The following is a 144,179-nucleotide window of genomic DNA, read 5'->3' on the forward strand; positions in this document are numbered from 1 at the left end:
TAAAATAACAAAGTTAAATGTTTTCTTAAATATCATTAGTTTTTAGATGGTTTATTTCCTTCTAATTTGTTTTTTCTTATCATGGGTTTGTTACAATGTAACTGCAATTGTGACTTGTCCCACATCCACAAAACAGGATTTCTGCAATCAATGAAAATAAAATCAAATTAAAAATTAAATTGGTTGAGCACACGAATATGTATAGAACAACTGTCCACTTACAGAACACCCAGTACCCACTTGCTGAACATGCTTTACAGAACAACTCAATGGACCTGAGTGCTGGTTGCACTGTGTGGGCTATCTGGAACCTTGCATACTAGCTTCCCTGAATTCCAGAGATGAGAACTTTCCCTCCAACACATCCTTGCATCCAGACACCCTTCTGGTATTCTCGCCAGAGATACTGATAATGTGTTTGAATGGTGTGCTTGCTTCTGTGAATGTATTTCCTTTCTAGAGAGGGCTTTTTGTTGTGCTTGTCTGCAATTCAAAGTGCCATCTTTACAGTTAGTAGCAATCTGTCCTTCCCATCATATTGTTGATAAGATTTTGAGCAATGCAAGAATTATTTCAAACAATTTCAATAGCACCTCTGATTTATTGCCAACACAAAGAAACTACAGTTCAAAATGTGAGCAGAGGCAGAGCTTTCAGGATGGAAAAAAAGTTAAAACAATTATACAACATTTAAGACGTTTACAGTTTCTAACACACAATTCAACAAAACCCAACATTTTAATTTCATAGAATGGGCATACGATTAGTAAAACTGAACAGTCCAAATTTCTAGCTGTTCATATGGAGAGTAAACTGTCATCGAAAATCCATGTTCAGGATCTTGTTCAAAGACTTAATGTTGCCATTTTGACTATTCGAACAGTATCATAAGTAAGTGATTGTTTGGCATGAAAATTATTCTGTTTTGCTTATTTTCATTCACTTATGTTGTATGGTATTATATTTTGGGGTAACTGTTCCCATTTCTTAAATATCATTAGTTTTTAGATGGTTTATTTCCTTCTTATTTGTTTTTTCTTATCATGGGTTTGTTACAATGTAACTGCAATTGTGACATGTCCCACATCCACAAAACAGGATTTCTGCGATCAATGAAAATAAAATGAAACTAAAAATTAAATTGGTTGAGCACATTGGCTCAGAAACAGGCAGTTCAGGCAGTAAGTGGTGTGAGTTCACGAACCTCTTGTCGAGCCCTGTTCATTAATCTGGGTATTTTGACATTGGCCTTTCAATATATACATTCTTTACTGTTATTTCTTGTTAACAATATCAGCATATTCCCAAGAATAAGGAGCTTTCATTCTGTTAATACTCAGTTGAAATCCAACCGGCATTTGGATCGAATCCAACCGGCATTTGGATCGGACGTCCTCAACTTTTGTGCAGAAAGGTGTGCAGTATACTGCTACATCCATTTTCAATAAGCTACCACTAGACTTCAAAAATCTTAGCAGTAATCCATGTGCTTTCAAATAAAAACTGAACGAGTTTCCTCATGGGTCACTCATATTTTGTTGAGGAATTCCTTGAAAAAGTAAGCTGATTCCTATGTTATATTGTTGATTGCATGTACTTAAACTTATGGACTTTTTTGGATTCATAAACATTTTATTTTTATCTGTTATTACTTTTGTGCTATAATTTCATGTACTGGCATGTTCCATGACCTTGGAGATTTGCTCCTCAAAATGGTCCTATGGAATTTGATGTGTGAACAAAGAAATAACATTCAGACATTATTCATATGAAAAACACTGATCTTTCTGGAAATATTACAGACATTCATTATAAAATAAAATGTTTACTAGTTATGTGTAATCATACAGCAGCTCAAACAGGATCGAGCTTCATTTACACAGTCTCTGCATTTGTGTGTCAGTATTTACGCCTCATTTTGCGCACTTCTTACACCTCATCATTGTGGCCTATTTTTTCCTTTCAGTCAGTCCCCACTTTTAAACAAAGTGCATGTTACTATGGGGTCCCTTTCTCATGTCTCTCTGAACTGCCACTGGAGGAAGTAGTCCCTCATTATATCACACAGTGTCATTTTATTGCCCAGGTAATTGTAATGTGGACCCAACAGTAACATAATAGTTATGCGGAAAAACAATCTATTAGGCCAGCAGACACGTCTTCCTTTCACATATATAGCGTGACAGTATCTGGTTCTGCATATTAATCCCAGACATTAGCATAGTATATGATGTTTGGCAGCAGTTTTGAGATTATTTGCTGATATGAGATCATCACTTGCACCATTTTATTATGAAGTTCCGTGTAATGGAACTAACCTATCTTCTTTCCTTCCATTTCCCAATCATCATCATCATCATCATCTGCAAATAGTGAGAAACTCTGCCCCAGTAAATGCATTTTCCATTTCAATAAGGTTTTAACTCTTGTAGTTTAACAGCTATCTGTGTAAACATGATGATGAACATGCTGCTTCTCGCGCGTGTGTAAATATGTGAAAAGCAGCTTTTCAGCACAATATTTTCTACCTTAATTGTCAAGCACCCCTGATTATACAGCACACATTGTAAGTATGTACATTTTGATGCCACATTTATTCCTTCCATTACTTAATTATTGTCTAAAGGACAACTTACCCTTACAAAGAATCACTGTTTCCTCCATGCTAGTATACTTGACACCATAAACCATTACAATAATTTATTATAGGTCATATTATTGTATAGCTGATCATTTGGTTTTGGGTGCCCTTGCTGCGGATTTTTAGCAAACTGGAATGAGTTCTAAGGTTATCCTATATCTGTCTATTATGAAACAGAGGATCTTTTAGCCAATAGTCTTGTAATAAGGCAAATTTCACATTACCCATATAATGAAATATCCACAAAGCAAAGTAATTTATAGAGGGGTCCAAAGAAATGTAATTACTCTTCCACAGTCAATATTAGTGGAACAAAATGACAAACCATTACAATTATTGCAAGGAGGATTATTTTGTGTGTTCCAAGTGACCCCCTTTAGCAGCTACACAGTGTCAATGCCGCTAAACTATTGACCAACCTACAGCTGTCAGGGTTATTGGTGTGATAGCTGCACAGGATGGTTTCTCGTAGCTCCTGTTGATGAACTTCATTTTCCAAGGTCCCCCATAGGTAGCAGTTGCAAAGTATAGTGTTTGGAGATCATCGTGCATACTCAACAGCTCCTCTTCGACCTAGATTTTCATCCAAGTAAGCTATGACATTTCTGTGGTAGTGAGATAGAATGCCACCTTGTTGTAGGTAAAATCTTTCATTTCCGAACACCTCTCGAATGACAGGTATAATTGATATCTGCAGTATACGAAGTACATCTCACCAGTTACGATACCTTCAAAGAAGAATGGGCCACCCAAATCGCGTGATGGCAGACGTACCACACATTAACACTTGGTAAAGTAACATATTTGTCCACATGAATATGAGGATTTTCTGGAGCCCAGTTCACGGTACCAGTCAGTTTGAACTGCACCTCCTCAGAACAGATAATCATCTAACCAAGGAAGGAAAAGATGTTACGATTGTTCGAGTAATATTGATAGGAAAACACCAATGTATGAAATGCCACAAGTACATTTGCATAAAGGACCATTTCATCTTCAATTATAAATATTGTTATAGTTACTATTTAGAAGTAAATAATAAGTAAAGATTGTTCAAACAAAGCATACTATTAAAATTTGTTCCTCATTTATAAACATTGTTTATTAGTATATATTTCCTAAGCATCTCTTTATATATATATAATTTGTAAATGCATGTATTATTCATATTATTATATTGAGTTTCATTTTATTGTATTCTATAACGATGGTAAACATATGACATGACTTAGGAGAACTAAATATACAACATTAAACAGCTAAAATGACTCTCAGGTCTGTGAGGCCTGCTGCAACCGCTCGTGTTACCACAAGGAGCGTGACCTCTGCCAGGTTAATCTTTGGAACAAAATTGCACATTGTTGCAATTTTGCATGTTAGCCTAGTTCATTGTTTTCTCAACACACCTCGGTGAGTGTTTTGCAGCAGATGACAGTGGAGCAATGAATGAAATAAGATTTTTGTTTGAGCAATGGAAGGCCATATTGAAGTGGTACTGGAAGTATGAAAACATGATGGAGGTACAACGGCAGTGGTGTAATGTGTACGGAACTCTGTCACCAACATGTACAATATATGTTCTACAGAATTAAGATTTTGTTTACATTTACGGGTGAAAAGTGCACAAACATTACTAATCAAAACTAATTTCTTGTTCTGTTTCAAGATCCTGGAAAACTTACACAGGACACTGCTTTTGATTTATTATGTTCCACAAAGAAGCAGTGAAAGAACAAATTCATTGGTGTATTGCTAAGACAGAATATAAGTAAACATTCTCTTTTGTAAACAAATGACATTGCATGTCATGTGGTTCACAACCTGATTTATTGACTTCTGGGTTCCCTCACCATCAAGTATTTCATCACCATCATCTGTATCTTCAAATTCTCCACTTTCACAAGACATTTGGACACATCATAATGGTATTACTGAAATTTCAGCTATCCTCCTCCAATTTACCACATTTTAACTGCAAAACTTCCAAAATGTCCAGTAACTGATTGACAGTGAATTTTTCTACCTTTCTACATTTTTTTTTTAGTTTGGGAAGGTTCCAGATGTCTGTCGATTAGCCACTGTTTCGAACAATGTACATCACAGACAACTAAGTATAAAAAAGTGTAGACACAAAAACATGTTCCCGGAGACTTACTTGCTTGTACAAATATGTTCACAGCTGCACTGAACATAACTTGTGGATGTGCATGTTAATAAAGCAAGTGGGTCAATGGCTGCAGAAATGCTTAGGCATTATAAGCAACTGTCTTAACACATCCCTCTCCCCCTTTTTCTGCCACATTCCAATACTTAACTGCACTATTCATTTCTTTTCTTCTTAATCTTTATTTACTTCTCATTCTGTAATAATTGTAGTGAATCTAACAGTGCTTACTAACACACTACCTTCAATTTTCTTGGACTCTCACCAGCTCTTCCATTTAAACTTAACCAACCCATCCCTTTCTTCCTCAAAAAAAAGGAACTAATAGTTCCAGAAGTTATGATAGTGTCATGTACTTTTTAGTACATATATATTAGCAATACTAACCTCCACCCCTACCAGTCATTCATTTTTATTGGGCTGGTGCATAAATTTGTAGCATTTTTGCATTAGTTTAATAAACACAGAGACTTCACAATACTCTTTCATTGCTTACTGCCAATGTTGGGGTAACTTTTCAATTCCTCGACTAGAAATTGGGTGGTTTTCAGGTGAAGAATTCATGGAGCCATGTTGGGAGTGCAGTTTCAGCCAGACAGGAAGTTCGTTATGGCTGTCTGATAGAGAGTAGAAAATAAGAGGGCACAATATTATGTGAATAAGGTGGGCGCGGGATGACTTCCCAACTCCTGAATAAAGCTTTCTGCCAGTCTAGCTGAATGCACGCAGGCGTTATCGTGGAGTGGCATCACACCATGCAGTCTTCCTGGGCATTTTTCTTGGAATGCATCTGCAAGACGTTTTAGTTGTTGACAAATGCCAATGTTATGCCTCTGGGAAGCAATTTGTAGTACACCACATCACTGTTCCACAAGATGCATTAGATTATCTTTTGTGGATGCCCACAGGTCTTTGTACAAGGAGTTACCGTATTGTTTGGGTTCAACAGTTCCTTTCTTTTCCTTATGTTGGCGTAAAGACACCATGTCTTGTCACCAGTAACAATACAGGATAGGTGTAGTCAATGTTTTTCTTGAGCCACTTTACTTTCACGCACATACGGCCACCTGCTGGATTTTGTAATTTTTGCTTAGAGCATGCACTTCCCGTATGTCAATTTTTTAATCTTCCACATTGCATGCAAATGTCACATTATGAACTATTTAGTGTTATTTAGGTTGGTACAATACAATTTGGATGAATTTTTTAAATACATTTTGTGATAGACTTCTGGAACAGCTGCAACTTGACATGACCACGATCATACAAAGGTTTATCATACATAAACTAAATTAATGCATTATTTACTAGACAGTCTTGTGCAAATTACAAGTAGCTACCTACAGCAGTTTGGATTTCATTTCTTAGTGTCAGACAGAGCACAGGGAATGGAATTTTGCCATTGGCCTTCAAACAGAATTTCCCTACTTTTATCATCGGTGACTTGCAAGGACCATAGGAAACATGAATGAAGGATGGTAGGGATTGGAGTTGAAGTAAAGAAGGTCAGAGTCTAATGTCCCTTCTAACAACACAGTCATTAGAAACTAACAAAACTCTAAACTGCAAAGGCAATTATGGATGGATACAGGTTTAAACCACTTTTGAATATTAAGTTGTGTGGCCATGGTGCCATCTTAGTGGTATGGGTTGGAATCCTGCTCTGCAAGAATACTAGTGTACAAACATGACTGCCATTCTCACTTGGTTCTCATAACCAATTCCTACACGAACTTTAACAATATTATGAAAAGGATGGTTGCTACTTACCATATAGCAGAGATGCTGAATTTCAGATGGGCACAGTGAAAAAGACTGTTGGAAAGTGAGCTTTCGGCCAACAAGTCCTTTGTCAAAAATAAATAATGCGCATACGCACAGTCTCGCTGCTGAAGCGTGTGTGTTTGTGTGTTTGTTTCGACAAAGGCCTTGTTGGTCGAAAGCTCACTTTGAGAATCTTTTTGTGCCTAGTTGCGACTCAGCATCTCTGTTATATGGTGAATAGCAACTATCCTTTTCATAATATTATTAGGACAAAAATTTCTGTGAGCTGCAAAGAGGTATGAACCAAACCATTTCTGCTGAAAAGGATAGGAGGAAAGGGATATAAGAAAATAGATTCAGTCAATCAGATATGCTGAGTATATTTTCAACTTTTTTCCTTACAGTATTACTTCAATGTAGTTTTCCTTTCTTTATCAACTTACACAAAATTTAATACATATCAACAATTATTGGAACCAGATATTGCCCAACAGTTTTTAAATAGCTATAAGTTAATAAAAATAAATTAAAATTATACTGTGATCAGGAACAATTACATTGTATGCTTGGAAACTGCCAGGCTCTATGGAGGGGGAAGTTAACTTTTGATAGGTTCAACAGTAATATAGATATATCAAATATGTATCACAACGTTAACTCTGCCTTCTTAATTACAAACTATTTGTATTACATTCATTACAGTGTTTTCCATGCCGTGTTCAATAACTACTTCCAACATTTTAATACTGAAAATATGCATGGCTGGGTATTTTTCATTTCCAGGAATAATAGAATTGACAACATGATTGAACTAAAGCACAAATACACAAAACTGACAGGCGCGCGCACACACACACCGCTTGAACATGCAACAATATTTTGAAAAGGACAGCTTTTGGTGCATTCACCATGAAACAAACAGTGAACATGAAACCGAGGAGTAAAATTCCTCAACAAAGCATCCAGGTGTGTGTTAACTGAGTAGTTATCTTTGGCAGTACCTCACTGACTCTTCCTAATATGGAAGGACAGTCTGCAAACAACACAGTCTAGCATCTGCTGCTACAAAATTTTATTCCATTACACGGCATACGGGCACTGAGACGCCAACAGAAAGCCAAACGAAAGATGGGATGAAATGTTTCAGCAATCAGCTACAACGGACTTGGCATGATTACACGTGACTGAAACAAAGGACACCAAATAAATTACATACAGTATACTAAAGAAAACACACACACACTTTTCAATGTTTTAATCAGACTATGTACACTTTTCTCCTTTTAAGTGGACTGATTTTTTTATGGATTATTTCAAAATAATCCAATAGCAAAGAAATATATCAAATGAGTAGATTCTGGCTGTACCAGTAAGTGTATGCAACCATTGTAAATAAGGTAAGTTACATAACTGCTATCTCTAAAGCCGAAGTGTATTACAAAAATTCATGCAACTTTCTAAAATTAAGGGTTTGTAGCTTTTAGTATGACACATTGCACTTCAAGGTATTTCCACATCACGATGTTACACTAAACTACGGATAGAAAAGATTTATCACTAGAAATTCCGACAGATTATGCAGATCATGCCAATTTTAATGTCATGGTAGTTAACAGTTATGTCCAACCTAAAGGAAACAATGATTAACAGCACCATTCAGGCAGTGACTTCTTGCAGACTATAATAAAAAGTGCCAGACAAACTTCATAAGTAATTTGCCATTTTCACAGCAATGAAAATGTCAGAACAAAGATTTATATTTTTGATCTTGCTTTAAAATTCAAACCAGTCTCCCCTTACACACTAACAAGGGACATCTTTGACCTTTAATGCTCTGAACTGCAAGAAACAATGATTGAAAACAATAAAACAACAGTGGACCATATAATTTCCAATCAAAACTTTGCATCTACCACAAGTGACATTTTAATAGAGAGAAAGTAATAATATTGCAATACCACAGGAGGGAAATTATGTGTAATTCAGTGATATTGTACCATTACATTTTCAACTGACAGTGCCAAACACACTCCGATTAAATTAATTATAATTACACAAAACACCCACATCCTACGCACTTTATAGTGCTTATTTTAATCCTCATAGCGGGATTTTATGAAGTGGTTAAAACAAAATGGAAGATAATTTGTATACCTCACTAAAGCCACCATTTTACACTCAAAATCACTTTCGCATTCAAGCAGTAAATATCAAGTCACACTAATTACATTTTTAAAATCATCATATTATGTCAACACCTTAACTTGCCTCTTGTGAAACGCATAACAGCACAGGCATACACTTTGGTGGAAAAAATGAATTGTAAATCACAGAGTGAAGTTTGTCTCTTCACTTGTGGTTTGGCACATCCCAGTCTTACAAAATTAGCAATCCTTCTGACAAGAGCTTATATTCCCGAAACAGGTAGACACCGAGGGGTTGGCATGTTACGTTGTTTTCGATAGCAATATCTTCAGCATAACATCCTTCTTTGGAAAACTTGCACCTAGAAGGGAACGATCCGTGCAACCTGACCAGGAATTGCACAGCAATAGGCTCTTTTTGCTTTTACATTTTCACCATGGACTGAAGTTAGAAAATGTTTCATGGGTTCTTTAGTCATTTTTTGCACTTTATATTGTCTCCACATGAATGATTCACATGCAGGCTGTTTCAAGTTTCCTTGAAATATTTGGACTGAAAGTGCTTTGCACCTCCTGAGAGCAAACGTATAATTTGTTTGTTTGTTAGTTATGCTGTCATTGATAAAGCCACAAACTGTGTAGTTGTGGGTAGAGCTATGGACAGGCTGCAACACACTAGCCACACATTCTCTCTTCTCTGTGAGACTTCATGATGAAAAAAAAATCATATTGGAATTGACTGGCCACTGTTCTAAAAAGATTTCCTTTCTCCACACATTGCTCTGTCAAACACATTCACTTCTTCCACAAACTGTTGTGCCTTCTGTTGTATACTATTATTGTCTTGTCCTTAACCGGGACAAATTTAGTAATATGCCTGGATGAAATCCGAAATTCAGCCCTAAGATTGTCAATTCAGTAAATTGGAAGATTTCCATTTTAGATGCTTCTAATGCCCACCTTTGCAGATGCCAATACTAAACTGTAGATTCATACAAACCTTACTACATCAAATTCCAACATTACATGTCCTTTTATAATTTGTAGTTGATAGTTTTCTTTTAAATAAGCTCCAGCTTACTTTTTGCTACACACACTATTTAGAATTAATCTACAGTTTGATTGACTTTTCACACACTTTTACCACCTCATTAGTCCTCTACAAGAACTAAGGCAATGACTGTAATAGCCTTCGTAACTGTTCTCTAGCACACGGTCTTCAATGTGTACTAATACACTGGGCCTTGACTGTTTGGTAGGGGGAGTTCTCATTCACTTTTGACTATTCCTGTTGCTCTGGAGTTGAACGTCGTGTACTGCTTAAATAGCCAGCTTCATGTGCAAGTTCTTTCTGTCCTTCAAAATCACTGTCTATCAAGCAGAACATCATCCCCAATATACTGTATTTCTGAATTATCTATACTCAACCTCTATCATTTCCATATTCAGCATGTCACAACTTTTTCCCTAATATAGGGACCAAATTTGCAGGAGTAATTCTCTTTATGATATCACTGCACACAGTTTACACAGTAAGCAACATGCAAAAACACCAAGGGACATTCTTACGGCAGTTATACCATTCATGCAACTAACACTTTTTAGTGGAGCTACAATATGCCACTGTCTGATGCCGGTAACAGACAAGTGAGGAGTTTTAAATGGACACGACACAGCCAACAATTTCTGTTTACTGGGTGTTAGTCTATGCATGGTTTCGTGCAGTCCAAGCGTTCAAAGTCAAATGCGTCCCTTGTAATAAAAATACTAGTTTCTTCATAAACTAACTTCAATAAGATTTGTTAACCATTTTTTATTTAAAAATTATGTAGCGACATTTATTAATAATTCACCAACTTCATATACTGAGCAAGTTCAAGCATTAGAAAATGAAAAGGCAGTCACATGTGTAGTGAAACATTTATTGAGATTACATTATCAAAGAATAGTATTAACTACAAATGTCAAGCATCGAACAGTAGCACACTTTTGTCACATGACTAATATCTCTCACCAACTGGTTAAGAGGGGTGGGGAGGAAAGGTCCAGTTAACAACCCCTACAAGGAAAATTATTATGCAACACTTAGCTAAGAAAACAGAACAGTGTTTCATACAGCACTGTTGCCAATTCACAGCTATCTCCCTTGTTTGGTGGCAAGCGAACCTTCAGAGTTTCCATTACAATGAAGTATAAAAAAAAGGTCTGATGAAATCACGAAAAGAAATGTGGACAAATCCAAAGAATGAGTCCCAAAAGATTAACAAGATAAACAACAGTATATAATTTTGATAAATTAAAAGGTGAAGCTAATTTACTTAGGAAAGCACATGAACATCAGAAAGTACACAAAGCAATAAACTGAAGAAAATGTAGAAATAAATTAAGAAATGGGTGGTTCCCAAAAGGAAACAATTTCATGATATTAGGAAAGAAAAAGTAAGCAGAAGAATCACCACTGGAAAAAGCATGCAGCTAATTTAGCTGTTTAAATGTTATCTGTCTTTGGCCCAGAACAAGAGCAGCAGCTCTGGATAATCAACACTTTAGATTGTGTTAAAAAGCACACATGCCCATTTTAAATGATAAAGCTGTTTTAATAGCCAACTAGAAGACTTTTCTTGGCTTTAAAACAGCAGCACCTTCCTGACCACAGCTTCGACACCAAATATACGATAATGACTGCAGTGTAGTTTGTTTGGCTAGTCTTATCACAGCTCAGGCCAGGCGCCCTCCGCTTCTTAACTGTTTAGGCGACTGGGGATACATACACAATGCGCATAGTGTTTGTGAATCCGGAGCCCTGCTTCCAGCCAGTGACAACGATTACTGGGTCTCCATCACGAATGAAACCACGAGACTTGCCGAACTGCAAACCAAACTGGACACGCACGTCCACATCCTTCAGCCAGTCCTGCAGTGGTGGTGCTGAAACAAGTGAATCAACAAACATTGTGGCAGTCAGCTGAAAGTATCATTTTCTGCTACAGAATTCATGTGGTACCACATCAGTAAACACACTGGCAAAAACATACAATTATGGCCATTACTGCTCTGGGAACCAAAATGTTGTTGTTGTTATTTCTTTTCTTTTCTTTCTCAGATGTTATGTCTGGTTAAAAATGGAAAGTGATGCAGACCTTGAGAAAGTGTGACTTCCTTTTAACTGTACGGTATATGTTACATTGCATTTAGGAACTTTCGGGTAATTGAACAATATCAATAATTACAGATTTCTGTAGTTGTATATACAAGTTTGGATGTAGCTTTATTGCATTGATGTACTGGTGGATATTGCGTGGTATGACTCCTGTAGTTATTAGTATAATCGGTATAATATCAACTGTATCCTGATGCCACATGTCATTGATTTCCTCAGCCAGTTGGATGTATTTTTCAATTTTTTTCTCCTGTTTTCTTCTGCATATTTGTTGTTTTGAGTTGGATATTTCGATTAGTTGTGTTAATTTTTTCTTTTTATTGGTGAGTCTGATGTCAGGTTTGTTATGTGGTGGTGATTTATCTGTTATAATGGTTCTGTTCCAGTATGATTTGTATTGATCATTCTCCAGTACATTTTCTGGTGCATACTTGTATGTGTGAACATGTTTTATTAGTTTATGTTGCATAGCAAGTTGTTTATTATTTTTGCTACATTGTCATGTCTTCTGGGATAATCTGTATTATTGTACATCTGCTCATGATGTGATCTACTGTTTCTATTTGTTGTTTGAAAAGTCTGCATTCATCTGTTGTGGTATTGGGATCTTTAATAATATGCTTGTTGTAATATCTGGTGTTTATTGTTTGAACCTGTATTGCAATCATGAATCCTTCCGTCTCACTGTATATATTGCCTTTTCTTAGCCATGTGTTGGATGCGTCTATCTATGTGTGGCTGTGTTAGATGATACAGGTGCTTGCCATGTAGCGTTTTCTTTTTCCAATTTACTTTCTTTGTATCTGTGGATGTTATGTGATCTAAAGGGTTTTAGAGGTGGTTATGAAATTGCAGTGGTGTAGCCGATGTATTTATATGAGTGATTGCTTTGTGTATTTTACTAGTTTCTGCTCATTCTAAAAAGAATTTTCTTAAATTCTCTACCTGTCCATAATTTAGGTTTTTTATGTCGATAAATCCCTTTTTCCTTCCTTTCTGCTTAATGTGAATCTTTCTGTTGGTGAATGTATTGAGTGCATCCAGGTCTGTATTACTCCATTTTATCATCACCACCACCACCACCACCACTGTTGTTGTTGTTGTTGTTGTTGTCTTGTCTGAAAACTGGTTTGATGCAGCTCTCCATGCTACTCTATCCTATACGAGCCTCTTCACCTCCGAGTAACTACTATAATCTACATCCTCCTGAATCTCCTTACAGTCAATCTTTGCCTCCTTTTATTGTTTTTACCCCTCACACTCCCTCCACTATTAAATTGATGATCCCTTGATATCTCAAGAATTAGTCCCATCACCAATCCTTTTTATTGGTCAAGTTGTGCCACAAATTTATCGTCTTCCCAATTCTACTCAGTACTTCCTCATTAGTTACGTGACTGACCTATCTAGTCTTCAGCATTCTTCTGTAGCACCACATTTCGAAAGCTTCTGCTCTCATTTTACCCCTGAATGTTTGGTGTCCATGTTCCACTTCTATACACGCCAGACAAATACCTTCTCGGTGTTGAATTTCTCTTCTCCAGAATTTCTTTTCTTGCCTGCATTTTATATCTCCTCTATCTTGGCCTTCATCAGTTATTTTGCTACCCAAATAGCAAAATTTGTCTACTACTTTAAGTTTCTCATTTCCTAATCTAATTTCCTTAACATCACCTGATTTAATTCTACTACATACAATTACCTTGTTTTACTCTTGTTGATGTTCATCTTATATCTTCCTTTCAAGACACTGTCCATTCCATTTAACTTCTCTCGCGTCACGCATTAATGCTAGTATATGGAAGAAATTGTGACTCTTTGAAGGTAAATGATAGTGTTACAGTCTTATGAAGTAGTGATAATAGTGACAAACTTAACAGTAATTTAGTTTTGTGACTGACGCAGAATTTATTGAACTCTGTTGTTTTTACTCCACAGAAAACAACTTTTTACCCCTCTGGTGGTAATTACACCCACCCAGATTGGGAACCGCTGTTCTACACACATCAAAAATAGTTTTGCATCACCTCAGTTCCGGAACCTGTATAGAAAATTGGAAGAGAGATCAACATAAACACCATTTCCATCCTTTTTTGTGGCTCATGAAAACCACACATTGCATGTTGTACCACCATACAGCAAGATCTTCAGAGCTGGTGGTCCAGATTGGTGTACACACCGGTTCCTCTAATACCCAGTAGCACGTCCTCTTGCATTGATGCGAGCCTATATTCGTCGTGGCATACTATCTACAAGTTCATCAATGCACTCAGTCCAGATTACCCCACTTCTCAACGGCAATTTGGCATAGATTTCTCAGAGGTTGGTGTGTCATGTCATCCATAAATAGCCCTTTTTTCAATCCATCCCAGGCATGTTCGATAGGTTTCATGTCTGGAGAACAGGCTGGCCACTAGTTGAGCGATGTTATCCAGGAGGAAGTCATTCTCAAGATGTGCACGATGGGGGAGTAAATTGTCGTCCAGGAAGACGAATGCCTCGTCAATATGGTGCCGATATGATTGCACTATCGGTTGAAGGATGGCATTCAGGTATCTTACAGCTGTTACAGCACCTTCCATAACCACCAGTGGCATTCGTCGGCCCCACATAATGCCACCCCAGCAAGGAACCTTTACCTTTATGCACTCATTGGACAGTGTGTCTAAGGCATTCAGCCTGACCAGGTTGCCTCCAAACACGTCTCCGACAATTGTCTGGTTGAAAGCATATGTGACACACATCGGTGAAGAGAACGTGATGCCAATCCTGAGTGGTCCATTCGGCTTGTTGTTGGGCCCATCTGTACCACACTGCACAGTATCGTGGTTGCAAATATGGACCTCGCCATGGACTTTGGGAGTGAAGTTGCACATCATGCAGACTATTGCACACAGTGAGTCTTAACAAGACGTTCTGTGGCTGCACGAAAAGCATTATTCAACATGGTGGCATCGCTGTCAGTGTTACTTCAAGCTGTCATCCACTGCAGTAGTAGCCCTTGGGCGGCCTGAGCGAGGCATGTCATCGACAGTTCCTGTCCTTACTGTATCTCCTCCATGTCCAAAGAACATTGCTTTGGTTCACTCAGATGCTGGACACTTCCCTTGTTGAGAGCCCTTCCTAGCACGAAGTAACAATGCGGACATGAACTGCGGTACTGACCATCTAGGCATGGTTAAACTACAGACAACATGATCTGTGTATCTCCTCCTTCCTGGTGGAATGACTGGAACTGATCAGATTTTGGTATAATGATGAGGATTAAAATAGTGATGCCGTAGATAAGGGCCAGTAAGAAGAAATTGTAGAGAAGAAAACAGTTTGCAAATTAATGTAAACCATTTCTCGTCATTTATTTTATTTTGCTTTGTATTATCGAAATGTAAAGAATCAGTAAACAGCTTAAACTTAAAATAGGTATAATCTTAACTTTTTAGGCACATACTTTGTCACGATCCCTATATTGTGTGAAAGTCTTCTGTTGTGCCTATCTGCGACTCAACATCTCTACTACATAGTGAGTAGAAACTATTCTTTTCATAATTTTGTTGCATTCCATCCAAGATTTCCCATAGTTTGTAGTTTTGCTTAGTCAGTATATGTTTTCTCAGGCATTCTTTTTTTTTATTTTTTAGAAAAAAAGGGGGGGGGGACGACTTATAATCAGGCTCAATATGGTAGTGTGTAGTTATTACTTCATTGTCTTGCAAATTAAGAAAGAAATTAGGAGCCAATACTGTTTGACCAATTCTCCTTCATTTAACAGAGTACAAATGTTTAAGTAACTTTCTTCATCACGCCATCAGTAACAATTGCAGCATGAAGATCACTAAACAACCCAATGTCAATATTGCACCAGATACAAATGACATTCTACCTTACCTGTGTAATGCAAGGGCAGGATAGCCCTGTAGAGATGGCACTGACGAGCCACTTGTCCGTACCGCGTGACCGCGATGATCGGGCACCTGGGACGGTACTTTGAGATTAGGTGTGCCGACCGCCCGGTGGTGGTGATGACAATGATGGCAGTGGCCAGGCACTTCATGGAAGCCTCCACAGTGGCTATCGCTACAGACTGTGCTACGTCCATCGGAGGAACAGCCTGTGAAATGTGGAAAGATATGTTTTACTAGCTTAGTGCCCAGTGCTTCACTTGCATGGACAGTATGATTCGTACAATGTTTTTGTTTTTCTTTTATCAAATTTTATGTTGTTATGCCCAATGCTCACATTTAAGCCAATGGACCATGCACACAGTGTAAGACCAAATACCAATTTTTGCAGTTCATCCTTCAAAAATTTCCTTAACAGCAATATTTTTTAAAAATATTTCCTCCCCTATTTCATCCTCCTAGTACGGAATTTAAAAAATCAATTCTTAAATGATGCCTACAGTATAAGATCAACACCCTCTCGAAATTTAAAGTTTCTATCTTCAGTGGCCTGGGCTGGGTGGTGATGAATCAGTCAGGCCCTATTTCACCCCTTTAAGGGCTAAATTTCCAAACACCCTGAAAGATTTTTTTTATTTCTAACCAAGAAGCCAAATACAAATTTTCCATCGATTTGGCCTTAAAAATGCTTCCATGATGAAATATTGCCATAAAATATTTTAACACCTATTTCACCTCCTTTCCCCTTTAGGGGTTGAATTTCTAAAAACACAAATATGTATTTTTTTTATTTATGACAAAGAAATAAAATATCAATTTTTCATATTAACAGAATCTTCCGTTGGTTCTTGGTAGAACAACATTATAATAAATGAAAAGCACCAGTTTACTTTTGTTCTACAATATTACTTTTATTGTAGAACAAAAGCAAACTGGTGCTTTTCATTTATCAATTTTTCACAGATGTAGCTTTAAAAAATTCTGTAGTTCTTTTTTAGTAATTATGCATTTAAAAAACTATCACCCACTATTTCACTCCCTCAGGGACTATTTCCAAAAATGCTGAAACAGATTTTTTCAGAATGAGAAACCAAATACCAATTTCTGTAGCTCTGCCTTCAAAGCCGACATTTTTCAAAACAATATTTTATCCCCTATTTTGACCCTTTATGAGTGGAATTTGAAAAATCCTCTCAAATGACACCTACAGTATAAGGTCCACACCCTCTACAAATTTCAAGTTTCTAACCTTAATGGATTGGGCTGGGCAATGAGTGAATCAGGACATTTTCTTTCATATATGGAGACGTATTGACATCGTAGTAGAACTGGAGCTATGTTGCCATTCTTGTGGAAATTAATCATGGACCTGAAAATGTTAGCACGTATTTTTGGAGAAATAGTTGTTTTTGCACATGATGAGAAGATGTACAAATTTAAAGGGATCATGCTCTGTGCCAGAACTGAAATCTGTGTGTTGGGAAGGGGTGGGAAGTATGACTGAAATATGTACTTTTACAGAAACTTCAACAGTTTTTTTTTTTTTTTTTTTTTTTTTTATGAAATCATCATCTTTTGAGTATGTTCAAATTTTTAAATTTCCAACAAACAATTCAACATAATCCACAGCATTCTCCTCAAAGGTAAACAGTACTTCTCTAATTTAACATGTTTCTTGAAATTTTTCTTTTTCCACTGAATTCACTAATTACGAAATTGGTAGAAAATTGATTTTTGATCATGTGTGATCATTTATAGCTGTCCAGCCCATACCTGACAAGCTATGGAACTACCAAGCTACTTAGTATAGAAGTAGAATTGAAAATAACTCTGAATATTAGGGGAAGACTTTCAGATTGGTTGAAACATTGCAAGATTGTGTTTTCTGGTTGTTATAGTGGAGAGTGTGGACACTATAAACTAACAGAGAGGGTAAGTGTGTGAACAAATGAGAATTATGACCATCAGAGGGGACACTGATATGGATGCCAATCCCTTCTTTTGTTGCAAGTGTCGTAAAATAATTCCATCTAACTGTCTTTTCCTACATTGTTTATATTGCTACCTGGAGTTTCCATTGTTTAATTATATTTTTATAGAGTGTATTACCATGTAAAATATCAAACAAATGTGCCAGAAACATTTTATTAAATAGTGGCACAAATGACTGGTTTTGTGGGCCCAAAATTTTTCCTAGTGCAGGACAAGTGTTAAATGTAGTGGTTAGAAGGAAAGGTGTGTAAGTGACAAAACCAAATATCTGGACACACACACACACACACACACACACACACACACACACACACACACACACACACACACACCATATATTGTACTGGAAAAAAAGAACAATCAATATCTGGTGGCAACAAGTCATAGATGTATAAAATAATTTGAACTGCTTCCTAGCAGTTATTTTAAGAACTATAACACACTGTCGAGCTGTTGCCAAATGGTGGACATACAGAAATTTGGGTCGGTCCTGGAGGCATGCTCAAGATGGCTGAGGCAGTTAAGGCAACTGCTTGCATTATGAGGGAAATCTGGGCTCAAGTCTCAGTCGAGCACAAATTTTCATTGTCACCACTACAATGTACAGCTAAAGTCTGTTCATGCTCTGAACTGTGTATACCTTTCTTGCATTTGAAGAACTACTGAAGTGCTTTCTATTTGGATGCAAAGAGAAGCAAGTCAACATCAATGACATGTTACCAAAACATATAGGAGACACTAGCAAGTAGGGGGCTTATCACACTCTTCTAATTATATGGTGTTTAATAAAAACAAATGTCCGCCCCCGATAGCCGAGTGGTCAGGGCGACAGACTGTCAATCCAAAGGGCCCGAGCTCGATTCCCGGTGGGTCGGAGATTTTCTCCGCTCAGGGACTGGGTGTTGTGTTGTTCTAATCATCATCATTTCATCCCCATCGACGCTCAAGTCGCCGAAGTGGCGTCAAATCAAAAGACTTGCACCAGGCGAACGGTCTACCCGACGGGAGGCCCTCGTCACACAACATTTCATTTCATTTCATTTCAATAAAAAGAAATACAAGTATTTGTATGTGGTAAGAGCTTACTATGAAATTTGTGTTTCTTTATGTAACACTAGTTATTTAAATCCCTTATCCACTCCATTACGTGTACAACCAAGAAAAGTTGTGGGTATGGATTAATGTAATATGTGAAATTGGGACTAAATATTATTTTACATTGTAGTGGGCCATTCAAAACCTGAATTAATGAGAGTAAAATATGTGACATCTTTTGAGGCAGAGGAGATCATATTATTGATAAAAATCTCACCGAGCACAATACTCAGTTTAATTGATTGATTTTGCATTTATAGCTTCATTAATAACCAATGCATATGAGGGTTACTGTAGACAATATAACAAATGAACACAGAATTTCAAGGTTGGCACAAACTTTGTGGAGAAGGCATTAATAAAGGAGCTACTTAGGGGTTAGTAAAGAATATTGTGCTGCATGTGAAATTTTATTTAGCGCACTTCTTTCTATGATGTTACGACTTGCGTGCAAGTTGAGAACTTATTTTGCCCTAACTAATCACCACAATTCAGAATAGTCACAACTGAATTACTGTATTATGGCTCTCACAGTCCAGCAGAACTTACTGATAGCCGTTACACCTAGCTCACCTTGGAACTGAGGTCGCTGAAGATCTGCCTCTGCCAGATGGCCGCTTCTGCCTCCTTGCAGATGTTTGCCATGGTCAGCACACACTCCAGAGGGTAGTCTCCCTTGGCAGTCTCACCAGACAGCATGACACAGTCGGCACCGTCCAGGATGGCATTTGCGACGTCCGAGGTTTCGGCCCTTGTGGGTCGGGGCTTCTTCACCATGGACTCCAACATCTGCGTCGCACAGATGACTGGCTTCCCGACCTGTAGAAGGAAATAACCACCATTTCAGGGCCAATGTTAGAAAGAAATTAAATATGGATCTGTCTAGTTATCCAAATTGAAGGAACACTGAAGCAGATTTATGCAATTCATAACACTGCTATAAAGCCCTTAAAGTATAACAGAATTTCCTCAATAATATATCTACAGGAACTAAATTTTTGTCTAATGATTTACTGTAAATGGGACTGAGTTTACAAAGGCCGGTAGCTATTTTCTGTGAAAAATAATTTAATGTAGTATATTAAGCTATCAAATATTAAAAACAAAGATTCCAAGACTTACTAAGTGGGAGAGTGCCGGTAGACAGGCACAATAAATAACACACACACACACACACACACACACACACACACACACACACACACACACACACACACACAATCCATCCGCACATGCACACACACAAGCAGACATTTGTAAAGTTGTAAAGGCAAATAGTTCAGGCAGAGATGTCAGTCGAGGAGAAAGTGCAGAGGCAAAGAAGTTGTTGAAAGACAGGTGAGGTATGAGCGGCGGCAACTTGAAATTAGCGGAGGTTGAGGCCTGGCGGATATCGAGAAGAGAGGATATACTGAAGGGCAAGTTCCCATCTCCGGAGTTCAGATAGGTTGGTGTTGGTGGGAAGTATCCAGATAACCCGGACGGTGTAACACTGTGCCAAGATGTGCTGGCCGTGCACCAAGGCATGTTTAGCCACAGGGTGATCCTTACTACCAACTAACACTGTCTGCCTGTGCCCATTCATGCGAATCGACAGTTTGTTGCTGGTCATTCCCACATAGAAAGCGTCACAGTGTAGGCAGGTCAGTTGGTAAATCACATCAGTGCTTTCACACGTGGCTCTGCCTTTGATCGTGTACACCTTCTGGGTTACAGGACTGGAGTAGGTGGTGGTGGGAGAGTGCATAGGACAGGTTTTACACCGGGGGTGGTTACAGGGTAGGAGCCAGAAACTTCCACATGGGAAAAATGGATTAAAAACAAATATTCCAAGACTTACCAAGCAGGAAAGCGCCGGTAGACAGGCACAATAAAAAACACACAAATTTGTGTGTGTGTGTGTGTGTGTGTGTGTGTGTGTGTGTGTGTGTGTGTGTATTTTTATTGTGCCTGTCTACCGGTGCTTCCTGCTTGGTAAGTCTTGGAATCTTTGTTGAGAGAGAGAGAGAGAGAGAGAGAGAGAGAGAGAGAGAGAGAGAGAAGAGTGGCACATTTCATTATGTAGTCCCCTCTAGCACACACAATTAGGTCACTTCCAGGGCATTACATATGGATGTAATAGCTTTCATTGGTAACTTTGTAACTGAGCTTGCACCTACATATTGGGTACATACTTACACACAAACTATAGCAGTGAAAATTTAACTGCCTTGCACATGAAAACTGTAAAATGTCCACCAGGTTATTATCAATTAAGGATTCAGGTCCAGTTAATACTGCACCAAATTACTGTGAATCATTACTGTGATTTTTTAATTGTTTGTCTAACAATTTCCAATTCATCACCAGTATTTGGTGACGCATTTTGGTTGTTTGGCAAAGTAAAAAACTGACAACCAGTTTTCATGAAAAACATCAAAATTTTGTAATGCTTTAATGAAGTGGGTACATTAGACCTGTTAATATTTTTCCATTATAAAGAATAACAAATTTTTCCTTATAATTCTAACAAGAAGTCAATGCGTTAACTAGAACCTTTCAGGTTTGTTCATTTCCTGAAACTGTCAGATATTTACAAACTCTTACCTTGTTGCACCTGGAAATCATTGCCTTCTGAGCAAGGAAGACCTTTTCAGGAGGAATTTCAATACCCAGGTCACCACGGGCCACCATGATGCCATCAGATGCCTCTATGATCTCGTCCAAATTAACCATTCCCTGATGGTTCTCAATTTTTGAGATAATAAGAATCTTCTTTCCTCCTTCACCTGAAAATTCATAACAAGTTGCCATTACATTCTTTCCTGACAGAACTAAAAAAGCTGTTTACAGTACCTTGCTAGTAGAAGAAAAACTAAAGATTCCGTCCCATACAGCCTTATCATTTGAGGCAAACTTATTTGTTGGGATGCAGACTCTTTACAGCAATACACCACCACTTTGACCTCAGCCTTCACTGGATGTAACTATCCCAAAGCAGATTTCCCAAGCCATTACATCCAATCCTGGTACTGGTGATCCTTCCCAAAAAAAAACAACAATTTCGGTGTACCCCACTAGACACTCTGTGTTATCCTAGCCTTGAATATACAGGGTATGTGAAAAGACTTTCCCTGATTACATAAATTGATAACTCGGGCTAGAAGTAAGATACAAATATGAAACTTGTGTCAAATTGTTTACAACTACCAAAGCTTTTTTTTCTGTTTTAGGTTTGCGGTACATAAGTAGTAGATGAGGTGCAGTGCCCAAGAAGCCATGTTAACCAATCAGGAGAAGGCAGTGTGTCCTGTGGTACTACGAGACAGGATCGCCAACCACAGAGCAGAGACACTTCCAGACAACATTTGGAAGGAATCCACCTGATGTCAAGAGCATTAAAGCCTGATACGAGAAGTTCAAGAACACAGGATCGGTTGCTGACCTTCCGAGGTCTGGTCGACCAAGAACCTCAGCAGACAGGGTGGAAGCTGTAAGGCAGTCTTTTCTGCGATGCCCGAAGAAATCGGTGCGCAGGGCCTCATGTGAATTACAGATACCAAAAAGCTCTCTCCATGACATTTTACACAAACGTTTGTTGTTTCGTGCATACAAAGTGCAAATCGTTCAGGCTTTGTTGCCCAATGACAGTATACGTCGATATGACTTTGCAGTCAAAATGCTATAACATATTGAGGACGATGATGGTTGTCTCAGACGAATTTCCTTTTCTGACGAAGCGACCTTTGTCACTGGAGTAGTGAATCGCCATAATGTGCGCATTTGGCGGTTCACAACTCCCTGGCGAGGTAATGGAGTGCACCAGAGGCAGTCTAAAGGTGAATGTTTGGTGCGTGCGTGCAATTGCACGATCTAATTATCAGGCCATTCTTCTTCGCTGAGGCTACCGTCACATCTGCAGTGTGTCTGGACATGTTGCAACTGTATGCTGTTCCTCAGCTGCTTCAGTATCACCCCGATGTCTCGTTTCAGCAAGACGGTGCACCGCCTCATTGGGGTTTGGACGTCCGTGCCTATCTCGATATGACCTTTCCTGGGCGATGGACTGGTTGTGATGGGCAAACGGTTTGGCTTCCACGCTCTCCTGACATAGTCCCATTAGACTTCTTTTTATGGGGTTATGTCAAGGACGAGATCTACCGAATACTTGTACCAGACGCTGAAACAACAGATAATCACAGTCGTTGAATCAATGCATCCAGTGATGTTAGCTAATGTGTGGACGGAAATTGAATATCCTAGATGTGCTACGTGCTACCAAGATTTTTCAGACCCCGTGTATTAATCTGCTACTTCAATGAGGCTATGACTGCCCAAAGCCATGCACTGAAATTAGGTCCATTCTGTCAGATTTTGTCTGCCAAACCTAGAATAGCCTTCCGTCGCTCTCCAAATCTCTGCAATATCCTTGTCAAACCCTATGCTGCCCCTGCACCCCATCTCCCTGCCCCTGTGACCATACATGCTGCAAGACTTGCCCTACGCACTCTCCTACCACCACCTATACCAACCCTGTAACTGGCAAAAAGGAAGATACCTGTGGAACAATCCAGAGCTGATAGAGAGCATCATGACTGATACAGGAATTAGTGATCACAAGGTCATTGTAGCTAGGCTCAATACCATTTCTTCCAAATCCATCAGAAACAAATGCAAAATAATTTTATTTAAAAAAGCGGATAAAGTGCCACTAGAAGCCTTCCTAAAAGACAATTTCCATTCCTTCTGAACTGACTATGCGAATGTAGACGAGATGTGGCTCAAATTCAAAGATATAGTAGCAACAGCAATTGAGATAGTCATACCTCATAAATTGGTAAGAGATGGAACGGATCCCCCGTGGTACACAAAAAAGGTCCGAACGCTGTTGCAGAGGCAACGGAAAAAGCATGCAAAGTTCAGAAGAACGCGAAATCCTGAAGATGGGCTAAAATTTACAGACGCGCGAAATTTGGCATGTACTTCGATGCGAGATGCCTTTAATAGGTTCCACAACGAAACATTGTCTCGAAATCTGGTAGAAAATCCGAAGAAATTCTGGTCGTATGTAAAGTACACAAGCGGCAAGACGCAGTCAATACCTTCGCTGCGCAGTGCCGATGGTACTGTTATCGACGACTGTGCCGCTAAAGCGGAGTTATTGAACGCAGTTTTCCGAAATTCCTTCACCAGGGAAGACGAATGGAATATTCCAGAATTTGAAACACGAACATCTGCTAGCATGAGTTTCTTAGAAGTAGATACCTTAGGGGTTGCGAAGCAACTCAAATCGCTTGATACGGGCAAGTCTTCAGGTCCAGATTGTATACCGATTAGGTTCCTTTCAGATTACGCTGATACTATAGCTCCCTACTTAGCACTCATACACAACCGCTCGCTCACCGATAGATCTGTACCTACAGATTGGAAAATTGCGCAGGTCGCACCAGTGTTTAAGAAGAGTAGTAGGAGTAATCCATTTAACTACAGACCTATATCATTGACGTCGGTTTGCAGTAGGGTTTTGGAGCATATACTGTATTCAAAAATTATGAATCACCTCGAAGGGAACGATCTATTGACACGTGATCAGCATGGCTTCAGAAAACATCGCTCTTGTGCAACGCAGCTAGCTCTTTATTCGCACGAAGTAATGGCCGCTATCGACAGGGGATCTCAAGTTGATTCCGTATTTCTAGATTTCCGGAAAGCTTTTGACACCGTTCCTCACAAGCGACTTCTAATCAAGCTGTGGAGCTATGGGGTATCGTCTCAGTTGTGCGACTGGATTCGTGATTTCCTGTCAGGAAGGTCGCAGTTCGTAGTAATAGACGGCAAATCATCGAGTAAAACTGAAGTGATATCAGGTGCTCCCCAGGGAAGCGTCCTGGGACCTCTGCTGTTCCTGATCTATATAAATGACCTGGGTGACAATCTGAGCAGTTCTCTTAGGTTGTTCGCAGATGATGCTGTAATTTACCGTCTAGTAAGGTCATCCGAAGACCAGTATCAGTTGCAAGGCGATTTAGAAAAGATTGCTGTATGGTGTGGCAGGTGGCAGTTGATGCTAAATAACGAAAAGTGTGAGGTGATCCACATGAGTTCCAAAAGAAATCCGTTGGAATTCGATTACTCGATAAATGGTACAATTCTCAAGGCTGTCAATTCAACTAAGTACCTGGGTGTTAAAATTATGAACAACTTCAGTTGGAAGGACCACATAGATAATATTGTCGGGAAGGCGAGCCAAAGGTTGCGTTTCATTGGCAGGACACTTAGAAGATGCAACAAGTCCACTAAAGAGACAGCTTACACTACACTCGTTCGTCCTCTGTTAGAATATTGCTGCGCGGTGTGGGATCCTTACCAGGTGGGATTGACGGAGGACATCGAAAGGGTGCAAAAAAGGGCAGCTCGTTTTGTATTATCGCGTTATAGAGGAGAGAGTGTGGCAGATATGATACAAGAGTTGGGATGGAAGTCATTACAGCATAGACGTTTTTCGTCGCGGCGAGACCTTTTTACGAAATTTCAGTCACCAACTTTCTCTTCCGAATGCGAAAATATTTTGTTGAGCCCAACCTACATAGGTAGGAATGATCATCAAAATAAAATAAGAGAAATCAGAGCTCGAACAGAAAGGTTTAGGTGTTCGTTTTTCCCGCTCGCTGTTCGGGAGTGGAATAGTAGAGAGATAGTAAGATTGTGGTTCGATGAACCCTCTGCCAAGCACTTAAATGTGAATTGCAAGTAGTCATGTAGGAATGGCATATCATATGCCAGCTGTTACGTAAACACTGTTCGGCCTTCTGCAATGGCATGACTACCACCAAGTTATAAGTTACGATGAATGAGCATAGTCACCACACAATATCCTGTCACTGAGTGTGCTCTACAGCATGACAGTCTTTACCTTGGGACCTGTTTCACCACACGTCATCTGAATTATTCCTCTAGACACCAGTTTCTCACAACTCTGCAGGTGGGAAATAGCACTACAACATGTCTTCACTTGTCACTGCCCAATTGGCCTTAATTTACATTAATTTCTCCAGTCTCTATTTTCCACATTAATTATTCCTTTCTTCACTATTTTAGTTTCCTACATCTTTCATTTTATGACCTGTATTTTTCGCCATCCCCTCCCACCTCTATTACATACAATGCACTTTGATTCTCACTCTTATTACCATATTTACTCGAATCGAAGCCGCACCTGAAAAAATGAGACTCGAAATAGAGGAAAAAAATGTTCCTGAATCTAAGCCGCTCCTGAAATTTCAGACTCTAAATTCAAGGTGAGAGAAAAGGTTTAGACCGCACCTCCAAATCTTAAAGTTGGTCCATTGTAACGTGAAACACAATTGAGATGGAATGGATGAAGATAGAGCTACAGTAGTTTGGTTCGAATCTTAAGCTTAACAGTTAAGCTTTACCAAGTAGCCATTGCTACATGTCGGGCACTCCGTCCGTACCCTTCCTTTTTCGCGTGCTTCGCCTGGTTTGAATCGATTGCTTATTTTGCTTTGATCTGCTAAGTGCCGTTGTCTTTGTTATAGGGGTTTACGTCACTAAGCTGAAAATGCATTATTGTACTGTGCCATGCATTGTTTGTCGCATTCTGATAACGAGTGTTTACGACCTGTCGCCGATCGCAGCATGGTTGCTTTTGTGCGTGCTTAAAAAAAAGCAGAGAGAGAGAGAGAGAGAGAGAGAGAGAGAGAGAGAAGGAATTGTCTCATAAGCAAAACAATGGCAAGAGACTGCTATTTGTTGTTACTTACGCTGCTGCTTTCTTTGACAATGATCAACAAGAACCAAATAATGGACTGCGTATGATAGAAGAGGTTCTGAATGAGAGTTTAGTGAAATTTTTTCTCTGTTTGATAATCTTCGCAGATGCCTTTTTAGTACATTACATTATGCACAGATATTTGAGTAATCTTGGATTTAAAAATCTAGTCAGTTGCCGTGCTTCATTTCTGACTGTATCACTATTCAGCATAAGAATAGTACGAATATAAACATGATATATTTATATTCTTCCGCATTTGCTGTTGTCTCACTCTAGTTCCGTAGTTTATTAGGCAGACAGGATTTAAATGAGGTAGCAGCAGACACGAAACAATACATGACATAATGTTTACATTCTGCTACCTTTTCTTTTAATTTATTTATTGACACAGAGGTTTTGGTGCCAGTATTTATCTTTGCGCCTACAAACCATACCTGTGTAACGCTACATATATTTGATGGCAGAAGTTAGTTGTGGCGACACCTACCAACATTTTTCAGAACTTCCGCTTACTTTGCACTCTATTCTAAGCCGCAGGCAGTTTTTTGCATTACAAAAACAGGGGAAAAAGTGCAGCTTAGATTCGAGTAAATATGGTAACTTGTGCATGTGGCTTTAGCAGTAATCATCATCTTGCATATTACCCTATCTTCCACCTCAGCTCTCAGGTTTTTAAAATCTTGCCTGTTGCATTTCCAACAGTCAGTCTTTCCTTCTCACCTATCCTGTAACTCTCCCACGACCTGGGTTTCTGGGTGACTTATTCAAACTCTACCCCTTTTCCTAAACCTTACCAGTCTTTTTCCTTTGCCCCTCTTCCTTGCCTTTCAACCGTTCATCCAGAAAGATCCACTGACTGAAAACAAGCCAACTGTAATACCTTTTATGTGTGTGTTGTTCTACTGCTCCTTGGTGAGTATAATTATCTGTCCAATTTTTATATTTTCATGAACAGGCTAATATGACACTCCATCACAGCTCAGACAATTATAATCTTACTGATCAGAAAAAGTAAACAATTTGCAAAAAATAAAATGGAGACATTTAATATCAGGCATCTGTGAAGGATCAGAGTTAGGGCAATTTATTTTAATGTCAGGACTGCATTTCAGCAGACAATTTAGGGTAAGAGTTGTGTCAGGTGGGGTGGGGTGGGCGAGGGGAGGAAAGAGTGGCTGAAGTCTGAGGGAGACAGCAGATGGGCAAAATAAGAATGCAGATTTGAGAGGCTCAGGATGGGAATACAACACACAGGCATCAGAACGAGTGAGTTCGTGCAGGGCACAGTGATGGGAAGGAGTGGATTAGGAAGGGGTTATGTAATACAGGAAAGGGGAGCTGGTATTGAAGCTAGCTGATATTGAAGCCAGGATTATTTACCACGCATATAAATGAGACACCTGTAGAAACAACTGCCAAAGATGTCTGACAAGGAGACCACACAGCAATTAAATTTTTGTATTTATGGTACATGTAGCTCAGAAATTAAATAGCAATCACTCAAAGCAGTTCAGTACCAATCAGGTGGGGGAGGGGGTATTCTTGAGAAAACTGGCTGTTTGAAGTTTTATGATGATCTTTAATACTATGAACAATGCCATTTTATGCCAGGCTACTTTTGCTCTGTGGTAGAATTCTCACCTGTACATGGGAGGATGGGAGATTTTTAAACAAAGGTGCATGTTTTGTACGCATTTCTGCTAAGACAAACAGAAAAAAAAAAGATTACAAAATAAAATTATTTTCCTCCACAGTTTCTTTTAGGGGATTGATCTGAAGTGTGTTTTGCATTGTTTTATTTTTTATTCTGTTCCTTTTCATCTTACATAGGAGCCTTGAAAGAAGGCACATCTTTCACTTCTATTCTACTCAGATCTTTTACTGTCCAGGTCCAACTTTCCAATCCATATGTCAAAATTAATAGATAATACGACTTGTATAGGGTGCTCTTTCCCATTCCTAAGTACATACAATACATAGGCACAGAAAAACTTCATGAAAAAGAATGCAAAAAATAACAAGAAATTTGTAGCTTTTAGACAAATATCATGGAATCAGCAATTTTTATGAAATATCATGAAATTTGTCATTTACCGGATGGAAGTCATGAACCCTGAGTGTGGTAGTTAATTAGTATCTGTAACTGTTAATTACTGAATGTTTGGACGACATTTTTCCCTTCAAGGCTGAGGATCGTGTATACTCCTAAAATGACAGTTAATTGACCTTGTAACTGACTATGATGTAATATCATAAATAGCACATCACTTGGAAAAAATAGTACCAAACTGATGTGCTATAGTACCAAACTGCTAAGAAAAAAACTAAACCTAATTTGGCATAATCACTACCACTGCATTTGTTTAAAAAACACTATTTAGCAAAACATTACACTGAAATTAACCATAAAGCTTTTTTCCCTCCACCTACTGATACGCTAGAATATTGAGTAATTTTATTTCCTCTCCGAAATTTCTTCCTCAACATTTACTTTCGTTGTTTGCTTACTTCCTAAATATTTGAAAGCAATTACTTCTTTAATAAATTTTCCATTACAACTTAACATCCATCAATTTATTCTTTGTTCCTGTTGATTTTCATTGCCTCATTTTTTGTTACTCATTTCCATGCCTGCTTCTTCAATTACCCTGTGCCTGTAATTTTCATATTTGCTGTTGACCCTTTGTCAATTTTCTCTATGATGTTAAGCAAGACTATATCACAGGCCACTGGTGACAAACTTCCTTGTCTAACCCCTCTATTCTAAACCATTCTAATTTTTTGGTCATATTTTATGACAATTCTAACATTTGTTAAGCATGTTTGTGATTGAGCTGTATTCCCTTACAAGTTCCAGTCTATTTGAACCTTGTCATACCACATCCCTTCTAGCCGTTTCTGTTTCTTTTCTAACACTTATCTAGTTATACATATGCCATCTGTAGTTGATCTTCCCGACCAAAATCCTGTTCTCTTAATTTTTGTTCTATCTTATTCCCGATTCTCTTCAAAATTATCTTTTAATTAATCTTCATGCACAATACTGCCATTTCTCTGTAAGTCTTACACAGCCCCTTTTTAAAACTATTGCCTATATGCAATAATCAGCAATCTCTCCATAAGTCCATAATATCCTCATTCTATATGGCCACTAATTCCAGCAGAAGCTGCAGGATTAATTATTTCCAATGCAATCATCTAAGCAAGAAATTTTGTCTTATCACTTCTAACACAACTTTACATTCAACACATGCACATCTTCCCTTTCTATTTCATCAAGCTGTTTACACATCATTTCCTCTTATATCTTTTTTGTTTCCCTCTACTATGTTACACCTATCCTTCATATAGGTATTGGTAAAACTTTTTCCACACTTTCTAAACTTCTTCCTTACACACAGGCTTTCCTTCTTTGTGGACTATTTTTTTCCACTACTTTCTGTTACCTAGTATTTAGTATACTACCTTGTCACACTGAATTCATCTTTAATTGTTCCATGAATTTTTTCCATGACATTTTCTTAGCAAAAGCTCTTTACCTTTGTGCACTGATTAGTTGTTTCAATTTATTGCACAGTGTTATTTCTTATCCTCTTCTTTTTAGAGATCTGAGCCCTTTCCTTATAAAGCAGGTATTACACAATGATCCACCACGAATGGTACTGGTCTACCACGATAGCCTATTGGTAGAATGGATGAAACCACAAAAATTATCAGACATTATCCGACCACCAGAATAGAGAGCAGTTCTAAACTGCTGTCAATCTGCGCATGCGCACAAGGGGCTACTGCAGTATTTCCTGCTTGTTATTTGCTTACTGCTTGGTGACTAGTAGCTCATTTCAAATTTCCGTGTTGGGGATTTTCTGCGTTTCTTTTTTTCAGTAAGTAGGTTTTCATAAATGCGGAGAAAAACTGACAGTAGACTTTCTTTTATACTAACTGTGTTCTATTGATTACTTCGTATTTTAGAAATGAAATGGAGGAAAGAGGCATTAAGCGTCTCAATTCGGCCATAGAGAGAGGAAAGGTGTACTTGTGACTCGCTGTATCATAATACAATACGTCAGCAATCATCTCTTGTAATATGCATATAATGCCAAGCGGTGATTTTCGATTTGTATTGTAACACCTTAGCTTACAAAAGTTCATGTTTGTTTTCATTGCATCTTTTTTTATTTGAGCATACCAGAAAAGAGAAACTGGCAGTGATAATAGGCGACCAAGTCCATAGATGAGGACTAAAGAATTGAGTAGCACTTATATACTGTATATTCAAAACTTGGACAAATAACACAAGTACATCTTTAATCACTGGTCCTTTCAAATGTTGGAAATTGCAGTGCATACATCCACAACAACTTTTGAAATGGTGAGCTGTGCTATTCTGTAGCTCTTAAAAGATTCCCCATTCACCAGGAAACTTAATGTTGCAGCCAGCCTGCAACATAACAGGCGTTTACCAGTATTTTATCAGTGATCTAGGCCAATATGATCACAAAACTTATAAACATAGGATTTAATTCTTACTTTTGAGAATGTGAGAGCCTCCCTCACAACTGTGTCACACTAAATCCATCACCTATCAAACTGCAGCTTCTCTAAACAGGCCATGTCCATCCTAACAAAGTTCCGAAATTCTCGCGGATCTTCAGTCCTCAGTTCTTTCACCAACAGTGAATATATTCCCCTGCCTTCGTCCATTCTTTTCAGCCAGGGTCGAACTGAACAACGTCTGACTTTTCATTTTTGTTGCCATTCTGCCCTAATCCAAAGATTTACTGTCACTGCCAGGGCAATAGCTCCAAAAACAAGTGGGTCCTTTCTATTTTATTTACATCATAAATTTCGATATACATATACCTGTGTAACCAACTTTCTTAATATAAACAGCCGAGTCTGTAATTCAGAACAGTACTACCCTACAGAAGAGAAAAACAGTTACTTAATAAATAATGGTAAAAAAAATTCTTATTAAATAGGAACATTGAGCTCACAGAAATAATATGGACATATGACACTCCAGTATATCATACGCTTGCCCTCGAGTTGCACACGGTAGAACGAATGACTTTACAAGACAGACAGTTCTATTTTCTTTTTGGACGAATCGCCTGCCACTCACATGTATCATCTACTGTGCATGCACACTAGGTATATCCCGCGTGGACGGTATAATAGGTCGGAAGTGAACCAGTCTGTAGTTACAGGTAAGCACATTAGGGGTGCTGGTGCATAGGCGTATGGTTTAGGCACATCGTGTAATACAGGCTTAAGATGGTCCCTACATTTATTCTATCTTGAATCGAAACACGTAAATAAATTATGAAACTATGAACAAAGAGAAAATGACAAAAGTTAGCTTACTCACCAGGTGTTCAAGAAACTGTTGAATATGGGATACAGAAATTAATTCTGTCTTTAAAGGGTTAACAAATCCTGCAGCTATGTCAGTACACTCGACTAATAGGAAACTTACCCATGACACTGCGTATCTCCTGGAGAGCTGCCGCATTCCGTATGAATGATGCGAACACCATGTCCACCTGCTGCTCCACACCAAACAGCAGGTCCTTTTTATCCTTCTCTGAAACAGCTGGCAGATCTACAGGGAGGCCAGGCAGGTTAACACCCTTGCGAGATCCCAGCATTCCTCCATTCTCCACAGTGCACACCAAGTGAGGTGGGGCTGGGAACAAACAAGGTATCCTGTTAAACCGTGTAAGGAACCGTAACATCAAACCGTACACTTTTAGGCTCAAGAGATGTGGGTATACAGTAACACACAAATAGGAAAAGTAATGGTTTAAATTAATGTACACACTGTAGCTACAAGAAAAGCTAAGCTTTCACATGTGTTTTCTTTGCATGTGTTACACTTTAAGATACATCACACAAATGTGCCAGTAGAATTTTAAATAATGACAAATGTCTGGTGTTCAAAGTGTTAAGCGCTAAATGAGAGTCAAACACACTGATTTGAGAATTTGAAAGGACATTCTCATATGTAACAATATACCTTGCACAAAATTAAATTTACTTTGAAAGTACCGCTTTTCAAACCACCATTTGCAATATTTTACTGTTTTTAACCTGTTGGAATTTGTTCCACCAATTATCAGACAACACCAGTAAAGAGGTGTTACCACCCATGCACAACTATGACGACGTAGGAAGCCTGTTTGTTCGTATGTACAAAGCATTTACAGATCTTTCATAGCATTAGGAGATCTTACATTACTTCATTAAACGAAAAAGGACATCACATGATACTCAGAAAGCATCGGAATTTTGTAAATAATATTAAAATACATAATTCAGCTTAAAGTGTGCCCAGGTTCACAAGATGTAGGCCCCAACCTGATATAAAGTTTTCGGGACGCAAATTTTCTTGGAGTACCGGTACTGTATTATCTCATGTTTGGGTCTTTATTATGGCGTAATGCCATATGTGCCGGAAGATGAAAACATGCATTTGAAATTTAGCAAATAGTTGAAACTAGCCAGTGGTGTGGAATGAAACATTTCGTTTCAAATAAGTTTACTGCCACTGTGAAAAAGACTAATAAAAGGTAAATTTCTTCAGCACATCGACAAAAATAACTTCATTGTTCTGCAAGGCGATTGATGCGAGATTGCCAAAAATGTGGAAATCAAAAAAAATCAGAAAACAAACTAACAACACATTTTAGCCTTGTGTAATTATGTGAATTATTTTAATTCACTTGATAGCTCCCAGCCACAGAATTATATCTTGTTTTCATTTAACATGAGAGCTGTAAATAAAGAGCAAATAGCAAGATCACTGAAAGTGGAGGCTATTCCCCCTCCCCACTACAGCTCAGACTGCCTTGCACATGTGTTAATCTAGCAGCTTGGGTGTGCTAGAAGAATTTTTCCGGGTAGCATCTGGCAGCTTGTTGGTAGTGCTGACAGAGCTAACACTCCTAGCACTCACACTTCAAATAGGCAGAAGCAGTAGAAGGTACTGCTCATACACGACTGAATAGTGCACACGCAAGAGGCCGCTAGCAACTCTTCAAATGAATCTGATGTGAACAGTTGTGACATCACAGTCATCGGAAGCAGTTTGTTGTTATGAAGTCTTCGTCCCACGGCCTTTGACACATTTTGCTATTGACAGACACTTTTGCATGCACTGTGTTTCGTTGTGGTAAATGGCAACTTAAGTTTTATTTTAATTTTTTTGTCTCTTATGTTTTATGGCAGCAGTATTGTCCTTCAGTGGCAGGATACAGTAAAATTCTCTTTTAGAATATCATTTCTTACTAGTCAACACGACAAAAATTTAATTGAAAACTAAGACAATGAAAAAATTCTGGAATTCCAAAAAATTCTTGGGGTTTCACTGGTTTTTTCTCTGAATGAAAATATTCCTGGGTTTTTCCCGGTTGTCCTGGGGTGTATACACCCTACAGAAACATCCCTATTTAGTTATTGTCACCCTAAGTATACTCCACTCCAACTCTACAGCATTCCATGCAAATTTTTCATTATTAGAAACAGTGCTGTAAGACTTCATCTGTGAGCACCTTTATGGCACATGCCACTTTTCCTGCTGTGATGGACTGAAATTTTATTCTTTTTAATTAAGGTTTGACTTTCAGGAATAGATCAAACGGTACTAATGCAGCAGTTCCGCTTTCTTTGTTTCCTTCTTTTGTTGTATTCGGTGTCGACATACTGGCTGAAAAACTGGATGCGGAAGTCAACTGAATACACAGAAAAACTGGTTCTTTTTAACAGTTTTCTACTACAAGGGTTAAGCTCAATTGTGTGTTTAAATAATGAAATTAACAAATATAAGTACGCAAACAATACTTTGGAAAAAACTTAATTACCTTGGAAGAAGAGCAAACTTTGCTAAAATGTTTTCGAATAGAGCTAAATAGATCCTTGAAGGTTACTAGTATTTTGTCTTCCAAATGTTTAAAATTAGTACAGAATTTATATTTGTTTATACGTCAACAATAGAATTTAAGTTACGAAACAATTACTGATTTTACCCTGTAACAAAAGATACTAACTAGAAATAGCCCAAATCATAAAATCAAATATATACATAAAACTAAGAGCAAAATTAGATCTGGTTTTATATTCTTTAAAACTGAGGGTCAATCTTTCTCTTATATGAAAATGCAGATTATACTCCTGTATGTTAATGGTAATTAGTTCAAAGTGAAAAACTAATTTAAGGAGGCAGATGGCAAAACAAGAGGGGAATTAAAATTATCCTAGCTTGCTTTGTCACACGAGGTCAGGCAAATAATGTGGGTGGTGTAACACAGGGCTGCTGTGCTTTGTTGGAAAATACAGTATTAGCTGGTGTGTTGTCTTACTGTAGAGCTCATCACTTGTTCTTACACAATTAAGGTCGGTCTCTTTCTTTCTTATTGTCTATCAGAGTTTAGCAAGAACCTCAAGGAAGTACTGTTGATTAATAGACTGTCCTTCAGAAAGCCTTTCAAGATACACAATTCCATGAATCCATCATCACTTTACGTCTATTTGCTCATTCGACCTTTTTTCAGCCTCCATGAAGTTGGGCCCTTCCAATGAATGGATTGGTGCTTAGCCTCTGGATCAAACATGAAAAACTAAGATATTTTTCCCAAGAAATTAGGATCATTTCTAATAGTTTTCAAAGCATCAGTACACATTTTCATGTGCTCATGTTTGCTCGATCAGGAGAATTTTTAGCACTAGTTTGCATGCACTTATCTCACATTAATTTAGTTACGTAAATTTTGCCTTATGCACTTTTTGTTAATTCCTACAGCTTTAGCAGTCAACTGAATACCTAAACAATGGTTAGATCAAATCATATTACCTAATTTTTTGATATTGTCATCTGTGTTCAATGTTTAACCACTTAATGATTTTCTTCCTTTCAAATTATATTCTATAACAGGGTTTCTATAATTTTTTATTAATGAAAAACATTCTATAATGAATCACATTAAAGATTTTAAAGTTCAAAATAATTAGTTACAAAATTCTGTACATCGCCAATAATATAATCCTGAGTATACTTGTGCACTGGACTTTGACTAAAATATCTTGGAACTGTAAGTCTTTTTTGTGTAGCAGCAATGTCAAACCATTTATATCACAATAGTTTCCTGTGATCAGAAACCTTGTAGAAGCTGGCTTGAGCACAGTGGGCATATTTATCTCTTACCACTGGTGAACACTTGTCACTCAACTGACGAACAGTCTACACTTTCAGTCTCTAACAAAGTAACATCCTTGTTCTTCACTTTCCAAGCTGGTTAAATTCAATGTCGAACTCAGGACCACTACAGCCATCCTTTTTTGAAAGCACAACTACACAGGAGACAATCTGAACGCATGCATTTTGTTGTCAAGTATCTAAAATCATATGCAGTAAAGACAGTATCTAAGGGCAACCACAGCACGGCAGCAGGCTACAAATGTAGGACTAGATGGTCTCTCTGTGCCCAACCTACCAATGAAGATGGAGGTCAGCAAGGTGTCTAGAAAGGAGAGAGAGGAATTTGGAAAGTGATGTATGGCACACATTTGTTTTTACTCACCTACAGAGGTGCAGATAACAGAAATAAGCCCGTCATCAATGAAGATGCGGTTTCCCGGCTTCACCACTTTCAGGATGTTGTCGTAGTCCACGTACACAGTCTCTGAGGTTCCCCTCTCCATGTAAGCCTTGTCTGTCGTCAGCTTTATGGACTGGCCCTTTACCAGCTCCACCTCAGCTGAGCCGCCCTGTTGTCATAAAACAGTTACACAATGAATTCATGAAGTGCGAAGAATTCTTTTTCTTTTTTTAAAATTTTTTTTCAACATTTTCCCTTAAAAACAGTAAACAAGTGAGAAACTTGGCTAAATAGTTCTGCATGCAGCATAATTATTTAATAAAAGTCCTCAGTAAATGCAATTCTTCAGCACTTAAAGCAATTTGCATAATGAATAGCCACTACACAGTGGTGAGAGACTTGCAAAAGTTTGACAGATTTAAATTTTAGCATTTCAAAATTTGTTTCAATGAAAAAATTTGGTAGACTAAACAGGAACTTAACACAGTACTGGCAAGCAGTGTTTTCTACCTAGGAAAATAAAGAGATCTGAAACCAATATATTTAAGGAAGCAATCAAAGTATGCCTCTTAAGTAATCATGTATACCACCAAAGATTTATTTAGATTATGAAGTAGAGAGCATTAGAAATTTAACATAAACGAATAATAAAACAACTATCCTCAACTCATACTAAAAGGCAAACAATGAGAAAACTTATGTCCAAAACAGTGCTTTCACCATCATGAGCTGTCTCCATTACACAGCATCAGTACTTAACTGTTTTCAAGACTGACAACATGGGAAAGCAACTGTCTCACTCTCTCTCAACTATATATTTGTTGATTTATTATCTTTCAAGTATGTTTAATTATTTTTATTATACCGACATGTCTTGCATCATAGTAAAATTATAAGAAGGGAGGAATGAAGAACTTGCCAATTATAAAAATGTGTACACTAAACAAACTTGAGAAATTCACCAATACCATGAGGGACTGATAGGTAAACTTAGAAGTTATTTGCATTTCTCCAATCTTCTACAATATTCTCTACTGCTTGTCCGATTTGACATAAAACTCTTGGATACATTGGAAGTTTGCCATGTTTTCCAACGAGCACAGTTTATCTCGTTCACTATGTTACTGAAATCTCTGAACTATTTTTTTTCTTTGGTTCATTCTCATGAAACTTAATGGAACAAAGTCCAAAAGCACATTGTCATGACAACTGATAATGATTAAAAAATTATTGCTTTCTATTATTTCCTCACATCAGGGAGGACAAGTGATTTTAAAAGTTTAACCAAGCTAAAAATATTATATGTACAAGGATTATAACTGTCAAAATTGCAATTTTATAACATTTAGTGACTGTTTCAGCTGAATATTCAGACTTCAACTCAATTATCAATTTGAGTGCAGTATCTGTCTAATCTTAACCAGACACTGCACTAAAATTGATAATTGATTTGAAGATGGCTTCATATTCAGGCAAAACTAGTAGTCATGGAATATTATCCAACAGCAAGCTGGACTTAAAGGAATTTTTATGTAAAATTTTTAATGCCTCGTTACTGCTACCATAATGCTAGGCTTTCACATGACAAATTCATGTTACAATTTATTGATTTGCAGGATCCGACACGAAAATCTTCAACACTGTTAATGTCTTCCTGCACAATACCTTATTTTTTAAAAAGAAAGAAAAAAGTCTTGATAATGCACACCATTTCTATAATGCTGTGAGTCAATGGTTCTTACAAAAATGTAACCTATATTACCTATAAACACGGTTTAACAACTGAGAAATGAATACATAAATCCACATATAAATACTATAAATTCATATACAAATGAATATATTTATATAACAGAAAGAAAAATATATTTAAAAAAGGATGCTGTGACTTACCAAACGCAAAAGCGCTGGTAGATAGACAGTAAAAAACCGACGAACACACGCACAAATATCAAGCTTTCGCAACCCACGGTTGCTTCGTCAGGAAAGAGGGAAGGAGAGGGGAAGACAAAAGGATGTGGGTTTTAAGAAAGAGGGTAAGGAGTCATTCTAATCCCGGGAGCAGAAAGACTTACCTTAGGGAGAAAAAGGGACAGGTATACATGCGCGCACGCACGTGTAAAGGCCGTGTGCGCATGTGTATACCTGTCTCTTTTTCCCCTTAAGGTAAGTCTCTTTCTCTCTCGTTCCCTCTTTCCTGATGAAGCAACTGCGGGTTGCAAAAGCTTGATATTTGCGTGTGTGTGTGTGTGTGTGTGTGTGTGTGTGTGTGTGTGTGTGTGTGTGTGTGTGTGTGTACCAGCACTTTCCCCGTTTGGTAAGTCACAGCACCCTTTTTTATGTGAATATAATTAAACAAGTGAATATAATTAAACAAAATTTCATATCCTTTCACATTTAAATATTGTTCTTTAATTAGAATAGCAAAAATCTGCACACTTATTTCAGTTGTAACATCAAATTTTGTTTCTCACCCCCTCAAGCAGCCCTGTTCGGATCTCTGGCCCTTTTGTGTCAAGGGCAATTGCCAGTGGATATTCCATGCCCAATTTCTTGCTGTAATTGGCTGCAGCTTCACGAATGTTCTTTATTGTCTCTGCATGGTACTCGTGACTGCCATGCGAGAAATTCAATCTCGCTACGTTCATACCCGTTTCCATCATCTTTTCCAGCACAGCAGGATCACGAGATGCTGGCCCTATGAAAGGAAAGAAGATAATGTAATCTAATCAACAGTCTAATGGATTATTTGCTTTGCAAGTAGCTACATTTTGCTAACCTAGAGCATTAGCAACAGCAGAAGAATGTAATTTAGAGCACTATACCAACTAAGTACTCTGCAAATCACGATACTGTGCACAGCAGAGGCTATCTTGAAACTTCCTAGCAGATTAAAACTGTGTGCCTGACCGAGACTCAAACTCGGGACCTTTGCCTTTCGCAAACAAGTGCTCTACCATCTGAGCTACCGAAGCATGATTCACGTCCGGTCCTCACAGCTTCACTTCTGCCAGTATCTCGTCTCCTACCTTCCAAACTTTACAGAAGCTTTCCTACAAACCATGAAGAACTAGCACTCCTGAAAGAAAGGATACTGCCTAGCTGTGAGGGCCGGGCATGATTCTTGCTTTGGTAGCTCAGATAGTAGAGCACTTGCCTGCGAAAGGCAAAGGTCCCGAGTTCGAGTCTCGGTCAGGCACACAGTTTTAATCGCCAGGAAGTTTCTTATCAGCGCACACTCTGCTGCAGAGTGAAAATCTCATTCTAGAGGCTATCTCATCATTACTAGTCATTTTCTCTCCTGTCCCACTTGCAAATAGAGTGAGGAAACAAACTGTCTATACGCCTCCATACAACCCCAATTTCTCTTCTCTTTGCAGTCCTTATATTAAATGCACGCTGGCAGCAGTAGAGTGTCTGCACTCCGCTCTATATGCCAGTTCTCTAAATTCTCTGATTAGCATTTTGCAAAATAATTTGTATTCCCACTGCATCATCTCCATAATAATGGCATGTTGACTGAACTGACTGGTAAAAAATCTAGCACATTCCTCCCACTTGCTTTCATGTCTTCCTTTAATGTGATCTGGTGAGGATGCCAAACACTCAATAACTATTTACACTAATGTTCTACATGTGCTCGTTTACAGGCGAGCTACACTCCCCTAAAATTCCCTCCATAAACCGAAGTCTACCACTGGCCTTCCCTGGTACGAACTTTGAGAACCCCAGGAATTTGTGACAGGACCACTTTTTCTCTGTGTACCACAATGCACAGTTGGTGCATGTCCAGGGCACTGTAACCTATGTGAATGACATCCTGTGATCTGTAGCCATACCCTTTCCACCCAACACCCCAGGCATCATTTTTCAGCAAGACAATGCACGACCACATGTTGCTGCCTGAACTGTTTTCTTGGCGTCACAGAATGTCAGCCTTTTGTGCTGGTCGGCCAGACCACCAGACTTGTCACAATTTGAAAATATGTGGGATATGGTGAAACGGCACGTGCAGCACTGTGACCCAATACCGACCACCACAGATGAACTTTGGAACCAGATGCATGCAGCACTGATGGCTATACCACATGACACTACTGACACCTTAAGTGCGTCTATGCTATCACGCATGGAACAAGTTTCAGGACCCATGCCAGACCCTGTGTCTACTAGGCAACAGGACACATTCTGAACGAAGGTGACCAAAATGCTAATCATTTCTGTGGAACATACTAATGTATATGGCCTGTGAATGATGTTGAGGTCCCATACTCCGAGGAGCATAGGGGACGATGCGGGAGCCCCACACCGCCGTAATAGGCAAGCTCCTAGTGGAGGTGGTTTGCCACTGCCTTCCTCTAACCATGATGATGAAGACGACAATACCCAGCGACAGGAAAAAATCTCTGACCCCACCAGGAATCTAACCCCGATTCCGTGCGCGGGAAACGGGAACGCTACCGTAAGACCGCGAGCTGCGGACATCCTGTGAATATGAACACCTTATATCTATGTTGTTTGAGGTGCTCTATTTTTCTGAACATTGGTATACTATTGGTCTAAGTGGCTCAGTGGAAAAAAAACCAGAGTAGAAATCCAAAGTCACATGTTCAACTCCAGAATTCCACCATGGTTTGGAGTCCACATTAAACTCTAGGTCCCTTATAACATGCTGGGTAAGATAGTTCAGAAACTGAAGGAATGCAATCACACATCACTTCCAGTAGGACCATTCCTCGCAAAGCACTGTGGTGCTAAAACCACCCTTCATGTTGTCATAGCTTTGCTTTCCTGCTATTAATCTTACACTATGTGATCAAACGTATTCGGACATCCCAAAAAGACATGTGTTTTTCATATTAGGTGCATTGTGCTGCCATCTACTGTCAGGTACTTCATATCTGCAACCTCATTGGTCATTACACATCGTGAGAGCAGAATGCGGCACTCTGTGGAACTCACAGACTTCCAACGTGGTCAGGTGACTGGGTTTCACTTGTGTCATACATCTGTCTTTACGTGAGATTTCACACCCCTAAACATCCCTTCCGATGTAACGGTGAAGTGGAAATGTGAAGGGACACATACAGCACAAAAGTGTACAGTACTTCACTGTTGACTGACAGACCGCTGACAGTTGACAAAGGTCGTAATGTGCAGTACACAGACATCTATCCAGACCATCACATATGATTTCTGAACTGCATCAGGATCCACTGCAAGTATTACGACAGGTAGGTGGGAGGTGACAAAACTTGCATTTCATGGTCAAGTGGCTGTTCATAAGTGATGAATCACTGCACACATTGTGGCTATCTGATGGCATGGCATGGTATGGGTGTGGCGAATACCAGCTAAACTCATCTGCACGCATGTGTAGTGGTAACAGTAAAATTTGGAGGCAGTGGTGTTATGGTGTGGTCATGTTTTTCATGGAGAGGGCTTGCACCTCTTGTTGTTTTGCAGGGCATTATCACAGCACAGGCCTACATTGATGTTTTAAGCAGCTTCTTGCTTAATGTTTAAGAGCAACTCGTTGATGGTGATGGCATCTTTCTACATGATCAAGCACCTGTTCCATAATGCATGGCCCGTGGCAGAGTGGTTACACGACAGTAACATCCCTGTAATGGACTGTCCTGCACAGAGTCCTGACCTGAATCCTATAGAACACCTTTGGGATGTTTTTGAATCCCGACTTCGTGCCAGGCCTCACTGACTGACATTGATACCTCTCCACAGTGCAGCAGGCCGTGAAGAATGGGCTGCCTTTACCCGAGAAACTTTCCAGCACCTGATTGAATGTATGCCTGCAAGAGTGGAAGCTGTCATCTAGACTAAGGGTGGGCCAACACCATACAAAATTTCAGCATTACCGATTGATTGATTTATTTTAACAGGAGAGCTAAAACAGCTTATGTCCAACCAGCCACTGCCCACACCGAAACTGGGTTTATTGTGTGGTGTCTCTCACTGTATATCTAGTAAAGCCAACCAGTGCCCTTGAACAGTGCAAGGAGTCCCTTTACCAATTTTGTGTTAGACACAATTTCTTCAGGTCTAGTTGTCCCGAAGATTCTGTATCTTTTACTCTCCAATGCCATGCATTCGAAGATCTGGTGTGATGCAGTTTCTTCACCCTCATTCCAGATCTTACATTTAGGGTCCGGTTCCGTTATACCCATTTAGGTGTTAGCATTACCGATGGAGGGCGTCAAACTTTTAAGTCATTTTCAGCCAGATGTTTTGACACTTTTGATCACTTAGTGTGTGCGATTTCTACATTACTTCACCCATTCACAGGGTGAGGAAGCCTACTGAAAGCAGCAATCCTGACAAATTAAGAGCTCACACAGTTGGAACATGGCAAAACAGGGAGTTCAGTAAGGCCAAAGAGATGGGGGAAGATGTACCACTATGGCAATCCACGAAGACTGACTTTCTCAAAGCAATGCAAAAAAATTTTTGGTAAATGGCATGAAATGGGTTCTGTACCAAATAAATACTGTACCTATCCAAAAATGGTTTCAATACCAGAAAATATTGCTTTAATACTATTCTAAATATTTTCCTGACCAGTTGTATTTGGCCCACTCTATACTTTACAAATGAAATGATGTCCATTCTGTCTGATATTTTTTCCACCACACCTGGTCAGAACCTATGCTGCTCTTGTGCCCATTTCCCTACCCCGTGGTTTCTACCCCTGGGACTCCTTGCTGCAAGACTTGCCCTATGGACCCTACTACCACCACCAATATCATGCCAGTGCCAAAACTGGCAAAACATACTATCCGAAGGAGAGCCACCTGTGGAACCTGTCACATACCAGCTGTTATGTAAACACTGTTCGGCCTTTTGCAGTGGTACAACCACCACCAAGTTATCAGTCAGGATGAATGGACACAGAAAGTGTACACTGGCAACACACATTGTCCGGCTGCAGAGCATACTCTACAACATGACAGTCATGACCTTGGGGCCCGTTCCACCACAGGTGCCATCTGGACTCTTCCCTCAGACACTAGCTTCTAAAAACACCACAGGTGGTAAGTGGCATTACACCATGTCTTATTCTTATGATCCACCCGACTTGAATTTACTTTAACTTCTTTGTTCTCTGAATTTCTTATCAGTAACTATACCTTTCTTCACTCCCTTTTAGTTTTCTATATCTTATTCTCTGACCTGCATTTCCCTCAATCTTCTATCTGCAACATATAATGCACTTAGCTTTTTGCTCTTATTAATGCTTGCACAATGTTTTGTCAATAATCAAAGTCATGCTTATTATCTTATCTTTAAGCTCTCTGGTTTTCAAATATGATCCAGTGTAGTTCCCAATAATCTGTCTTACCTTCTGCCCCATTTGGCAAATCTCCCATGACCCAGGGCTCTGGCCAACTTTTCCAAACTCTGCTCATTCCTTGAACCAGGTAAGTGCTTTTTCCTTTGCCCTTCTCTCTTCCACTTCACCCCTTCTGGCAGGAGGAGTCATGGGCTTCGAAAGCTTGCAAATTTCTATACTTTTGTATGTGTGTTCGCTTCCCACTGGTTGGCCAGGAAATCTTTTCTATATCCAGTTACAATATACAAGGGCTGCTCAAAAACTATGGTATATAATCAAATTGTGTGGGCAATGTAGATTCAATTATCGGTCTTGTTTGTTATGTTGGTACACGTGTCCTGAACATATGTTCACAGTTTAAAGTGTACAGCATATTTCATTTGTTTCTGCCAGATAGAAAGGTTAGACATGTTTTAGTGTGCTCAGAAATTTTCAATTATTATAAAAAATAAAAAAAAATGGAGATAAGAATTTGCATCAAATTTTGTGTGAAAAATGGAATCAAGTGCTCTAAAACACTTTAAATGTTGACAGTGGCATGCGGTGAGTCTGCTCGATATACAAACATTGTTTGCAAGTGATACAAGCTCTTCCAAGACGGCTAAGAAGGTGACAATGACGAACCTCTCTCTGGACTGCCCAGCACATCAACAACAGATGTTAACATTGAAGCTGTGAAGAAAATTGTTTTGGAAAAATCACCTTATTACCATAAGACATTGCTGAGGAGGTTGGCATATCTGTCGGCTCGCATCGTGCTATTTTTTCAAAAAGTTTTGACACAAGACATGTCAGCAAAGTTTGTTCCAAAACTTTGCAATTCTGACCAGAAGAACCATCCCATGAGCATCACTCAGGAGCTCTTGAGTGGCATTAATGATGATCCTGATTTGCCTAAAAGGGTCATAATTGGTGACGAAACATGGGTTTACGGTTATGACGTCTAAACCAAAGTCCAATCATCCCAATGGAAGCACCCTGGAGAGTCAAAACCAAACAAAGCACACCAAGTTTTGATCAAATGTCAAGGTTTTGCTCACTTTTTTCTTTCTTTCTTTCTTTTTTTCAATTACCGTGAGTAGTGGATCATGAATTTCTGCCTCAAGGTCATACGGTCAGTAAGGAGTATTACCCTGGTGTTATGCGCCACCTGTGAGACGCAATTAACAAAAGTCTGGAATTGTGGAAAAACAATTCATGCCTTTTGCATCAAGACAATGCACCTGCTCATTCATCGCTGCTTGAGAGTGATTTTTTGGCCAAAAACACATGTCAATCATGCCTCAGCCACCACATTCGCCAAATTTGACCCCCTGCAACTTTTTCGTGTTCCCAGAACTGAAGAGACCTACGAAAGGACGAAGATTTTCAATGACTGAGGAAATAAAAACTGCAAGTCTGTACAAAAAAGTGTTTACGAGAAGTGCTTCGAGGACTGGAAGAAGCGTTATCACAAGTGTAGTGTATCTGAAGGTGGCTAATTTGAAGAGGACAACATGAATATTTATGAATAAATGAATATTTTTTCATAAAAATTGTTGTGGTTGGCAGGAGAACCAACACCGTGCTACTAAAGGAGGCCAAAAGGCACGCGATTTAGCTCACGCAGGCTGGCGTGAGGTCTGGAACATGACAAGGAAATTAGAATCCAGAAACAACGGACGTAGCTGGTGGAATACTTAACTTTAATCCACCAAGAATGAACGTCGCTCTTGATGGTACATAGTTCACAATATCAATAGTAACTGATAATGGCGCCATGCTAGGTCACAGCAAATGATGTAGCTGAAGGCTGTGCTAAACTACATTCTCAGTAAATGATAACTTAAGTAGGCAGTGAGCCATCGCTAGCAAAGTCGGCTGTACAACTGGGCGATTGCTAGGAAGTCTCTCTAGACCTGCCGTGTGGCAGTGCTCGGTCTGCAATCACTGATAGTGGCGACACGCGGGTCCGACGTATACTAACCGACCGCGGCCGATTTAAAGGCTACCACCTAACAAGTGTGGTGTCTGGCGGTGACACCACAAAAATATAAAGTCACCTTACTTTTTCAAGAAACCCCATATTTTCAACAATTTATTATTTCATTGACATCCTATATACCTTTCTGTTATTAATAAATAGTAGATATCTGCTGTTTGTTACAACTGAGGTAATGGCGAGTTGCGAGCAGGGAAATTAACAAACCATGTAAACACCTCTCTCTCTCTCTCTCTCTCTCTCTCTCTCTCTCTCTCTCTCTCTCTCTCTCTCTCTCAACCAAACCCTGGATGTGTGTGGTTGATAAACCCTCCCCTTTAGTGTGTGTACAAATCACTGTTTCTCTCAAACTTCCTGGCAGATTAAAACTGTTAGAAAGTTTCATATCAGCACACACTCTGCTGCAGAGTGAAAATCTCATTCCACCAGACTTTTTTTTTAAATCCAGAAATGTACCTCTTTTGGACCTGTTTAAAAAGTGGATCATCAGTCTTTAGTAGCTACTCCTCTTCAAGATACTAGAAAAAGAATGCTTTTAATGCCTGCAAACAAAACCACAAAAAACCCACAAGAAAAGCAAATTTCTGAAGAAACATTTAGGTGTTTGCAGGTTGAGATATGCAATGGCTATATTTTACAAATGAGAGTGAAACTTACCAATCGTACAAATGATGCCGGAGAGACGAACATATGAAGCCTTCGAGTCAATGTCGAGGGCGCACATATGGTCAAGGTGGCTAACTGCATCTGCTGCTTGCATCTGCATTTTTGGCAGATGACTAGGTTGGTCTGTCATTGTCTGAAATACAGTAAAAGAGAGCATGCAAAAGGTCCACCACTAAGATTTCATCTATTGTAAATACAAAAGTTGCTAATAGACAAGAAGTACCACTATCAATTTGATGCAACACTTTAATCCAAGTCTCATTATTACACCCATCCCATGCTAAGATACGAGGACTACCAATGAGACAAGGGCATTGAAACCAGTAGAAATCTAAGAGCCTATAACCTCTATTGTCTACAATTCACTTCAAGGAAGTGCCGTACTTAAATGTAACTTACAAACTAGTGAGGAATAAGAAAACCTGTCAGCTTTGATTGATCACCCTATAAACGAGGGAAATATTCACCAGTACTACACAGCCACTATGCTAACTATGACCTCATGTAATCAAATTATAGCTAGAGTAGCTAAACCGCCCAACAATACGAGGTATTGGCGAGGACTACTCAGGAGGACTACAAACTTTAAAATATCTGACTACAGTAAAAAAAAAAAGGGGGGGGTTACTGAATGAGTGACGAAAACAAAAGCAGGAGGGAAATTTAAATTCATGTCATTTCAACAACACAGCCAATGGAGACTGAGCACACTTACTGATTATGAAATCATGGGGAAGGAAACTGGCTACACCCTTTTCAAAGGAACCATTCTGGTATTTGACTGGAGTGATTTAGGGAAATCATGGAAAACATACACCTGAACAGCCAGAGGGGAATGTGATCCATTGTCCTTCCAAATGTGAGTCCTGAGTGCTAACCACTGCACCCCCTTTCTCAGCTGTGCACAACCAAACCATCATCAGCCAACCTAACCTAGACCTTGGGCTAGGCTATAGTGCAATTTGTCACCACAACTGTCATAATAAATAAATAAAAATAAAGTCTCAACAATAATGTTGCCAGTCGAAGCAGAACAGCAGTATCACAACCTTCACAACACCCCTATTTTAATACTAATGGTTCAGAGCTAGTGTTTTATTACACTTTTGACCAATTTTTGTAGAAAACACTTCTTTGCGGTAAATGTCAATTTTTGCAGCAAATACCAGGAAACTCTCAGTTACTATCTGAATGCTTAGATAATTTACCTCACAACAAAGGTATACTGCTGAAGCAACAGCAGACTGCAATTTCTATTCTTAATTGTTTGTGTTTCAGGCAAACAAACATCTGAGCCTCTCTGTTTAAAGAAACAAAAACGAAGGAACTATACATAGATTGCTAATGTAATGGTATGGTTGTATCTTTATAACTTTTTAGATAGTATTAACTCCTCAATGGACAAACTTCAGTTTGATTCCTAAATCAATAAAATTTCATGTAGGTGTATTACAAGCATTGTCAGTAACAAGACCACAGGTTTTTATGTGCACTTGGGTCTGTTTAGATAAATTTACAAGTGCAAATCATATGAGAAACAGGCAATAATTACAACCAACATAGCTGTTTCTATCCGACAATATGTATTAAATCTTACTAAGTATAGTGGACATTATACTTAAGCATATTTACATTGCTCTTAAACTCTTCCTTTTTGTTTACAATCTCTGTTTTGGTATTATGATATTACAACATGTGACAAAAGGTAATGCACCAGCATTACCTTTTTAAATAATCAGGACATATATATTCCTATACAAAATCTGAAAGATATAATACAAGACAAACGAAACATCAAATGACTGTAGTAGACTACCAGACTACACAAGTTTTCTTTCATGTAAATACTAACCTCTCCCAAACATTCTATAGAATACTATTAATGAAGTTTACCTCCACCATTCAGATATGTTCTAATCTCACCTACTTGAGACTTCAATCTTACTGAGAGAGAGAGAAAAAAAAATGAAAAACCATATGCTTAAGTGAAACATTACTGTGATATACACTGACCATGACAATAGTCACTCAAAGTTAAAGAGACTCAAAATCAGCTTTATTCTTTTCAGCAAATCAAAATTTGATGAAAATTAAGACTATACAAATCAGACTGCACTACACACTTTGCTCGCAAAACTTCTTGCAGCACACTGCCAGTTAAATGGTATCAACCAACTACATGCAGAGCAAAGGTGCAAAAGATACTTACAAAGTTTAAACTGCAAGGAAAATTAAGGCAAATTAAAGCTGGAAAACGGAAATCAATATGCCGATTACACCGATGTGAACAGAGACACCAGTTCTGCACAATGTCTCTTATGATATTAAAAACTGCTCTGCAAAACTAAGCACAAGCTGCAGCTCATGAGGAAAACTATAAAGAATGAACAAAACATGCAGATAGTCACTGTACAAACTGAAATGCACAAGCTACAGCATGTTTAATTAACATTCACATCAAAAAGTGTTATTTGCAAATGAAAAGGGTGAGCTAAACAACAAAACTGAGGAGACTTGGCGATCTACAGTATACAAAGACGGCGAGCTTATGCTTTTAGCATGCGCTCAAAGAAAAAGATTCTACAAAAAAGAAAAATACTTTTAGTGCCAAACTTTACAGGGAAGAGATGTTACAGGAACTGCGAGAACTAAAAAGCCGCATCCGTGAAGGTTGTAATATACAAACAGAATAAAGTGATGCAGCTGTTTTTCCATCAAACTACCACACTGACCTTATCAGTATCGTAAACAGTTGACCAAACCATACTTCTCCTTTGATTTACCAACCTACAGGCACCAGACTGCAAGAAAAATTGAATATGGATGAGAGGTGATACACTGCCCTTGAAACAACCTACTACAAAGTTAAGGCCTCCTGCAAGGAGCGGCCTTCTCATAAAATGCTACCTGACTGACTGGCAATACTCCCAGTCACAGAGCATTGGGCTCTGGGCCTAGTCTAAATATAGCAGCTCAGAAGTTCACTCCGAACAGTCTAATACACACAATTCACTGGGTCATCAGTGCACTCGAAGTTATGCTTGTGTCATATGAAAGCATTTCATCTCAGTAGTACGTAAGTTTTTGCTCACTGGAACATTTCTCGTGGTACTTATATTCTTAAATGATTATATTCATGATCAATATTATACCTATGTGGAACATATAAAATTAACAAAATATTTTTATGGCTACTAACTAACACTTAATTATAAACCAATTAGTTATTCCTAGTCAGGAGTTTTTTTTTATTGTGACAGGTAGTCAAGTTAAAACAATTTTGGTTTACATTGGGAAACACTTCTGTTGACTGACATTTCCATAAGCGCACTATCAAAGATTTTTACAACTATATTTTACTCCTTGTTCTAAATTTAAAACTGATCAAAGTGCAGATCTATGTTCCTTGATTACTCTCAAATTGCAATGGCCTGTTAAACTATACCAATGGATAAACACGCTGTCAAGTGACAATATTTCCAACTGTTTTAAACAGATTCCTGCCAAGATTCACATGTTTGAGACCCGGCCAGATTCAATTACTTGTACTTTATTTTATGCATAAGTCAGCAGTTACCCCAGAATATTATCCCACAGCACAGCAGGGAATGAAAATATGAAATGTGTTATCTTACAGAACTGTGTCCAAAGTAGAAAACTATTCCGATTGTAAAAGTATGTCTACTTCATTGTTTTTCCTAGTTTAAATTTTCATGAATATTGCTGTCCAGAACTTTGAATCTTATACTGCTTATCTGTTTTTGTTGATGCACTTGCACAAACACTAATGTCAAGCTTACTATACAGTAGTGCAGGAAAATAATGTGTCAAGAAATAAAGTTATTTCTTATTCACTGAAGTTCATAAATTACTGGTCATCAAGTCCATTCACAAACGAACAGCTTGATTAGCACTGCACGTTTGTCAACATGCAACATGTCAATGTCTAATTTCACTGCAGACAGGACGTTCTGCATCTTTGGACACACAGTATTGCTACCGATGAGATTTGTAAAGACATTGACATATCAGTGTACTTATTGCTTTATATGGGGCATCAGGGGGAGATATTATCCACTAATGTAACTCAATCCCTGTAGGAAACTTTGCATTTGCTTCGAAAACTTTGGAGTCTTAATATAAGACAATCACAAACCTACCAGCACACAAGCACTAAAAACGTATGTTGTGCAAGTTTCCTTTAAGCTATAACTGAAAACCAGGGATCCCAAGCGCCTACAAATTACAGATTGATGTATCGCTTGTGATGTTTAGAACGCCGGCTGGGTGGTACATTATGCTACTTACTACACCGGCTGCTAATTATATGCAACAGTTAACTTTTAATGAAGTTATCCATTCTTACAGTCTGTGAGCGAGGTGTGAACTAAAGGACAACGGTTATTCCTGGTATCGGTGTCCTTACTCTGGAGGATGCGAAAAGTAAAATTTATTCTATTATACCAGAGGCCAATATTTTCTTGATACCTTCTGGTGTTTCCTGCCAATACTATATAATATTTCCGCTTTAAAACGTCACAACTCTTTAGAAGTTTACGCACATTCCGTTTAACAACAAAGAATGATTACAGCTATAAAAGATATTCGCCTGTCAAAACCGTTTAAACGAATGTCAAATCACGCGTACTTCACAGGGGAAGTTAATGAAATAATGAAACAAGCAAAAACTAAATAGCACAGTGAAATGATGAAAAGGGAGTGTCTTGCATGCGGTCAATGGCATTACATGACATTTATATTGACTATTTTTCACAAGTTTACGAAAAACCAGCCTTTTCGAAGTTCCGAATTTGATTACACTGTGACCTTCTGCAAAATAAAACTCAATTAGTCTTGTATTACAATTGGAAATAACGTGGGGTATTTCACCAGTGCCAAATTCCTGGAACGGATGCCGTACCTTCTTAACGTGGAGCTGTCCAGCTGTCTCGAAATCCTTTAGCCGAGTGCGAAAGGACGTTAGAGGTCAGGCCGTGTAGTAGAGAGTTTCCCGTCACCCGGCACTGAACGATCAATAAAAATCCTGTTTCATGCAACTCGACGCTCTGATAATAGCTATCGTAAACGCATAAGACTTATCCTAAAAATCGGCAAGCAATTTACAGACAGGATAGAAAAGGCATTAATCCACGATTATACACTTATTGCAACGTAAAAATGTGTTTCAATCAATAGCGTAGTCTCACGGCCCGATCAGCTGTTCCGCCAAGGACGCTTCCGCCAGCCGCGAGAATTAAGCAGTTGTACTAAATCATCAATTTACGAAAGTGAGACATCTCGACGGTCAGGGAACAAGTGTTGACTTGATAAAAAAAAAGTCCTCTATTCGGTTACCTGACATTCTATGCAAATATAGCTGTCATAAACAGTTTTAGCTTGCGCAATGCCATCTCAACGTGTGGGTAAATCAAGATATATAATAAACCACTTAGGGCACAATATCGAGAGAATTAAAAATAAAGCATAAGCTCTGTTTCCAGCGAATGCAGATGACAAAAGCATCATTGTGAAAGTCGTGGGAATGTAATGTAAATGATTTAGCAAGTAAGGTATCAAATAAACAGTGAAAGCGAACATTTTCAAATTTTGGGACTGAAAATACATGAAAAGCACTCTTGAAAGTATCATATTTAGGCTCTCATACAGAGACTAAATGTTGCGACCTATACTATACTAAAAACGAATCATCTCCACTTTCTATAGCTGTGAAAAGCGAAGGCTTGTGCGGTTTGTATATTTCCACTCTACTGTACAACATGGCATATTCTGTTACACCTCTGCCCATTCACAAAGAATATTCTTTGGACGGGTAAAGGGCTGTCAGAATTAACTATAGAGTCAGTTTGCGAACCGCCAACTGTCTTGCAATTCCAATTCTTCCATCCGTATATGGGAAAGCTATTTAAACCAGTACATGTTTAGTCACTGTATAGAAATGTGCGCATAATTTTTCAGTTTTCATTTTCAATAGTCTAGCAACAGAACAAAACAATTTAAGCATAAAATTAATATTTTCTAATGAAATTTGAAAGGCTTCCTTGTGCCACGTTCCCTTTTATTTCCAGGAATTCCGCGTAATACAACGATGGAAAAAATGCAATAATAAAAAATAATTATTGTCAGATAACGACATTTCGCGGCCAAAGGCCTTCGCTCAGTTTTAACACCGGTTCCTCTCAGATCACCGAAGTTAAGCGCTGTCGGCTACGCTATGGATGATTGACCGTTCAAATCTTCCGAGCGCTGTTAGCAAGCGGGGTCTACTCAGCCCTTGTGAGTTCAATTGAGGAGCTTCGTACCTCAAAAGCACCGGCTTCGATCGCGGAAGCTGACAACAACCGGGAGAGCAATGTGCCGACCACACTTCCCTCTATACTCTCATCCAACGACGCTTTTGGCGGAGGTTCACACAGTTGTCAAGTCAGTACCATTGAGCCTTTTTAGAGGTCTGTTCAGACGGAGGGCGAGAATGTAATGAAATTTCGCGAATGCATTTGTCTAGGTACTTGAAGCAAGCATGCTAATGTGCATGCATTGTGTTGAACAGGTGCTTGATGTCAATTCGTGGGTTGAAGTTCCATGCCTCTTGCACTTGGTGGGTCAGGTGGAGTGAGGGGGGGGGGGGGGGGGGGGGGCAGGGAGGTTTAATGCTGAAACTTTCTGGCAGATTAAAACTGTGTGCCGGACCAAGACTCGAACTCGGGACCTTTGCCTTTCGCGGGCAAGTGCTCTACCAACTGAGCTACACAAGCACGACTCACGACCCGTCCTCACAATTTTACTTCCGCCTGTACCTCGTCTCTTAGCCTCCAAACTTCACAGAAGTTCTACGAAACTTGCAGGACTAGCACTTCATTCTGGAAACATCAAAAAATGGTTCAAATGGCAGAAGTAAAGCTGTGAGGACGGGGCGTGCGTCATGCTTGGGTAGCTCAGTTGGTAGAGCAATTGCCCGCGAAAGGCGAAGGTCCCGAGTCACGGTAGCTCAGCGTGTTCGGTGAGAGGGCTAGCTGCCCTCTGTAATAAAAAAAAAAAAACTGAGTTACTAGATCAACAACGAAATGAAATAGGTGTCTTTCGACGTCCGTCAGAGCAGATAACGAACAAAATGAGATTTTAAAAAAAGTAGTTCGAGTCTCGGTCGGGCACACAGTTTTAATCTGCCAGGAAGTTTCATATCAGCGCACACTCCACTGCAGAGTGAAAATCTTATTCTGGAAACTTCTGTGAAGCTCGGAAGGTAGGAGACGAGGTACTGGCAGAAGTAAAATGGTAAGGACGGGTAGCTCAATTGATTGAGCACTTGCCTGCGAAAGGCAAAGGTCCCGGGTTTGGCTCGTGGTCCGGCACACAGTTTTAGTCTGCCAGGATGTTTCAAAACCAGCGTACACTCCGCTGCAGAGTGAATATTTCATTCAGGTTTAATGCTGTTAGTGGATGACGCTGTCGTCCGATTATGTCCCATATTTGCTCCATTGGAGACAGATCTGATGATCGAGCAGGTCTAGGCAACATGTCGACACTCTGCAGAGCATGTTAGGTTAAAACAGCAGGAGCGTTATCCTGTTGGAAAACACCCCCAGGAATGCTGTTAATGAATGCCAGCACAACAGGTCGACTCACGAGACTGACGAACAAATGGTTCAAATGGTCTGTGAGCACTATGGGACTTGACATCTGAGGTCATCAGTCCCCTAGAACTTACAACTACTTAAACCTAACTAACCTAAGGACATCACACACATCCATGCCCGAGGCAGGATCGAACCTGCGACCGTAGCAGCAGCGCGGTTCCGGACTGAAGCGCCTAAAACCCCACGGCCACACCGCCGGCACTGACGAACAAATTTACAATCAGGGTGGGTGGGATAACCACAAGAGTGATCCTGTTGTCATACGAAATCGCACCAGACCATAACCCCAGGTCCAGTGTGTCTAACGCGCAGACCAGTTGGTTGTAGGCCCTCAACTGACCGCCTCCTAGCCAACACACGGCACTGAGGCAGAACCAGCTTTCATAAGAAAATACAACAGACCTCCACCCTGCCCTCCAATGAGCTCTCGCTTGACTCCACTGAAGTCGCAAATGGCGGTAGTTTGGGTTCAGGTTGGAATACACGCTGCAGGGCGTCTGGTTTGCAGCCCTCATTGAAGCAACCAATTTGTAGCAGTTTGTGGTGTGCGTACTGTAAGACCTTCAGTACACACACCATCAGATTATTTGACTTGACGCTCTAACGAAGTAGGCGAGTGTCAGCAATATGTCTCGTGGTCCTATCGTCTCGTGTTTGTCTTCTGCCGTTAGGTCAGACAATAGAAATGCCACTTGCACGCTCAGAGTAGCAGATTGACGGTGACCAACTTTAAACAGAACTTGATTAATTTTCACACACATTTATTAAAATAATAAAAAATATAGACAATACGTAACTTGACTCTGGATGCGGTTTACAATTAACACTCTGAAGTTCCTTTGGTCTTGGTACGTTAATCTTATTCTCACATATCTCTGATACTTGACACAGTGTCTATACATTTCTCTTCATGGCTACGTACAGGAATATGATAATCTTATTAGGCGCAGACTGAAACTTAACTACAGACTAATGCAGACTAATTCAGACTGCTACAGGCTAATGCAGACTGACTAATTGGAGGTCTTTACACTAGTTATAATACCTCAAGCGTTCAGGTATCACTGCGCGAGTGTGATCCGCGAGGAGAAAAGGTTCTATGTTAGCAGGAATCTCATTGGCTGCATTACATATTATTATGCAGTGGATCGGCGGAAGCAGAATTTGGTCCGTCTCTAAGGCAGCACCATCTCGTAGTGCGGAGACAGACAAGCGCTGCGCCTGTGCTGTTGTGCTTAGCGGGGCGCGCTCTAGTGGGAAAGTTGTGTACGCGCTGACTATGTGGAACTATGTACACAACACAGTTCATTGTGTCACTGTGGTGCCAACTGCTGCTCAAACTGCTGCTACAGATGCAGTGCAGTGCGCCAGAGCCAAGCGCCAACACGATGGTCTTCCCTCCCGGTACTGACACGGGGTCATCCAAAGGCCGGTCTTCTTGAAACCGTACAGTCTCGTGACCAACGCTGCCAGGAATCATGTACAGTGGCTGCATTCCTGCCAAGTCTCTCTCTGCAGTACCACAGAAGGAACATCCAGCTTCTCATACCCTATTACATGACCTCGTTCAATCTCAATGAGGTGTTGATTCAAACGTCTTTGTTGCCTTAAAGGCATTCTTGGCTAATATCAACTCACCACGTCCAATCTCAGAGGCAACTAATGTTCACATCGTTACAGCGTGTACCTAAATTATACCTTATTTGTATCCTGTAGCGGCGCTGCTAGCTCCACTCTTACGCGCCTGCCGCGAAATTCGAATAAACATCATCTTACAGATGTAGAAACATACATCCCAATTCCATGTATGTCGCACAACTCCTTCTTGGTGTAGAGGTTTTTTCCGTCAGTATAGTTCATAGCTCTACACTGTACATATTATTTACTATAGAGTGTGTGATCAAAAGTATCCGGCCACCCCCAGAAATATGCGTTTTTCATATAAGGTGCATTGTGCTGCCACCTACTGCCAGATACTCCGGACCAGCGACCTCAGCAGTCATTAGACATCGTGAAGGTGCGGAATGGGGCACTCCGCGGAACTCAAGGGATTCAAACGTGGTCAGGTGATTGGGTGTCACTTATGTCATAAGTCTGTACGCGAGACTTCTCACTTCTAAACATCCCTAGGTCCAGTGTGTCCGATGTGATAGTGAAGTGGAAATGTGAAGGGACACATACAGAGCAAAAGCATACAGGCAAACAACGTCTGTTGACGGGCAGAGACCACTGACAGATGAAGAGGGTCGTAATGTGTAATAGGCAGACATCTATCCAGACCATCACCGTTGAATTCCAAACTGGATCAGGACAGTTAGGTGGGGAGCGCCACGAATGCATCTCCATGATAATAAAGATAGCGCCAGCAAACTTTCTCAAGGCGCAAACAACCTTTTAAACCTCGATCAAGTAATTTTTCTCCTGCTCGCACTGAATTCTGGAGCAGGAGCTATTGGATTTCGCGGTCGGGAGGCCGCTCATAAGTCAAACATCACCCCAGTAAATACCAAACGACACCTCGCTTGGTGTAAGGAGTGTAAACATTGGACCATTGAACAGTGGAAAAACGTTGTGTGGAATGACGAATCACGCTACACAATGTGGCGATCCGATGGCAAGGTGTGAGTGTGGCGAATGCCCCGTCAACGTCATCTGCCAGCGTGTGTAGTGCCAACAGTAAAATTCGGGGGCGGTGATGTTATGTTGTGGTGGTGTTTTTCATGGAGGGGGCGTGCATCCCTTGTTGTTTTGAGTGGCACTATCACAGCATAGGCCTACATTGATGTTTTAAGCACCTTCTTGCTTCCCAATGTTGAAGAGAAATCTGGAGATGGCGATGGCGAGAGTGGAAGCTGTCATCGAGGCTAAGGCTGGGCCAACACCATATTAAATTCCGGCATTACCTATGGAGGGCGCCACGAACTTGTAAGTCATTTTCATCCAGGTGTCCGGATACTTTTGATCACAAAGTGTACATACTATTGTAAATCCATTTTTCGTTTTTAATTTGATTAGTATTTACAAATTTAGTGATTTCTGTGAGTCTTATAATGATTCACTTCATGGCAACGGAAGTGAGGTTCAGATAATCCAAAAAAACCTGACGAATTAACTTAAATATCTCCTTGCAATAGCCAGGAAGGGGAAATCGGTTGGTGATAGTAAATCCTTTTTACATCCCGTGTTACCGAATTCCATCGCTAAATTGCTGCCTACTTTCAGCTCATGCATCTCGGTGATAATATAGATAGCGTCAGCAATCTTTCTCAAGGCGCAAACAACCCTTTAAACCTCGATCAAGTAATTTTTCTCCTGCTCGCACAGAATTCTGTGGCAGGAGCTATTGAACAAACTTTAAAAGCACCTGTCTCATGGGGAAAGGTTGCTCTTGGTCTCAGTGGAGCATTGTCACAACAAATTCAACATGTAGTATAGATTTCGTTGATTCTCTGACTCGTGATGACTGGGTGTTGTGTGATGTCCTTAGGTTAGTTAGGTTTTAGTAGTTCTAAGTTCTAGGGCACTGATGACCATAGATGTTAAGTCCCATAGTGCTCAGAGCCATTTGAACCATTTTTGAACCAGATTTCGTTGAAATTACATACCACTCATGGTGGGAAACGTGTAAGATAATCCCAGGCTTGCTGCTAAAAAAATGTCTTATAGGAACTACAAGAAGGATAGCATGACCGACATGCCAAATTACACACGTATCTCACCGACTTCACTTTCTTTTGAAGGGGCAGGTGGAATAAACTCCTAACTCTCGGAGTTAGATTTAGTGCACACTATGTGTTTCCTTAAATTCAAAAACAAGAACATAAATACAATAAGGCAAATTAATTTTCATATGAGAAAGCGTAGACCTGTATTATCTCCTAATTGATACCTTTTGGTGTTTCCTGTCAATGCTGTACAATACCTTACGTAAAAATACTATAACTGTTTAGAAGTTTACACATGTTCGATGTAACTACCAAGAATCACTTTACCAATAAACATGTTCTGTCAAAACCGTTTAAACCAATGGCTTGATCAGAGCAGATCTTACTTTTCCGCTGCCGACCCCTTTAGTTATGGAATATACTGACCTCAGACACTATAACTTTTCTGGTGATTGAATAACACCTATGTGAGAAGAAACACAGTCTCATAATCGTGTGATTCGAGAGATCCAGAAGGAAGTAAAATGCGAAATTCGGGTTGATGCCTTGCTTCTCGGCTTCTAGAAAGCCTTCAATACGGTCCTGCAACATTGCCTAGTAAATAAAATACGTGGAGACTGAGTAACTGAAGACTTGTGTGACCGGATAGCGCGATCGGTGATCACTAACTGCAATTACTTATAATTTTCGGGCACATAAGAATTTATATGTGGGAATATGAGGAGCGTTCAATAAGTAATGCAAAACTTTTTTTCTGGAAGCTGTTGTTTTTACTCAGGTAAATTATTCCCCCTCTTTTGGCTACAGAACACTGTTCTTCAACATAATCTCTGTTCACTGCGACGACGTTATGCCACCTTACTGAGAGGGTCTGTATGGTAACATGGTACCACTCTACTGGTCTTAGTGGATCAATAACCCCCCCCCCCCCTTCGTCCACGTACTGCGTCCTGCGGATTGGATTCATCATTGGTCCAAACAGATGGAAGTCGGAAGGTGCGAGATCCGGGCTGTAGGGTGGATAAGGAAGAGCAGTCCAATGAGATTTTAAGAGCTCCTCTCAGGTGCGCAGACCTGTGAGGCCTTGCATTGTCGTGCAGATGAACACACTGAGGTCGTTCCAATTTCCTGAGAGTAGCACAATACACTTCCGAGTTGATCATTGCAGAATGAGGGAGGGCATAAAACATAATAATCCCTTCACAGTTCCAGAATACTCTTACCATGACTTTACTGGTTAAGGGTGCAACTTTGAACTCTCCCTTCGGAGAAGAGATTGTGTGGTACCACTTCATGGATTGCTGTTTTGTTTCCAGCTCGCAGGGACGAACCCATGTTTTGTCGCCTGTGACGATGTTCGACAGCCTCGTAACACGCAAGCGATTCCGCATAGGTGGTCCTTTGTTGGTCTTTGTTAGGCGAAGAAGAACTCACCGGCCACACACCATTGACTTCCCCAACTGGTGGACGAGTGCGTCAGTACTACCAACAAAGACATCCAGTTGTGCAGCGAGGTGTTTGACTGTGATCTGTTGATCATCTCGAATGAGAGTGTCCGCACGTTCCCACATGACATGAGTCACAGCCAAGTGCAGCTAGCTGGCATGCGGGAGGTCAGACAGGTTTGCGCGACCCAGTGGCGGACACAAAAAAAGCTCAAGGAGGGGACACTAAATATATCTTGAGTTACCTTTACTTTCACCGTAACAAAAAGTAATAAAGTCACATGCAAAGTTTAAATGATTAGACACATATACAATACAATGCCATCTTATGATATAAAGAAGTTACAATTGTGGTTGTCTTCCTTAAATGATGAAATCTGCGAGCCTATTCTTCCTGGCAAATTGGTTAATTACATCGTCAATAGGACAATCAATGTCAGGGTGGTGTGCACTTGCTACAAGGACGTTTTACTTATTCATTATTCAGTCTTAACATTTCAGCTTCTGAATGTAAACTAGCTTGCCATTCTCTGTACAAGAAAATACTAGAATATTCGCGAATTTTCTCGAACAAATGCCAGACAGAATAACGTATCGAGACCACTAAAATGGGCGCTACATTTCTCATAGGTATGTGTTAGCTATCTATGTGCCAGACAGAAACGTATGAAATACGATGACGCGCGCAACATAGGAAAGTACAACTACCCGATAACTCGGTTCAGTCGCCATCCGCGCGCCTCTCATATGTATCGCCACTGCCACGACCTCGTGATGATGACAGACACCTCACCCAACGACTCACCGTGCTCTTATTCACTTCACTATTTATTGTCATTTCTTCGTAGACATTCTGCAGGCGCCTATAAACATCTGCGATGATCTAGTTTTCCGCCGAAAGGAACTGAACGACAGCCTCTGCTTTCACCGCAGCGTTACAGACACCATTTTGAGGGCTACGAATTGCGCTGCCACCTATCGGAACTTCATGAAACTACAGCGGCTGAAGTAAGAATATTCCACGACGTCCCGCAACAAATTCCGCACTTTTTCAACAGAAATTGGGCGAGAAAAAAATGTTTTGCATTACTTACTGATTGCCCCTCGTATATACAATGAACCGGTCACATACATGTAACGGCGCGGTAGTTAGATAGCTGCTCCTGTCCCCAAGCGCAACTATATTGTAAGAATCCTCCTCAAATAGTATCATTAGCGCTCGAAAGAGGTCGCTTACAGAAATGATGTTCAGCCAGTTCTTGCGTATTATTCATCGGTCACAAGTTTGTTTACATTTCGTGAGAATGTCAAAAAAATGCTCTGCAGACTGAACTTCATTTGTTTGTTTGTTGGGGCTTAAGGCTGTATAGCTTAAGTCAGAAGCGCCCAAATAATGGTTTAAAATGAGTCGTTTTCTAGGGAAAGCACTCCCTGGTGTTTGAAGTTAGCTGACACACCAATAAGTATTAAGCGACTATCTCAGAACCCGACAATAGATCCAAGCCGCCAATCTACCAACTTTCTGGGGCAACTAAAATTTGATTTTCAGTATTTCATATAATTAATGAGTCAATTTAAAAATTTCAATTGCTGTGATAATCTTCTTATTAAGAGGTATATTCTAACGTTTAACACAATAATACCAGGGCCACAGAAATTGCGTGTTGATATAGAGGCATTGTAACTGACGGTGAGTTAATACCAGGGCTTCATTCATCGAGTATTTGAGAATAAGATCACTTAGCGACTCACAACAAACGTTGCATAGACACTGAGGTGACAAAAGTCGTCCTAAAATCATGGCGGACATCCGTTAGCCCGTCGTAATGCAGCAGCTTGACGCAGCATGGATTCAAGTCGTTGGAAGTTCCCTTGTTGAAACATTGAGCCATGTTGCCTCTATAGTCATCCAGAATTGCGAAGGTGTTGTCGGTGCAGGATTTTGCGCATGAACTGGCCTCGCGATTATGTCCCATAAATGTTCGATAGGGTTCATGTCAGGGGATTTTTGTGGTCAAATCATTTGCTTGAATTGTCCATAATCTTCTTCAAACCAATCGCCAACAACTGTGGCCAGGTGACACGGCACATTGTCATCCGTAAAAATTCCATCATTGTTTGGGCACATGAAGTCCACGGATGGCTGCAAACGGTATTCAGGTAGCCGAACATAACCAGGATCCAGTCCAGTCCACGTAAACACAGCCCACACCATTATGGAGTCACCACCAGCTCGCACGGTTCCTCGTTGACAGCTTGGGTCCATGACTTTGTGGGATCTGCGCCACACTCGAACCCTGCCATCAGCTCTTAACAGCTGAAATCTGGGCTCACGTGACAAGGCCATAGTTTTCCAGGCGCCTTAACAGTCCAGCCGATATCTCCCTGTGCCCAGGAGAGGAGCTGCAAAAATGGTTCAAATGGCTCTAAGCACTATGGGACTTAACATCTGAGGTCATCAGACCCCTAGACTTAGAACTACTTAAACCTAATTAGCCTATGGACATCACTCACATCCATGCCCAAGGCAGGATTCGAACCGGCGACCGTAGCAGCAACGAGGTTCCGGACGGAAGCGCCTAGAACCCCTCGGTCACGCCTGCTGGCTGAAGCGCCGCAGACGATGGGCTGTTAGCAAAGGCACTCACGTCGGTCGTCTGCTGCCATAGTCCACTAACGCCAAATTTCAATGCAGTGTCCTGACAGATACGTCGGTCGTATGTTCCACATTGATTTCTCCGCTTGTTTCACGCCTGTTAGCACAGACAACTTGAGAGGAACTCACATGCCTTGCTCATACTGAGGCATCAAGCAGACAGGCCTGCAAGATGAGTGGTCTGCCAAGCGAGTGGATTTATTCTTATTTATCGCAAAACATCAATGACTGATTATGAGCTCTAGTACTCACAATTAAGCTAGAAATTACTCTCATGTTTGAATATTACGCAACGGAAACGGTTAACGCACATCTATTAGTAATTTACACAACTCTGATTGTTCACTACGCACTGGCAATACCACATTTTCTTTCTTATTCAACGGCTTTGATCAACACATGGCCATCGCACTGAATATGAATGGCGCACACATTATAAATTCTGGATATCATACTACACACTATTCGAAGAACAAGGCCACCAATCTTTTTCTTTTCACTATCTTTTTTATTCAGATAAATTCTATCATGATTCACAGATAACCTAAACACACCATTACATTTTATACTACGACTGCACATGAGAAACTCCGCCCAGTGGATATGGCTTTACATTGGTGATTATCTTATGGTTTCATAATCATCTAACACTACAGTACACTTTCTGGATAGGATGGAGGATCTTTTGCTATATCTCACACTTCGACTCCCACACCCATCATCACGAAAATTTCCTCCAGACAGAGCGGTACAAAAAGGAACACCGAGCGAGGTGGCGCAGTGGTTAGCACACTGGACTCGCATTCGGGAGGACGACGGTTCAATCCCGTCTCCGGCCATCCTGATTTAGGTTTTCCGTAATTTCCCTAAATCGTTTCGGGCAAATGCCGGGATGGTTCCTTTGAAAGGGCACGGCCGATTTCCTTCCCAATCCTTCCCTAACCCGAGCTTACGCTCCGTCTCTAATGACCTCGTTGTCGACGGGACGTTAAACACTAACCACCACCACCACAAAAGGGAACATGCGTAATCCACTGCCTCTGAACCTGTCTTGCTACTCTCCCATGCAAACCACACATACTTAAATTACGTGAAATACATCACACTGGCAACATAGAATACAACACAAACAATAGTCACAACGTTAGAATCACATCATTTTCCCCTTTCCCAATTCAATCAGTATTCATCCCAGTTTCACACGACACTGCCCCACTTCGTAACTTTTCTTTCCTACTACGAACTCTGGACGATATATGCACGTCTTCCTGTGCAATGCAAGCCATGTGGCGCGCTGGATAGACGGCTGACTCACCTTGCTTCACTCTTATATAGAGTATTAGAGTTTGAATCCAGCGTCAGACGGAAACATAACACGCAAAGTAATATTAAGAACATATTCGTCACACACACGAGTCCTCAACTGATACCATGGACGAGTTCTTCTCTCTATCCTTTGTCTCATACACAGATTCAGACTCTCAGAGTACTCACCACGTGTAAGTGCTCGTCTCTAATTTCAAGTCCTGCACACGCCATTTCTTAAATATTTCCAATTTATAGTACACACGCCAGCAATTCAGCTTAACTTTAGCACTCGGAAGTATTTCAAGTTAGTACTAGCACTCGCAAGTATTTCAACTTATTGCTACACGTGGTTTCTCTTTGACCGTTGGTCACTTCCGAAGATTACTACGATCCCCTTAATATTACCTGCCTGACATTTAATTCTCCCCACAGAAGTTCCTGAAATAGAGAAATTATTATTCCAAACTACTCTTAAGTACACTCCTGGAAATGGAAAAAAGAACACATTGACACCGGTGTGTCAGACCCACCATACTTGCTCCGGACACTGCGAGAGGGCTGTACAAGCAATGATCACACGCACGGCACAGCGGACACACCAGGAACCGCGGTGTTGGCCGTCGAATGGCGCTAGCTGCGCAGCATTTGTGCACCGCCGCCGTCAGTGACAGCCATTTGTCGTCGCATACGGAGCTCCATCGCAGTCTTTAACACTGGTAGCATGCCGCGACAGCGTGGACGTGAACCGTATGTGCAGTTGACGGACTTTGAGCGAGGGCGTATAGTGGCCATGCGGGAGGTCAGGTGGACGTACCGCCGAATTGCTCAACACGTGGGTCGTAAGGTCTCCACAGTACATCGATGTTGTCGCCAGTGGTCGGCGGAAGGTGGCATGTGCCCGTCGACCTGGGACCGGACCGCAGCGATGCACGGATGCACGCCAAGACCGTAGGATCCTACGCAGTGCTGTAGGGGACCGCACCGCCACTTCCCAGCAAATTAGGGACACTGTTGCTCCTGGGGTATCGGCAAGGACCATTCGCAACCGTCTCCATGAAGCTGGGCTACGGTCCCGCACACCGTTAGGCCGTCTTCCGCTCATGCCCCAACATCGTGCAGCCCGCCTCCAGTGGTGTCGCGACAGGCGTGAATGGAGGGACGAATGGAGACGTGTCGTCTTCAGCGATGAGAGTCGCTTCTGCCTTGGTGCCAATGATGGTCGTATGCGTGTTTGGCGGCGTGCAGGTGAGCGCCACAATCAGGAATGCATACGACCGAGGCACACAGGGCCAACACCCGGCATCATGGTGTGGGGAGCGTTCTCCTACACTGGCCGTATACCTCTGGTGATCGTCGAGGGGACACTGAACAGTGCACGGTACATCCAAACCGTAATCGAACCCATTGTTCTACCATTCCTAGACCGGCAAGGGAACTTGCTGTTCCAAGAGGACAATGCACGTCCGCATGTATCCCGTGCCACCCAACGTGCTCTAGAAGGTGTAAGTCAACTACCCTGGCCAGCAAGATCTCCGGATCTGTCCCCCATTGAGCATGTTTGGGACTGGATCTACATCTACATCTACATCTACGTGACTACTCTGCAATTCACATTTAAGTGCTTGGCAGAGGGTTCATCGAACCACAATCTTACTATCTCTCTACTATTCCACTCCCGAACAGCGAGCGGGAAAAACGAACACCGAAACCTTTCTGTTCGAGCTTTGATTTCTCTTATTTTATTTTGATGATCATTCCTACCTATGTAGGTTGCTCTCAACAAAATATTTTCGCATTCGGAAGAGAAAGTTGGTGACTGAAATTGCGTAAAAAGGTCTCGCCGCGACGAAAAACGTCTATGCTTTAATGACTTCCATCCCAACTCGTGTATCATATCTGCCACACTCTCTCCCTTATAACGTGATAATACAAAACGAGCTGCCCTTTTTTGCACCCTTTCGATGTCCTCCGTCAATCCCACCTGATAAGGATCCCACACCGTGCAGCAATATTCTAACAGAGGACGAACAAGTGTAGTGTAAGCTGTCTCTTTAGTGGACTTGTTGCATCTTCTAAGTGTCCTGCCAATGAAACGCAACCTTTGGCTCGCCTTCCCGACAATATTATCTATGTGGTCCTTCCAACTGAAGTTGTTCGTAATCTTAACACCCAGGTACTTAGTTGAATTGACAGCCTTGAGAATTGTACTATTTATCGAGTAATCGAATTCCAACGGATTTCTTTTGGAACTCATGTGGATCATCTCACACTTTTCGTTATTTAGCGTCAACTGCCACCTGATACACCATACAGCAATCTTTTCTAAATCGCTTTGCAACTGATACTGGTCTTCGGATGACCTTACTAGACGGTAAATTACAGCATCATCTGCGAACAACCTAAGAGAACTGCTCAGATTGTCACCCAGGTCATTTACATAGATCAGGAACAGTAGAGGTCCCAGGACGCTTCTCTGAAGCGGCGTCTCACGCGGTCTGCACGCCCAGCACGAACGCTGGTCCAACTGAGGCGCCAGGTGGAAATGGCATGGCAAGCCGTTCCACAGGACTACATCCAGCATCTCTACGATCGTCTCCATGGGAGAATAGCAGCGTGCATTGCTGCGAAAGGTGGATATACACTGTACTAGTGCCGACATTGTGCATGCTCTGTTGCCTGTGTCTATGTTCCTGCGGTTCTGTCAGTGTGATCATGTGATGTATCTGACCCCAGGAATGTGTCAATAAAGTTTCCCCTTCCTGGGACAATGAATTCACGGTGTTCTTATTTCAATTTCCAGCAGTGTATTTCACATGCATACCGTCTCTCTTCTCTTTACAGAGCACACCTAAGCAGGTCTTACCAACACAAGATCCAGCGCCAGAGCGCTGAAACATGGCTGTTCTTCAGGTCAACTCGCACCTCCGTCAAGGTGGGGGAGCACCTTGCTACCGAATTTGTCAGCCACATTTCAGGCGCTCAAAGCTCAGGTAAATTTCATCTCTTTTGTTCCACCAAAGGTGACCAAAGGACTGTCTCAAAGATGCTCATATATTGCACATCTGCAGTTAGCACACGACCATACATTCATTCATTTCGCAGACCTCACCAAACTGGATATAGGGATTTATTTTGTGGGATTGCACATGTGAACAATTAAATAAATAAACTGTCGTTCCTTCCTACACTGGTATCCGGCTTCGGTGTATGAAGTGAAATTGAGTTATTATTACAAAAAATATGTTGTTCTGACAAGAATAACGGAGAATGTTGTACCTATTTTCAATGTCGGGCGGTACTGTGCCCTTTCAAACTCAACGAAATCTCAGCTACTCTCAGTCGCTAACTGAAGGCTACAGGCCACTGCCTTCTCTGTGGTGAGAGGTGATGTCTAAAATTTGATATTCTTGGTACATTCTTGATACTGTGGATCTCGGAATATTCCAAAAAGGACTTCCGAAGCAGAATGTCCCGTATGTCTAGCTCCAACTTCCATTCCTCGTTCGCCAATTCCCATCGTACAGCCACAATCACGCTGAAAATCTCTTCACATAAATCGCCTGAGTACAAATGACACCTCCGCCAATGCACTGCCCTTTCGCACCTTGTGTATACGCTAATACCGCCATCTGTATATGTTCACATCTCTGTCAAATGGTTCAAATGGCTCTGAGCAGTATGGGACTTAACATCTGAGGTCATCAGTCCCCTAGAACTACTTAAACCTAACTAACCTAAGAACATCACACACATCCATGCCCGAGGCAGGAATCGAACCCGTGACCGCAGCAGCCGCGTGGTTCCTGACTGAAGCGCCCAGAACCGGTCGGGCACATCGACCGGATTACATCGCTGTATCATGACTTCTATCACATCAGTGTTAAGTTCAAACTTTCACCGAACTTTTTCTCGTCGCACAAATCGGTAAAAGGAAAAAAGTTTATCGCTTCATTTTCGCTGTAAATGCAGTAACAAGTCAGCATCAGGCACGATGTTTTAATTTATTACTTCTTTGCTACAAACAATTCGCAACGCAGTTTGCTAACAGTGTCCATACATACCACTGAATGTACCTGCAAAATTAATTCATCTCATGCCACATAGTTCAGGATATATGACGTCACAGGCACTGAAATGCGAGGACAGCTAGCTTTTGCTTGAAATGGAGTGCAGATTACCCAGACTATACTCATTCAGTGTTTCATAATGAGAACATTTAGCGGCCGCCAACAAACTTTAAGCACAATTTTAAACCTTTTCCAAATTTTTCACGCTTACGTGCTTAACGCCAAATCATTATACAGGGTGTTACAAAAAGGTACGGCCAAACATTCAGGGAACATTCCCCACACACAAATAAAGAAAAGATGTTGCGTGGACATGTGTCCGGAAACGCTTAATTTCCATGTTTGGAGCTCATTTTAGTTTCGTCAGTATGTACTGTACTTCCTCGATTCACCGCCATGATTTCATACGGGATACTCTACCTGTGCTGCTAGAACATGTGCCTTTACAAGTACGACACAACATGTGGTTCGTGCACGATGGAGCTCCTGCACATTTCAGTCCAAGTGTTCGTACGCTTCTCAACAACAGATTCGGTGACCGATGGATTGGTAGAGGCGGACCAATTCCATGGCCTCCACGCTCTCCTGACCTCAACCCTCTTGACTTTCATTTATGGGGTCATTTGAAAGCTCTTGTCTACGCAACCCCATTACCAAATGTAGAGACTCTTCGTGCTCGTATTGTGGACGGCTGTGATACAATACACCATTCTCCAGGGCTGCATCAGCGCATCAGGGATTCCATGCGACGGAGGGTGGATGCATGTATCCTCGCTAACGGAGGACATTTTGAACATTTCCTGTAACAAAGCGTTTAAAGTCACGCTGTTACGTTCTGTTGCTGTGTGTTTCCATTCCATGAGTAATGTGATTTGAAGAGAAGTAATAAAATGAGCTCTAACATGGAAAATAAGCGTTTCCGGACACATGTCCACATAACATATTTTCTTTCTTTGTATGTGAGGAATGTTTGGCCGTACCTTTTTATAACACCCTGTATATTATTTCTCGATGTCCCTTTTTCTCAACACATACTAGTCATACACGGATGAATGAGGTATCTTTAGAAAGGTTTTTACGAGGCTCCTGACATTGCATGCCGATTTTGCGCTAGAACTTATTCTTTGTAGAAAATTTTTACTTAAAAGAGACTTCTCCAACTATAATAGGTAAAAGGATATCATGGATTCCCCAGTTTCGTACCAACGTTTTACGAAGAAAACTTATTAATCATGAATACCATTTTATTTGTTTAAAAGTATTTATTAACTGTTTTATTTGTATACAGCTTTGTCATTTATGACTTCATCAGAAGTAAAAATTTTTTACTTCTGATGAAGGTTGCCTTAGAGCACTTGAAACCTAGGTAAAGTTGAAAATTTTTTACCTGTGCAACCGAAGAGCTGTATTTTCAAGTAATATTATAAATAACTAAATATGTATAATTTTGACATAAAAGGTTTTACAGCAATAGTCTCATTTTATAACCACCCCTCGTGGAAAGTTAGTAGTGTTTTATTTAAAACTCTTTAAGAGTTTTCACATAAAAAATTTGGAGACATTTTTCGGCACGCCCTCTTAGTGCTCTTGAAGGTCGCGCCAGTTATAACAGCCATTTCGTAACGCCCCATCACACGAGTGCTTTTATCTGTGATTGCGCAACTCGGAAGCGACGGCTCCGACCCTCCCTAACATCCAAGCCGCGTGTGCTATTGACCTCTGCCTCCGTGATCCTTTACGTAACTCAAGCAGCACACAGCATACAGTTTTACATAGAACACTCTCTCAGTCTCTAATCATAGTAATACCTGAACCCCCGGGCATTCTCAGATACTTCTTCTTCAGATTAACGCCGATGTTTGATACTAAAACACTTCTCTTGGCTAGGAATGGCCACTTTTCCTGTGCTAATCGGCTTTTTACGACCTCCTTGCTTCGTCTTCGCGTGGTCGCAGCTGTAGGAACCCCACACGAGAGAGAGGGGTAGCAGAATTCCGAAACTTCTGCTTCTTGGTTCCCGGTTTTGATGTAAAGTGATACTCATTAGACCGTCAGCTCCATTGAAAAGGTCCTGCAATTCTTCTTCATTTTCAACGGGGAAAGCAATGTCACCAACAAATCTTAACACTGATATTCTTTTTTTCAACCCGAATTTTAATCCTATGTCTTTTACTTCCGACATTGCTTCTTAGATGTATACACTGAACAGGTCCGAACGCTGTTGCAGAGGCAACGGAAAAATCGTGCGAAGATCAGAAGAACGCGAAATCCCGAAGATTGGCTAAAATTTACAGACGCGCGAAAGTTGAACGGGCTTCAATGCGAGATGCCTTTAACAGGTTCCACAACGAAACATTGTCTCGAAATTTGGTAGAAAATCCGAAGAAATTCTGGTCGTATGTACAGTACACAAGCGGCAGGACGCAGTCAATACCTTCGCTGCGCAGTCCCGATGGTACTGTTACCGGCGACTGTGCCGCTAAAGCGGAGTTATCGAACGCAGTTTTCCGAAATTCCTTCACCAGGGAAGGCGAATGGAATATTCCAGAATTTGAAACACGAACAGCTGTTAGCATGATTTTCGTAGAAGTAGATACCTTAGGGGTTGCGAAGCAACTCAAATCGCTCGATACGGGCAAGTCTTCAGGTCCAGATTGCGCAGGTCGCACCAGTGTTTAAGAAGGGTAGTAGGAGTAATCCATCGAACTACAGACCTATGTCATTGACGTCGGTTTGCAGTAGGGTTTTCGAGAATATACTGTATTCAAACATTGTGAATCACCTCGAAGGGAACGATCTATTGATACGTAATCAGCATTATTTCAGAAAACATCGTTTTTGTGCAACGCAGCTAGCTCTTTATTCACATGAAGTAATGGCCGGTATCGACAGGGGATCTCAAGTTGATTCCGTATTTCTAGATTTCCGGAAAGCTTTTGACACCGTTCCTCACAAGCGACTTCTAATCAAGCTGCAGGTCTATGGGGTATCGTCTCAGTTGTGCGACTGGATTCGTGATTTCCTGTCAGGGAGGTCGCATTTCGTAGTAATAGACGGCAAATCATCGAGTAAAACTGAAGTGATATCAGGTGTTCCCCAGGGAAGCGTCCTGGGACCTCTGCTGTTCCTGATCTATATAAATGACCTGGGTGACAATCTGAGCAGTTCTCTTAGGTTGTTCGCAGATGATGCTGTAATTTGTGCAACGCAGCTAGCTCTTCACTCACACGAAGTAATGGCCGGTATCGACAGGGGATCTCAAGTTGATTCCGTATTTCTAGATTTCCGGAAAGCTTTTGACACCGTTCCTCACAAGCGACTTCTAATCAAGCTGCGGGTCTATGGGCTATCGTCTCAGTTGTGCGACTGGATTCGTGATTTCCTGTCAGGAAGGTCGCATTTCGTAGTAAGAGACGGCAAATCATAGAGTAAAACTGAAGTGATATCAGGTGTTCCCCAGGGAAGCGTCCTGAGACCTCTGCTGTTCCTGATCTATATAAATGACCTGGGTGACAATCTGAGCAGTTCTCTTAGGTTTACCGTCTAGTAAGGTCATCCGAAGACCAGTATCAGTTGCAAAGCGATTTAGAAAAGATTGCTGTATGGTGTGGCAGGTGGCAGTTGACGCTAAATAAGGAGAAGTGTGAGGTGATTCACACGAGTTCCAAAAGAAATCCGTTGGAATTCGATTACTCGATAAATAGTACACTTCTCAAGGCTGTCAATTCAGCTAAGTACCTGGGTGTTAAAATTACGAACAACTTCAGTTAGAAAGACCACATAGATAATATTGTGGGGAAGACGAGCCAACGGTTGCGTTTCATTGGCAGGACACTTAGAAGATGCAACAAATCCACTATAGAGACAGCTTACACTACACTCGTTCGTCCTCTGTTAGAATATTGCTGCACGGTGTGGGATCCTTACCAGGTGGGATTGACGGAGAACATTGAAAGAGTGCAAAAAAGGGAGGCTCGTTTTGTATTATCACGTAATAGGGGTGAGAGTGTGGCAGATATGATACACGAGTTGGGATGGAAGTCATTACAGCAAAGACGTTTTTCGTCGCGGCGAGACCTTTTTACGAAATTTCAGTCACCAACTTTCTCTTCCGAATGCGAAAATATTTTGTTGAGCTCAACCTACATAGGTAGGAATGATCATCAAAATAAAATAAGAGAAATCAGAGCTCGAACAGAAAGGTTTAGGTGTTCGTTTTTCCCGCGCGCTGTTCGGGAGTGGAATAGTAGGGAGATATTATGATTCTGGTTCGATGAACCCACTGCCAAGCACTTAAATGTGAATTGCAGAGTAATGATGTAGATGTAGGAGTGAAGGACTATATCCCTGTCTCACGCCGTTTTTAGTCCGAACATTTCGTACTTGGTCTTCCATAACTGTTCCCTGCTGGTTCCTCTACGTATTGTACGGGGCTACTATAAATAATTCATTCGTTTTCAGAGTTCTATGTTTTCCAAAGTATTTCATGTACAAATATGATTGATGCACGAAGTGAACCGCAAACTCACCGAATTTGCATTGTGAGTATCGGTTGGGGTTACGAGTGCAGTGCCTCGAAAAATCGGCGTAAAGCAAAAATTGAGTTTTTCGTGTGTTCGAATACGCGAGATACGAGGATTGGAACTTTAATAGTGGCAACTATTTACTTACAGCTCATACGAAATAGATACATGTTTCAAAGTTTTACTGACCTTCAAAGCAGTCACCAGCATTGTGTATAACCCGTTGCCAGCGATGTGGAAGTCGTAGGATACTCTTAGCAGTGCCAGTTGCATTGACAGTTCGAGCGGCACGGTCTGTTGCCCGACGAATTTGTAGCCGTTCTGAAGCGAAAGCTGGGTAGTGTTTCCCTCAGTTTAGAAATCGAGTTGAAGTCACGAGGGACCTGACCATCATTTTGCATTACAATGCTCACGCACGTACAGTGCAAGCTGTTACTGATTTGTTTGACTGATGGGTCTGCTAAGTGCTATACCACCTACTGCACTCTCGTCACTTAAGCCCTTGTAAGGTCCATTCGATTTCTAAACTGAAGGAAACACTTCACGAGATTCGCTTCAGAACTGCCACAAATTCGTCGGGCAATAGACCGCGCCGCTCGAACTGTCAACACAACTGGCACTGCTAAGAGTATCCTACGACTCCAACATCGCTCGCTACGGGTTATACACAATGCTGGTGACTACTCTAAAGGTCAGTAAAACTTTGAAACACGTATCTATTTTCTACAAGCTGTAAATAAACAGTTGTCACTATTAAAGTTCCAACCCTCGTATATTAGTGCACATAGGCTCTAAAATGCATACGTCAAGAGCTAAAAGCTCTTCCACAGTAGCGAGGATGAAGAAATGTTCACAACTCTTAAGGTATGCACTTTAGAGCCCTTGTTTACTACACTTTATTGTTTCTAATGATCATCCCTGTCAGATTCCTGAAAGTTGGCCATTCCTCCTGCGGCAACACCCTGTATTACTAAATCTATCCGCCCCCCCCCCCCTTTCCACATTATGATCATTTTTGCTGCTCATGCAGTAAACCTTTAGCACCACACACGATCTTCTAATTTACTACTCTTCCCTGCTAACAGTCCTTGCCGCAGTGAATCAACCGGTTCCCGTGAGATCATCGAAGTTAAGCGCTGTCGGGCGTGGTCGGCACTTGGATGGGTGACCATCCAGGCCACCATGCTCTGTTGTCATTTTTCGGGGTGCACTCAGCCTCGTGAAGCCATTTGAGCAGCTACGCGACCGAATAGTAGCGGCTTCGGTCAAGAATACCATCATAACGACAGGGAGAGCGGTGTGCTGACCCCATGACCCTCCTATCCGCATCCTCTTCAAAGGATGACACGGCGGTCGGATGGTCACGATGGGCCACATGTGGCCTGTAGACGGAGCGTTTCTTTTTCCCCCTGGTAACAGTATTTGCAACATATTTTGCAGACAGTAACGACAATGAAAGGAGGGTATAAGATGAACATCAACAAAAGCAAAACAAAGATATCGGAATGTAGTCGAATTAAGTCGGGTGATGCTGAGGGAATTAGGTTAGGAAATGAGACACTTGAAGTAGTAAAGGAGTTTTGTTATTTGGAGAGCAAAATAACTGATGATGGTCGAAGTAGAGAGGATATAAAATGTAGACTGGCAATGGCAAGGATAGCGTTTCTGAAGAAGAGAAATTTGTTAACATCAAGTATGGATTTAAGTGTCAGGAAGTCGTTTCTGAAAGTATTTGTATGGAGTGTAGCCATGTATGGAAGTGAAACATGGACGATAAATAGCTTAGACAAGAAGAGAATAGAAGCTTTCGAAATGTGGAGCTCCAGAAGAATGCTGAAGATTAGGTGGGAAGATGATGCTGTAATTTACCGTCTAGTAAGGTCATCCGAAGACCAGTATCAGTTGCAAAGCGATTTAGAAAAGATTGCTGTATGGTGTGTCAGGTGGCAGTTGACGCTAAATAACGAAAAGTGTGAGATGATCCACATGAGTTCCAAAAGAAATCCGTTGGAATTCGATTACTCGATAAATAGTACAATTCTCAAGGCTGTCAATTCAACTAAGTACCTGGGTGTTAAAATTACGAACAACTTCAGTTGGAAGGACCACATAGATAATATTGTCGGGAAGGCGAGCCAAAGGTTGCGTTTCATTGGCAGGACACTTAGAAGATGCAACAAGTCAACTAAAGAGACAGCTTACACTACACTCGTTCGTCCTCTGTTAGAATATTGCTGCGCGGTGTGGGATCCTTACCAGGTGGGATTGACGGAGGACATTGAAAGGGTGCAAAAAAGGACAGCTCGTTTTGTATTATCACGTTATAGGGGAGAGAGTGTGGCAGATATGATACACGAGTTGGGATGGAAGTCATTACAGTATAGACGTTTTTCGTCGCGGCGAGACCTTTTTACGAAATTTCATTCACCAACTTTCTCTTCCGAATGCGAAAATATTTTGTTGAGCCCAACCTACATAGGTAGGAATGATCATCAAAATAAAATAAGAGAAATCAGAGCTCGAACAGAAAGGTTTAGGTGTTCGTTTTTCCCGCTCGCTGTTCGGGAGTGGAATAGTAGAGAGATAGTATGATTGTGGTTCGATGAACCCTCTGCCAAGCACTTAAATGTGAAGTGCAGAGTAGTCATGTAGATGTAGAAGATCACATCACTAATGAGGAGGTATTGAATAGAATTGGAGAGAAGAGGAGTTTGTGGCACAAGTTGACCAGAAGAAGTGATCGGTTTGTAGGACATGTTCTGAGGCATCAAGGGATCACCAATTTAGTACTGGAGGGCAGCGTGGAGGGTAAAAATCGTAGAGGGAGACCAACAGATGGATACACTAAGCAGATTCAGAAGGATGTAGGCTGCAGTAGGTACTGGGAGATGAAGAAGCTTGCACAGGATAGAGTAGCATGGAGAGCTGCATCAGACCAGTCTCAGGAGTGAAGATCACAACCACAATACCACTGAACCTGCTCCTTTACTGTTGCCTTGTACCGCCGGTTCCGCAGGGTCGGCATGGTTAGGATCGGATTTGGCAAGGTTAGTTTTTAAGGGGTGGCCGGATGCCCTTCGTGCTGCCACCCCGTACCCCTAGGACGGAAGTAGCGGACCCTAGCTGTATGTGTCTAGTGTAATCCATGGAATAGTGCGAATGTGTTCAGATGTCTGTGAGTCGTGCAAGTGAGCGTAACGTGGGGTCCAGCTCGGTATTCACCTGGCGTGATGTAGAAAACCGCCTAAAAACCAGGCTGCTCGGCACACCGGCCGACGTTGGTAATCCACCTGGTGGATTCGAGCCGGGGTCGGCGCCCAGGAAGCAGCGTATTAGTGCCCTCGGGTAACGTGGCCGGTCATAATACCACATGTCACACGACACCTACTTTAATAAAATTTGACGTCACAAAGATTGAGATGCCTGAGAAACCTACTTTCTTGTTTTGGTCCATATTACCACCTCTCAAAATATGGAGAGCAAAGAGCTTGCAGCAAAGATATTTGTTTCACGGTATCTAAGATGGAAAACTGCTCATAGCTGTTTAAGCATCTACTTTTGAGCCCATGTTTGCTAGGCTCTTTTTGCTTCGAACGATGTTCCTCTCCAACCTCTTGAGTACTGGCCGTTCCCTCTACAGGGTGTTACAAAAAGGTACGGCCAAACTTTCAGGAAACATTCCCCACACACAAAGAAAGAAAATATGTTATGTGGACATGTGTCCGGAAACGCTTACTTTCCATGTTAGAACTCATTTTATTACTTCTCTTCAAATCACATTAATCATGGAGTGGAAACACACAGCAACAGAACGTACCAGCCTGACTTCAAACACTTTGTTACAGGAAATGTTCAAAATGTCCTCCGTTAGCGAGGATACATGCATCCACCCTCCGTCGCATGGAATCCCTGACTCGCTGATGCTGCCCTGGAGAATGGCGTATTGTATCACAGCCAACCACAATACGAGCACGAAGAGTCTCTACACTTGGTAATGGGGTTGCGTAGACAAGAGTTTTCAAATGTCCCCATAAATGAAAGTCGAGAGGGTTGAGGTCAGGAGAGCGTGGGGGCCACGGTATTGGTCCGCTTCTGCCAATCCATCGGTCACCGAATCTGTTGTTGAGAAGCTAACGAACACTTCGACTGAAATGTGCAGGAGCTCCATCGTGCACGAACCACATGTTGTGTCGTACTTGTAAAGGCACATGTTCTGGCAGCACAGGTAGAGTATCCCGTATGAAATCATGATAATGTGCTCCATTGAGCGTAGGTGGAAGAACATGGGGCCCAATCAAGACATCACCAACAATGCCTGTCCAAACGTTCACAGAAAATCTGTGTTGATGACGTGACTGCACAATTGCGTGCGGATTCTCGTCAGCCCACACATGTTGATTGTGAACATTTACAATTTCATCACATTGGAATGAAGCCTCATCCGTAAAGAGAACAGTTGCACTGAAATGAGGATTGACACACTGTTGGATGATCCATTCAAAGAAGTGTACCCGTGGAGGCCAATCAGCTGCTCATAGTGCCTGCACACGCCGTACATGGTACAGTGACGCGGTCAATATCTTGTACAGCAGGAACTTCTATGAGGCTGACACTAGGGTTATCGTCAACTTCACGAAGAATTGCCTCGTCCATTGCAGGTGTCCTCGTCGTTCTTGGTCTTCCCCAGTTGCGAGTCATAGGCTGGAACGTTCCGTGCTCCCTCAGACGCCGATCAATTGCTTCGAACGTCTTCCTGTAGGGACACCTTCGTTCTGGAAATCTGTCTCAATACAAACGTACCGCGCCACGGCAATTGTCCTGTGCTGATCCATACCTCAAATGGGCATCTGCCAACTCCGCATTTGTAAACATTGCACTGACTGCAAAACCACATTCGTGATGAACACTAACCTGTTGATGCTACGTACTGATGTGCTTGATGCTGGTACTGTAGAGCAATGAGTCGCATGTCAACACAAGTACCGAAGTCAACATTACCTTCCTTCAATTGGGCCAACTGGCGGTGAATCGAGGAAGTACAGTACATACTGACGAATCTAAAATGAGCTCTAACATGGAAATTAAGCGTTTCCGGACACATGCCACATAACATATTTTCTTTATTTGTGTGTGAGGAATATTTCCTGAAAGCTTGGCCGTACCTTTTTGTAACACCCTATATATAGATTTTGTAGGGCAGCAGTTCAGACCTACACCTGACCCTCACGCCTCAGTCTCTGTGGTTTCCCATTTTCATTAAAGACAAATGATGGGATGGCTTTGAAGAGGACACACCTGAATTCCCTTCCAATGCTTCCGCTAATCTTTATCTGCGAAGTCTTCAATTACCTATTCCTCGACGGCCTGTTAAGCTCTATTTTTATTTCTTTCTTACTCCGATTTTTTTAATTTTATTTATTGACCAAAATCCTTGGTACCATGCCAGCCCAAACAACTTGGTCACAAAACGACTCAGTACATAATGAGATTTTCACCCTTCGAACACGGTACCTTTGCCTTTCGCGGGCAAGTGCTCCACCAGCCGAGCTACCCAAGCATGACTCACGCCCCATCCTCACAGCTTTACTTCCGATAGTACCTCGTCTCCTACCTTCCAAACTTCACAGAAGCTCTCCTGCGAAACTTGCAGAACTAGCACTCCTGGAAGAAAGGATATTGCGGAGGCGGAGACATGGCTTAGCCACAGCCTGAATGAGATTTTCACCATGCAGCGGAGTGTGCGTTGATATGAAACTTCCTAATGTCCCGAGTTCTCGGTCCGGTACACAGTTTTAATCTGCCAGAAAATATCGACTCAGTACATAGTTTGCAGAACGCTGATAAGAAAACTTATGAAACGAAAGTGTCAGTAATATAAGGAAACAATCTGTGCTAGAGTATACGAATAAATAACACGATGCAGAGAAAAGTTTCCAGCTACTGCGAGGAAGTCTTATAAAGATAGTAGAGTGTCCGACAGGCCAATCTTTCAGTTTGGATTTGAATACTTGTGGTTTACTACACATTTGTTTCGTTTCTTCTAGAAGCCTTTGGAAATTGACACCTGTTTAGTATGGCACACCTGTACAATGTTTGAGCAAGTGTTATTCTAGTCCATGCCGTTTTTCCGTCTAGAGTTCATTGATTGAATGTTGCAATGCCTTTGGAACGAGTCAATGTACATCTACATCTGTACTCCAGAAACTACCTTATGGTGTTTGACGGAGGGCACTTTGTGCCACTTTACACTTTCCGTACCATTTACGAATGGTTCGCTGGAACAACTGCCGACAAGCCCCTGTGTGGGCTCTAATCTTTTTAAATTTATCTTCATGCAGGAGAGCGAGATATAAGCAGGAGGAAGCAATGTACACTATGTGACGAAAAGTATCCGGACACGCCCAAAAACATACGTTTTTCATATTAGGTGCATTGTGCTGCCACCTACTGCCAGATACTCCATACCAGCGACCTCAGTAGTCATTAGGCATCGTCAGAGAGCAGAATGGGACGCTCCGCGGAACTCACGGACTTCGAACGTGGTCAGGTGATTGGGTGTCACTTGTGTCATACGTCTGTACGCGAGATTTCCACTCTCCTAAACATCCCTAGGTCCACTGTTTCCGATGTGATAGTGAAGTGGAAACGTGACGGGACACGTACACCACAAAAGCGTACAACCCGGCCTCGTTTGCTGACTGACAGAGACCGCCGACAGTTGAAGAGCGTCGTAATGTGTAATAGGCAGACATGTACCCAGACCACCACACAGGAATTCCGTACTGCATCAGGATCCACTGCAAGTACTATGAGAGTAAGGCGGGAGGTGAGAAAACTTGGATTTCATGGCCGAGCGGCCGCTCATAAGCCACACATCACGCCGGTAAATGCCGAACGACACCTCGCTTGGTGTAAGGAGTTTACACATTGGACGATTGAACAGTGGAAAAACGATGTGTGGAATGACGAATCACGGTACGAAATGTGGCAATCCGATGGCAGGGTGTGGGTGTGGCGAATGCCCGGTCAACGTCATCTGCCAGCGTGTGTAGTGCCAACAGTAAAATTCGGAGGCGGCGGTTTTATGGTGTGGTCGTGTTTTTCATGGAGAGGGGGCTTGCACCCCTCGTTGTTTTGCATGGCACTATCACAGCACAGGCCTACATTGATGTTTTAAGCACATTCTTTCTTCCCACTGTGAAGAGCAATTCGGGGATGGCGATTGCATCTTGCAGCACGATCGAGCACCTGTTCATAATGGCCGGTGTGTGGCGGAGTGGTTACACGACACTAACAATCTTGTAATGGACTGGCCTGCACAGGGTCATGACCCGAATCCTATAGAACACCATTGGGCTGTTTTGAAACGCCGACTTCGTGCCATGCCTCACCGACAGACATCGGTACCTCTCAACAGTGCAGCACTCCGTGGAGAATGGGCTGCCATTCCCCAAGAAACCTTCCAGCACCTGACTGAAAGTATGCCTGCGAGAGTGGAAGCTGTCGTCAAGGCTATGGGTGGGCCAACATCATACTGAATTCCAGCATTACTGATGGAGGGCGCCACGAACTTGCAAGTCATTTTCAGCTATGTGTCCGGATACTTTTGACCACATAGTGCATATGCTGGCTCTTCTAGGAACATACGCTCTCGAAACTTTAGTAACACACCACAACATGACGCAAACGCCCCTCTTGCAGCGTCTGCCAACGTCCTCTATGAACTTATAGCGAAACGTGCTTCTCTTTTTTGTATATTCTATCTATAATCTACAAGTTATATCTAGTACGGACACGGAAATGAGGATAGAGCGCTTGAGGTTTTATAACTGTTTCAGAAAGTCTTATTTTCGCATTAATTTTATTGTAGGTGTCTCTGGAGGGTTGATGCGATATTTCCATCTTCTCTGCTATGTCGTCGTTTGCTTCTTTGCTCAGTTCATTCATTTGAATGTCTATTGTTCGTATTTTTATTTTATCTAGTAGTTTCTATTTGTCTTGTAGTGTATCTTGACTGATTCCTAAGTCAAACAACTGTGTCTGTTTCAGATCTGAACCAGCTACACGGAAAAAGCCACCTACATTTTCCGCATGTGTGTAACTGCTACCGGGAGTTAAAGCAGCATCTAAAATATTAGCTACAGTTCTACATTTTGTCATCTAGAGATTTATCTCTTCTTCCACGCAGCAACGGATGGGCATGATATGAAAATAAAATAAACTTAAAGAGGAACGAGCCAAAACCACGACAATGATTCAGAGGGAGAGCCCTTCTCCGTTAAGGAAACGTGTTAGATTCTGTCTGCTGAGATGTCGTGAGTTAGGCCTTAAACCAGTTCTGATACTCTGTACCGTGTACTATCTGCGGAACATCGACGCAGCTTTGAGTCTAGATTCAGAACTCCCCAGCAGAGAGAATGGTTCAAATGGCTCTAAGCACTATAGGACTTAACATCTGAGGTCATCAGTCCTCTATACTTAGAACTATTTAAACCTAATTAACCTAAGAACATCACACACAACCATGCCCGAGGCAGGATTCGAACCTGCGACCGTAGCAGCAGCGTCCGCAGCTCGTGGTCGTGCGGTAGCGTTCTCGCTTCCCGCGCCCGGGTTCGATTCCCGGCGGGGTCAGGGATTTTCTCTGCCTCGTGATGGCTGGGTGTTGTGTGATGTCCTTAGGTTAGTTAGGTTTAAGTAGTTCTAAGTTCTAGGGGACTATTGACCATAGATGTTAAGTCCCATAGTGCTCAGAGCCATTTGAACCTTTTTTTTTTTTTCGAAACTTGCAGTACTAGCACGCCTGAAAGAAAGGATATTGCGGAGACATGGCTTAGCCATAGCCTGGGGGATGTTTCCAGAATGAGATTTTCACTCTGCAGCGGAGTGTGCGCTGACATGAAACTTTCTGGCAGATTAAAACTGTGTGCCTGACCGAGACTCGAACTCGGGACCTTTGCCTTTCGCGGGCAAGTGCTCTACCAACTGAGCTACCCAAGCACGACTCACGCCCCGTCCTCACAGCTTTACTTCTGCCAGTACCTCGCCTCCTACGTTCCAAACTTTACAGAAGCTCTCCTGCATACCTTGCAGGACTAGCACTCCTGAAAGAAAGGATATTGCGGAGACATGGCTTAGCCACAGCCTGGGGGATGTTTCCAGAATTAGATTTTCACTCTGCAGCGGAGTGTGCGCTGATATCAAACTTCCTGGCAGATTAAAACTGTGTGCCCGACCGAGACTCGAACTCGGGACCTTTGTCTTTCCCGGGCAATTGGTCTACCAATTGTGCTACCCAAGCACGACTCACGCACAGTCCTCACAGCTTTACTTCTGCCAGTAGAGCACTTGCCCTCGAAAGGCAAAGATCCCGAGTTCAAGTTTGGTCTGGCACACAGTTTTAATCTGCCAGGATGTTTCAAAAGAAATATATTCTTCTCACGCATGAAATATTTTTTCTCATGTTTTCAGGGGAGAATGCTGCAATTGTACACATATTCGAAAGTATTTCATCTTCATAATTAAGTTGTAGCTAATGTCACTGAATTAGGGAGATTCAGCTGTTTTTACAAGAATCTCATAATCATTGACGCCTCTTGTTAATGTAATAACGCTTGGAGGGCAAAAATTTAGTAACTATTTTGATAATTAACTAGAAGAGTGATTATAAATAAAACTATTATTTTACGGCTGCTTTCTCGCCTCTTTGGGTGGTAGCGTTGCAACAAGTGCCAGACGGTAACAATTTTCACAGCAGTGTGTGGCGCGACTGTATGTTAGACTTAACTCTCGTCAGAATGACATTTGGTCAACTCTTGAGGTTAGCAGCACAACACATACAACGGTAAGACACAAATTAATAGAACTGCAGTATCGCCAGCAGAACTTATTGGAAACTTTCGACATTTGACAATAGGTGACAGGTATACAAGTTTAATGTCGAATATCACTGGCCAAGATTAGTGAGACTGTGCCTAGAATGAGATGGCGATCGTGAATGTAGTCAAGTATTTTCTTAAAGTAGTCGGGAGTCGGCATTGTACAAAAAGAAAAATAAAGCAGGCTACACGGCAATGCGCAACTCTGCCGTATTTTTGAACATGACGATAAGCTCGTGACAAAACTTCTCTAAACTAGTTTCAACTCGCGATTCCAAACAGCTGTTGACAACAGTTGAAAACTAAGTCAAACTTCGGGTTAAAAACAGTTGTCAATTGAGTTTGTTGTTTCGGTGTGAGAGCACCACGCAGTAAAGATAGCACATCGCGATCGGACATAAGGCGGCTGCAGTGGGGTAGAGACAGTGACATACCAGTGCGTGCGAAACTTCAAAAGGCGTACTTTCAGAAATGCATACTGTCAGAATTACGGCCCAAATCTGCTTTCAGGATTGATCTCTGGCGTGTCTTTCTCCGTAGAATATGAGGTCAAGTTGGCAATGTTTTCTTGTTAAGAGCACTTGGAAATCAATGGCACTGTTAAAATATACATTTACTAACTACAAAAAAAATCATTTCCCAGGGATCTATACTAATTATCCGCCGAGACACGACGGTCTGAGAGCATAAGACCAGTTATAGCATTCCAAATCTAGTATAGGGAACTCATTTGATGTATTTACCGTTTGAACTATTCTTCTTCTTCTTCTAATAATAATAATAATAATAATAATAATAATAATAATAATAATAATAACGGTTACAGTACTGAATATAGCTGCAGATACTACAGTTATAGCTACACCCAACCGGCTGGAAACCTCTGGCCGTAATAAAAGCCTTGATACGCCTGGGCATTGAGTCAGACAGAGCTTGGATGGCGTGTACAGGTACAGCTGCCCATGCAGCTTCAACACGATACCACAGTTCATCAAGAGTAGTGACTGGCGTATTGTGACGAGTCAGTTGCTCGGCCACCATTGACCAGACGTTTTCAATTGCTGAGAGATCTGGAGAATGTGCTGCCAGGGCAGCAGTCGAACATTTTCTGTATCCAGAAAGGCCGGTACAGGACCTGCAACATGCGGTCGTGCATTATCCTGCTGAAATGTAGGGTTTCGCAGGGATCGAATGAAGGGTACATCTGAAATTTAACGTCCACTGTTCAAAGTGCCGTCAATGTGAACAAGAGGTAACCGAGACGTGCAACCAATAGCACACCACACCATCGCGCCGGGTGATACGCCAGTATGGCGATGACGAATACACGCTTCCAATGTGCGTTCACCGCGATGTCGCCAAACACGGATGCGACCATGATGATACTGTAAACAGAACCTGGATTCATACGAAAAAATGACGTTTTGCCATTCGTACACCCAGGTTCGTCGTCGAGTACATACATCATCGCAGGCGCTCCTGTCTGTGATGCAGCGTCAGGGGTAACTGCAGTGATGGTCTCCAAGCTGATAGTCCGTGCTGCTGCAAACGTCGTCGAACTGTTCGTGCAGTTCGTTCTTGTCCGGTGAACGTCCCCATCTGTTGGCTCGGGGATCGAGACGTGGCTGCACGATCCGTTACAGCCGTGCGGATAAGATGCCTGTCATCTCGACGGCTAGTGATACGAGGCCGTTGGGATCCAGCACGGCATCTCGTATTACCCTTCTTAACCAACCGATTCCAAATTCTGCTAACAGTCATAGGATATTGACCAACTCGAGCAGCAATGTCGCGATACGATAAACCACAATCGCGATAGTCTACAAATCGACTTTTATCAAAGCCGGAAACGTGATTTCTCCTCCTTACACGAGGCATCACAACAACGTTTCACCAGGCAACGCCGGTTAACTGCTGTTTGTGTATGAGACATGGGTTGGAAACTTTCCTCATGTTAGCACGTTGTAGGTGTCGCCACCAGCGCCAACCTTGTGTGAATGCTCTGAGAAGCTAATCATTTGCATATCACAGCATCTTCTCCCTGTCGGTTGAATTTCGCGTCTGTAGCACGTCATCTTCGTGGTGTAACAAATTCTAATGGCCACTAGTGTGTATCGAACGAGCGACTCGATGTTGAAGAATGTTGACTGGTGGCGGGAGTTATGGATATTGACTAGAGCAACGACAAAAGACGAACGTTTATTAAGTTTTAGTTAACAACAAATGAAAGTACGAGTAGTAATTTTACTGACTTTACTCGTCAGCCACGTCTTATTCGTGCACTATTGCTCGTATTGTGCAAGCTGCGAGCAGGAATTCTTTTTCTCATAACCTGGGTACACTCTTGCAATGTCAGTCAGAGACGGCAGGAGAACATCATTAGGGTCAAATTTTTCCATGCAATAACAAGTTGTAGAAATATAGATATCAGAAGAGATATAACTTTCCACGCGATGTAAACGAGGAACTAGATTACGTCATGTGAGACTCTCGACGCTCGAAACTGCAACACTTTCGCTTATTGATATTCACATCGGAACCGCTAAAATATGCCCTCCTGGCAACGCACTACACGTTTACCATAATTGGCGCCACCAGAATCGTATAGTTGACATCGAGTCGCTCGTTCGATATACAGGGTGGTCCATTGATGGCCAAATATCTCACGAAATAAGCGTCAAACCAAAAAACTACAAACAACGGAACTTGTCTAGCTTGAATGGGGAAACCAGATGGCGCTATGGTTGGCCCGCTAGATGGCGCTGCATAAGTCAAACGGATATCAACTGCGTTTTCTAAAACAGGAGCCCCTTTATTACATATTCGACTAGTATATAAAGAAATATGAATGTTTTAGTTGGACCACTTTTCTCGCTTTTTGACAGTTGGCGCTATAGTAGTCACTAACATATGGCTCACAATTTTAGACGAACAGTTGGTAACAGGTAGGTTACTTAAATTAAAATACAGAACTTAGGGCCGGCCGGAGAGGCCGTGCGGTTCTAGGCACTACAGTCTGGAGCCTAGCGACCGCTACGGTCGCATGTTCGAATCCTGCCTCGGGCATGGATGTGTGTGATGTCCTTAGGTTAGTTAGGTTTAATTAGTTCTAAGTTCTAGGCGACTGATGACCTCAGATGTTAAGGCGCATAGTGCTCAGAGCCATTTGAACCATTTTTGAACAGAACTTAGGTACGTTTGAGCATTTTATTTCGCGTGTACCAATGTGATACATGTACCCTTGCGAACTTATCATTTCTGAGAACGCATGCCGTTACAGCGTGATTACCTGTAAGTACCACATTAATGCCATATGTGCTCAAAATGATGCCTGTCAACCTCAATGCATTTGGCAATACGTGTAACGACATTCCTGTCAACAGCGAGTAGTTCGCCTTCCGTAATGTTCGCACATGCATTGACAAAGCTCTGACGCAAGTTGTCAGGCGTTGTCGGTGGATCACGATAGGAATTATCCTTCAACTTCACCCACAGAAAGAAAGTCGGGAACGTCAGATCCGGTGAACGTGCGGGCCATGCTTCGACGACCAATCCACCTGTCATGAAATATGCTGTCCAATACCGCTTCAACCGCACGCGAGCTATGTGCCGGACATCCATCGTGTTGGAAGTACATCGCCTTTCTGTCATGCAGTGAAACATCTTGTAGTTGACTGGGTGTTGTGTGATGCCCTTATGTTTGTTAGGTTTAAGTAGTTCTAAGTTCTAGGGGACTGATGACCATAGATGTTAAGTCCCATAGTGCTCAGAGCCATTTGAACCATGTTGTAGTAACATCGGTAAAACATTACGTAGGAATCAGCATACATTGTACCATCTAGATTGACATCGAAAAAATGGGAGCCAATTATCCTTCCTCCCATAATGCCGCACCATACATCAACCCGCCAAGGTCGCTGATGTTTCACTTGTTGCAGCCATCGTCGATTTTCCGTTGCCCAATAGTGCATATTATGCCGGTTTACGTTCCCGCCGTTGGTGACTGACGCTTCGTCGCTAAATAGAACGCGTGCAAAAAATCTGTCATCGTCCTGTAATTTCTCTTGTGCCCAGTGGCAGAACTGTACACGATGTTCAAAGTCGTCGCCATGCAATTCCTGGTGCGTAGAAATATGGTACGGGTGCAATCGATGTTGATGTAGCATTCTCAGCACCGACGTTTTTGACATTCCCGATTCTCGGACATTTTGTCTGCTACTGATGTGTGGATTAGCCACGACAGCAGCTTAAACAACTACCTGGACATCATCATTTGTTGCAGGTCGTGGTTGACGTTTCACATGTGGTTCAACACTTCCTGTTTCCTTAAATAACGCGCCAGCCGTTGTAGCCGAGCGGTTCTAGGCGGTTGAGTCTGGAACCGCGCGACCGCTACGGTCACAGGTTCGAATCCTGCCTTGGGCATGGATGTGTGTGATGTCCTTCGATTAGTTAAGTTTAAGTAGTTCTAAGTTCTAGGGGACTGATGACCTCAGATGTTAAGTCCCATAGTGCTCAGAGCCTTTTGAACTATTTTGAACCTTTTACAGGGGAAATGACATAATTTTAGAGACTTTACTGCTGTTATAGAGATATGATTTTATGTACATACAATGAAGTGGCGAGATCGATTCCCGGCTTTGGAACAAACTCACTCTATGTAGATACAATCTTATCTGTGTGAGACTAGCGAAGTCTCTGAAATTGTGTCATTCATTTTTACTAATGAGGTTTAAAGTATAGTTAGGAAATTTTGAACTGAAACTTTCAAATGTGTGGCATACGATTTTGTGTTGTCTACTTCCTATCAAATTTAGTTCAGACCCTCCACACGTATCGAATCAGATATGTAAACAATTCGATACGTGTGGAGCGTCAGAACTAAATTTGATGGCAGTTATAAGAGTCGAGGGGCATGAAATAGAAGCAGTGATTGGGAAGCGAGTGAGACAGCGTTGTAGCCTGTCGCTGGTGTTATTCAATCTGTATATTGAGCAAGCAGTAAAGGAAACAAAAGAAAAGTTCGGAGTAGGTATTAAAATTCATGGAGAAGAAATAAAAACTTTGAGATTCGCCGATGACTTCGTAATTCTGTTAGAGACAGCAAAGGACCTGGAAGAGCAGCTGAACGGAATGCACAGTCTCTTGCAAAGAGGATATAAGATGAACATAAACAAAAGCGAAACGAGGATAATGGAATATAGTCGAATTAAGTCGGGTGATGCTGCGGGAATTAGGAAATGTGACGCTTAAAGCAGTAAATGAGTTTTGCTATTTGGGTAGCAAAATAACTGATAGTGGTCGAAGTAGAGAGGATATAAAATGTAGACTGGCAATGGCAAGGAAAGCGTTTCTGAAGAAGAGAAATTTGTTAACATCGAGTATAAAGTGTCAGAAAGTCGTTTCTGAAAGTATTTGTATGGAGTGTAGCCACGTATGGAAGTGAAACGTGGACGATAAATAGTTTAGACAAAAAGAGACTAGAAGCTTTCGAAATGTGGTGCTACAGAAGGATGCTGAAGATTAGATGGGTAGATCATATAACTAATGAGGAGATATTGAATAGAATTAGGGAGAAGAGAAATTTGTGACACAACTTGACCAGAAGAAGGGATCGGTTGGTAGGGCATATTCTGAGGCATCAAGGGATCACCAATTTAGTATTGGAGGGCAGCACGGAGGGTAAAAATCGTAGAGTGAGACCAAGTGATGAATACAGTAAACCGATCAGAAGGATGTAGGTTGCAGTAGGTACTGGGAGATATAGAAGCTTGCACAGTACAGAGTAGCATGAAGAGCTGCATCAAACCAGTCTCTGGACTGAACACAACAACATGTAAACTATGGCGGCACTTATCGAGTTTAGGAGGACACCCTGAAATCTTTGATTTTTTATCGATTATCGTTAATCTGACTATTCTGATCACGAATATGACATATTTTTCATCAGTTTTGAAACAGTAACACAACACATTGTCATTTAATCAAACGTCGAACAAATTTACCATACGAAAATCGGTCGAATCATGGAAAATTCTGGTCATTACGAGTTAGAAGAACAAACTGTTATTTGACTTTAGTGTAAAGTGAATGAGGCGATTTTATCCGAGTGCTTTGATGTGCTATGAGTTAGCTTGAATGATGTTTGCAAATAACATATTCGTGGTCCGGTCAAAAAACGAGAAAAAAATGTTTCATTAAAAAAAAATTCTCTCGATATGTTAAGAAGTTTTTATCGGGGATGACAATAAACAACATCTTCGAAATCAACATAGTCTAACTGATCAAAATGTGAGAAAACAAATTTTCGAAAATTTTGTCCCCCTAAACTTGATAAGTGCCACAATGGCTATATTGGAATCTTGCATCTTTTGGATAAATTTCTACAAACGTGCTAAATAAAAATTCAACTAACATTTTAATATATCGCGCACAGAAAGCGTTAGATAAATTACAACTCAACTGACAACACTTGAAAACGGAAAGAATTTTATCAGTAATGCTGTAACAAAAACTTTGATGGCAAATTTGGAAACAGAGCCATAAAATAAACGACGATAAAATAAATTCAATACACTACGCTACACTTGAAGAAAACCGATCCTCTACTTCTGAGCGCAAGAGAACATTAAATTCTGAGATTGCTACGCAGGCACGCACTCGAATGTATTAGACTGGACGAAAACGATGTGACACAGTATGTATTACAAACTTACGTAAGGATACGACGGGTTGTGAAACACCATCTTCGTATTCCGTGTGATCCACAGGAGAAGAGTTGTACTTCACACTACGACGAAGAGTTGCTAACCTCTCCGAACGCGAACGACAATGAAAGTTTCATCCGCGGTTGCCATATCGACAATCGTAAACAGCATCGTATTTTACGCAGTGTGGTATTAAACTGTCGTACACACAGAAAATTTTTAAACTGTGGCAACAGCTTTCACGAGCAGTAATTCCCATTTCGATCGCTAAGAATCCAGACACTGGAACAACCAACGTTATTAATGTGATGGTCTTCATACACGAAAGAAGATAACGTTCACGCTATATCTTTGTAGCTGAAAGAAGGGCAAAGATGAAATACGTATTCCATTTGTATAGCTTGAAGTGTGCAAACGGTATCTTCATATTCATGATGACTGTAACCACGGCGGCAGTAGCATGCCTTATGCTATTCGCCTGTTACGGTTACAGTTTCGTCACAGTAAATGTTAGAGTCGTCCTCAAGGTACAAATACAATAACGTATTTGGGCACTTACCGAGTTTAGGGGGACACCCATGAAATCTTTGATTTTTTACCGATTATCGTCAATTTGACTATGCTGATCACGAATATGACATTTTTTTCATCAGTTTTGAAACACTAAAACAACATATTGTCATTTAATGAAAATGTAACAATACAACAACATAACAAGAGATCAACATAGTCTAACTGATCAAAAAGTGAGAAAAAATGCAGGTGGGTGGCCGAGCGGTTCTAGGCGCTACAGTCTGGAACCGCGCCACCGCTATGGTCGCAGTTTCGAATCCTGCTTCGGTCATGGATGTGTGTGATGTCCTTAGGTTAGTTAGATTTAAGTAGTTCTAAGTTCTGGGGGACTGATAACCTCAGAAGTTAAGTCCCATAGCGCTCAGAGTCATCTGAACCATTATTGAGAAAAAATATTTTCGAAAATTTTGTCCCCCTAAGCTCGATAAGTGCCCGTATTTGCCTGTTTCCTGGAAATCGTCTTAAATGGTTAATTACGTCATTTTATGCTCACAACACGCTTTTTCCCTGTTGCATTTCAGTATTCTTTCATAAAAACGGAAATGGTATACAAAGAATTTGAAAGCGTGCTAAAACGCTCCATTTGAGTCACGTTTGTGACGTCACTGGATAGCTCCCTGGCCCTACAGCCACAAAGCTACTTCACAATGATGTCTTGCTTTGGAATTTACGGTTTGGTAAATGGATTTCAAATTGTAACACCACACTGTGCAAATAAATGCATAAAAGCCCTTGAAAAATTGATTTTGAGTGTTTTGGAGAATAAAATAAAATGTAAATGTTGTCAGTATTCTTTCATAAAAACGGAAATGGTATACAAAGAATTTGAAAGCGTGCTAAAACGCTCCATTTGAGTCACGTTTGTGACGTCACTGGGTAGCTCCCTGGCCCTACAGCCACAAAGCCTCTCGTCGTGTAGACCGTTCGCCGGGTGCAAGTCTTTCGATTTGACGCCCCTTTAGCGGCTTTTGAGTCGATGGGGATGAAATAACGATGATTAGAGCAACACAACACCCAGTCTCTGAGCGGAAAGAATCTCCGACCCAGCCGGGAATCGAAGCTGGGCCCATAGGTTTGACATTCAGTCGCGATGACCACTAATTTTTTAAATCTCATTTTGTTTGTTTTCGTTAGTTGTATCTGTTCGGGGCGGACGTCGCAAGACACTCGTTTCATTTCGCCGTTGACCCATTAACTCAGTTCTTTTTATTACAGAGGGCAGCTAACCCTCTGACCGAACACGCTGAGTAACCGTACAGGCTCCCTCTCAGCTACCGGGGGCGGACGTTTCAGAGAATGAAAAGCTCCGTAAAATTGGTTGCACTGATCGGCAAAATGCCACCACTTATTTAATAATGCCTTCCACTCTGAAGTTAACATTAATTTACCTCGAGATACGCGTTCACATTGTTACAAAGGAGGAGAGCGTCAGTCGACGAAATTAAACTCTTAGCAAAAATTATTATTTATTATTTTTTTATTTATGAATGTGGCCCCAGCTATGGACCGAATACAACTTAAGACTTATTTTCTTTTCTTCCGTTCTTCCCAGTACTTCTTCATTTTCTCGCCAACTGCTCGTCTCTGCTCATCTGTCCACACTCTCTTGGGTCGAGGTTTTGGCTCATCTTCTTCATAGTTCGCGTTTTCTATAAGTAGCCTATAGTGATTCCTGTCACGCATTATTTCTTATGTAACACCTATTTTGTTGGCATCTTTCTTTACTGCTTCTATCCATCCGGCAGTTTTTTTCCGCTTACTAACGTAATTAAAATTTTTCTTTGTAATCCGTGTTTCATCCATTCTTTTTAAATCTCCATAAAATTTTAGCCGTCTCTTCCTCATTGTATCTGTGATCTTTTCTGTATTTTTGTATAGGTCTTCATTTCTCCTTTTAATCCACCTATTTCCCTTTTTTTCAGGACCTAGACTTTTTCTAAGTATTTTTCTCTCTCTTTTTCTAGTTCTCTTAATTCACCTTTCTTATTCAATGTTAGGCACTCTGACCCATACGTTGCTTGTGTCCTAATAACTGAATTATAATGTTTAATCTCCGCTTGTATGAATATTAATTTCTTATTGTAGTAGTTTTGCGTTAATTTATATGCAAATTCTAACATTTTTATTCTTTATTTATTTGTTGTGTTATCCAGTGCACTGGCTTGGATCCACTCCCCCAGGTATTTGAATCTATCAACTCTTTTAATTTTTCCATGCTTTGTTTTCATAAACTTTTCTCTGTTATAGAAAACGCAAACTATGAAGAAGATGAGCCAAAACGTCGACCCAAGAGAGTGTGGACAGATGAGCAGAGACGAGCAGTTGGCGAGAAAATGAAGAAGTACTGGGAAGAACGGAAGAAAAAGAAACACCATAAGTCTTAAGTTGTATGCGGTCCATAGCTGGCCAAATTCATAAAAAAATTATAGTTACACCAGCTTCTTTGCCACACTATTGGTAGCTCGATTGGTAGAGGGGTGAATTGTAGAGTACAAAAACATGATGTCTCTAGGTTGCTGGTTCGAATATAGCGTGCAACTATCTTTTAACTTATTTAGAAAAGAAATCGACAGTCCTTTCATATGAAAACCAAATTGCAACTGAGCCATGCGCAGCTCGCGGTCATGCCGTTTATTGCTTGTCATCCTGTTTTTGTGGTTCTGTCGCCTCGTTTTTTTCTTTCAATTCGATTTACTGGTTGGTTTGCTTGCCCGTGAGTGGCAGCAGCAGCGCTTATCGATAAGTGCATTGTCGTACAATCTCTAGAGCACCTGCCAGGTTAGCCGAGAGCTCTGCTGGGCTGCTTCCTGGACTCGGGGCCCCCCGGATTAACGACGAGGGCCGGTGTGCCGCCCAGCCATGGATGTGGTTTTTAGGCGGTTTTCCACATCCCTCTAGATGAATACCGGGCTAGTCTCCACGTCCTGCCTAAGTTACATGTTTCACAGACATTTGAAACACATCCATACTTTTCCATAGTTTACACTAGACGCAGACAGATGGGGTCCTCTGATTCCGTCCCGGGGGATATGGGGTGGTGGCAGGAAGGGCATCCGGTCACCCCTTCAAATTAACATGCCAAATCCGATTTAATCACGCCAACCCCGCGCAAAATGCGGGACACAGGCACAAGCGATAGTACAGTCTCTAGAGTGACCGCTAGTATTTCCAGGTCGTCGTCTGTGAGAGTTGGTCCGGGCGCAGCAGCGGTGAAGTCGGGGACGGAGCACCAGTGAGGTGCGAACAGCCAGTGCTCGCCGACCTCTGGCGACACACATGAACTGTCCGACGGAAGGAGATTGGAGCGGGACGACACTTGGTCGGTCGTTCGGTTGGTCGTCTCATCGTCCGACGTCTATTTGGTCTTTTGAGCGTTTCTGGGCCTCGTCAGTTGGTCATCTTGCTGGAGGTGGGTCGATTACTTCCTTGCGCACAGGTCTCATGGCCAATGGGCAAGAGTTACCTCTACATGGTTGGGTCCGAGCTAGTGTGCCCGGCTCGCCGTGTCTCCGAGCTTCGAACGGAGCTTGTAGTTGAGTCAGGTTGGAGCTGTAGTCAGCTTCTGAAGGCCAAGGCTCGCCCGACCGTCGCCGACATGGCACTTGAGTGGGAATGACCTGGATTGGTCGTGTCATCGGATGACGTGTATTTGGTCGCCGACCGCTTGTGGAAACTCTGTGTGTGTCGAATTGATTCGTCCTTGTTGTTCCACAGTGATTGCTTTTACGACTGTTCGAGTTCTTGTGCAAGAGTGTTTACGTCGAACTGTGTGTAGCTTCTGTGAATTCCACCGAGCACATGAATTCTGCCTGCGTACTGGAATAGGCAGTTGGTCGATTGCGATAGAGGGAATTGATTAGGTTGTTGGTTCTTCAGCCGTCCCTAGGTCGTGTTGCAACCCGGTTGTTTAGTGTTACACTTGGCTGTCTTTCTCACCTACACTGTGCTTAGAGTTTCCTCCCCAGGCTGACTCTTGGAGCACTTCTGAGCACCACTTTGTTGTTTGTGATTGTCATTTTATTTGGTCGCAGGTACTGTGTCAGGCCTTCAGCCGTGTATAAATATTGTCTGTTTTATGTTTAGTATATGCCTTTCAGGCGAAATTTATGACAACTATTTCAAGATTAGGCCTTCAGCCGTGTTTTATTTAAAATTCTTGTTGCTCTGTTTTAAGGCCTTCAGCCGCGTTTGTTCAAATGATTGAAATGGCTCTGAGCACTATGGGACTTAACATCTGAGGACATCAGTCACCTAGAACTTAGAACTACTTAAACCTAACTAACCTAAGGACATCACACACACCCATGCCCGAGACAGGAATCGAACCTGCGACCGTAAGGTCGCGCGGTTCCAGACTGAAGCGCCTAGAACCGCTCGGCCACACTGGCCGGCGCCGCGTTTGTTTCAGAATTTGTGACTTAAATATGTAAATCCTTGTCTGTAAGGTTTCTCCTAAATTATCTTGAATTCTTGAAATGGTCTTCAGTCGTGTTCTGTAAATGTTTATCTTAAGGTAGTCTTTGATTATTCTAGAGTAATTGTTTGGGCCTTCAGCCGACAAGATACTTCAAGTTCTATTAAGATATTTTTCTGTTGTACTGTGTAAAACCTTATTTTTAAAGCCTCTCTTTTACTATGCAAACTTTTTTTATTAGGCTTACAGCCGAAGAATTAATTTGAATTTTCCTTAATATGGCCTTACCCGAAATTTGCAAATGCCTGGCTTTTAAAGAAGTTCCTTAGCCGATCTGAAATAGTATTTCAGCCTTCAGCCGAGAATATATTCTAATTTTACTTGAGTAAGGCCTTCAGTCGTTACTCTAAATCCTGCTGCATTAAAATTAATCATTTAGACTTATTCTGCAGAATATACTTGGGCCCTCGGCCGCGAATTGATCTTTGTGGTTTTAGAGAGAAAACTGTCCATTGGTTTGAGGAATAAAGTTGTGTGTGTTATTGTATAACAGTAATTGACCGTGACCCCTTTCAATAACCTGATCCGTTCTGTCCTGTGAATTCAGATTTCAGCAATTACAAAACTTCACCACACCGATTACAAACAGATCAAATGGCTCTGAGCACTATGGGACTCAACTGCTGTGGTCATCAGTCCCCTAGAACTTAGAACTACTTAAACCTAACTAACCAAAGGACATCACACACATCCATGCCCGAGGCAGGATTCGAACCTGCGACCGTAGCAGTCGCACGGTTCCGGACTGCGCGCCTAGAACCGCGAGACCACCGCGGCCGGCTACAAACAGAGTATTGCTGTGTTATCCTCGATGTATATGCACTTGCATTTTCAGCAGGTGTTCACATACGCCACGCTCAAAAAAATATATTCTAGTTAATGTGAATACACACATTTTCCTTTATTAGAATAAAAATATTTTGTTTATCTTCATACTGTCCAAATGGGTCAAATGGCTCTGAGCACTATGGGACTTAATTTCTGAGGTCATCTATCCCCAAGAACTTAGAACTACTTAAACCTAACTAACCTAAGGACATCACACACATCCATGCCCGATGCAGGATTCGAACCTGCGACCGTAGCGGTCACCCGGTTCCAGACTGTAGCGCCTAGAACCGCTCGGCTACCCCGGCCGGCCACACTGTCTAACCAGGATCCTTATTGTTTAAGCTTTCGAAGTTTCATCATATTACGTAAAATGAAGTTAAGTCTGCTTCAGACATTGACGTTAGTTTACTCTCACAAACAGCACAGCCCTTACGTTTATGTTAGTCGCACGTTATACATGCTTTATATCTCTCCGCACACAATACCTCATCGTCCTACAACTTCTTGTACTATGGAAGTGTGGTGATATCTTCACTACCAGCAATGCTTTCCAAAAAAAGGTAATTGTTTTTTAAGCAAATTAGATGGATTTATCCGCAGTTGTCCATTTCTCAGGTACTAAGATTAATGTGAAGCTATATACAGCTCATCCCACCATCGAAACAAGTGCTTCAATGAATTCTTGCTCACGCTATTTTTATATTTCGTGTGAAACTTTTAGAAATTTACGACCCTTCGTGCATTTGAACCGGTGTTCTTCACATCTATAGTCAGAAGCGCTATGCGTTCCACCATATAGCACAGGTTTGTGGTAATGCCTCTGCTCAGTATGTTGTAAAGCGGAAATCAGCACTACGGTTTGCCAATAGAATAATTGTAATGTGCTTTGGGTCACATTTCAAGACTGATAGTCGGCAATCTAGATGTACGATATGGACTGATTTGCAAAGTTCCACAATTCCTTATTTTTGATGGAGTTTAATGAGGTTTCAGAGAGCAAGGAAAAGAATGCCCGTCGTTGCACATGTCGCTTTCTTAAGGTTTCCAGTATCAGCCGTCACAAAATTGCTTTCTAATGTTCCTGAGAAAGTTAAGATTTCGCGTTACCTATCTAAACTATTAGTTGAAAAAGTACTTAAAAACCTAATAGCTTCGGGTGATAGTCCTGTAATACACGCATAGCTTCGATTTACTTCTAGTCTGTGACGCCAGCAAAGTTTCAGCCAATAACAGAGCGCCAAAGAAACTGGCACAGGTAAGCATATTCAAAAACAGAGATGTGTAAACAGGCAGAATACGGCGCTGCGGTGGACGATGCCTACATAAGAGAACAAGTGTCTGGCACAGTTGTTAGATCGGTTACTGCTGCTACAATGGAACGTTATCGAGGTTTAAGTGAGTTTGAACGTGGTGTTACAGTCGGCACAAGAGCTATGGGACATAACATCTCCGAGGTAGCGACGAAGTGGGGATTTTCCTGTACGGCAATTTCACGAGTGTACCGCCGGCCGGAGCAGCCGAGCGGTTCTAGGAGCTACAGTTTGGAACCGCGCGACCGCAGGTTCGAATCCTGCCTCGGGCATGGATGTGTGTGATGTCCTTAGGTTGGTTAGGTCTAAGTAGTTCTAAGTTCTAGGGGACTGATGACCTCAGAAGTTAAGTCCCAAAGTGCTCAGAGCCCTTTGAACCACGAATGTACCGTGAGTATCAGGACAGCGGTAAAACATCAAATCTGTGACTTAGCCGCAGCCGAAAAAAGATCCTGCAAGAACGGAACCAACGACGACTGAAGAGAATCGTTGAACGTGACAGAAATGCAACCATTTCGCAAATTGCTGCAGATTTCAATACTGGCCCATCAACAAGTGTCAGCGTGCGAAACGTTCAACGAAACATCATCGATATGAGCTTTCGGTGCCGAAGGCCCATTCGTGTACCCTTGATGACTGCACTACACAAAGCTTTATGCCTCGCCTGGGCCCGTCAACGCCGACATCCCCGCGCGGGATTAGCCGAGCGGTCTAAAGTGCTGCAGTCATGAACTGTGCGGCTGCTCCCGGCGGAGGTTCGAGTCCACCCTCGGGCATGGGTGTGTGTGTTTGTCCTTAGCATAATTTAGGTTAAGTAGTGTGTAAACGTAGGGACTGATCACCTTAGCAGTTAAGTCCCATAAGATTTCACACACATTTGAACATTTTTGAACACCGACATAGGACTGTTCATGCAAACGCCAACACTCGACTGTTGGTGACTGGAAACATGTTGCCTGGTCTGACGAGTCTCGTTTCAAATTGTGTCGAGCGTAAGGACGTGTACGGATATTGAGACAATCCCATGAGATCATGGACCCTGTACGTCAGCAGGGAGCTGTCTAAGCTGGTGGAGGCTCTGTAATGGTGTGGGCGTGTGCAGTTGGAGTGAAAAGGAACAGCTGATACCTGTAGATATGACTCTGACAAGCATCAGAGACGTAAACATTACCTGCATCCATTCCGACCGAACTGGTGGGATTCCAGCAGAACAATGCGACACTCCACATGTCCAGAATTGCTACAGAGTGGCTCCAGGAACACTCTTCTGAGTTTAAACACGTCCGCTGGCCACCAAATTCCCCAGACATGAACATTATTGAGGGTATCTGAGATGCCTTGAAACGTGCTGTTCAGAAGAGATCTCCACCCCCTCGTACCCTTACGGATTTAGGGGCAGCCCTGCAGGATTAATGGTGTCAATTCCCTCCACAACTACTTCAGACATTAGTCGAGTCCATGCTACGTCGTGTTGCGGCACTTCTGCGTGCTCTCGGGGATCCTACACGATATTAGGCAGGTGTACCAGGTTCTTTGGCTCTTCAGTGTATTTTGAATTGGAACCCATGGCCGGGAACGTACCGTTTCGTACTACGACTGTTTCAGTCCAGATGTGTAACATGTCCACGACTGCTGAGAGGAAAAGTGTCAGAGCTATTTGTCCTGGTATGCAATAGGATAGACAGGATGACGTGCACTACGCCATACGTTCACCTGATGTCACTTAACGATTGCCTTACTGCGAATGGAATCGGACACTAGAATTGACCCAAAAATATTAGGTACTCACTCCCCTCCACAAGTCCTAGATGTTTGTAACTGGAATTTCCGAAAACCCTGTATACAGGGTGGTCCATTGATAGTGACTGGGCCAAATATCTCACGAAATAAGCATCAAAGGAAAAAACTACAAAGAACGAAACTCGTCTAGCTTGAAGGGGAAAACCAGATGGCGCTATGGCTGGCCCGCTAGATGGCGCTGCCATAGGTCAAACGGATTTCCACTGCGTTTTTTAAAATAGGAACCCCCATTTTTTATTACATATTCGTGTAGTACGTAAAGAAATATGAATGATTTAGTTGGACCTCTTTTTTCGCTTCGTGATTGATGGCGCTGTAATAGTCACGGTAGCACGTAACATTCAACCGGTGCGAACGGTATTTGCTTCGTGATACATTACCCGTGTTAAAATGGACCGTTTACCAATTGCAGAAAATGTCGATATCGTATTGATGTATGGCTATTGTGATCAAAATGCCCAACACGCGTGTGCTGTGTATGCTGCTCGGTATTTTGGACGACATCATCCAAATGTCCGGACCGTTCGCTGGATTGTTATGTTACTTAAGGAAACAGAAAGTGTTCAGCCACATGTGAAACGTCAACCATGACCTGCAACAAATGATGATGCCCCAGTAGGTGTTTTAGCTGCTGTCGCGGCTAATCCGCACATCAGTAGCAGACAAATTGCGTGAGAATCGGGAATCTCAAAAACGTCGGTGTTGAGAATGCTACATCACCATCGACTGCACCCGTACCATATTTCTATTAACCAGAAATTGCATGGCGACGACTTTGAACGTCGTGTACAGTTTTGCCACTGGGCACAAGAGAAATTACGGTACGATAACACATTTTCTGCACGCGTTCTATTTAGCGACGAAGCGTCATTCACTAACAGCGGTAACGTAAACCGACATAATATGCACTATAGGGCAACAGAAAAACCACGATGGCTGCGACAAGTGGAACATTAGCCATCTTGGCGGGTTAATTTATATTGCGGCACTACGGAAGGAAGGATAAATGACCCCCATTTTATCGATGGCAATCTAAATGGCGAAATGTATGCTGATTTCCTATGTAATGTTCTAATGTTGTTACTACAAGATGTTTCACTGCATGACAGAAAGGCGATGTACTTCCAACATGATGGATGTCCGGCACATAGCTCGCGTGCGGTTGAAGCGGTATTGAATAGCATATTTCAGGACAGGTGGATTGATCGTCGAAGCACATGTATCTGACGTGTCTGGATTTCTTTCTGTGGGGAAAGTTTAAGGATATTTGCTATCGTGATCCACTGACAACGCCTGACAACATACGTCAGCGCATTGTCAATGCATGTGCGAACATTACGGAAGGCGAACTACTCGCTGTTGAGAGGAATATAGTTACACGTATTGCCAAATGCAATGAGGTTGACGGACATCATTTTGAGCATTTATGGCATTAATGTGGTATTAATAGGTAATCACGCTGTAACAGAATGCGTTCTCAGAAATGATAAGTTCACAAAGGTACAGGTATCACATTGAACAACCGAAATAAAATGTTCAAACGTACCTACGTTCTGCATTTTAATTTAAAAAACCTACCTGTTACCAACTGTTCGTCTAAAAGTGTGAGCCATATGTTTGTTACTATTACAGCGCCATCTGTCACAAAGAGAAAAAAGTGGTCCAACTATAACCTTGATATTTCTTTACGTACTACACGAATATGTAATAAAAATGGGGGTTCCTATTTAAAAAAACTTGATATCTGTTTAACCTATGGTAGCGCCATCTAGCGGGCCAACCATAGCGCCATCTGGTTTCCCCCTTCAATCTAGACAAGTTTCGTTCCTTGTAGTTTTTTAGTTTGACGCTTATTTGGGGACATATTTGACCCGGTCACGATCAATAGACCACCCTGTATATTGACTTGTGAAACTTGCCGCACACAAATAGGCCAAATGCTTCCAGAATGATATTTTCACTCTCATTCTGGAAACATCCCCCAGGCTGTGGCTAAGCCATGTCTCCGCAGTATCCTTTCTTTCAGGTGTGCTAGTTCTGCAAGGTTCGCAGGAGAGCTTCTGTAAAGTTTGGAAGGTAGGAGACGAGGTACTGGCAGAAGTAAAGCTGTGAGGGCGGGATGTGAGCCGTGCTTGGGTAGCTCAGTTGGTAGAACACTTGCCCGCGAAAAGCAAAGGTCCCGAGTTCGAGTCTCGGTCCGGCACACAGTTTTAATCTGCCACGAAGTTTCAAGCTAAATGCTGTTGCATTTATCCGTTCAATGCACTAAGTGGAGTAATACTAGATGCCAAGTCAAACTGCCTGTGAAACGCGTGCACAAAAACTAAGGTACTTTTGAACGAGACTTGTATGAACCAGCCATGTTATGACATTCAAATTATACGGTGCCCGTTTGTACAGAGCTGTCGCGCCAGTCACGTGTTATTGGAGGCTACGTGCGTAGCGACAGGAATTCTGTTATGCGCAACATCTGGTGTCAGGTATCCCTACGTTACGTTTGCGCTCCAGAAATAACTGACCTGCCATTCTCGCATTGCGACCCTCTGCGTCTTCTCCGGGTGTCTCTGACTGACCGTGAGCGGAGAAATGCTGCACATAGCTTCCACACGGCTGATAACTACACCGAAAAAGCTAAACACGCCCACTGTCACGAGCACACTGTCATTCAAGGAGAAAAACAAATCTTCAGATGTTTTCAGCGATCCCGCAGACAGCCAAAGAAGGTATTTCAATAACAATTGACTGTCTGCAGTCACTTCACAATCTAATATGGCGCGACACTCCGTCTATGTTTTGTTTCCCACTGCGGCAGTAGCGCCCCAAGCGGTCAGCAAACGACACTTCTGAATACGTTATCGGATAAGTGCGTATAGTAACGTTTATATTGGTCTGAGACATAGTTTTTACAATCGGCAATCTATGTAGTCACATCAAAATCGATAATAACTACAAAATCACACCACATTTGTCATATTTTAATTTAATTTCGTTTTCCAGGAACAGTAAAATTTGGATTCCGTAGAAATGTTGGAACACGTGAGGCAATACTGACCCTACGACTTATCTTAGAAGAAAGATTAAGGAAAGGCAAACCTACGTTTCTAGCATTTGTAGACTTTAGGAAAGCTTTTGACAATGTTAATTGTAATACACTTTTTCAAATTCTGGAGGTGGCAGTGGTAAAATAAAGGGAGCGAAAGACTATTTACAATTTGTACAGAAAGTAGATGGCAGTTGTAAGAGTCGAGGGGCATGCAAGGGAAGCAGTGGTTGGGAAGGGAGTGAGACAGGGTTATAGCCTCTCCCCAATGTAATCCAATCTGCATATCGAACAAACAGTAAAGGAAACTAAAGAAAAGTTCGGAGTAGATATAAAAATCCATGGAGAAGAAATAAAAACTTTGAGGTTCGCCGATGACATTTTAATTCTGTGAGAGACAGCAAAGGACTTGGAAGAGCACTTGAGCGGAATGGGCGGTGTCTTAAAGGAGGATATAAGATGTACATCAACAAAAGCAAAATGAGGATAATGGAATGTAGTCGAATTAAGTCGGGTGATGCTGAGGGAATTAGATTAGGAAATGAGACACTTAAAGTAGTAAATGAGTTTTGCTATTTGGGGAGCACAATAATTGATGAAGGTCGAAGTAGAGAGGATATAAAATGTAGACTCGCAATGTTCAAGTAAAGCGTTTCTGAAGAAGAAAACTTTTTTAACAGCGAATATAGATTTAAGTGTCAGGAAGTCGTTTCTGAAAGTATTTGTATGGAGTGCAGTCATGTATGGAAGTGAAATATGGACGATAAATAGTTTGGACAAGAAGAGAATAGAAGCTTTCGAAATGTGGTGCTACAGAAGAATGCTGAAGATTAGATGGGTAGATCACATAACTAATGAAGAGGTATTGAACAGAATTGGGGAGGAGTTTGTGGCACAACTTGACTAGAAGAAGGGATCGGTTGGTAGGACATGTTCTGAGGCATCAAGGGATCACCAATTTAGTACTGGAGGGCAGCGTGGAGGGTAAAAATCGTAGAGGGAGACCAAGAGATGAATACACTAAGCAGATTCAGAAGGATGTAGGCTGCAGTAGGTACTGGGAGATAAAGAGGCTTGCACAGGGTAGAATAGCATGGAGAGCTGCATCAAACCAGTCTCAGGACTGAAGACAACTAAAACAACCACAACAACAACAACAACAACAGTAAAAAATTGCCAGTAAACACCAGAGGACCTGACCTTTTGCAGAAAGATGTTGTACTGGGTGGTTATAATTAAACTTTCCCTATTTAACACGTTAAAACTCGGAAACTAATTACCGTACAAGTAGGTACTGGGAGATAAAGAGGCTTGCACAGGGTAGAATAGCATGGAGAGCTGCATCAAACCAGTCTCAGGACTGAAGACAACTAAAACAACCACAACAACAACAACAACAACAGTAAAAAATTGCCAGTAAACACCAGAGGACCTGACTTTTTGCAGAAATATGTTGTACTGGGAGGTTATAATTAAACTTTCCCTATTTAACACGTTAAAACTCGGAAACTAATTACCGTACAAGTACCAATCTTGGAAGCATTAATGTCAAGGACATGGGGAAGAGAAATAATGCATAATCACTTCAGTTGAAACACTTTTAATGTGCTGCTACGTTACATCATACCAGTACATACTGGTACCATTACTGCTACAAAAGAAGGCCGGGCAGAATGGCCGAGCGGTTCTAGGCGTTACATTATGGAACCGCTCTACTGCTACGGTCGCAGGTTCGAATCCTGCGTCGGGCATGGATGTGTGTGATGTCCTTAGGTTAGTTAGGTTTAAGTAGTTCTAAGCTCTAGGGGACTGATGACCTCAGAAGTTTAAGTCCCATTGGGCTCAGAGCCATTTGAACCTTTTTCTTTCTTTTTTTTGTACAAAAGGTGCTAAATATGGCCCCCGTCAGAGTCAAGAAGAGTCTGAAAGCGCAGGATTGTATTCTGCACAGCAGAACGAAGCATGTCCGCAGGTATACCGGCTAGCTGTCTTAATATGCTGAGCTTCAGATCACCACATGTGTGAATGTTCCCCTGGTAAACACTGTCTTTCAGGTAACCCCACAACCAGAAGTCACATGGACTGAGATCAGATATCCGTGCCGGTGAAGCATTTGGAAACGATCGGCAGATAATTCGATCGTTCCAAGTTTCTGAGAAGCAGGTGAACTTCACGAACGATCTGCGGTGGGGCCCCATCTTGTACGAAAACTGTTGAGTTCAGTGCGTCTCTCTCCTGGGTATGTCACGCTGGCGAAGCATATTACGGTAACGCTAGCCACCCATTCAAGAGCTCAGATGGAAACCCAGTTCTAAGCAAAGAAGGGAAAGCAGAAAGGTGGAAGGAGTATACAGAGGGTCTATACAAAGGCGATGTACTTGAGGACAATATTATGGAAATGGAAGAGGATGTAATTGAAGATGACATAGGAGATACGATACTGCGTGAAGAGTTTGACAGATCACTGAAAGACCTGAGTCGAAACAAGGCCCCCGGAGTAGACAACATTCCATTGGAACTACTAACAGCCTTGGGAGAGCCAGTCCTGACAAAACTCTACCATCTGGTGAGCAAGATGTATGAGACAGGCGAAATACCCTCAGACTTCAAGAAGAATATAATAATTCCAATCCCAAAGAAAGCAGGTGATGACAGATGGAAAATTACCGAACAATCAGTTTAATAAGCCATAGCTCCAAAATACTAAAACGAATTCTTTACAGACGAATGGAAAAACTAGTAGAAGCCGACCTCGGGGAAGATCATTTTGTATTCCGTAGAAATACTGGAACACGTGAGGCAATACTGACCTTACGACTTATCTTAGAAGAAAGATTAAGGAAAGGCAAACCTACGTTTCTAGCATTTGTAGACTTAGAGAAAGCTTTTGACAATGTTGACTGGAATACTCTCTTTCAAATTCTAAAGGTGGCAGGGGTAAAATACAGGGAGCGAAAGACTATTTACAATTTATACAGAAAGCAGATGGCAGTTATAAGAGTCGAGGGACATGAAAGGGAAGCTGTGGTTGGGAAGGGAGTAAGACAGGGTTGTAGCCTCTCCCCGATGTTATTCAATCTGTATATTGAGCAAGCAGTAAAGGAAACAAAAGAAAAATTCGGAGTAGGTATTAAAATCCATGGAGAAGAAATAAAAACTTTGAGGTTCGCCGCTGACATTGTAATCCTGTCAGAGACAGCACAGGACCTGAAAGAGCAGTTGAACGGAATGGACAGTGTCTTGAAAGGAGGATATAAGATGAGCATCAACAAAAGCAAAACGAGGATAATGGAATGAAGTGGAATTAAGTCGGGCGATGCTGAGGGAATTAGATTAGGAAATGAGACATTTAAAGTAGTAAAGGAGTTTTGCTATTTGGGGAGCAAAATAACTGATGATGGTAGAAGTAGAGAGGATATAAAATGTAGACTGGCGATGGCAAGGAAAGCGTTTCTGAAGAAGAGAAATTTGTTAACATCGAGTATAGATTTAAGTGTCAGGAAGTCATTTCTGAAAGTATTTGTATGGAGTGTAGCCATGTATGGAAGTGAAACATGGACGATAAATAGTTTGGACAAGAAGAGAATAGAAGCTTTCGAAATGTGGTGCTACAGAAGAATGCTGAAGATTAGATGGGTAGATCATATAACTAATGAGGAAGTATTGAATAGAATTGGGGAGAAGAGGAATTTGTGGCACAACTTGACCAGAAGAAGGGATCGGTTGGTAGGACATGTTCTGAGGCATCAAGGGATCACCAATTTAGTATTGGAGGGCAGCGGGGAGGGTAAAAATCGTAGAGGGAGACCAAGAGATGAATACACTAAGCAGATTCAGAAGGATGTGGGTTGCAGTAAGTACTGGGAGTTGAAGAAGCTTGCACAGAATAGAGTAGCATGGAGAGCTGCATCAAACCAGTTTCAGGACTGAAGACCACAACAACAACAACAGCCACCCATACTGCACGCGTTTGGTCCTTGAGCGCCAACCTGTTCAAAAAAGATTGAGCAAATGATGAACGTAGCCGTGAAGCCACACCATACGGTGACACTTTCAACGTACACAGGATCTTTATCCACAGTGAGTGGAGGTGAAGACCCCCACATTTGGTAATTTTGTGTGTTCACCTCACCCATCACAGAAAAATGAGCTTCGTCTGTTCATAGTTTGGCCCAGGGCCAGCCCTCGTCAAGCCTTGCTAGGATGCGGAGAGCGAAGTCAACACGTCGTTGTGGGTCATATGGTGCAAGCTGCTGTACGATATGGACCTTGTATGGATACCATTTGAGAATGGTTCGAAGCACCAAAGCGTTGCTCTTTTGCAAAAGTTTCAGTGGAACGTAATCACCCACCCACCCTATAGTCCTGACTTGGCGCCCAGTGACTATCACCTATTCCCTAGGTTAAAAGAACATTTGGCCGGAAAGCGATTCAGCTCCGACGACGAGGTGAAAGAAGAGGTTCATAACTTCTGAACAGCATGGTGGCGAGCTGGTACGACATGGGATACAAAAACTGGCACAACATCTACAAAAATGCATCGACAGAAATGGTGATTATGTCGAAAAATAGCTAAATGTTCAAGCTGTAAACTGATGTAAACCATTGTAGAAATAAACAGGTCTATGTACTTATAAAAAAAATTGGAGATCTTACTTTTCGGATTGCCCTCGTATATATGAGGCGTGTTTTTAAAATAAGTACCGTTTTGAAATAAAAAAAGACGTGCTAATATACCTCAATAATATTATTTTTACATGAAAGCCTGTATCTTAATCTACGCACTGACGCCATTACAGTCTGATTCTTCCTTGTTTACGTTGTGTACTGAGTGTTTAAGATGCCTCCGATAATCGTGAGTCCCGCCGACTGTGAAGTACGGGCTGTTGTAAGATTTTTTAGTGCTCATCGTGAGATCTGTGCAGTTTACGGAGAAAACATTGAAGGATGGAATGGTAAGAAAGTGGGCGAGAGCATTTAAAGATGGCCGCACAAATGTGCACGATGGACAACGGAGTGAGCATCCTTCGGTCGTAAATGAAAGTTTGGTGCACGATGTGGACAATAAAGTGAGAGAAAACAGACGCTTTACGGTTTCCTCCTTGCGGGATGACTTTCCTAATGTTGTATGGCACTGTGACCGAGCACTTGAATTACCGAAATTTGTGCGCACGTTGGGTACCGAAAATGTTGACGGATGTGCACAAAACCAAACGTTTAGACAGTGCATTGACTTTCCTTGAGCGGTATCACAACGACGGTGATGATTTCTTAAGCCAAACTGTTAGGGGCGGTGAAATATGGGTGGTCTACGTCACACCAGAATCAAAGCAACAGTCCGCGGAAGTTGAAAAGGGCGTCGTTTTGCTGCAAGGCAATGCCCGTCCGCATGTGGAGAATCAGACCAAAGATTTCATCGCATCTTTTCGAAGGGGAACTCTAGATCATCCTCCGTACAGCCCCAATCTTAAGCCCAGTGACTACCATCTGTTCCTGCACTTGAAGAAACACCTGTGCGGTCAGCGTCTTCAAGACGATGACGAAGTCAAAACAGTGCTGATGCAGTGGTTAACAAGTCAGGCGGCAGACTTCTGTGAGGAAGGTATTCAAAAACTGGTACAACGTTATGACTAGTGCCTCAATATTAACGGAAATTATGTAGAAAAGTAGATTAAGGTACAGGATTTCAAGTAAAAATAAAATTATTGAGATATCTTAGCACGTCTTTTTTTAATTTAAAAACGGTACTTACTTAAAAAAACACGCCTCGTATGTAGAAATGAACATGAACTAAAGTAAAACAAGTCTAATGGAATGTAAGCGATTGAAGTGAGGTGGTTCTGAGCGAATTAGACAAGAAAGTAAGATCCTAAAAGTAGGAGATGAGTTTTGCTATTTGAGCAGCAAAACAACGCTTTACGATTTCCTCCTTGCGGGATGACTTTCCCAATTTTTGCAGACCTGCAGCTGGGAAAGAGAAATTTGTTAATCTCGAATTTGAGTCTTTCAAGAAAGTGGGCCTATTGTTCTGAACTGATAGAGTGCATTCTACATCTACACCTACATCTACATCAATACTTCGCAAGCCATATTACGGTGCGTGGCGGAGGGTACCCTGTACCATTACTATTCATTGCCTTTCCTGTTCCTCTGGCAAATACAGTGAGGGAAAAACCACTGCCTATAGACCTCCACATGAGTCCCAGTTTCTCGTATCTTATCTTCTTGGTCCTAACGTGAAATCTATGTTGACTAGAGTAGAATCATTCTTCAGACAACTTCAAATTACAGGTCTCCAAATTTTCTCAATAGTGTTCCTCGATAAGAACTTAAACTTCCCTCCAGGGAATCCCATTTGAGTTCCAGAAGCATGTCAGTGACACTTTCATGTTGCTCGAACCTACCATCAACAGATCTAGCAGCCCACATCCGAATTGCTTCGATGGCTTCCTTTAATCCGACATGGTACGTATCCCAAACACTCGAGCAGTACTCAAGAATAGGTTGCACCACCGTCCTATATGCAGTCTCCTTTACAGGTGCACCATACTTTCCCAAAATTGTTCCAACAAACCGAAGTCGACCATTCGCCTTTCCTACCACTGTTCTCACATGCTCGTTCCATTTCATATCACTCCGCAACGTTACGCCCAGATACACTACTGGCCATTAAAATTGGTACACCAAAAAGAAATGCAGATGATAAACGGGCATTCGATGGACAAATATATATACTAGAACTGACATGTGATAACATTTTCACGCAATCTGGGTGCATAGATCCTGAGAAATCAGTACCCAGAACAACCACCCCTGGCCGTAATAACGGCCTTGAACGCCTGAGCATTGAGTCAAACAGAACTTGGATGGCGTGTACAGGTACAGCTGCCTATGCAGCTTCAACACGATACCACAGTTCATCAAGAGTAGTGACTGGCGTATTGTGACGAGCCAGTTGCTCGGCCACCATTGACCAGACGTTTTCAGTTGGTGAGAGATCTGGAGAATGTGCTGGCCAGGGCAGCAGTCGAACATTTTCTGTATCTAGAAAGACCAGTACATGACCTTCGACACGCGGTCGTGCATTATCCTGCTGAAATGTAGCGTTTCGCAGGGATCGAACGAAGGGTAGAGCTACGGGTCGTAACACATCAGAAATGTAACGTCGACGTTTCAAAGTGCCGTCAGTGTGAACAAGAGGTCACCGAGACGTGTAACCAATGGCACCCCATACCATCACGCCGGGTGATACGCCAGTATGGCGATGACGAATACACACTTCCAATGTGCGTTCACCGCGATGTCGCCAAACACGGATGCGACCATCATGGTGCTGTAAACAGAACCTGGATTCATCCGAAAAAATGACGTTTTGCCATTCGTGCACCAACATTCGTCGTCGAGTACACCACCGCAGGCGCTCCCGTCTGTGATGCAGCTTCAAGGGTAACCGCAGCCACGGTCTTCGAGCTGATAGTCCGTGCTGCTGCAAACGTCGTCGAACTGTTCGTGCAGATGGTTGTTGTCTTGCAAACGTCCCTTTCTATTGACTCGGGGATCGAAACGTGGCTGCACGATCCGTTACAGCCATGCGGATAAGATGCCTGTCATCTCGACTGCTAGTGATACGAGGCCGTTGGGATCCAGCACGGCGTTCCGTATTACCATCCTGAACCCGGCGATTCCATATTCTGCTAACAGTCATTGGATCTTGACCAACGCGAGCAGCAATGTCGCGATACGATAAACCGCAATCGCGATAGGCTACAAACCGACTTTTAGCAAAGTCGGAAACGTGATGGTACGTATTTCTCCTCCTTACACAAGGCATCACAACAACGTTTCACCAGGCAACGCCGGTCAACTGCTGTTTGTGCATGAGAAATCGGTCGAAAACTTTCCTCATATCAGCACGTTGTAGGTGTCGCCACCGGCGCCAACCTTGTGTTAATTCTCTGAAAAGCTAATTCTTTGTATGTCATAGCATCTTCTTCCTGTCGGTTAAATTTCGCGTCTGTAGCACGTCATCTTCGTGGTGTAGCAATTTTAATGTCCAGTAGTGTATTTAAACAACGTGACTATGTGAAGCAAGATATTACTAATGCTGTATCCGAAAATTACGGGTTTGCTTTTCCTATTCACCCACATTAACTTCGTTTTTCTACATTTAATGCTAGCTACCATTCCGCACACCAAGTAGAAATATTAAGTCATCTTGTAAGTAGCCTGTTTGTGTGTTAGCAGCGCCCTTGGCAAGAGATTCTGTGGTTGGAAGGACTAGCAGTTAGCGAGAGGATAGGGAAGTGTATGGATATGATACCCTTAGTGGGGACTCTGTGTTGGTAGGACATTCATTGTAAAGTGAGATGAAATGATGTGTTTATAAGAAAATACGCAAGGAAGTGTATGATGATGAATATTTGGTTGATAGTGTGATGCTGAGGGATTTAGATTAGGAAATGAGACTCTTAAAGTAGTAAAGGAGTTTTGTTATTTGGGGAGCAAAATAACTGATGATGGACAAAGTAGAGAGAATATAAAATGTAGACTGGAATGGCAAGGAAAGCGTTTCTGAAGAAGAGAAATTTGTTGACATTGAGTATAGATTTAACTGTCAGGAATTCGTTTCTGAATGTATTTGTATGGAGTGTAGCCATGTATGGAAGTGCAACGTGGACGATAAATAGTTTAGACAAGAAGAGAATAGAAGCTTTCGAAATGTGGTGCTACAGAAGAATGCTGAAGATAACCTTGAAATTTCTTTAATTTCATAGTTTTTTGGATTTTTATTGTTGTTAGGATTTGTTGCGATTCAGGGCCATTGTTTTGTATTTATATTGGAAGTCATGTTGTCAATGTATAGCAGTCAGATTGCGTTGGGCTTGTATATTGTGGGTGTTAAATGAGTAGATTAAGTTTGAGTTTTCTTTGTCAGGGAGAATTCTGTAGGTCAGTGTGAAACCAGCGCTTAGAAAAATTAGTGAATTACTGTGCTGATAAACCTCTTACGTTATTTGATTTCAAACAGCTGAGCAAAACAGATCGTACTCAGACATTTCTCTCTTTACTTATTCTGATCAACGCTAAACTGACGTGATGAGTGGGTGTTGTGTGCTGTTTTTAGGTTAGTTAGGTTTAAGTAGTTCTAAGTTCTAGGAGAGTGATGACCATAGATGCTAAGTCCCATAGTGCTCAGAGCCATTTGAACCATTTTGAACTAAATTGCCAAACAATATTTTTAGCGCAACGCAATCTTTCAGTAATCCCTACAAATGAATGGCCCTCATTAACAATAACCTATACCTTTCATGAATCACATACCTCACGAGAATCTTCGTTACTACAACTACTGCGATACAGCGAGCGTCAGTGCAGCCAACTAAATAAAAGATTCTAACTACTGAAGGCATTAACTACTGATAGGCATATATATATATATATATATATATATATATATATATATATATATATATATATATATACTCCTGGAAATGGAAAGAAGAACAATGACACCGGCGTGTCAGACCCACCATACTTGCTCCGGACACTGCGAGAGGGCTGTACAAGCAATGATCACACGCACGGCACAGCGGACACACCAGGAACCGCGGTGTTGGCCGTCGAATGGCGCTAGCTGCGCAGCATTTGTGCACCGCCGCCGTCAGTGTCAGCCAGTTTGCCGTCGCATACGGAGCTCCATCGCAGTCTTTAACACTGGTAGCATGCCGCGACAGCGTGGACGTGACCCGTATGTGCAGTTGACTGACTTTGAGCGAGGGCGTATAGTGGGCATGCGGGAGGCCGGGTGGACGTACCGCCGAATTGCTCAACACGTGGGGCGTGAGGTCTCCACAGTACATCGATGTTGTCGCCAGTGGTCGGCGGAAGGTGCACGTGCCCGTCGACCTGGGCCGGACCGCAGCGACGCACGGATGCACGCCAAGACCGTAGGATCCTTCGCAGTGCCGTAGGGGACCACTACGCCACTTCCCAGCAAATTAGGGACACTGTTGCTCCTGGGGTATCGGCGAGGACCATTCGCAACCGTCTCCATGAAGCTGGGCTACGGTCCCACACACCGTTAGGCCGTCTTCCGCTCACGCCCCAACATCGTGCAGCCCGCCTCCAGTGGTGTCGCGACAGGCTTAAATGGAGGGACGAATGGAGACGTGTCGTCTTCAGCGATGAGAGTCGCTTCTGCCTTGGTATGCGTGTTTGGCGCCGTGCAGGTGAGCGCCACAATCAGGACTGCATACGACCGAGGCATACAGGGCCAACACCCGGCATCATGGTGTGGGGAGCGATCTCCTACACTGGCCGTACACCTCTGGAGATCGTCGAGGGGACACTGAATAGTGCACGGTACATCCAAATCGTCATCGAACCCATCGTTCTACCATTCCTAGACCGGCAAGGGAACTTGCTGTTCCAACAGGACAATGCACGTCCGAATGTATCCCGTGCCACCCAACGTGCTCTAGAAGGTGTAAGTCAACTACCCTGGCCAGCAAGATCTCCGGATCTGTCCCCCATTGAGCATGTTTGGGACTGGATGAAGCGTCGTCTCACGCGGTCTGCACGTCCAGCACGAACGCTGGTCCAACTGAGGCCCCAGGTGGAAATGGCATGGCAAGCCGTTCCACAGGACTACATCCAGCATCTCTACGATCGTCTCCATGGGAGAATAGCAGCCTGCATTGCTGCGAAAGGTGGATATACACTGTACTAGTGCCGACATTGTGCATGCTCTGTTGCCTGTGTCTATGTGCCTGTGGTTCTGTCAGTGTGATCATGTGATGTATCTGACCCCAGGAATGTGTCAATAAATTTTCCCCTTCCTGGGACAATGAATTCACGGTGTTCTTATTTCAATTCCCAGGAGTGTATATAGTTCATGATATCCAGTATTACAAATTTACTCTTTTTGGCAGACGTACGTCCAGATCATCCGCTCTTAAAATTCTGCCATCTCCCTCCCCATATCCACAACTGCTGGCGGCTCACCTGCAACTGCACAACGCTACGCTCTGTTCACATCCAACTGCCCAACACTACAGTAGCAAATATTCCAACAATGCAAACCAGCCACAGACTGCACACAGCACAGTCAGTGATTTTCATACAAAGCGCTACGTGGCGTTACCAACATATAAACCTGAACAGCCTACTTAGAAGTGTTTAATAAAAAAATAATTAAAGTGGTAGTTTCATTCTTGCATTGTCCCACAGTCATTCAAATGGTTCAAATGGCTCTGAGCAGTATGGGACTTAACGTCTCAGGTTATCAGTCCCCCTAGACTTAGAACTACTTAAACCTAACTAACCGAAGGAAATCACACAGTCCACAGCTCGTGGTCGTGTGGTAGAGTTCTCGCTTCCCGCTCCCGGGTTCGATTCCCGGCGGGGTTACGGATTTTCTCTGCCTCCTCATGACTGGATATTGTGTGATGTCCTGAGGTTAGTTAGGTTTAAGTAGTTCTAAGTTATAGGGGACTGATGACCATAGATGTTAAGTCCTATAGTGCTCAGAGCCATTTTTGAAATCACACACATCCATGTCGGAGTCAGGACTGGAACCTGCGACCGTAGGGGTCGCGCGGTTCCAGACTGAAGCGCCTAGAACCGCTCAGCCACAGCGGCCGGCCCGCAGTCAACTTGGACACCTTACCGTACAGCACAGCATCAACAGCAAACAGTCGCACCAACGAACCACTCTCGGGACAACATCGCGTCTACGTTAGAAGTGTATTTGGGCCGCTTGGCAGTATGGAAAGTTTGACTCACCGGAGAAGTCCAGCGCCTCCCGATGCTCTTCATGGCTGGTGCTGCGCTGTGGCTGTCCGGAGCTGAACTGACTTGGTTGTGGCCGCGCCTATCTGGCGACCCTCGTCCAGAAGAAACCCGACCGCAGATAGGGGTATCTCCGTCAGCCGGCGACCACGAGAGATCCAGACAACGCCCGCGTCAGCAGTGCACGGCTCGGGCAGTTCGATAGCCGCCTGCTCTGGTGATATGTCGCAGCCCTGACCTGCGGGCGTAGCGGCCGATTGTCCTCCGCTACGAGACTGCGTGATTCCTCCCGGTAGGGACAGCGCTGTCACGTGAGCGGCGGTCTCCACAATACTTTCTGTACCCACCATTCTTTCAGACGACACAAGTGGACTGACAAAAATGGAAAACACTGCACCAGCAACACAGCGACCGACCTCTACCAAACGGATACTCCGGCTTTTCCACGTCTGTGGGGCATCTCGATTAAAATTACATCCTGCCGTCAAACGGGGTGATTTTGGACACCGGGGCGAATCCGGACAGCATGGCTTATTTGCTCTTGGCTACTGCATAGAAACAAAGAGCTACTTATTTTAACGTCCGTTCGCCAGTTTGCATTTATCGCTTTCCACAAATTTTATTTTGCGTCAATTGTTTCCCTAGGTGAATAAATGACGAACAGTCTCAGTGTTAAAAATACGTGCATTATCGTAAAGTGGAAACTTTCTATTGTTGCGCCGAGCGGGAAGTTATTGTGACAGTAATTGCCGACGCGCTCAGTAGTTAACAGCACTGACAGAATTTCTGTGCAAGTTCGTCGAGTTTCTCGTGCAAGGTTATAAAATAACGACGGTTTCTGTAAAACTGTGTACTGTGTGGGCTGATGTCGGACAATGCCAAGAATGTATAAGAACAGGGGAGGTGCTACAGTACGATGTAATTATGACCCGAAACCTTTAGATAAAGCTGTCCGTGATATTCAGAGTGGTAAATTATCGTACAGAAAAGCATGTGATTTGTACGGTATACCTAAATCAACCTTACAAAATAAAGTGCAGGAAGCACATCGGAAAAAAAATGGGAGGACGGCCAGTGTTAAGTAAAGAAGAAGAAGAAATGTTGAAGCAAGCTATCTTGGGGGCTGCACATTGGGGATTTCCCATCACTAAATTAGATATTAGATATCTAGTTAAAGGCTACCTTGATAAATCTAGCCGAAAAGAGAAGAAATTGCGTAATATTTTGCCAGGAGAAGAATGGGTGCATTTATTCCTCAAACGACAGTCAGAAGATCTTTCCGTTCGCTTAAGCGAAAATATTAAATGATCTCGTGCAGAAGCGAACAAAAAGACTTTATTTAAATTATTGCAAAATAAAAACTTATCTGTAGTATATAAAATTCATTATATGATACAATATCACTTATTCGTAACACTGGGCTCCCTTAAAATGTGTAAAAGTCACCAAAATCAAATAAAAAGAATGTAGAATTTAAAAAAAAGGCAGTAACTGTCCGAATTCGCCCCCTATATATTGTAACTTCGGACAGAGATTTAAAAAAGACATGCGTTCGAAATCACCCCAATCGATGGGGTGACTTCGGACACTTTATTTAACTGCCTAACAATATATACCTACACATACACTTTCTGGTTTATTTGTTACACATATACCCTTCCACTTCCATAACAATCAATTTAACCTAACAATATATACGAAATTACAATCAAAATAACAACAAAACCGTCCGAAATCACCCCGTTTGACGGTGATTGTTGAAGCCTGCCTATTCGTCCAATGTGGTGTCTCTAGAAAACCTGCTTTTCGAATGGCTGGACAACAATTTAGGCAAAATCGTATTGAAGAGTTTTACTGCGAAATGAACAATGACAATTATATTGTATTGTATGATAACCGGGGACCTAGAAACGACGGAGAGGCTCCGTCCCCGACGCAGCCGCAGTGGTCCACAACCCCACGACGACTACCGCAGTCCACTTCACCCCTCCGCTTCCCCACACCGAACCACTCTTTCAGGGTTATTGTGAGGTTCGGCCCCTGGTGGAACCCCAGAACTACTTAAACCTATCTAACTTAAGGACATCACACACATCCATGCCCCAGGCAGGATTCAAACATGCGACCGTAACGGTCACGTGGTTCCAGACTGTAGCGCCTAGAACCACACGGTGGTTCAAATGGCTCTGAGCACTATGGGACTTAACATCTGAGGTCATCAGTCCCCTAGAACGTAGAACTACTTAAACCTATCTAACTTAAGGACATCACACACATCCATGCCCCAGGCAGGATTCGAACCTGCGACTGTAGCGGTCACGCGGTTCCAGAACCGCACGTCCACACCGGCCGGCGCACAGTTGCAGGTGACAGAGAAAGACTATGGAATAGGCAGTTTTTGTGGTGTGCTCTGTGAAGCCAAGTGTTAGAACAATGTAGGAATTACGAGAATACGGAAGCAGAAGTCTTCATGCCAGCAAGGTAAAGATGTTAAATAATTATGATTTTCGTTTTGACAGCCCTTTGGTATAGATGAGTTGGCTGATAATTTGTAATTGTTCAGTAACCACAGAATTTGTGTAAACTGACTGATAAAAATGCTAGTTAGATGGCAGCCCGGGGTAGCCGCGACTCACGTTTGAGTCCTCCCTCGGGCATGGGTGTGTGTGTCGTCCTTAGCGTAAGTTAGTTTATGTTAGATTAAGTAGTGTCTAAGCTTAGGGACGGACGACCTCAGCAGTTTGGTCCCATTAATCCTTACCACAAATTTACAATTTTTTGCTAGTCAGATATATCACTTTCGTAATGCTTCTAAGATTAGTTATGTAGTTTGATGAGCTGCATCTATGCTGGTTTACTGAGGTTAGATAATACTTGCAGTAAAAATCTCATTTTGATGGGTTATTTAATATATATATATTCTTTTTTTTTATCAATGTAACTTCAACTGTTGGATCACGTGAGGCAATACTGACCTTACGACTTCTCTTAGAAGAAAGATTAAGGAAAGCCAAACCTACATTTCTAGCATTTGTAGACTTAGAGAAAGCTTTTGACAATGTTGACTGGAATACTCTCTTTCAAATTCTAAAGGTGGCAGGGGCAAAATACAGGGAGCGAAAGGCTATTTACAGTTTGTACAGAAACCAGATGGCAGTTATAAGAGTCGAGGGACATGAAAGGGAAGCTGTGGTTTGGAAGGGAGTGAGACAGGGTTGTAGCCTCTCCCCGATGTTATTCAATCTGTATATTGAGCAAGCAGTAAAGGAAACAAAAGAAAAATTGGGAGTAGGTATTAAAATCCATGGAGAAGGAATATAAACTTTGAGGTTCGCCGATGACTTCGTAATTCCGTCAGAGACAGCAAAGGACTTGGAAGAGCAGTTGAACAGAATGGACAGTGTCTTGAAAGAAGGATATAGGATGAACATTAACAAAATCAAAACGAGGATAATGGAATGTAGTCGAGTTATGTCGGGTGATGCTGAGGGAATTAGTTTAGGAAATGAGACATTTAAAGTAGTGAAGGAGTTGTGCTCTTTGGGGAGCAAAATAACTCACGATCGTCGAAGTAGAGAGGATATAAAATGTAGACTGACAATAGCAAGGAAAGCGTTTCTCAAGAACAGAAATTTGTTAATATCGAGTATAGATTTAAGTGTCAGGAAGTCGTTTTTGAAAGTATTTGTATGGAGTGTAGCCATGTATGGAAGTGAAAGATGGACGATAAATAGTTTGGACAAGAAGAGAATAGAAGTTTTCGAAATGTGGTGCTACAGAAGAATGCTGAAGCTTAGATGGGTAGATCACATAACTAAAGAGGAGGTATGAATAGAATTGGGGAGAAAAGGAGTTTGTGGCACAACTTGATAAGAAGAAGGGACCAGTTTGTAGGACATGTTCTGAGGCATCAGAGGATCACAAATTTAGCATTGGAGGGTAAAAATCGTAGAGGGAGACCAAGAGATGATTACACTAAACAGACTCAGAAGGATGTTGGTTGCAGTAGGTACTGGGAGATGAAGAAGCTTCCACAGGATAGAGTAGCATGGACAGCTGCATCAAACCAGTGGCAGGACTGAAGACCACAACAACAACAACAACAACAACTTCAGTTGTCAAATGTTTTTACAAAGCCAAACTTAACTTGCAATATAATTTCACAAAAAAATCAGTGTTAGTAATTCACCACAATCAGTACCGCCATGTTCTCATTTATCCGCCAAAAGAATTTCATGTGCGTTTCCAGTATTATGGCCAGCATAGCACACTGCAGAACCTGTAGTAAGCATTCATATTTTTTCTGAAATTATACTGCAAGTTTGGCTTTATAAAAAGTTTTGACAATTGATGTTACATTGATCAAAAATAGAATATATCATATATACTAATTAACCCATAAACAATGAGATTTTTACAGCAAGTATTATCTAACCTCACTAATCCAGCATAAGTGCAACTCATCAAACTACATAAAGCTCTGTTAACAAATCTTAGAAGCATTGCCAAAGTGAAATAACTAGCCTTTTCATCAATCAGTTTGCGTACGTTCTGTAGTTACTCAACAATTACAAATTATCAGCCAACTCATCTATACTAACGAGTTGACGAAACGAAAATCATAATGATTTTAACATCTGCACCTTGCTTGCACGAAGACTTCTGCTTCCGAATTCTCGTAATTCCTACATTCATCTATAGTTCAATTCTTTTATCTTGGCGGTTCGCGGATGCTCGCCCAGACGCGGGAGATTGCTGCGTTGCCAGTTGTACGCGCCAAGAGAAGCAGCGCCATAGTACAGTATAGTTCGCAAACTTACGCTTAGGATGGAGCGCGCAGTTTATGAAGTAAAGCCACCACGGCTGCATTAACCCTTTCGCTGCTACATAGACGTGCGCCCCGCATTCCTCGCTGTGCGCGATTTTGTCATCACTGCACTGCTCGCCTGTGCAGACACACGGTGTTCCCACTGCTTTGACACGCTTATCATTCGATTTCACAAAAACTATTTGGGCCAAAAATTTGATTTTTACTCATCTTCTTGACTGATACGTTCCCCCATAAATGACTCAATTTTGTTTCGATGTTCAACGCAGTTATTATGCAGCATTAGATGTAATAAACCATTGCACGAAATTTTGAAGAGTTTGCAGAGGTAAAAGTCCATAGCGTATGCTTTCCGTATGGTCGATTTTAGTTGCCACTAGAAATTTCAAAAAATTGCATTCAAACGAATAAAATTCATGAAGTAAGACACTTCGATGTTGTTTTTAAATAATAAGCATTACGCCGACGCAGCTCGTCGTTCAATAGATCTCCCAGGGGACTTTAAAATGTCACGCAAAACACCGACAAACACTGGTGGCATGACTATGAATTACTCACGCTTCGTCGAAGTACAATAGGAAATAAACAATTACCGCTGTTCTTTATTGCGAAAAAGCGGTTCATGAGATTGATACAAACACCTTTCCTTGCTATCGCCTGAAATAGAGGGCTTATTGCTTGTTTGGTCAATTAATTAATAGAATATGAAGCAACTGGTATAAAGAACGCTTTTTCCAAACTTTCTTTTACGGAAAGTCTGCTACCAAGACATTTATTTTGTTAAATTACTTTATTTATGACTGAACGTTTCTAAAACTGAAGACACTCGTCCGTGCTCTGCACTGCAGTCGAGATCTGGCAACGTCGTTCTCTGTTCATTGGCTGACTGTGTTTTGTGACGTCAGACGCGCAGAGCGAACCGAAACTCGGCCGCCTTCGTAAATGACGCGCACTTTAACAGTTGGTGGCTTCAAAGAACACACCACAAAAACTGCCTACTGCACCCTCTAACGGACAGCTACCTACAACTGTGCGCCCAGCACTCTCTTACTCCAACTCTATGAGATACAGAAGCAGTATCTTTGGCTCTGCGGTCGTGCACAGTGAGCGATCCGCATTATAAACCCTAACAGATACATACATCGTTTACGAAATCATGTACTAATGTCACTTTAGTTTACATTAATGTTATTATTGCATTCAGGTGCCACACACAAGTGTGCCTCAGTAGACTTCTTTCAATCCTTCAGAATGGGTTACACATGAGATACGAGACCGCAACCTTTGTTAGCTGCTTTAGATATGTGCCAGTTACCAACTGAGGCGCCTATCGATCTCCAGGCCAAGGTAGGAAATACAGTTACACCAGGCTAGGTCCCGACCATCAGTGTTGAGTTATTGATCTGGGAGATTCAGCCTGCTCGTAAAGTACATTGACTGACACCTGGTAATATTGGCTTTAATTTTGCAGAGGTTACACCACTCGGTTCCCTTGTCGAGATATTCTCGGAGTTTTTGAACTGTGGTACTACCCAGTTCTTTAGAAAATCAAAATTACAACCTCACCACAGTTATTTAAAGGAAATAGGAAGCCCGGGATCACTAGTGGTGGACAAGCTTGTGAATGTTTTACAATTTTAATTTGACTCAAAACTGATTGTATTATAAACTTCAATTCGGACATTTGCCCTCTTACTGATGTAATATACAAATCTCCACTTTCATTGAATTACATAAACACGAATAAGAATCATATTATTTTGCGTCCGCAAGTAAAATCATTGATACTAGGCACGGTGAATAATCAATCACAAATGTTCAAATGTGTGTGCAATCTTATGGGACTTAACTGCTAAGGTCATCAGTCCCTAAGGTTACACACTACTTAACCTAAATTATCCTAAGGACAAACACACACACCCATGCCCGAGGGAGGACTCGAACCTCCGCCGGGACCAGCCACGCAGTCCATGACTGCAGTGCCTTAGACCGCAATCAATCACAAACAATCGCTCTTGTTTAACCATGTCTCAAGAGACTACACTATACACCTCCAACCAAAGTTACACAGCCACATAATACCACAACTTCATAAAAAACAACGACATCTTAATGCTTAACAAAAGAGAACTGCCCACATAATGGTCCACAGTGAAACATGCTTATACTAAAAGTATAAAGTGGGCCAACCAAGGTCGCAAAACTTGCACACAGGAATATTAACAAGTTGCACTTTTATTAAAAATACACAAATGATTAACATAAGTGTTAAATAAGAAGGGCTTGTAATAACTCATCCAATAATATGACTTACAGAAACGCCAATATTAACGAAGTGGCCTCACTTAACTAACGGACATAATGACTCAGAACGATTCCCAAATTGCACTTAACTTTAGAGAACAGCGTTAAGGCCCATAGCGTGTTTGGAAGCAATGACGCTACGGCCGGCGGGCAATGCGAGCGTTCACTCCCCACGGCTTGTGCACAGTGTCGTATAGCAGGCGGTATATATTTATATCTAATCCGACCAGCCCCACAATGAGCGGTCCTGACGAGAATCCATAACCGCGCCGACGCCAGGAAACGAGCAGTCTTAACAATGGCCTGCAGAACAAATAGATTGCAATGAAAACAAAGTCAAATCAGAGCCGCACTCCAAAAGAAATGCACACTTTTTTTTAAAACCCATCTTTTATTCTACATCTTTGGAAATTTTACAGTGTGTAGATACATCCTTTAGGAACATTATTTTCATTTCTCCACATAATTTCCATCCCTCTCAACTGCCTGACGCCATCTTGGAACCAGCGCCTGTATACCCGCACGGTAAAATTCTGGACCTACCTGTTGGAGCCACTGTTTGGCAGCGTGCACAAGGGAGTCAGCATCGTCAAACCTTGTTCCTCGAAGAGAGTCTTTCAGTTTCCCAAAGAGACGATAGTCACATGGAGCCAGGTCAGGACTTTAAGGCGGGTGTTTCAGTGTTGTCGATCAGAGTTTTGTGATCGCCTCCGTGGTTTTTTGACTGACATGTGGCCGTGCATTGTCGTGCAACAGCAAAACATCCTGCTTTTGACGATGTGGTCGAACACGGCTCATTCGAGCTTGAAGTTTACTCAGTGTCGTCACAAATGCATCAGAATTTATGGTGGTTCCACTTGGCAAGATGCCCCCAAGCAAGAGTCCTTCGGAATAGAAAAACACGATAGCCACAACTTTTCCAGCAGAAGGTGTGGTTCTGAATTTTTTTTTCTTGGATAAATTTGCGTGATGCCACTCCATTGCGTACCTCTTCGTCTCTGGTGAAAAATGATGGAGCCATGTTTCATCAACTGTCACAATTCTTCCAAGAAATTCATCTCCACCATTCTCGTACTGTTGCAAAAGTTCGCGGCATACCGTTTTTCTTGTTTTTTGTGAGCCACTGTCAACATCCTGGGAACCCACCTGCCACAAACCTTTTTAACGCCAGCACTTTCAGTATTCTGGCAACACTTCCTTCCCCTATCCCAACGTAGCGTGACAATTCGTTCACTGTGATGCGTCTGTCAGCAGTCACCAGTTCGTTAACTCTCTGCACATTGTCTGGAGTGTGTGCAGTACGAGGCCTGCCGCTGCGAGGGCAATCCTCAATATTGCCGGGCCCGCTTTCATCACGTAACCTGCTTGCCCACCCACTAACTGTACTGCGATAGACGGCAGCATCTCCGTACACCTTTTTCAACCTCTTGTGGATATTTCCCACAATCTCGTTTTCACAGCACAGGAATTCTATGACAGCACGTTGCTTCTGACGAACAAGTGTAGCAGCCATCTTGAAGACACGGTGTGGTGGCGCCACTCACGGGAACAGGTTGAACTAAGTCTGAAAATAAGCGGGAATGATGTATCTACACACTGTAAAACTTTCACACACGCAGAATGAAAACTGTATTTTTACAAAAATGGTGTGCATTTCTTTTGGAGTGACCCTCGTATAATAAGCATGCCACCAAATTCTTAAGGAGCAATACTCTAACATTACCTGTCTCCTAATAAATTAGCAGGACACTTAACACAACACTTCCAGTTGCTTCAAGGCACTTTCAACATTAAATAACCATACCAAATGCTGCCATGACAAATGATTAAACCATTAAGTCTACAGCTGACGGGCGCTTACACCACCGCAGCCAGTCCCAAACCGGACAATAAGTCCTTAAACAAGTTAAATTTGGCATGAAAACCACTACAAATACACATTCGACGGATGATCAAAAACTGAATGAGGAACTTCAGCCTCTGTGGAACCAAGTTCAGAACCCTCTCGGGCATCTACCCATGCCGCAGTAAGTTTCAACAATCTTCTTAGTTAACACAGAATAAAAGTCGTGCGTAACTTACAACTTGCAAATTACGACCTGGGACGCTGTTCAGCGTGAGACGACGAACCCACCACAATTTTTCACGTCAAGGCGCCCAATGATCGCCACCGTACAAAAGACAAGGGCGGCGAGAACGGCGAGGTCCGTGCACAGCGATTAGGGACGCGGGCTTGTTTTCAACACAAGTTGGCTCGTGGAACGCCGACCAGAGACTCCCTCGTCACACGTTCACCCGGAAAACGCCGCTGGGGGAGCAGTCAAAGATAGTAGGACGGCCGAATATCGATATCAGCGATGCAAGTCCAACACCCTAGTTCTAGCCGCCACGTCTCAGTTTTCTCCAGATGAACAGGAGGTTGCGACAGCTCCTTTGTAATGGTGTAGAAGCTTGAAGCTCTGCAAACCCCCCCTCGGCCTCGGCGATACTTCAAACAGCAAGTCCGCAGTTCGTCACCATTCCTGCTTCTGGATCAGAGGGACCAGGGTTCGATTCGTGCCTGTGTCAGAGATTTTCTCCGCCCGAGAACTGGGTGTTTGTGTCGTCCTCATCATTTCATCATCATTGAGGAAGTCTGCAGCTCGTGGTATAGTGGTCAGCGTTGCTGCCTCTGAGTCCCTGGTTCGATTCCTCGGTCGGTCATGGATTACCTCTGCCTGGGCATTGGGTGTTTGTGTCGACCTCATCATTTCATCTTCATTCTGGAAAATGGCGAGACTGGACAGTGAAAAGACTGGAACATTGTGCAGGCACTGGTAACAGCGCCGTTGAGAGCCCCACAAACTAAAATACTCACTATCATCAAATGTGTCGAGACATGCGAGAAAAAGGCTACAGCTCAGGAGTTCATGTGAACTATATTTTACCATAATTTTTCCCAGCACCACCGTCGTTCAAGATGATTCAAATGGCTCTGAGCACTATGGGACTTAACAGCTGTGGTCATCAGTCCCCTAGAACTTAGAACGACTTAAACCTAACTAACCTAAGGACATCACACACATCCATGCCCGAGGCAGGATTCGAACCTGCGATCGTAGCAGCAGCGCGGTTCCAGACTGATGCGCCTAGAACCGCTCGGTCACACTGGCCGGCACCACCATGGTTGCGTCATACGATGGGATGGTCGTCACACCCCTCGTTTACATACATTTCACACCTTCTTTCGACACCTCTGTGATCAGGTCAGAACCGCGACGCCCATTGTTGAAATTGCTAAATTCTGCGGTAACTTCCAAGAATGATTGCGTATCGAAGTCGCGGGGTGTCCAAACGATACATATCGCACGTGCGATTGTGAATCGATCATGCGACTCTGGTGGCGCGCGTTATGAGTATGTGTACGGTGGTCACTACAGCAACGAGAAAAGTAGAACGTTACAAAATACTTGTAATTACAATGGAGACGACTTACCTTCGCCGATGTTGTTGTCATGTAAAAGTCCATGTGATGTGTACGCTACAGCGACCATTCCCTTTTTTGCCATAGCCTGGGTAAACTCTGCCAACATCATGTAAGAATATGGGCAGAGTGCCACATGTACACTCCTGGAAATGGAAAAAAGAACACATTGACACCGGTGTGTCAGACCCACCATACACTGCGAGAGGGCTGTACAAGCAATGATCACACGCACGGCACAGCGGACACACCAGGAACCGCGGTGTTGGCCGTCGAATGGCGCTAGCTCCGCAGCATTTGTGCACCGCCGCCGTCAGTGTCAGGCAGTTTTCCGTGGCATACGGAGCTCCATCGCAGTCTTTAACACTGGTAGCATGCCGCGACAGCGTGGACGTGAACCGTATGTGCAGTTGACGGACTTTGAGCGAGGGCGTATAGTGGGCATGCGGGAGGCCGGGTGGACGTACCGCCGAATTGCTCAACACGTGGGGCGTGAGGTCTCCACAGTACATCGATGTTGTCGCCAGTGGTCGGCGGAAGGTGCACGTGCCCGTCGACCTGGGACCGGACTGCAGCGACGCACGGATGCACGCCAAGACCGTAGGATCCTACGCAGTGCCGTAGGGGACCGCACCGCCACTTCCCAGCAAATTAGGGACACTGTTGCTCCTGGGGTATCGGCGAGGACCATTCGCAACCGTCTCCATGAAGCTGGGCTACGGTCCCACACACCGTTAGGCCGTCTTCCGCTCACGCCCCAACATCGTGCAGCCCGCCTCCAGTGGTGTCGCGACAGGCTTAAATGGAGGGACGAATGGAGACGTGTCGTCTTCAGCGATGAGAGTCGCTTCTGCCTTGGTGCCAATGATGGTCGTATGCGTGTTTGGCGCCGTGTATGTGAGCGCCACAATCAGGACTGCATACGACCAAGGCACACAGGGCCAACACCCGGCATCATGGTGTCGGGAGCGATCTCCTACACTGGCCGTATACCTCTGGTGATCGTCGAGGGGACACTGAATAGTGCACGGTACATCCAAACCGTCATAGAACCCATCGTTCTACCATTCCTAGACCGGCAAGGGAACTTGCTGTTCCAACAGGACAATGCACGTCCGCATGAATCCCGTGCCACCCAACGTGCTCTAGAAGGTGTAAGTCAACTACCCTGGCCAGCAAGATCTCCGGATCTGTCCCCCATTGAGCATGTTTGGCACTGGATGAAGCGTCGTCTCACGCGGTCTGCACGTCCAACACGAACGCTGGTCCAACTCAGGCGCCAGGTGGAAATGACATGGCAAGCCGTTCCACAGGACTACATTCAGCATCTCTACGATCGTCTCCATGGGAGAATAGCAGCCTGCATTGCTGCGAAAGTTGGATCTACACTGTACTAGTGCCGACATTGTGCATGCTCTGTTGCCTGTGTCTATGTGCCTGTGGTTCTGTCAGTGTGATCATGTGACGTATCTGACCCCAGGAATGTGTCAATAAAGTTTCCCCTTCCTGGGACAATGAATTCACGGTGTTCTTATTTCAATTTCCAGGAGTGTATCAACTTTTCCCTGCAAACGCAAGTTGTGGCCCAAAAAGCACTACGTCTTCAGTCCACAAGTGGCCCATCGGGACCATTCGACCGCCGTGTCATCCTCAGAGGAGGATGCGGATAGGAGGGGCGTGGGGTCAGCACACCGATCTCCCGGTCGTTATGATGGTTTTCTTTGACCGGAGCCGCTACTATTCGGTCGAGTAGCTCCTCAATTGGCATCACGAGGCTGAGTGCACTCCGAAAAATGGCAGTAGCGCATGACGGCCCAGATGGTCACCCATCCAAGTGCCGGCCACTCCCAACAGCACTTAACTTCAGTGATCTGACGGGAACCGGTGTATCCAACTGCGACAAGGCGGTTGCCCAAAGTTGTGGAAATATAGGTACTGAAACAAATATAGTTCGTCTCTTTGTCCTGGACGCCCTTCTCTTTTAATGGAAGACTTTACAGATTTCCATAGCCGCTCGATGTTCTGTGTGTGCACACTGGGGCACCCGAAGACATGAAATCTAGAGTGGTCGAATCCTTCAGCTTTCAGGGTCTTCTAGGACTAAAACCCGTCTGTAATGACTTGAGCACCAGGCAGTATGAAGTACTTTATCAGACACACTAAAGTGACTTTGTCTCTGGACAATAGTCTCACAACGAAACACTTCTGGGACTCTCTTTCTATTCCACCGAATACCCAGATATGGTCGATTTCACTCTTTGAAGGTCGTCCTCTCTGGTACTTTCATTCTAGCTATATGAGATTCGTCCACTACAACAACTTTACTCGGTCCACCAATCAGTACACTGCCGTTTGTCACTGTTACATAACACACTTCTCTGCAAAACCCGAAATAGTCGCACACGGTATTAACAGAATCGTTCAAATGGCTCTGAGCACTACAGGACTTAACATCTGAGGTCATCAGTCCCCTAGAACTTAAAAGTACTTAAACCTAACTAACCTAAGGACATCACACACATCCATTCCTGAGGCAGGATTGGAACCTGCGACCGTAGCGGTCGTGCGGTTCCAGACTGAAGCGCCTAGAACCACTCGGACACACCGGCCGGCGGTATTAACTGATAAGTCAATATCCGATGCTGTTGCTTGCAAGGTATAGTCTCGAATCCAGCAAAATAGAAGAATTACGCACGTCTGGATGGATAATTTGGAGGAGTCGAACCATGTATTCTTCCTGATACTCGTTCGTTACACTGGCCGCATTGAAACTGTAATGGTATTTGAGTATCGAAACTCTTCTTACGAAGTTTTACTCACTTCGCACCACCACAGTCTACACAGTCCCACCTTTCCTCGTCCGGTAGTACTACATATTTGCGAAATTTTCTACGCTGGATAAGCATGGAATTAGATATTTCCATGCGAGAGAATCCGCCGACGAAGTGTCAGGAACACCAGACATCCCACTCACTGTCGACAGAAATCGTCTTGGTTTTCTTAGCAACTCACAAATAATTCGCGCTGGTATGTACTTTAGAGCAACTAAAGGAACGATCGAAGACAGATGAAAATGACGACCACAAATAATTGATCATAACGCCCGCCACCAGAGTCACATGATCGATTTACAATCGCACGTTCGATATGTCTCGTTTGGACCCCGCGACTTCAGTAGGCAACCATTCTTGGAAATTACCATTCGTGCATAGTCGTCAAATGTTAAATGCAGCTTACTCGTCAAAGATTGGCGTCTAGGAAACCTGCGTTCTCGGATCGCTAGAAAACATTCAAACAAATCTTATTAATTTTATTACAAAAGGAAAAATTACAATACTCGACTTTGTGAATTACTACAATCCCACCAAAAAGTATTGGCACAGTTACATTTTAGTGGTTGAAGGTTAAACGAAACATACATTTGAGAACAGAACCCAGACACGTACCTCCTTACATTACACAAGTTACAAATATGTCCAAATCACCTGTACGTAAAGTAACATACAGTGGTATGAAAATAAACATCGCTCTTCTGCATCGGAAAAAGTATTGGCACACGCGTATGAATCGGACAGTATGTTCGTTTTCTTCATTGATGTTCACCTTCTAATAGCTACTGTGCATCCCGTTAGCATCTATAACAACACGTAAACGCCTAGGAATGATTTGTATTAAATTCCGGGTGATATCAGAGGTAATTTTCGTCAATTCCTCCAGTAGCAGTTTCTCCAAGTCGTTTTTACCGAACGGACGCCTCTCTCTCTCTCTCTCTCTCTCTCTCTCTCTCTCTCTCTCTCTCTCTCTCTCTCTTTTTTTTTTTTTTTTTTTTTTTTTTTTTTTTTTTTTTTTTTTTTTTTTTTTTTTACTTGTGTGTCAAGATGAGCCCACAGGCTCTCAGTGGGGTTCAAATCAGGGCTCTGAGGTGGTGTTAGAACACTTATGGGGCATTGTACAGTAAACAATCCCAGGTTTTCATGGCGGTATGTTTTGTATACCCCAGTAAGGTCCAATGTGTGTGCACTAGCCTGTAAATAACCTCGCAACACGTCGATGTATCTCATATGATCCATATGATTTAAAATGAAATGGTCGTATAAAGTTAATCGTCGGTAAAGCACATGCCAGACTGAGATTCATTGGAAGAGTCCTAAGGAAATGCAATCCGAAAACAAAGGAAGTAGTTTACAGTACGCTTGTTCGCCCACTGCTTGAATACTGCTCAGCAGTGTGGGATCCGTACCACATAGGGTTGATAGAACAGATAGAGAAGATCCAACGGAGAGCAGCGCGCTTCGTTACAGGATCATTTAGTAATCGCGAAAGCGTTACGGAGATGGTAGATAAACTCCAGTGGAAGACTCTGCAGGAGAGACGCTCAGTAGCTCGGTACGGGCTTTTGTTAAAGTTTCGAGAACATACCTTCACCGAGGAGTCCAGCAGTATATTGCTCCCTCCTATGAATATCTCGCGAAGAGATCATGAGGATAAAATCAGAGAGATTAGAGCCCACACAGAGGCATACCGACAATCCTTCTTTCCACGAACAACAACACACTGGAATAGAAGGGAGAGCCGATAGAGGTACTCAAGGTACCCTCCGCCACACACCGTCTGGTGGCTTGCGGAATATGGATGTAGATGTACCGTAGATTACAGTTAGATTTCCAACGCCGGACGCCGCCAAACAGCCGCAGACCATGATACCGCCCCCACCGTGTTCGACTGTGGGATACGTGTGTTTGGTGTCGAGGTACGTATTCGGCTTGCGCCAAACTTTCTTTCTCGCATCACATCCCAACACATTGAACTTCGATTCGTCGCTAAATATCACAGTCTTCCAAAACTCCATCGGCTTGCTGATGTAGTCCTTGGCAAACTGCAGGTGCTTCTGCCGGTTAATTTCTGATATGTATGGCTTTTTCCTGGCAGAACGTCCATGCACGTCAGCCTCATTCAACAGATTTCGTATTGTTTGAACACTAAACGTCTTGTTGGAAGTTTTCTGAACAACCTCAGCAATAGTTGCTGCTCTTGTAGTAGATTCCTTCCGAGCAAGTGCGATGATGCAGGTTGTAAGCACTTTTGGACGTTGAGGATGATACTTATTCTCTGTTGTTCCAGTCTCTTTATATTTACGAATGATGGCTCGTAGCGTGGTGTAGCTAACTGCTCCGATTTGTCGATAGCTTCTCCCTTGCGAATGGAGCAATACCACTCTCTCACGCAGCGCCACTGAATTTTCCTTCTTCTTCGGCCCCATGCTGACCACTATCGCGCAATACAGCAACATACTAGCGACTGGCCAGTCAACAGCACGCAGTGTCTATTGTGTCAGCAGTGGCGTTCCGGTACCTGAATGTTGTTGTTCTGGTCTTCAGTCCTGAGACTGCTTTGATGCAGCTCTCCATGCTACTCTATCCTGCGCAAGCTTCTTCATCCTACATCCTTCTGAATCTGCTTAGTGTATTCATCTCTTGGTCTCCCTCTACGATTTTTACCCTTCACGCTGCCCTCCAGTACAAAATTGGTGATCCCTTGATGCCTCAGAACATGTCCTACCAACCGATCCCTTCTTCTAGTCAAGTTGTGTCACAAACTCCTCCCCAATTCTATTCAGTACCTCCTCATTAGTTGTGTGATCTGCCCATCTAATCTTCAGCATTGTTCTGTAGCACCATTTTTCGAAAGCTTCTATTCTCTTCTTGTCCAAACTGTTTATCATCCACGTTTCACTTCCATACATGGCTACACTCCATACAAATACTTTCAAAAACGACTTCCTGACGCTTTCCTTGCCATTGCCAGTCTACATTTTATATCCTCTCTACTTCGACTATCATCAGTTATTTTGCTCCCCAAATAGCAAAACTCATCTACTACTTTAAGTGTCTCATTTCCTAATCTAATTCCCTCAGCATCGCCCGACTTAATTCCACTTCATTCCATTATCCTCGTTTTGCTTTTGTTGATGCTCATCTTATATCCTCCTTTCAAGACACTGTCCATTCCGTTCAACTGCTCTTTCAGGTCCTGTGCTGTCTCTGACAGGATTACAATGTCAGCGGCGAACCTCAAAGTTTTTATTTCTTCTCCATGGATTTTAATACCTACTCCGAATTTTTCTTTTGTTTCCTTTACTACTTGCTCAATATACAGATTGAATAACATCGGGGAGAGGCTACAACTCTGTCTCACTCCCTTCCCAACCACATGCCCCTCGACTCTTATAACTGCCATCTGATTTCTGTATAAATTGTAAATAGCCTTCCCCTCCCTGCATTTTACCCATGCCAGCTTCATAATTTGAAAGAGAGTATTCCAGTCAACATTGTCAAAAGCTTTCTCTAAGTCTACACATGCTAGAAACGTAGGTTTGCTCTTCCTTAATCTAGCTTCTAAGATAAGTCGTAGGGTCAGTATTGCCTATGGGTGGCAAATGAGATGGACACATTTGACAAGGGGCATATTATTATTAGGTAGAGCCTGTGAACAAGTATCTCAAAAATGGCAGAGCGAGGCATATGTTCATGGTTACCATCACGAGCATCTACAGAAAGAGGTAAGAGGACAGTGAAGATACAACTATGCACAAAATGGATGGACGTCTCCAAGACTCTTCACAGAGCGTGAGGATCAGAGGCTTGGCCTTTCCTTAATCTTTCTTCTAAGGTGAGTCGTAGGGACAGTATTGCCTCACGTGTTCCAATATTTCTACGGAATCCAAACTGATCTTCCCCAAGGTCCGCTTCTATCAGTTTTTCCATTCGTCTGTAAAGAATTCGCGTTAGTATTTTGCAGCTGTGACTTATTAAACTGATAGTTCGGTAATTTTCACATCTGTCAACACCTGCTTTCTTTGGGATTGGAATTACTATATTGTTCTTGAAGTCTGAGGGTATTTCACCGGTCTCATACATCTTTCTCACCAGATGGTAGAGTTTTGTCAGGACTGGCTCTCCCAAGGCCGTCAGTAGTTCTAATGGAATGTTGTCTACTCCTGCGGCCTTGTTTCGACTCAGGTCCTTCAGTGCTCTGTCAAACTCTTCACGCAGTATCATATCTCCCATTTCATCTTCATCTACATCCTCTTCCATTTCCATAATATTGTCCTCAAGTACATCGCCCTTGTATAGACCCTCTACATACTCCTTCCACCTTTCTGCTTTCCCTTCTTTGCTTAGAACTGGGTTTCTATCTGAGCTTTTGATATTCATACAAATGGTTCTCTTTTCTCCAAAGGTCTCTTTAATTTTCCTGTAGGCAGTATCTATCTTACCCCTAGTGAGATAAGCCTCTCCATCCTTATATTTGTCCCCTAGCCAGCCCTGCTTAGCCATTTTGCACTTCCTGTCAATCTCATTTTTGAGACGTTTCCGGTACCTGAAAATCCAGCAATATACCGAGAAGCCACACTCTGTGCCAATACTTTTTATGTGTAGAGGAGGTACATGTTTGCCCTTAACACTGCATTTCTTTGTCCATGGTTGCACTGCGGGCAGAATTGTAATGTCTGGTATGTGAGTTAGCACGTACATGTGCTGTGTACCAGAAGGTGCGGCGTTTGTAACCAGCAACGATAAATACGCACGTGTGTCAATACTTTTTGGTGCGTATGTAGATGTGTCGCAAGCAAAGGGCGACATGCAAAATAAGCTATGTTTTCTGTATAAACTATCCTAAGTAGCTGCTACATAGAGATTACCAGCAAGTGATTAGTGATACAAGTGATACAAGTCACTAGTCTTGAAGCTATTCGTGAGCTGGGCCACGACAAGTCGGTCGCGGTGCTTATGTTCGCATAGGGGCCGCTGCTGTAGCATTGTCATCCTGGAGAGGGGTCAATCAGTGTGTCATTGGCTGATGTCTGCTCACACCCTCTTTGCTCTATCGTCCCTGACTGGCGTGCCGGAACTTGACTTTACGCCGTAACAGAAATCACGCGATTTTTTGACGGGTGGCCAAGGAAAGTATTTCAGACACACCATCACTCAGACTCGAAGAGATCTGAGGAGGTGGCATAAAAGGCGTCAATGAAACCAGCTGTATCCCCCCTCACCCCCTGGTTGCTCCTCTCCTCTCCAACCCCCAGCCTCTCCCGCGCCTTCACTGTTGTGTCCCTCCTACCCTCCATCTCTACACCCTTCATCTCCTTTCCCAAGGTGGCTTCCGTCCCCCTCCCAGATGATGCCCTCTCTCCCTCCATTTATCCCTCCTATCAACTCTGATCCTCATCTCCCCCTCCTTTCCTCTGTCCTTTCCCTGAGCTCCTTCTTCCCCCCCTTCCAGCCTGTTTTTTCCCTGCCTACCCTGCCTCCCTTCTCTCCCCCCCTCCTGAGTCCTTTTGCGTTCCCCTCCTCTGCCTTTCCATACTCCCTCTCGTGTCTGCCTAGCACCTCACCCCTCTTATGAGTGCTCATCCTCCATCCCCCCCCCCCACTTTCGTTTTTCCTCTACTTCCCCCTTTTCTTTCCCATCATCTGTCCAGGTTCCCCGCATCTGCCCTCAGCTGTGGTGTGTCATATTTGTGCCAACTTTATAGTGCAGTGTTCAAGTGAGTGTTCAGTGTTGTGCGTCTTTTCCAAAGTGTTGCCAACGGAAATCATGCTGTCACTGGGGTGTGATTTTTATATCTCTTGCGAACAGAAACCAGAATGTCGCCGTGTTTTTTAATTGTCTGTCTATTATTTTAGCGGTCTGCTTCCTGTGTATTTTATTAGCATCACCAACCCTTTGTTATATGTATTCAGTTCCACAATTTTCCACCGTTTTACCATTTAAGTCACCGTTTTTGTCCCCTGCTTTTATTGTTTATTATCCTCATGTTTAAAAAAAACTTTAGGCTGAAGAGCGTCGTACTAAGCTGGTGCCAGCCTGCCCCTTCGGGGGGGGGGGGGGGGGGTAATCAAATCTCGATAAAGGTAAAAAAAGACAGCTGTATGGTTGGGGTGTTGATTCCCACACATTTCGTGGTAGACAACAACTGTTTGCAGTGAGCTAAGCAACAGGACGGCATTCTTGACAACGTTAGAAAATGCTAACACCCCCTGGAATTTTGAGCCTCCTCTGAGGACTCTGTGGGTTGCATCCATTCTGAACGTGATCTGGCCCATTTGGAGCGCAGCGCGACCACAATTTTTTCTCTGGTGTACAGCAGATAATTCAAAACCATTCGACGAAATCTGAACGTGATCCGAGGCAGCAAAGGGAGCAAATGCATTTTCAGCTATCCTGTTTCGCACCTTACTGTGACATGATCATGGGAGGCTGTGAGATTGAAACATCCGTGAATAAAATGGCAAAGCATCCCTCTAAGAGCCCCCCCCCCCCTCCCCCCGCCCCAGTTGGCAGCACCCTCAGTGGGACCCTCTCACCTTTATTGAGAATTTTAAAAATGTTCCTTTACAGAGAAAACAGGTGAAGTAGTCCTAAACGCCTGCAGGCAAGCACCTGGAATCGGAGAGGTGTCCGGGGGTTGCCTACCTGCAGGAGGTGAGGATTACTTCACAGATAGTCTGTATACTGGCACGTTGTTCGAATTCTCAATAAAAGTGGACATGTGCCACTGATGGTATTGCCAAAACTGGCGGTTCAGTATAGAGGGACCCTTTGCCAATTTATTCATGCGTGTGTCAATGCCAGACCATAAGGCTGTGACGCCAGAGGACGGCACGAGACAGGAGGGCTGAAAATGCATCGGCACCCTTTGCTACTTCGTATCACGTACAAATTTCGTCGAATGGTTTTGTACGGATCCTATAGGTTCCGCCCTGCACACAAGAATAAAAATTACGGTATCGCTGAACTCCAAAGTCGGCAGCTCGTGGTCGTGCGGTAGCATTCTCGCTTCCCGCGCCCGGGTTCACGGGTTCGATTCCCGGCGGGGTCAGGGATGTTCTCTGCCTCGCCATGACTGGGTGTTGTGTGATGTCCTTAGGTTAGTTAGGTATAAGTAGTTCTAAGTTCTAGGGGCTACTGACCTCAGAAGGTAGCGCTCAGAGCCATTTGCACCATTGCACTCCAAAGCGATCAGATCACGTTCACAATGTACTTACTTATTTTGGTTATTTTGTTGCCCAGGTAGCAGAATTACTTAACTTCATCTAATTCGTGACCATTCATACTGATGTTAAGTTTCGCGCTGTCCTCATTTCTGCTACTTCTCATTATATTCGCCTTTGTTCGATTTACTCTCGATCCATATTCTGTGCTCATTAAATTATTCATTCCATTCTGCAAATCCTGTAATTATTCTTCTCTTTCACTAAGGATAGCAATGTCATCAGCGAATCTTAACTCTGATATCCTTTCACCTTGAATTTTAATCCCACATTTGAACCGTCTTTCATTTCCGTCACTGCTTCTCCGACATATAGATTGAACAGTAGGGGCGAAAGACTACATCCCTGTCTTACACCCATTTGATCCGAGCACTTCGTTCTTCACCTTCGACTTTCGTTGTTCCCTCTTGGTTTTTGTACATACTGTATATTACCCATCTTTCCCTATAGCTTACCGCTACTTTTCTCACGATTTCGCACCTCTTGCACCACTTCACATTTTCGAACGCTGTTTCCATGTCGACAAATCCTATGAATGTGTTTTGATTTTATATTTAGTCTTGCTTGTATTATCAACCACAACGTCAGAACGTTTCTAGTGTCTTTACCTCGGCTAAAGTCAAACTGATCGTCGTAACAGATATTCAATTTCCTTTTCCATTCTTCTGTATATTATTCATGTCAGCAACTTGAGGGCATGAGCTGTTAAGCTGACTATGCGGTAATTCTCGCATTTGTCGAGTGTTGCAGTCTTCGAAATTGTGTGGATGATAAATTTCCGAAAGTCTAGTGGCATATCACCAAGCTCATACGTTCTTCACACCAATGATTTTCGAAACTCAGATGGAATGTTATCTATCCCTTCTCCTCTATTTGTTTTTAAGTCTTCCAAAGTTCTTCTAAATTACGATTCTACACTACTGGCCATTAAAATTGCTACACCAAGAAGGAATGCAGATGATAAACGAGTATTCATTGGACAAATATATTATACTACAACTGAAATGTGATTACATTTTCACGCAATTTGGGTGCATAGATCCTGATAAATCAGTACCCAGAACAACCACTTCTGGCCGGAATAACGACCTTGATACGTCTGGGCGTTGAGTCAAACAGAGCTTGGATGGTGAGTACAGGTACAGCTGCCCATGCAGCTTCAACACGATACCACAGTTCATCAAGAGTAGTGACTGCCATATTGTGAAGAGTCAGTTGCTCGGCCTCCATTGACCAGACGTTTTCAATTGGTGAGAGATCTGGATAATGTGCTGGCCAGGGCAGCAGTCGAACATTTTCTGTATCCAGAAAGGCCCGTACAGGACCTGCAACATGCGGTTCTGCATTAACCTGCTGAAATGTAGGGTTTCGCAGGGATCGAATAAAGGGTCAAACACATCTGAAATGTAACGTCCACTGTTCAATGTGCCGTCAATGCGAACAAGAGGTGACCGAGACGTGTAACCAATGGCACCCCATACCATCACGCCAGGTGATACGCCAGTATGGCGATGACGGATACGCGCTTCCAACGTGCGTTCACCGCGATGTCGCCAAATACGGATGCGACCATCATGATGCTGTAAACAGAACCTGGATTCGTCCGAAAAAATGACATTTTACTATTCGTGGACCCGGGTTCGTCGTTGAGTACACCATTGCAGGCGCTCATGTCTGTGATGCAGCGCCAAGAGTAACAGCAGCCACGGTCTCCGTGGTGCTGCAAACGTCGTCGAACTGTTCGTGCAGATGGTTGTTGTCTTGCAAACGTCCCCATCAGGGATCGAGACGTGGCTCAAAAATAGTTCAAATGGCTCTGAGCACGAAGCGACTTAACTTCTGAGGTCATCAGTCGCGTAGAACTTAGAACTAATTAAACCTAACTAACGTGGCATCACATACATCCATGCCCGAGGCAGGATTCGAACCTGAGACCGTAGCGGTCGCTCGGCTCCAGACTGTAGCGCCTAACCATGCGTATAACATGCCTGTCATCTCGACTGCCAGTGATACGAGGCCGTTGGGATCCAGCACGGCGTTCCGTAATACCCTCCTGAACCCACCGATTCCATATTCTGCTAACAGTCATTGGATCTCGACCAACGCGAGCAGCAATGTCGCGATACGATAAACCGCAATCGCGATAGGCTACAATCCGACTTTTACCAAAGTCGGAAACGTGATGGTACGCATTTCTGCTCCTTACACGAGGCATCACAACAACGTTTCACCAGGCAACGCCGGTCAACTGCTGTTTGTGTATGAGAAATCGATTGGAAACTTTCGTCGTGTCAGCACCTTGTAGGTGTCGCCACCGGCGCCAACCTTGTGTGAATGCTCTGAAAAGCTAATTATTTGCATATCACAGCATCTTCCTACCGTGGGTTAAATTTCGCGTCTGTAGCACGTCATCTTCGTGGCGTAGCAATTTTAATGGCCAATAGTGTAATACTCTATCGCCTATCTCTTTCCTATCGACTCCTGTTTCTTCTTCTGTCACGTCATCAGGTAAGTCTTCGTCCTCACACAGGTGTTCAGTGTATTCTTTCCACCTATTCGCTCTCTCCAACAGTGGAATTCCCTTCGCTTTTAATTGCACTGAAGGGTGTTGACTGTTCTGTATACTGATTTAGTCCTTCCGACAATCATTTCTCTCTCGATTATTTACATTTTTCTTGCCGCCATTTCGCCTTAGTTTTCCCTCACTTCCTATTTTTTTCCTCTTTGAAATGACTGGTATTCCTGTGTTCCTGAATTTTCCTGAACATTTTTGTACTTCCTTCCTTTGTCGATCAACTGAAGTATTTCTTCTGTTTCCCAGAGTTTCTTCGCACCTACCTTTTTTCCCTCTCCAACCTCTGTGATTGTCCTTTTGCGAGACGCCCAGTCCTTTTCAACTCAACTACCTACTGAGCTGTTCCTTACCGCAGTATCTATAGCCTCAGTGGACATCAAGCGTACCTCTTCATTCCTGGGTACTTCCGTATCCCACTTCTTTGTGGACTGATTCTTCTTGACTAGTCTCTTAAACTTCAGCCGGCTCTTCAGCATTACTAAATTGTGATCTGAATCTATATCTGCTCCTGGATACGCCTCACAGTGCAGTATCTGATTTCGAAATCTCTGTCTGGCCGTGATGCAATCTAACTGAAATCTTCCTTTATCTCCCGGGAATTTTCAAGTATACCTCCTCCTCTTCTGATTCTTGAACAGAGTGTTCGCTATTACCATCTGAAATTTGTTGCAGAACTCAATTAAGGGGTTGCTGCCAAAAACCGCACTAGTAAAAAAAATCGAGAAATGAGTCAGAGGCGCCATCATGTAGTATTCAGCATTACGCAAGGAATTACAGGACCGGTGGCGGCCTGTGGTGGCCGAGAGGTTCTGGGCAGTCAGGAACGGCGCGACCGCTACGGTCGCAAGGTTCGAGTTCTGCCTCGGGCATGGATGTGTGTGATGTCCTTAGGTTAGTTAGGTTTAAGTAGTTCTAAATTCTAGGGGACTGATGACCTCAGAAGTTAAGTCCCATGGTGCTCAGAGCCATTTTTGAACACGACCGGTTTTGTCATAAACACATCAGGTCGTACTGTATAAGCCTCTAAAAATACGACGATTCTGCAAAGTCTGGACTGTTTCTTACAAGTACACCGCTAGTCAGTGGTGGTTTAAGCAGCTACCGGAACAACACTGTGCTCAATTCCCGACAAACCCCGATACGATACACGTTATTTATAGCCGTCCCCGTTCATCTAGATTATACAGCTATTCCCCAAGATTTTACGTTAAGATGGACACGAATTATCCAGAGTGAGCGCGAAAGAGAGCTAGTAATGCGGGAAATAAGGATAATATACGTGCAGTGGTGAAGAACTCATTAATCAGTTCGGTAAGCCATACCAGATCACATGGAGAGGACTGCAGGTTCGTAGCATTACGTATTTATTGTATTGTCGTTATTGATTGGATTCGCATACATTACCATAAGGTGACCACTTACAAACATCCCAAACTAGTACATTTGGATTAGCTCAGACGTCAGTTTTATCACTATTTACCTTTACCTTTATTTTAAATTTAAGAGAAAGAATGCCATAAAATGTACTTCTTTTATTTATACTGTGAAAGTAATTTTGTAAAATGTACACTACTGGCCATTACAACTGCTATATCAAGAAGAAATGCAGATGATAAACGGGTATTCATTGGACAAATGTGTTACACTAGAACTGACGTGTCAATACATTTCACGCAATTAACGGCCTCGATACGCCTGGGCATTGAGTCAAACAGAGCTTGGGTGGCGTGTACAGGTACAGCTGCCCATGCAGCTTCAACACGATACCACAGTTCATCAAGAGTAGTGACTGGCGTATTGTGACGAGCCAGTTGCTCGGCCACCATTGACCAGACGTTTTCAATTGGTGAGAGATCTGGAGAATGTGCTAGCCAGGGCAGCAGTCAAACATTTTCTGTATCCAGAAAGGCTCGTACACGATCTGCAAAATGCGGTCGTGCATTATCCTGCTGAAACAGTGGCACCCCATACCATCACGCCGGGTGATACGTCAGTATGGCGATGACGGATACACGCTTCCAATGTGCGTTCACCGCGATGTCACCAAACACGGATGCGACCGTCATGATGCTGTAAACAGAACCTGGATTCATCCGAAAAAATGACGTTTTGCCATTCGTGCAGCCAGGTTCGTCGTTGAGTACACCAGCGGAGACGCTCCAGTCTGTGATTTTGCGTCAAGGGTAACCGCAGCCACGGTCTCCGAGCTGATAGTCCATGCTGCTGCAAACGTCGTCGAACTGTTCTTGCCGATGGTTTTTGTCTTGCAAACGTCCCCATCTGTTGACTCAGGGACCGAGACGTGGCTGCACGATCCGTTACAGCGATGCGGATAAGATTCCTGTCATCTCGACTGCTAGTGATACGAGGCCGTTGGGATCCAGCACGGCGTTCCGTATTACCCTCCTGAACCCACCGATTCCATATTCTGCTAACAGTCATTGGATCTCTACCAACGCGAGCAGCAATGTCGCGATACGATAAACAGCAATCGCGATACGCTACAATCCGACCTTTACCAAAGTCGGAAACGTGATGGTAGGCATTTATCCTCCTTACACGAGGCATCACAACAACGTTTCACCAGGCAACGCTGGCCAATTGCTGTTCGCGTACGAGAAATCGTAGGTGTCGTCAGCGGCGCCAACCTTCTGTGAATGCTCTGTAAAGCTAATCATTTGCATATCACAGCATCTCCTTCTCGTTGCTTAAATTTCGCGTCTGTAGCACGTCATCTTCGTGGTGTAGCAAGTTTAATGGCCAGTAGTGTATATTTACAACTTTTTTTATTTCACACTCGTACTGGTTTTATTTCTAAACAGTCAAGGGCGGTGATCAAAGAAACTGTTCGGTACTGATAAAACCGTTACGAATGGCGGCCTTAATTATCGTCATTGTTATTCTCAGTTTCCATTATTTCTTTGATGTGGTACACCTGTCATATCTAAGAAAACTGCAATCACCGATCAGTTTATCTTTAAAAGATAATCAGTTTTCTGCCTGTTTTTGGCTAGTTGTTCGAGGCTGCGCTGCCTTGAGAAGTGGAGCAAGAATCTCGGCACAGTATCATTGGACATTTTAACAAAATAATTTCGAAAGACGCACAAGATAGCCGTCTCAGTGGTTTGGCAAGCATGCATATTATCGCGAATTTTCGATCAAGGACGAGTGATGAAGACAATTTGACATCTCGGGTCGCGACATTCACCTACAAAGTGCGGATAACAGGAGAAGATGTTGTTTGCAAAAATGCTTATCAGATTTTTGTATTTGTGAGGATTCACAGCCTCCAGATGTTTAATAAACCCAAACATGGTCCGCAGTAGGCTGTAATGTGATTTTTATTTAATCGTGCGATTAGCTAATTTCGACTTCTTCTCATTGTCAAGTATCTCTTAATGTGAGGTGTGTAAAGTGTTATTTACACATGGAGATGTATGCAGAAAGTGTAGTGCTTTTCCAAGTTGGTTTTACAGGTGCTTGACAATGACAAGTAGTCGAAATTAGCTAATCGCATGAATAAATAAAAATCACGACACAACCTACTACTGACCACATTTCGTTTATTAAAAATGGTTTTCTAAATTTGCACGGAATTACGGGGGTTGACTGAAAAGTAATGCCTCCACCTTCGTAACTCTTCAACAGTTGGCAGCATTGGTATGCGGCAACTACTGGCTTGTTTCGTAGCCTCTTCTCTACAGCTCCAGTTGGAGGGAAGCCTTAGCATTGAACGGTTGTGTTGTTACAGCCTGAAGTATGGAACCCTGCGCAGACGGTCGGTCAATACGATTTAAGCAACATACTGTCACTGAATTCTTGACAACAGAAGGTGTCACCCCAGAGGGGACTCATCAGAGAATGAAAGCAGTTTGTGGTGATTGTGTTTATGTGAGTACTGTGCGTAGTTGGGCGAGTACGTTTAAAGATGTTGAGTTGGGAGCATCTGACCTGCGTGACAAACAAGAGTTGGTCATCCTGTGACAGCAACCACAGAGTTTCACAAGCAAAATGTTGACAGATTGATTCAGCAAGATCGTTGTACCACTCAGAGAGAAATTGCAAACACAATCGGCATTTGGCTATCGAAAGATCTGTGCACGATGGGTACCCCGGATGCTAATTCCTGAAATGAAAGCGCACAGACTTGAAATTTGCAGCAACTCCTCTCGCATTTCGAGAATGAAGGTGATGCCTTTCTCCTTTCGAAACGGGTACACCATTACGGCCCAGAGACGAAACGTCAGTCTATGGAATATGGACACAAAGACTCGCCCCAGAAAGAGAAATTCAAGACGCAGCTCTCAGCTGGAAAAATCATGGCAACAGTGTTCTGGGACACAGATGGTGTTATCCGTGTTGATCTCCTTGAACAACGATAAATTCAGAGCGTTACATCACAACGCTGCGAACTCTGAACTCTGATGAAGACGTTGAGAGAACTGTGAGACTGTGGTTGCGGAAACAGTGTGTCGACTTCTTCCGTGACGGCTTCGGAAAGGTATCCAATTGGCTTGTGATTATGTGGAAAAGTAAATATTGGTAATTAAAGATCGCCTTCTTAGGATTACTTCTGTGATTGATTGATTAAAATATCCCTATCCAAACTCAATTAACGAAGGTGGAGGAATTACTTTTCATTCAACCTTCGTAATTGTGACAGATTTAGAAGACTGCAGAATGCTATACTTCATTCTGCAAGCTCTCCAACAGATAATCGAGGTAAATATTCCAAACGGCCACGCCAGCACCAGAACAGCCTGTAAACTTTATTGAGGCGCACATCACACACTACCCTACCCGGAAACCCCATTACTCACTCAGTGATAATCGCAACTGAGGCTGTTGCCAAAGATCTCACTAACAAGGAGTGCGTGATGATCTCCTTACCGCCTACCGAATAAAAGTGCCCTATGAACTTTACTGGCAGATTTCCAAAACTTTCAACAGTCATTTCTCATGCGATTCGCTTCAGCAAAAAGTAAACGCAGCTAAACATGATACGATGAGAAAGCTTTTGAGAGAACATAAAGTTGTTCGTCTCAAAAAGTGGAGGCTTTCTTGGATGAAACACGAGCTTTTATTATGGAAGCCAGTCAGTGAAACGTCAGCTCCATCTCGATTGATTTTATGCAGAATTTACCTCTTCCTCATTTACCAACGAGTGTTGTATATTACATGCGTCAGTTGTGCTGTTATGTCTTTAAGGATACACGATGTGGGAACAGGAAATGTCAAAATATACAGAAATTTGGAAAATGAGGGAAAGAGGGGTACCAATGAGGTTATCGCAATACTGCTTCATTTCATAAACAGTACCCCACTTCCAGAGTTAACGGAGGAGCTGGTTTTATTAAGTGAGAGTTTTCCTGAGCAAAACAAATGTAAAACAATGGTTTGCTTCTTCTGTGTTGTGGACATTTTAAAAATTTTAGAGGGTTACATACTTTTCCCCATTGGTCATCATAGCTACCCACCAAACAATCAGAATTTTTCACTTATTTCTGCTGAACGCAGGAAGATTACCACCGGTGAACTTCCAGAAACCTGGTGTGAAAGGATTCTGAAGGTCCTAACGCGTCCATCTCCATTTCTTGAAGATATTTACTCACCGCGATTTCAGGGATTTTAAAAAAGCAACAGCCAGTTAGTTTTAAAAAACCCACAAAGCCAGCATTCAGGCTTCAGGGTGTTCGGTCTACGCAGTTTGACGTTAAAAACGAAGCTGTATGTTTGCGGAACGCGTAGCATGGTGCTTGGAGCCGTGACACCACCACATTCTGGAGTTCAAAACTCCCGACACAATGATCTTAACCATGAGGTTTCGCATCCGCTCCTGGAGTGAAACCTGGAATGGCATATTAAAACTTTTTTTTACGCTATATTAAATGTGTCAGTTGTGCTATTACGTCTTTAGGATACACGATTCTGGAAAAGGAAAAGCCAAAATATACAGAAATTAGAAGAATGAGGGAAAGAAGGGTGCCAACGAGTTTGTCGCAATACTGATTCATTTCATAAACAGAACTAACAAAGTCTGTTTGGCACAGTTGTATCAGTGGATGTATCTGCATCCAGTCTTGGCTATGAAAGCAATGATGACAATACTGATGGAGGTGAAGATTAATATTATGAGATGTCATTGTATACTGTATATCACACTTTTCGTTCTCTGTAATTTAACTAATACAAGTCGTAAGATATTACTTCAACTTGACAATGACATCTACATGGTATGTAACTATAATATTATTAAGCATTATATTAGTGGCATTTTTATTCAATTCCGGAATAGCCCGACTAGTTCAATACGTTTTTCTTCTTCACAATCAGAGAACATAATCTGGTAACACTCAGTTTGTTCTAATAACATTCTTGATGTCTACAATATATGTGTTGTTGTTGTGGTCTTCAGTCCTGAGACTGGTTTGATGCAGCTCCCCATGCTACTCTATCCTGTGCTAGCTTCTTCATCTCCCAGTACCTACTGCAACCTACATCCTTCTGAATCTGCTTAGTCTATTCATCTCTTGGTCTCCCTCTACGATTTTTACCCTCCATGCTGCCCTCCAATACCAAATTGGTGATCCCTTGATGCCTCAGAACACGTCCTACCAACCGATCCCTTCTTCTGGTCAAGTTGTGCCACAAACTTCTCTTCTCCCCAATCCTATTCAATGCTTCCTCATTAGTTATGTGATCTACCCATCTAATCTTCAGCATTCTTCTGTAGCATCACATTTCGAAAGCTTCTATTCTCTTCTTGTCCAAACTATTTATCGACCATGTTTCACTTCCATACATGGCTACACTCCATACAAATACTTTCAGAAATGACTTCCTGACACTTAAAACTATACTCGATGTTAACAAATTTCTGTTTTTCAGAAACGCTTTCCTTGCCATCGCCAGTCTACATTTTATATCCTCTCTACTTCGACCATCATAAGTTATTTTGCTCCCCAAATAGCAAAAGTCCTTTACTACTTTAAGTGTCTCATTTCCTAATCTGATTCCCTCAGCATCACCCGACTTAATTCGACTACAATCCATTATCCTCGTTTTGCTTTTGTTGATGTTCGTCTTATATCCTCCTTTCAAGACACTGTCCATTCCTTTCAACTGCTCTTCCAAGTCCTTTGCTGTCTCTGACAAAATATGTAGACAAACCATAAACAAATTACCTTCTTATAGGACGAAGATACGTGTTTTTTTTCGTTTTCCCAACATTGTGATTGCTGAGTAGTGGAGTTTTTGCCAGCAGCCCCTCAATTAGTCTTTCTCATCTCTCATTCCTAGTACCAAGCCCCCCTTCTCCCATAACAGTTAATTCTACTCCTTTCCCTACGACCACGTTCCAATCCCCCGTGACTACTACATTTTCACCCTCCTTTACGCATTGAGCTAGCCGTTCAGTATCCTCATATACTTCCTCTACTATACGAGGGGCGTTTGAACGCACGTGAAAAAATAAAAACTGCGTACGTGTTTGGGGTAAACCAATTTTATTTTTCGACATTGTGTCCTTTTACTTATACACTTCGCCCAACGCTGTTATAATTTGTTGATCCCTTCCGAATGATAGGAACTGTCCAAGTCTGCAAAACAGTTATTAGTTGCTGCAATCACCTCCTCGTTTGAATAAATTCTTTGTCCTGCCAGCCATTTCTTCAAATTGGGGAACAAATAGGAGTCTGAGGGAGCCAAGTCTGGAGAATAGGGGGCATGTGAAACGAGTTGGAATCCTATTTCCATTAATTTTGCGACCACAATTGCTGAGGTGTGTGCTGGTGCGTTGTCATGATGAAAAAGGACTTTTTTGCGGTCCAATCGCGGGCCTTTTCTTGCAGCTCGATTTTCAAACGGTCCAGTAACCATGAATAATATGCACCTGCAATAGTTTAACCCTTTTCCAGATGGTCGATGAGGATTATCCCTTGTGAATCCCAAAGGACAGTTGCCATAACCTTTCTGGCCGAAGGAATGGTCTTCGCCTTTTTTGGTGCTGATTCTCCCTTGGTAACCCATTGTTTAGATTGTTGTTTGGTCTCAGGAGTATCCATGTTTCATCCACAGAGACGAAACGACACTTAAAGTCATGCAGATTCTTCCTGAACAGCTGCAAACCATCCTTGCAACACTTCGCACGATTCCGTTTATGGTGAAGCTCGAGCAATCGGGGAACCCATCTTGCGGATAGCTTTCTCATGTCCAAATGCTCATGCAAAATATTACGTACCCGTTCATTCGAGTTGCCCACAGCACTAGCAATCTCACAGAGCTTAACTCTTCTGCCATCCATCACCATATCATGAATTTTATCAATGATTTCTGGAGTGGTAACCTCCACAGGGCGTCCAGAACGTTCAGCATCACTTGTGCCCATATGGCCACTCCGAAAATTTTGAAACCACTTATGAACTGTTCTAATCGAAGGTGCAAAAACTATAATGTTTATCAAGCTTCTCTTTAGTATCCTGAGGCGTTTTGCCTTTCATAAAGTAATGTTTAATCAACACACGAAATTCTTTTTCGTCCATTTTTTGACAATCGCTCGACTTCCTTGATTCACACGAATGACAAACACAAAGAAATAGACCAGTATGGCTGAAACTTGGTGTGCATTCTTTCCAAAGATGCTACTAACTAAACATGACCTCGAAACGCGCCGGTGGTGCCATCTCTCGGACTTTGCACGGACTTTTCAAACCCCCCTCGTTTTCGTATGTAATACCTTGTAACCTCCCCACAGAAAAAATAATATGAATAGTATTCACATTTAGTGTAACCTCCCAAAAAATAGTTTCCGTAACCTCCCAACAGTAAAAACAGTATAATTATTTATTTCTTTTAGTGTAACCTCCCAACAGAAAACTTCCGTAACCTATCAATAACACAATGTGACTAACCTCTCCATTAAATTGCGACTCACTTATAAGCTTTTAATAAATGACTGTGAATTTAAAGTGGTAAATTTTGGACGTCAGCAGTGCTGCGTCATGGCC

The 144,179-nt window shown here is 42.4% G+C and overlaps 2 protein-coding genes across 9 annotated transcripts; one reads left to right on the forward strand and one right to left on the reverse strand.

The window, feature by feature from the left end:
- Positions 1 to 6,929: 6,929 nt before the first annotated feature.
- Positions 6,930 to 112,184, reverse strand: LOC126293375 (pyruvate kinase-like). 6 transcript variants are annotated; one of them, XM_049986578.1, is made up of 11 exons: positions 51,146 to 51,265; positions 48,957 to 49,025; positions 46,216 to 46,357; positions 38,704 to 38,927; positions 36,212 to 36,398; positions 32,113 to 32,322; positions 21,446 to 21,627; positions 19,433 to 19,678; positions 15,759 to 15,981; positions 11,485 to 11,641; positions 6,930 to 7,753 (listed from the first exon to the last, which is right to left on the reverse strand). In XM_049986578.1, the coding sequence occupies exons 2-11, from the start codon at positions 48,987 to 48,989 to the stop codon at positions 7,744 to 7,746; spliced, it is 1,614 nt and encodes a 537-aa protein (XP_049842535.1). In that variant the 5' UTR covers positions 48,990 to 49,025; positions 51,146 to 51,265; the 3' UTR covers positions 6,930 to 7,743. The 6 variants fall into 6 exon arrangements, with proteins under 6 accessions (XP_049842535.1, XP_049842537.1, XP_049842534.1 ...); XM_049986580.1 differs by lacking the exons at positions 48,957 to 49,025; positions 51,146 to 51,265 and adding an exon at positions 111,941 to 112,184; XM_049986577.1 differs by lacking the exons at positions 48,957 to 49,025; positions 51,146 to 51,265 and adding an exon at positions 99,636 to 99,881.
- Positions 49,208 to 93,714, forward strand: LOC126293377 (uncharacterized). Of its 3 annotated transcripts, XM_049986583.1 has the most exons (4): positions 49,232 to 49,300; positions 65,795 to 65,943; positions 79,593 to 79,636; positions 90,949 to 91,329. In XM_049986583.1, exons 1-4 carry the CDS (start codon positions 49,275 to 49,277, stop codon positions 91,036 to 91,038), a joined length of 309 nt encoding a protein of 102 aa, XP_049842540.1. In that variant the 5' UTR covers positions 49,232 to 49,274; the 3' UTR covers positions 91,039 to 91,329. The 3 variants fall into 3 exon arrangements, 1 of the variants encoding a protein (XP_049842540.1); XR_007552285.1 differs by lacking the exon at positions 79,593 to 79,636 and having other exon boundaries at positions 49,208 to 49,300; positions 90,949 to 93,714; XR_007552286.1 differs by lacking the exon at positions 65,795 to 65,943 and having other exon boundaries at positions 49,226 to 49,300.
- Positions 112,185 to 144,179: the final 31,995 nt, after the last annotated feature.

Source organism: Schistocerca gregaria, chromosome 10, assembly GCF_023897955.1.
Source record: "Schistocerca gregaria isolate iqSchGreg1 chromosome 10, iqSchGreg1.2, whole genome shotgun sequence".
Classification (NCBI taxonomy): domain Eukaryota; kingdom Metazoa; phylum Arthropoda; class Insecta; order Orthoptera; family Acrididae; genus Schistocerca; species Schistocerca gregaria.

Bases quoted from the DNA above. Each gene is read 5' to 3' on its own strand.
- LOC126293375 (XM_049986579.1), bottom strand. From the start codon at position 49,121: ATGAGAAGGCCGCTCCTTGCAGGAGGCCTTAACTTTGTAGTAGGTTGT. The intron at 32,323-36,211 runs GTGAGTAAAAAC...GTTTGTTCCCAG, and splicing joins TGTTATCTGCACCTCTGTAG to CCCCACCTCACTTGGTGTGC. The intron at 19,679-21,445 runs GTAAGAGTTTGT...TTCCTTCTACAG, and splicing joins TGATTTCCAGGTGCAACAAG to GTCGGGAAGCCAGTCATCTG.
- LOC126293377 (XM_049986583.1), top strand. From the start codon at position 49,275: ATGAAAGCATTTCATCTCAGTAGTAC. The intron at 49,301-65,794 runs GTAAGTTTTTGC...TTCTCTTTACAG, and splicing joins GCATTTCATCTCAGTAGTAC to AGCACACCTAAGCAGGTCTT. The intron at 79,637-90,948 runs GTGTGTAACTGC...TCTCTGTTATAG, and splicing joins GCCACCTACATTTTCCGCAT to AAAACGCAAACTATGAAGAA.